The 144,179-nt window shown below is 32.7% G+C and overlaps 3 protein-coding genes across 4 annotated transcripts in view; 2 read left to right on the top strand and 1 right to left on the bottom strand.

Moving 5' to 3' along the window:
- The window catches only part of LOC114328185 (uncharacterized), a 19,549-nt gene extending 1,157 nt beyond the window's left edge, over positions 1-18,392 (top strand). Inside the window, exons 2-3 of the mRNA XM_028276970.2 lie at positions 15,898-16,130; positions 18,014-18,392. Coding sequence (XP_028132771.1) covers positions 15,898-16,130 — 233 coding nt within the window. The 3' untranslated portion in view covers positions 18,014-18,392. The remainder of the gene's footprint in view (positions 1-15,897; positions 16,131-18,013) is intronic.
- A 13,815-nt stretch (positions 18,393-32,207) lies between these two features.
- LOC114328194 (DDB1- and CUL4-associated factor 5) lies at positions 32,208-118,800 on the bottom strand. Its single transcript, XM_028276979.2, has 11 exons — positions 118,506-118,800; positions 98,563-98,743; positions 82,864-83,003; positions 77,810-77,939; positions 67,445-67,719; positions 58,923-59,038; positions 55,787-55,903; positions 54,367-54,671; positions 46,962-47,222; positions 44,189-44,359; positions 32,208-40,665 (listed from the first exon to the last, which is right to left on the bottom strand). The coding sequence occupies exons 1-11, from the start codon at positions 118,726-118,728 to the stop codon at positions 40,284-40,286; spliced, it is 2,301 nt and encodes a 766-aa protein (XP_028132780.1). The 5' UTR covers positions 118,729-118,800; the 3' UTR covers positions 32,208-40,283.
- Positions 118,801-127,863: 9,063 nt separating this feature from the next.
- On the top strand, positions 127,864-142,669 carry LOC114328192 (ribitol 5-phosphate transferase FKRP). 2 transcript variants are annotated; one of them, XM_028276975.2, is made up of 5 exons: positions 127,864-127,979; positions 128,195-128,284; positions 128,371-129,442; positions 135,060-135,220; positions 135,326-142,669. In XM_028276975.2, the coding sequence occupies exons 3-5, from the start codon at positions 128,705-128,707 to the stop codon at positions 135,945-135,947; spliced, it is 1,521 nt and encodes a 506-aa protein (XP_028132776.1). In that variant the 5' UTR covers positions 127,864-127,979; positions 128,195-128,284; positions 128,371-128,704; the 3' UTR covers positions 135,948-142,669. The 2 variants fall into 2 exon arrangements, with proteins under 2 accessions (XP_028132776.1, XP_028132778.1); XM_028276977.2 differs by lacking the exons at positions 127,864-127,979; positions 128,195-128,284 and having other exon boundaries at positions 128,307-129,442.
- Positions 142,670-144,179: the final 1,510 nt, after the last annotated feature.

Genomic DNA, 144,179 nt, shown 5'->3' with positions numbered 1-144,179 from the left:
TTGGTATTCAGTATTATGCTGGAGTTTCCAAGTGCGTCCAAGTTACTGGAGATAATTATGAATTTGGTCTTTTTGGTATCAATCTCTAATCTCATTCGCTTACTGTATTCTCCGATTATAGTGACAATGTTGAAGATCGACAATGTTGTCACAAATTAATACACCATCATCAGCATATCGTATGTTGTTGATCAATACTCCATTCACTTTGATTCCCATATCTACATCTTTCAAAGACTCTTGACATAATATGGCTTCCGAATAAATGTTAAATAAAAGAGGGAAAGCACACATCCCTGTCGAATACCCCTACTTATAATAAACAATTATTAAATTAAAAATCCAAATGGTTTACAATAGTTGTTCAGGAAGGACGTTTTCGGACTTATAAGTTCATCTTCAATGAACTTTCGAGTACTGGCGCAAATAAGTAGTAGATAATAAGGAGTTATAACCGTAAAACCAAACAGTGAATTACCAGTGGATTACTTCGAAAAACAAGACAACAGAAGTCTTTTATTAATCTACATTTTCATTAAACTAATTATTTCTATTCTTGATGTGACTGTCCATAACAAATGTTAGCGATCATGATGACAATCTTTATCTTGTCTGAAACAGCGCAGAAAAGCTTCACATGTGTTAAAGCAGGTTCTGAGGTTCTTTAACTAGGAGGTTCTTCTTCCTGGACCTCACTGTCCAAATATGTTTCCTTGGACGCATTCTATATTGGATATATCTGGATTCATTTCGCATAATGTGTCCGAAGTATTATAGCTTTCTAACAATAAAACACTGAAAACGTTTGTTTTCTATACTTCCACAAAATTTATTACAACCATGTGACTACAGCTGTTTCGGCAGAGTACCTTTCTCAAGTGATCTAGATTACTATGGGTTTGCCTTTTTAAAGTCTTTAACTGAAGAGGTTGAGGAGTGGGGAGCTGTTTGTCTCGAGTTGGTCATTCAGAATTAAGTCTTTATTTTTATTATATATATAGTCTTTTAAGTCCCTTTTACTTTTCAGTGTCGGGACTAATGTCTATTCACGTGTGCACAAACTTTGACCATTGTTTTCTATCCTGCGCCAGTCTGCTTGCTCCTGCTACGGTTTTCCCTTTCTTTTGGATAATCTTCGCAATGGTTGTATCCCAGTTTTCTGATGGTCTTCCTCTGTTTCTTTTTTTCTGAATTCTTGCTTCCCATACTTTCCTTACTGGTATGTTTCTTCTCATTCTTTTCATGTGGCCCCACCAACTCAGCTGTTTTTCTTCGATGTATTCTAGGAGTGGTTTAGTTTTGAGCTCCGCTCGTATATCTATATTTCTTAGTCTGTCTCTTTTTGATACTCCTTTTACTCGTCTTAGGTATTTCATTTCCAGTGCCTGGATCTTACTCTTCATACTTCTTGTTAATACCCAAGACTCGCACCCGTATGTAAGTACTGGTCTGTATATCGTGTTGAAGACAGTTATTTTGGTTTTTCTGGATATTTCTTTTTTGTTTATAAATTTGTTGTTAATTGCGTGGAATATTTTAGACGTTTTGTTAATCCTTTCTTCTATATCTTTGTGTTGTTTTCCGTTGTTTTCCACTGTTACTCCCAGGTATTGAAAGTAGTTTACCTGTTCTATTGTTTCTCCATTGATTTGTATGTTTAATACGGGTTGTTCTTGTGCTACTACCATAATCTTTGTTTTGCGTGTGTTTATTTTCATCCCATGTCTATTTAATACCTCATTCCATGTTTGTAGATTATTTCTTAGGTCTTCCTCTTTATCTGCCATGACAATTACATCATCAGCAAATGCACATTCTGATATTCCTATTCTTTCTAGGTTTCGGTAACCTACATGTAGCTTTTTTAATTGTGGTATACATTCTTTGATTATTTCGTCCATGAAGATGTTAAAGAGTGTAGGGCTCATGACTCCTCCTTGTCTTAAGCCTTCAGATGTTTTAAATTGTTGCGATTTCATATTTTTATGCATTATGTAATTCGTGTTTCTTTTATATAGACTTTTGATGACTTCTATTAGTTTTCTATCAACTCCTCTTCTAATTAGACTGTTCCATATTGTTTCTCTTTTCGCTCTGTCGAATGCTTTTTCTAGGTCGATGAAGGCCATGTACGCTTTGGTTTTAGTCAGTAGTGTTTTTTCTGTTATTTGCTTCACTGTGAATATGTGATCTTATACCCCTCGGCCTTTCCTTTTTCAATTTATTAATTTCCATAGATTCTAATAAAGGTAGCTTAAGGCCTTTATTTTGAATATGCAGAATTTGAAACTGTTCATTAAAAGAATGATTATGATCTAGAAGGTGAAGTGCGTATGTAGAAGTGTCTGTTTTCTATTGTTGAAAGCCCTTTTGTATTCTGCTATCCGTTTATCAAAGGTTCTGTCAGTTTGTCCGATGTGAGTTCTCGGACAGTCATCACAAGTTAGTTTGTAAACACCACTCTGTACCTAGTTGTTTTCTCTTTCGGCTCTTATTGTTCTTAATATATTTGCTTAAGCTGTTGTTAGTTCTGAAAGCTGGTTTTATTCCTTCCTACTGGGTTCTTTCTATGGTGGTGGATAGACTAATTTCAGGGCTTTCTTATGGAGTTTTTAGTTTAAAATTTTGTTAATTGTTTGTTCGTTATAGCCATTATTTACTGCTATTTGTTTAATGATGTTCAGTTCTTTCTCGAAGTTATTTTTTGACATGGGAATTTCTGTCAGTATATGTTTCATAAAAAAATAACTTCCCATGTCAAAAAACTACTTGTATCCTATGTCAAAAAATAACGAACAAACAATTAACACAATTTTAAACCAAAATCTCCATAAGAAAGCCCTGAAATTAGTCTATCCACCACCGCAGAAAACACCCAGTATCTTCTGCTCTATCACATATACTGGCAAGATAACAACAAAAGTAGCCAGATACATAAAAAAGAAAAGAAATAACACCAGCTTTCAGAACTAACAACAACTTAAGCAAATATAGTAAGAACAATAAAAGCCGAAAGAGAAAACAACTAGGTACAGAGTGGTGTTTACAAACTAATTTGTGGTGACTCTCCGAGAACTTACATCGGTCAAACTGGCAGAAACTTTGACAAACGGATAGCAGAACAAAAAAGGGCTTTCAACAATAGAAAAACAGACATTTCTACCTACGCACTTCACCTTCTAGATCATAATTATTCTTTTAATGAACAGTTTTAAATTCTGCATATTCAAAATAAAGGCCTTAAGCTATTTTTATTAGAATCTATGGAAATTAATAAATTGAAAAATAAAGATATAATTCTGAATGACCAACTCGAGACAAACAGCTCCCACTCCTCAACCTCTTCAGTTAAAGACTTTAAAAAGGCAAACACATAGTAAACTAGATCACTTGAGAAAGGCACTCTGCCGAAACAGCTGTAGTCACATAGTTGTAATAAATTTTGTGGAAGTATAGAAAACAAACGTTTTCAGTGTTTTATTGTTAGATAAAATGAACTTCCATCAAGTAACGGTCGAATCCATCAATTATTATAGCTTTCTTCTCAAGACAAGGGTGTTCGCACAGTAATTGGAAGGTCTTTGATAAAATGTTTGTCTTTGGGTAGTTCTCCTTTACAACGTTAAGCTGAAAAGTTGTTATTAAATATGTTTTAAAGCCTTCAAACACTAAGCTTTTACGTTATTAAAATTGTAATAGTTGCTTTTTGTTTTAGTTTTTGGGGAACAATTGGCATTAAAAGATAAGGAAGTACTAAAAAAAGTGAAAAAAATTATTTTCTTCAAACTTCTCAAAATTAAATTCACTTTATCGTTAATCTTTTTTGTGGCTATAAAAATGGTCAAAGTAATAGTCTTCGCTGCTCTATTCTATCCTACTTTGTATTATAGACTTGAAGCAGCATGTGCCAATGAAAACAATAAAGGGTCAGGGCCACTCCCATTCCTTGCTATATTTGGGTAAGTTATTAAATCTTGAATATGTAAAAGTTTACCTAATTTTTAACATAGTTAATAACACCTATTTCATTTACTTACTAGGGATCTTCGGTTCATTGAGAATTGTCTCCTTTTAATAAACTATCCTATCTATTGTTCTTTTTAGACTTCCCAAAAGATGTTCCGAGACACATTAGAGTTCCGATGTCTCTGTTTCTGATGTATGTTTTATGCTCATTTTTTCTGACACTTAGAGTTGCATGGTTGCATTCACAAGGTATTTTATAGATGCAGTTCTTTGATTCCTCTTGTGCCTTGTTTATAAATCACAACGGATATCATTTTTTGTTAACACCGTTGTTAATAGCTTTTTGTCTTGTTGAAATGCATCATCGTTAGAGCAGATATTTAGGGTTTTATTATACCTATAATGATTTGATAATCCCTCTTTGTTGTGCTTTGTGTGGTAATTTCAATATGTTGGTTTCCTGTAAATTTTGGTTGCATATCCTGTATACTATTTTGTGGTTAACACAAGAAAGGAAATGAGTTATTCTTTTATTTTCCATGATGCGTTTGATTAATTCTTCTTTACTGTTGATGCCCATCAAAAATGTATTGAATGCTTCTGGTCAGTATGACCAAATGGAAATCAAAAGGTCAAGTAACAATTATTAAAAAATGTAATTTTCATTACAACCAATTATGGCTATTCCATATAAACACAATATTGAACATTTCAAGCTAATAAATATCTAACTTTTAATGCCTATATATTTTAAAAATTAAAATTTTTTTAAATAGACTAAAGCGCATCAAATAATTTCGAAAAATTCGACATTAAGAAGGGGGTCGACGCAAATCAAAAATATCAATGGGCGCGTTCACCAGATGCAAACGTTGGCAATCAGTTTGCGCTTTATGGTTCTGAACGACTTGCTAACGTCAAACATGTTTGGAAAGCGGTCGCCATTTTTGCAAACATAAGATATTTAAGTTGAACTTTCCAAACGTGTTGAAATATGGCGGGAATTTAAATTGTATATATTTGTAAAATATATTGATAAGGGTTTTATATATAAAATAAAGGCTACTGAAGACATTCTGCTACGTTATTATCTATTAAATAAATTTTCTTTTTTCCTTTAATAAAAAAAATAAATTCAAAAACGTATTTATTGAGAAAATTTATTTTAGGTTACGTTCAAACCAAGCAAGCAAAATGTCAAATTTTAACCTAAACAACCAACCGTTCAGTTCGCTGTCAACAAGTTTAGAATCAAAGCGCAAACATTTGTGAATGTGTTTGCATCTGGTGAACGCAGTCAATATCAACTAGTGGTCTATGTCTATAACACGTCTATAAGGCAGAAAGTTTTGGGAAGCACTGGTTTGGATGATGTATACATATTTGAGTGAAATCTCAAGACCATTTAAGATTAAAATTAATGAACATAAATCTTACATTAAAAATAAAAAACTTCATAGATTTCAGAATATAGTTTAAAAGAAAGATTCTTCAGTAGGTATGAAAGAAACGAATAATTCTCTTACTTGACTAATTAAAGCAAATTATGGCAATGCAAATTTCTCGATAGAATATAATAAGATATGTATGTAATTGACATTAAAAAAAATGCCAAAGAGAAATTACCATTAAGAGGAAACAATAGCGATCAACAGGTAGCGAAAACACGTTCCAAGATTGCGGCTGTAATTTTGAATATTTTTTCGAGATATTTGGCACATGTATTCGTAATATAATAAAGAATGGCGGTACAGAGCCCAATTTGAAAAATATATTAATATGTGGAAATTACTCTGTAATTAAATACAATATTAAAAAAACGAGCCTGTACCGCCATTAAGAAGAACAAAAAAATACACTTTCTTCAAATAAACTTTTTTATTCGATGCCTAGATTTTGTGTCATTTTGGAGCTACTAAAATTTTTTATTTCATTAGTAGTTCCAAAATGACACAAAATCTAGGCATCGGATAAAAAAGTTTATTTGAAGAAAGTGTATTTTTTGTTCTTCTTAATGGCAGTACAGGCTCGTTTTTTTAATATTGTATTTAATTACAGAGTAATTTCCACATATTTATATATTTTTCAAATTGGGCTCTGTACCGCCATTCTTTATTATATTACGAATACATGTGCCAAATTTCTCGAAAAAATATTCAAAATTACAGCGGCAATCTTGGAACGCGTCTGTTGATTGCTACTGTATCACCTTAATGTAATTTCAATTTTTTAACTTAATTAGCATTACTTAATTTTCATAAATTTATTCTTAATATTGGCAGCATAAACGTTATGGCCTTAATTTAGTATAACGATGATATTTATTTATTTTAATGAAAGCGATACCCAATTTAAGTACTACGAATTAGTACTAAGTAGTAATTAAAGTTTAAATTAATTAGATACTTAAAAAAGGATAACCGCGTACCAAAATGGATTCGTTAACCACATTTTAATTACTCAATCAAGTTTAGCTGACCTACATAAGAAAACAGTACACGAATGGATTGAAAGTACATAAATTAATAAAAAAATTACCAGTACTATTTAAGTTTTATATCTTTTTTTTATTTAGCTAATGCCTCGAAACTAATGGCCATTGGCATGGTAGGTACGGTGAATTTTTGTAGTTAGGTACCTAGTGTCATGTGTAGTGTGTGTGTTGAGTGTCTTGTTACTTTGCAAAGTCGACGTCATTGTCTTTGCAAAGAGACGCTAATTAATTGTATCCGAACGTCTGCGGTCCCTCCGGTGAGTACCAATCCCACAAGGACAGAAACTATTTTCATTTATTAATTTATAATAAACGAAAAATTTCTGACCCTGGTGAGATTCGAATTCACGATTGTTCGGACCTTTCGATCCAAAGGTAGGCGCTTTTACCACTGAGCCACAGAGGGGGTAGTTTTATATCTTGTTGTCAATATAAAAGTTAATTTTATAATATTATCCATTTTCTCGTGCCTTACTGGTCATTTGTAACGACAAAGGGAAATATTGTTTCCAAAGTGCTGGATATATTGCTAAAACTTTTACATTTTAAAAAGAATAAAAAGAGTTGAATCTGTTGAATGCCTATAAATGCATTATTATATGCCATTAGCATGTCCCGTATTGTTCAAATATATCCATCATCATGCTCTTTGCCTTTTTTGTCTAGGGAGAGATGGCCACCCTAATTAATTTTTCGCCAAATTTCTATCTAGGACCATACTAATATCAATCCCCTTTACCGACATGTTCTAGCTTAGCGTCTCCTCAGGTCTTCTAGTCTTCCTCTCGTACTCCACCCAGGAACTAGCACATCAGCGGTTCTTATTGGGTGATATGCATCTCGACGTTCCATCTTAAGCATCAAAACATCTTAACCTATGGTCTCTCACTATCACATCAATTGTTGGAATCTCTATATTTCCCCGGATATACCTATTCTTAAATTTATTCTTTTAACACTACCTTCGTTTTTATGGGTCTTTAAATGTTCACCATCACAATGTTAGCATCTTTCAGATATGATTAACGGGTCATCAGCTCTTCTTTGGTCATGTTTGACTCATCAGCTCTTTTCGGGTCGTGGCCTGTTCCAGGCTTTTTCTCTACTCTGATGTTTCGTATTTTGTTTCTCCAATTTTTTATGTTTAAGGTTGTTATACAGTGCACTCATATAGTGTGGACACGGTTTATTATCTCATGACTTAATTATTTTCAGAGTTAAAGCTCTGATAGGTCGGTTTATATTTTTAAATTATTAGGCCTGGATCCCGCGTAAGAAAGAAAAGTTGATTAATAGCAAGCTGAAAATTTGTTAATAGCTTAACGTTGTCTAGTCGGACAAACTTTGATGCACGGGAACACTGGAACAGGGGAAGTTTTAATTGTGGAGCATGATAAACGTGTCGTCCTGACAAGTTTATGATTGTGAAAAATAGCAAGTTGTTTTTAAGTTTATTCGATAGCCAACGTTATGTAATATATGCGAAAATGTTTGTCCGACAAAAATGTTGGGCATTTTAACGAGTCCGACACGTAGAACATGTCACATCACAGGAATTATGTTGGTGATGAATAGCAGTCTGATTTTTGCATGAGAGTTTAATGAAAGGTTAAAAAAGCAATTGGAAGTTCTGTCCGACAAAATTAATGGGAAGTTTTCGTAGTCGGACATTCTAAACAGGTAAGATATAGACAAAAATTCTGGTGATAAATAGCTTTCCGACAAAGATGAAATTTAATTAAGTAAATTATTCCTTACCAAGAATGACTGTTGTCGGAAAAAAATAAGGGGTAGATTTTGTAGTCGGACAATTTAAAAAAATAATTTTTGAAATTTCAATAAGGGGTGATTATTCTATGTCAAAAGTACCTGCAATCAATTACAATCGATATCTTTCGATTTATCTCAACATCATTTAGATACCTCACTGTAATACATTTATAGTAGATCAGGCAAATTATATTATGGATTGAGTGGTCTAGCTATCTTTGTCTGCCACATGCGCGGGTCGCTTGGTTAAAAGAGATATATAGACCACCTATCGACTTTTTGCACTGTATTCCCTGTCTACCCTTATGTCTATGAATACATTTCCATTTAAGAAAAACTGTCACTTTTGACAATAATTCATAATAAATTGCAATCGTAACTTCAAATTTAAACTAATCGATTTATTTTGGCAGCAAATTATTTCTTGTCATGTGACATATTAATTACATTATTATTTCATTTGTATTCTTTTTCTCATGATCATCTTTCAGTGCGTCACAGTTTTTCGATTTCTCTCTAACGCATTAAATTGTATGTGACAGAAAAAAAGGCACGTCTGGGAATACTTCGGTAATTATTCTAGTTCGGTGATTATTATAGTTGTCGATAGATGGCGCCACAATCAAAAAAGAATTATTTATTAAATAAAATAATAATATTATCAATATAATCTGTACAATTTATAAGACTATACAAATGAAAGAAAATACCATTTTATAAATGCAATAGACACAATTGATTTGGTTTTATTCCAAATTGAAAATAAAATTTGACAACTGTCAGATTTAACTAAAATGTCACGTTAGAATAAATGTCATAAATGTGTATTATCACGGACTTACCTTTTTTTCTATAATTTGTGACGCACTGAAAAATGTTCATGAAAAGGAGAATAGAAAATTGAGAAAAATTACGTTATACAATTTTAGTAATAATTTATTTAGGTACCCTTTTTCATTCAGGCAAAGCATTATAGCACGAAGAATGATATTCAATAGAACTTTCACAATTATCTGGCAACTGAACCTCATTGAATTGATGACCAAGTATTTTACTAACTTTGTAAAATGTTCGAAAATTACTCAAAAATGTTCCGTTGAATGGTTTCACTTTTGATCTGGCGACTTAAAATTTAAACTGTTGACACTCAAAAATAGACACAAAAACACTCCATAGTTAATATAAATTTTAAGTTCCAACACACGTGGCAAATAGAAACTCAGAGACCATGTACTTTCAAATACTACTTTGTATAGCATAAAGTGTCACACTGACAAATGCAGCCTTCTAATACATACTTCTAAGCATAATGTGTCATATTTACGTCTATTCTTATAAGCACCGAAGTTTTAGACTCTTCACATTTTTCAATGTCGTTTACAGGGTTAAGATTTGAGTATGGAAAAAAATGTTTACAACGTTTTTTGTAGGAAATTTTCCGTACTTTCTGATGCGCCCAATTAGAAAAGCCTAAGAGATTGCTTTCACATGTTCTTTGACATTTTTTATTGTCATTTTGAGAATATCTAGAACAAACTCCACCCAAAAAAATAATTCTTTTGCAATATATACATGCATTGATAACTTACCTTACTGTTTTTGGAGTGTGCATGTATATATATGCACATGCAAATATGTGAATATAAATAATAATATACAACTAAAATAGCTTTATCAATATGTGACTAATGCCCGGTTGCACCAACAGATCTTAAGCTTAAGTCGAGAATATCATAAGAATTAATATAATATAATTCTAATATATTACAATAAGAATACCATAATATAATAATAGATATAATTGATAATCAGGTAAGAATCCAAAATTATGGTGAAACGTAAGTGATACTCAAAGAAGCCCTATTTATAAGTATAGCTTAGCTAATCTGGAACTTAAGATCTGTTGGTGCAACCAGGCATAAGTCATTCTGAAAAAATATTTTTTATTTATTTCCGTCGATTTGCCCAAACTTTTTGTCCGACATATAACTTTTTGCGTTACAAAATATAATTTGTACATAAACAAATCAAAATTAGCTTGCTATTTATCACCAACATTTTTGTCTATATCTTACATGTTTAGAATGTCCGACTATGAAAATTTCCCATTCATTTTGTCCGACAGAACTTCCAATTGCTTTTTTAACCTTTCATTAAACTCTCATGCAAAAATCAGACTGCTATTCATCACCAACATAGTTCCTGTGATGTGACATGTTCTACGTGTCGGACTCGTTAAAATGCCCAACCTTTTTGTCGGACAAACATTTTTTCATATATTATATAACGTTGGCTATTGAATAAACTTAAAAACAACTTGCTATTTTTCACCATCATAAACTTGTCAGGACGACACGTTTATCATGCTCCACCATTAAAACTTCCCCTGTTTCAGTGTTCACGTGCATCAATGTTTGTCCGACTAGACACCGTTAAGCTATTAACAAATTTTCAGCTTGCTATTAATCAACTTTTTTTTCTTACGCGGGATCCAGGTCTATATGATTTTTTGACGTATAGTACCTACATAATTGTGACGTCATCGATTTGGGCATGATGACGTCATCGATGATCTTTTTAGCGGGAATAGGGGTGGTGTGGTAGATCATTTGAAAGGTGATTCAATTCTCTATTCGGTAATATAAACATTACCATCATTATTTATATAGAAAGGCCAAAAAATAATTTTTGAATTAAAATAATTGACGCAAAAAGAAGAATGTATGTAAATTATTTAACTCAAAATACATTTTGTTGATACCACATGATAAAAAAAATGTTTATTTCATAAATAAACATTGCTTTTCGCTTAAATTAAATGTCAAACAGCCACACACCTGCCTCTTGGCAGTTTGAACATTTAATTTAAGCGAAAAGCAATGTTTATTTGTCAAATAAACATTTTTATCTCTTTTCTGACGGCAGAAAAATGTATTTTGAGTTAAATAAATTACATATATTCTTTTTTTTTGCGACAATTAATTTAATTTTTAAATTATTTTTTTGGTCACCCGCTATAAATAAATGATGTTAATGTTTATATTACTGAATAGAGAATTAAATCACCTTTCAAATGAGCTACCACACGGCCCCTATTGACACTATGACTCAAATCGATGACGTCACTATTATGGGATATACGTCAAAACATCATAATTTAAAAATAAAAATCGACCTGTCAGACCTTTAACTCTGAAGATAATTAAGTAATGAGATAATAGACCGTTTCCACACTTTATGAATGTACTGTGTAATTTTTTATTTGTTCTGTATGAGTCAGTTTGAGTATACATATCTCAATTTGAGTCTTCCTCTTGTTGTTTTTCCCATATTTTGTTGGCTTCTGGCAACTTTTATCAAATGAAAGCAATTAACTTCTGTTTTGGAAGTATTTACCCATTATTTCTAGGCCCTCCGTTAGAAGTTTTCCAGTTATTTTTAGATTTCTCCAACTTGTATTGAGAGCTTAGTAGTCGGAGGATCCATGTAGAAATATAAAATAAGTTCGTCTCCTATTCTAATAAAAAGGCTATTCAAATAAACAAAACCTACTAGCCAAGCCTTGAAATACTCAACAATTTTATCTGTAGATGAATCTGCATATAGTCTAACAAGTTAACTTACTTACTTATCCTCTTAGTTCCCACTGCTCAATAGAGCACCTACTGTCATTCTCCATTTTTGTCGATCTTGTGCTTTTTCTCTAACTTCTTTCCAGGTTAGGCCGACGTTTTCTGCTTCTTTAATAATTGTTTTCTTCCATGTATTTATCGGCCTCCCATGTTTCCGTTTTCCTGGAGGTTGGAATTCCAATGCTTGTTTTGTTATGTCTGTGTCTGGTTTCCGCAGAGTATGGTCCACCCATTTCCATCTTCTCTTTCTTATTTCTTTATGTATTGGTTCCTGCTTCGTTTTTTTCCATAAGTCTGAGTTTGTAATTCTGTTGGGCCAAAATATTCTTAGAATTTTTCGTAAGCATTTATTGATGAAGGATTGAATCTTTCCAGTGCTTGTGTTTTGTTGTTCTCCAAGTTTGTGATCCGTATAATAGTACTGCCTTTACATTGCTATTGAAGATTTTTACTTTGGTGTCCAGTTTTATCTCATTAGAGTTCCATATATTATTTAACATATAATATGCTGTCTGTGCTTTGCCAATTCGTCTCTGGATATCCTCTCTGCTCCTCCTGTCGTGTTCAGTATACTGTATACTTCCTAGGTAATAAACTCTTTCCACTGATTTCAGCTCTTGGTTTTCTATGTGTATGTCCATTTCTCTCGGCGTGTTAATCTTCATTAATTCAGTTTTATTCATGTTTTTACACTCCATACCCACGTTTTTACCTTCTTTGGCTAATTTCTCACTTTTTTTCTGCATGCTCTGTCTCTTTGCTGAAAGTAGGCATACATCATCTGCGTATTCAAGATCTTCTAATTGTTCAAAGGTATTCCAGTGTATCCCAGTTTTACCGTTGCTGCTTTTTCTCATAAGCCAGTCCATGACAATAATAAACAGAGTAGGAGACAGTATACAACCCTACTTTACACCGCTGTTAATGTCGATTGGTTCTGTTAAATTCCCGTCGTATAATACTTTTGCTGTGGTGTTTTCATAAAACAACTTTATTATTCTTAAGAATTTGTCCGGTATCCCATAACTCTCTACTATTTCCCACAATTTTTCTCTATGTACGATATCGAACGCCTTTCTAAGTTTAGATATAGTTTACTTTGCCATTCCACTGACTGCTCGATGATCATTCTGAGCGTGCAGATCTGGTTTATACATGACTTATTTGCTCGGAAGCCAGCTTGATTTGGTCTTAATTTTTGGTCTATTTTATTTTTCATTCTATTAAGCATGATACGGGTCATTATTTTGCTCGCAACACATAAGAGGGTTATAGGTCTCCAGTTCTCGCACTTTGAGGTGTCACCTTTTTTCGGGATAGTGATTATAACGCTTTCTGTCCATTCTTTGGGAATTTTCTCTTGACTCCGTATATTTTCAAATAGTTTATACAGTAAATGTATCATTTTTTCAGTGTTTACTTTAAACAGCTCACCTACGATATCATCTGTACCTGCTGCCTTTCCCTTTTTGTTGTTTTATACATACTCTCTGTTATTTCCTCTCGGCTGAAGTTGGAGACATCAATATCTAACGGTTCCGGGTTTTCTTCTTTCTCAATATTTTCTAATGAATTCACATTGTGGTTAAACAAGTCAGTGAAATACTCCATCCATCGTCTTGCTAGATCTTTTTTTGCTGTTAGTATTTGATTATCTATGTTAGTTGGTTAGTATTTGATTATGCGCAACCTCCAATTACAGTAAAAACTGGGGTATTAAATCAAGGATCGGATTTAATGCCCGATATAACAAAATCAGAAATCAAAGAGGCTCTGAAGAAAATGAAAAATAATCGAACCCCAGGTGAAGATGGAATAGTATCAGAAGCACTAAAAATTGGAGGAAATATACTACTTGAAAAAATTAAACAACTTTTCAATATCTGCCTTCACAACGCTAATATTCCAACAGACTGGAACAACGCTACTATGATTCTATTACACAAAGCAGGAGACAAAGCCAATTTAGAGAATTACAGACCGATTAGCCTCCTCAGCCATTTATATAAGTTATTTACGCGAATAATAGTTAAGAGAATGGAAAGAAAGTTAGAGACTTATCAACCAAGAGAACAGGCAGGATTCCGAAAAAATTACGGAACAAATGACCATCTAAAAAGTATAAAAACCCTGATAGAGAAAGTAGTGGAATACAATAAACCCCTAGTTCTAGTTTTTATCGATTTTCATAAAGCCTTTGACACAGTTGAACTTAGCAAAATATTACAGGCGCTTAAAGAATGCAGGCTAGATTATAGGTATACAAAATTATTACACAAAATATACTTACAGGCAACAACCACTGTCAAATTACATACTAACAGTAATCTCATAAAAATAGAACGGGGGGTTAGACAAGGAGACCCAATGTCACCTAAACTTTTTAATACGGTCTTAGAACATGCTTTCAAGAGTTTGGATTGGATGACAAACGGAATAAAAATAGATGGAGAATACCTAAACAACTTACGTTTCGCCGATGATATAGTCATAGTAGCTGAGGATCTAGGTATGGCAAGAGAGATGGTACAAGAACTCGTTGTAGCTACAGAAAATGTAGGTTTAAATATAAACATCTCAAAAACAAAAATAATGACAAATTTGGTACCCAACCAGAACATCAGTATTGGTGGGAAGGAAATAGAACTCGTAGATAGATATAAATACCTGGGACATGAAATTACGATTGGCAGGGATAACCAGACTCATGAGCTGAAGAGAAGAATTGGTCTTGGGTGGGCAGCATTTGGAAAACTGAGAGAAACTTTTAAAAGTGAGTTACCCACATGTCTAAAGAGAAAGGTATTCGATCAGTGCGTCCTCCCAGTCTTGACGTACGGATCAGAAACACTTACCTTAACTAAAGCCTCGGCTACCCAACTAAGAGTCACGCAGAGAAGAATGGAGCGGTCAATGTTAGGAATAACTCTGCGAGACAAAATCAGAAACGAAGAAATCAGGAGAAGAACAAAGGTGACTGACGTCATCGAGAGGATAGCCAGGTTGAAGTGGAGATGGGCAGGACACGTAGCCAGAATGACAGATGGGCGATGGACGAAGAGGTTATTGGAATGGAGGCCAAGAGAAGACAAGAGAAGCGTCGGTCGACCGCCTACAAGATGGACTGACGACTTAAGAAAGGTAAATAAAAACTGGATGAGGGCGGCGCAGGAGAGATGGGGTTGGAAACGAGGGGAGGAGTCCTATGTTCAGCAGTGGACTTTGAGGCTGGATGATGATGATGATTTGATTATCTTTATCTCTAATATGTGTGTTATGTGGTGTCAATTTCCTGGAGAATTTCTTTGTGTTTTCATAAAGTTTCCTCATATCATTAGTTGTTGCAGCTTGTTCGGCTTTTGGTGGGGGCATAAACATTTATTATAGTTGTGTTCTGAAATCTTGTATTGAATCTTGCATAGATTATTCTATCTGATATTTCTTCCCATTCTAGTAACGCGTCAGTAGCTTCTCTATCTAACATAAATCCTACACCACTCTCATAGTTTGATTCATTTCCTTCTTTGCCAGAGTATAAAATCGTTTCTCCAGAGTTTAATTTATATTTACCTTTTTCCTTCCATCTTATTTCACTTAGCCGTAGGATCTGACATTCCAACATCCTATATATTTTGTTTTCCTCGTATCCATTTTTCTCGTGTCCATTTTTCTCGCTGTGTTCGTCATCGTTTTATCCGACCTGTTTCCGAGGCCAACAGTAGATGTTTCTTTAGCGATTGTGTTCTTTACGTGGTAGGGCTGCTAGCCCTACGCACAACCCTCCTCCTTTTTCAGCCGAGCTTGGGACCGTCCTAGGCGGAGTTAACTAGAAACTCAATAATATTCATATGAGCGGGGTACTATTGTTCGAGTTGTGAAATTACATAAACAAGGAATCTACCTGCGTTATAAAATTATCCCTTGTTTATATAATTTCACACCTCGACCAATAGCACCTCGCTCAGCTAAATATTAATTAATCTCCTAGATAGCTTGTTATTACCAAAAACACTAACTGGATCTATTCATTTTTAGATAAAAACTCAGAATCTGCACGAGGTCATAAAAAACGTCGCCACTTATACATCGTACCCATCTTAATGTTGACGAAAATGATGAAAATACTGATTCTTCTTGGGATGGTGTTTTCTGCTATGATGATGGTTAAAAAGTTGTTAATTTTGGCTGCTTTTCTTCTGCCTGGTATTATTAGGAACATTCGAACGGCTTGTCGGAGACGGGGAGGATTGTTAAGTAATTTGATATAGGTTAGTTGAAACTAGATTCATAAAATTATAATTATATTAACAATTACTTGAAATAACAGGTCTCAATAAGGAAGATTAATAATCGATATATTTGAATGCACAAGTACTTCTTCTTTTGGACATCCTCTTCTTCTTTACTCCATTTCTCCTTATTTTACCATAATTATTGGTTTTTCATAGATCGTCATTATTTTTTTGTTTGTTTGTCTTCTCTAAATATTCTCTGCAATCTGTATTCCTCCAAAGATTTTTTTGAGAACCTTTTTTTTACCAATTCTCTACCTTCTTTTCTTCCTGCTGTTCTTGACACATTTTTTGCTTGCAGTATTGAATTTAGTGACCCTACGCTCTGCTCCCCTTCATTAATTTTTGTCTATCTCTTTTCTTTTTTTGTCGTATTCATTATGGTAGGGGAGCCCCAGAAGGGATTTTTGCAGTTACTCGAGCGTGTCAGATTATCATATGGGGAGAAACCTTGTAAATGTACCCTGTAAATGTACCTCTACCATATATTAGCTCTTAATACAGGGGAGTTCGTTAAGGGGGGTTGCCGAAAAAAAAATCTACCCTTAGAAAAACTCGAAATCGTCAGATTAAGATATGGTAAGTTAAGTACATGCAAAGCAGTGTACATATTTAAAAAATCTGACGATTTGAGCGGGGCCGTAAGGAAATGGGAGAGTCACAAAGTTTCACAAGAAAAAGCGAATATTTCGCGAAATGAACGACAGATCGAAAAACTAAAAAATATGTGCTCAATGTTTTTCAGAAATCTATTGAATGATACCAAACACGACTCCCCACGGATAGGGGGGTAACTTTAAAATTTTAAATACGAATCCCGCGATATTTCGCGAAATGAACATTAGATCGAAAAACTGAAAAATACGCTTATTCAATATTTTTGAAGTCTATCGAATGGCACTAAACACGACTCCCCACGGAGGTGGGGTGGGTGGTTATTTTAAAATCTTAAATGGGAGCGCCCATTTTTTATTTCAGTTTTGGATTCCTTACGTAAAAATAAGTAATCTTATATATCAACTAATACTTACTTATATATCAACTAATCATAAACTTATCAAAAATTCTTTCCTAGATTTATGTTTTTATCGGTAATCCTTTGCACCGCCAATGATTTTATCGTTGATATATGCATAGGTAGGTACATGAAATTTAGTTTGCCTCTTTGTTCAGAGAGTGACAAGAATATATCACATAATATGTATAAAATATTTATTTTACTTACACCATTATTAATTGCCTATTAGCTATTACCTTACCCTTCTTGCGCTGCGGTCCCGCACTTCCTACTATTTGATTTTAACAAAATTGTCTATTTTATGTGCCTCCTCCGTGCCGTAGTTAGATTACCTCCTTGATTACTGTCGGGAACGATTTATACTTCGATGTCCTAGTGGTGATTTATCTCAAGTAGTTATTCGCATTCTTCCCTCTTCTATGCTATTAATGTCTTCATTCTACTTATTTTTCGTTTTAATATATCCTTTTAAGGACGGCGGATCAGCATTGCTTCTAGGACTTCTATGTAGCATAATATCCCTAGCTCAGTATCTATGTTACTGACAACAAACTGGAAGGCCCAGTTTCAAATCCCAGCAATGAGGGAATTTTTCAATTGTCTAATTTAACTGAGCCGTCACCGTACTTCGGAGGGCACGTAATGCCGTCGGTCGCACCTATTTAAGTGTTAGTTAAGTCATGTTAGATGCGCTTGTGCAACTTGAAATCCCTAACAATAGATCTTAGTCAGAAGATTACCTACGCACTTTACTTTTGTGCGGCATGTTGTGCCCTTTAATGTTAGATGATGCAGTGTACTAGCAAATTTCGTTATATTAATATTCAAATATATTTTTTAGGTAAACAGAGGAGTTTGGAATCCGAACTGGAAGAAGTCCGGGAGATTGGTATTAAATTATTCAGTTGGGGCCTAGTAATATTCGTCCTCTCCACGTTGTACTTTATATACAAAGCATCAGTAGCCATACTTATTGGTTTCTCGATCATTAACTCAGTATTTTTAGTTGCATTTGCTTATATTCCCATTATACTAAGTGATATTCAAGGCCATTGCAACAGAACGCCTTGGTTCTTCAGCTTTTTTACTGGATAGATGGCTTTTGCACTTATCGAAATTGTATTAAAATATTTTTACATTAAGTAGTTAAATAAAATGTATTATATTAATTATTTTACAAACCTCATGTTATAAATGTGAAATAAAGTATGTTATGATGACCTATTTTATTAGTTCCACATTGACGGTATTGGTAAGATTGTAGATACCTACAAATAGATTATACTTAGTGTAAATAATAATACAGGGTGTTTCATTGGGAAACGGAAATACTTTAATGGTGAATAGAAGTCACCGAGCCGGTTCTAGATATAGTACATTTTTTGCCCTACCGACTTTTATAACCGAGTTACAGGGTGTTTTATTGATTTTGCCCATTTCTTTCCTAAGCCATAACTTTAGAATCACCCTGTATATTTTTTTGATATTTGGTACACATATGTCTCAGTCAAAACCCAAACGACCGACATACTAACCATAAGAAAAATCCAGGTCCGGATTAACAAAAAATTATAAAGTAATTGTGACCTTAAAACAACACCCTGTATATTAAAATTTTGAAAATCTGTTGGCATATTTGAAAAGAGCACAAAAAAGTAAGTTTAATGGTTTGCTTCAATTTTTCGGCCAGACAATTTTATGACTTTCATTTTGAAATTATATTGAATTTTTTAAGAACTTTGACATTAAAAAGCAGATATTATTAACAGTTATAAATTATTAAAGTTAATGAATAAATACTCATTTTAAAAATAATCAATACTTATTTACCACATTGGAACGACCCAATTACTAATGACAAGAAAAATCCAGGTCCGGATTAAGAAAAAAATATAAAGTAATTGTGACCTTGAAACAACACCCTGTATATTGAAATTTTGAAAATTTGTTAAATAGAGCATAAAAAACTGCGTTAAAAGGTGCATGTCAAATTTTTGCTCACATAATTTAATTACGGCAATTTTGAAATCATATTGATTAATTCTGTCAAGGTCACAAGAAGCTACCAGAAAAATGAAGAACAATCCCAATGTACTTAAAAAATCGATTCGAAATATTTTAAAACGAGCAAGGAAATGCATCGAACAAAATGGCGGACATTTTGAGCAACTGTTATAGTTCAAATATTTTTAATTTATGATAAATTGTTGAATTGTAACGAATTTTTGTTTTATTAGATATAGCAGTTTTTTTAATTCTTTACTAAATCATTAAAATATCCCAATTCCCGCAATGCTAATTTTTAATGATGTGCATATAGCTACAAATCCAGAGAATATATGAAGCCAGCGTAGTAAATAAGTATTAAGTATTTTTAAAATAAATATTGATTCATTAACATTAAATTATTATTAAAAGTTAACTATACCTGGTTTTAGTCTCAGAGTTCTTTAAAATTTCAATATAATTTCAAATTGATGTAATTAAATCAACGGCGAAAAAATTAAAATAAGCCTTTAATCACAGTTTTCCATACTCTTTTAAAATGCGCAGACAAATTTTTAAAATTTCAATATACAGGGTGTTGGCTCAAGGTCACAATTACTTTGTATTTTTTTCTTAATCCGGACCTGGATTTTTCTTGTCACTAGTAATTGGGTCGTTCCAATGTGGTAAATAAGTATTGATTATTTTTAAAATGAGTATTTATTCATTAATCTTAATAACTTATAACTAAAAGTTAATAATATCTGCTTTAATGTCAAAGTTCTTAAAAAAATCAATATAATTTCAAAATTAAAGTCATAAAATTGTCTGGCCGAAAAATTAAAGCGAACCATTAAACTTACTTTTTTGTACTCTTTTCAAATATGCAAACAGATTTTCAAAATTTCAATATACAGGGTGTTGTTTTAAGGTCACAATTACCTACTTTATAATTTTTTATTAATCCGGACCTGGATTTTTCTTATGGTTAGTATGTCGGTCGTTTGGGTTTTGAATGAAACATATGTGTACCAAATATCAACAAAATATACAAGGTGGTTCTAAAGTTATGGCTTAGGAAGGAAATGGGCAAAATCGATAAAACTTCCTGTAACTCGGTTATAAAAGTCGATAGGGCAAAAAATGTATTATATCTAGAACCGGCTCGGTGACCTCTATTCACCATTAAAGTATTTCCGTTTCCCAATGAAACACCCTGTATATAGGGTTGTAAAGGAAGTAATTTTACACTGAACCTAGACATGGCTGCCAAACAATTTCAAGAGGTTTTCATGTCTGCGTTCGAAAACAGTGAGTAATTTAAACAGGAAAACTCTCTGGTGGAATGCCAATCTTACAAATTAAAGAACAGAAGTCAGGCAACAATTAAATTTCGCCAAAAGCTAAGCAGGTGAGTGGGACGATTATCACACACAAACTGCAGGACCCTCAGATAAGTATTCCCTAACTCACAAAGAAGTCAGGAGAATACGCTCAGAATGGTGAAAAGATCCTGGAAGGACTGTTCAGGGTACACTTTCCTGAGTCTAAAACAAAACTGATGCCACTATCACATCATGACATAAGATTCTAGAGACAACTCGCGTGTGGCAAAAGAAGTGGTAAACCAAGACAAAATCAATTGAGTAATAAATTCATTTGAACTATATAAATGACCGAATATGGACTAGACCAGTAAGGATCTGCAAAAAAACGTCTATTTTTGGATGTGAGAGGTGGCATTCGGATTTTTGCAGATAAAGTTAGGTGACACATTCAGTAATAATAATTGACTTATGCTCCTTCTCAAATATACCCGGAACATTAATAAAAAAATTAAAATATTTAAAAATTTCGAAAAACATCGATTTTTTTTCTGCTTTCTTTGCTTATAACTTTAAAACGATTCGTTTTGGAACAAAGTCGTAGAGAAATAAAATAAAGATAATTGAATTTTATATGATATACGACTGGTAAAAAATGTCTTAAGGTATTACTTTTTCTGCAATATAGCAATAAATACAAAATAAGGGGGCAAAATAAGTCTTTTGTTATTCAATATTTTTTAACCACTTTGGTGTCACTTAGAAGCTTAGTAATTCACTTAGGAAATTCTTTGTAACATAATTAAATCGCGTACCAAATTTCATTAAAATCGACCTAATAAATTTTGCATAATAAATTTTCAATCTAAATGTTTTTAAAAAAGTTCAAATTTTTTAAAATCTTTCTGAACAAAAAGTAGACCATTTAGAAGTTGGCTAATTTTTTTACATATAAAGAGGTGCTTTACCTATCTAATACACTTTATAGAATTAAAATCGGATTATTTAAGGGGCCCCAGCAATGTTTTAAATTTATAAACAATTTTTTGGCTTATAAACAAATAGCTTTGTTTAATAATAAAAAAATTAATTTTTAGCAATGCAAATAATTAAAACCGGTATAATTTGACTTAAACTTTCAAATGCTGTAAGCAGAATTGCTATTTTATTTTTTAATCAAACGTTATTCGCGTTCAAAAATTGCAATTTCTCGATTTTTTAAAAGCTCCACCGCGTTTATCTCGAAAACTATGCATCTTACGAAAAAACTTGTAAGAACATTTTTTGCTTAGAATTACCCAAGAAATACAAAAAAATGTTTTATTTTGCGAAAAATCGATTTTTATGTAATTCCGCAAGTTCTTTGTTTATAACAATCTTATCGACATCCGGATCAACTGTTACCCAAAAAATTCGTGTTCTACGGGTCAAAATACATAAAAAAAACTTGGGTAAGTCCATCTAAATAAAGAAGCCCGTAGCACACCCTCCTGGGCACAGCACTAATTTGTTTATAAGCCAAAAAATTGTTTATAACTTTAAAACATTGCTGAGGCTACTTAAATAATCCGATTTCAATTCTGTAAAGTGCATTAGATAGGTGGAGTACTTCTTTATATGTAAAAAAATTGACAAATCTTTGTATGTTCTAATTTTTGTTGTGCAAGATTTTAAAAAAATGTAATTTTTTAAAAAAAGTTTAGATTGCAAAATTATTATGCAAAATCTAGTAAGTCAATTTTAATGAAATTTGGTGTACGGTTTTAGCACATTACAAAAATTTTCTAAGCGAATTAGGAAGGTTCCAAGTGTAACCTAAGTGATGGAAAATCATTGAATAAAGACAGGCTTGTGTTGCTCCCTTATTTTATATTTATTGCTATTTTGAAGCAAGGTTGATAAATTAAGACATTTTTAACCAATCGCATCTGATAAAAAATTTAGTTATCTTTGTTTTATTCCTGTAGGACTTTGTTCTAAAATGAATAGTTTTTAAGATAAGCAAAAAAAGTAGAAAAAAAAAACGAAATTTTTTGAAATTTTTAAATATTTTATTTTTTTATTAATATTCCGGGCATATTTGAGAAGGAGCATAAATCAATTATTATTAACGAAGTTATCACCTAACTTTATCCGCAAAAATCTGAATGCCACCTCTTACATCCACCTAAAAACAGATCCTTACTGGTCTAGATGGAATTTATAGAAAATTGCAGCAATAGATGAATCAAAATGGCGACAGTTCATGTCAGCTTGAAAAAGAAAAAAGAGGATAATCAGCTTAAGCAAATTTAAATATCCTAAAAAGCATAAAATAACGTAAAGGTCACCAGACTAAAACAAATAAAGTAAAACAGCATTATCAAAACAATTTTGTTGAAAACAATCAACAATACAAGATTGGTGAACATATGGAGGCACATATCCAGATTAACACTCCATAGGTAAAATTGATCTTTTTCTACTTTAAGTGTTGTCTCTAATGGAGGTTAATGAATTCTACAAGTTCACGATCTTTATTCATACGTCTTAAAAATTCATTTCTAACATGATCAGTCAATGAAATTTTTAGAATGCGACAGAATATCCACATTTTAGAGCTTTCCAGGCCTCCTAACGAGCTAATTGTCAGTGTCCAGGCTTCTATGGCCTGTAGTGTATTGTAGTTAGATTAAGATCTCGGTTGGTGAAAAATTGATTCATTTTTAGAAATGCGTGGCTGGTTTTAGCTTACATTTGACTTCGTGTTCTGAGCCTAAGGTCTTATATATATCCAGCATCCTCGACATTTAAACTATTGAACTTGTTGAATTAGTTTATCATTTACTTAATATATTTGGTTTCTATTATTCTATTTCTATATATTGGTCCTTTCTCGTGATTACTGTTGTTTTTAGTATCTTTACATTAATTTTAAGACCATATTTTTCACCCTCGCTCAATGTTAGAACAGGTACATAAATTACTATCAATGTTTAAAAGTTTGTTTATATATTGTGCCCTGTTGTCTGAGAACAGAATTTGTATAGGTATATTCGTCGTTTATTTCTTCTAATGTTGTCAGGACCCTACCATGACTACCATCCATGCTTGTTAGTGAAACCGTATGACACACTACTGCCAATATTCTTGTAAAGAAGTTTGTTATCGTATTTTTTGTGTAAGTTCTCTTCACAAATTTCTGTAAGTCACTTCTCTTTTGCCTCCACTATCTTCCTTCTTATTTGTTTGTCTATAAAACGTATAGCGCAATAACTTTTTTGAAGTTATATACTTCTTTAGGCGTGAATTTTCATTATTCTGCGCGCATGCGCACACAGACAGTATGGCCTTAGTTGTTAAATCTTTCAAGTTATGTATATATTATATTAGTGCAAAAAAGGTGTGAAAAGAATATATTAGTGTTTTTAGTAAATATATTTATTTTAATTTTTGTGTCTTTGGATTTGTCTTCCTCGGGAGTAAGATAAGTATTATTAAAACATTTTTATATTTATTATACTTCACTTGTCGGTTTGTTACCGTGAATTGTCATTATATCCGAGAAAATACATAACAGAGAGCTCGTAGCGTTATTGGTAGAGCATTCGGCTAGAGACCGAGAGGTCTTGGGTTGAAATCCGGACCATTTCTATTCTTTTTATTTGATTTTTGGAAAGTGGTAAGCATTAAAATTAGTTTAATATTTAAATAAAATAAAAATAAACTGTTTAAAGTATATTTATTTCATTGAAATCATAAAATAGAAGTATAACCTCTTACGTGCGTACAAAGTACACACACATTCTTTTTTTATATAAAAATCCAAAGGAACTGTGCCAAAATGTCTGTAAACCAAATTATTTCATCAAGTCATATTATTGCACAGACTACACCCATAAATAATTAAAACACATTTTGTAATTTTTAGCCACATCTTCATTTTAAGGGCACTCAAAGTCCGAAAATTGAATTTTTTAAGTTTTTTTGGCTTATGATTGAAAATTATTCTCTGAAATCTTCTCTTCCCAAGTAGTCCAGAAAGCCACTGCGCATCTGCTAGGAAAAATATTCTAATTCGGATTTTTTGCACAATCTTACTCAAAAAGGACTCCTTTTAACAAATTTGCATGTTGCCAGGACCAAAAGGTGGTCAAAAATTTTTTAAACGTTTTTTTTTTGTTTTTTTCGTAAAATTATTTTTTTTGCATGGAAAAAGTTTTTTTTAGATTTTTTGGATCATTCCAAACAGAAAAGGTCTTTAGTGACTTTTCTCTAAAAATGATAGTTTTTGACATATAAGCGATTAAAAATTGAAAAATTGCGAAATTCGCCATTTTTAACCCTCAAAAACTATGTGAAAAACTGAAAATTTGAATGTTGCCAAGGTAGGTAGATATTCTTTAAACATCGATTGATGAAATCCCGAAGAGTTTTTGCAATAAAATATTCAAAACTCCTTTGTTTTGTAATTGCTATTCAAGCGTGCGCGACACTATTTTCCACCGTTGCATGTGTATACAGTATGGTGCAAATGAAAGGAATAAATTCGTTTTTTCTTAAACCGGCGACTTTAAGGAGAAATCAGGTCGATTTTTATTTTTAAGTTATGATATTGTGGCATGTATGGTATACCAGTGACGTCATCCGTCTGGGCGTGATGACGTAATCTATGATTTTTTTAAATGATAATAGGGGTCGTGTGGTAGCTTATTTGAAAGGTTCTTCAATTCTCTATTCAGTAATGTAAACATTTACATAATTATTTATACAGGGTGTCCTTCTACTTCTTTTTTTGTCAAATAATTCAATTTAATAAAAAAATTTTGGACACCCTGTATAAATAATTATGTAAATGTTTATATTACTGAATAGAGATTTGAAGAACCTTTCAAATGAGCTAGCACACGACCCTTATTCTCATTTAAAAAAATCATCGATTACGTCATCACGTCCAGATGGATGACGTCACTAGTATACCATATATGCCACAATATCATAACTTAAAAATAAAAATCGACCTGTTTCGGGATTTTCCTTAAAGTCGCCGGTTTACGAAATAACGAATTTATTCCTTTCATTTGCACCATACTGTGGTGGAAAATAGTGTCGCGCACGCTTGATTAGCAATTAAAAAACAAATGAGTTGTGAATATTGTATTGCAAAAAACTCTTCGGGATTTCATCAATCGATGTTTAAAGAATATCTATCTACCTTGGCAACATTCAAATTTTCAGTTTTTCACATAGTTTTTGAGGGTTAAAAATGGCCAATTTCGCAATTTTTCAATTTTTAATCGCTTATATGTCAAAAACTACCATTTTTAGAGAAAAGTCACCAAAGACCTTTTCTGTTTGGAATGATCCAAAAAATCTAAAAAAAACTTTTTTCCATGTAAAAAAAATAATTTTAGGAAAAAACAAAAAAAAACGTTTAAAAAATTCTTGAACATCTTTTGGTCCTGGCAACATGTAAATTTGTTAAAAGGAGTCCTTTTTGAGTAAGATTGTGCAAAAAATCCGAATCAGAATATTTTTCCTAGCGGATGAGCAGTGGCTTTCTGGACTAAAGGATATATAACACAATATAGTATAAAATATCCATGGTTACAAAATTATTTGTTTTTTGAACGGCTACACTCAACTTACCGTGTACCGGTAGCTTTATAGTGTATTAGAGTGTTGTATGTTTTTGCGATTTCCCGAATACTAGTTTTTTAATTTTTATTGAAAAATATGTCGCGTAAAGTTTTATTGAAAAATATACAAAAACAAAAATATACAATACAAATATATAATAAAAAACAAAATCTAAACTTTTTTGGGTTTTTTTGTAAGAGTGTAATTTAAAAATAAATGTTTCTTTCACTCTAACTTTACAAAAATCTACGCGGCACTAAAAAATACATCTAATTTCAAAATAACACAAAAAATAGGTATCTACGTGCTTTGGTTACAGAGCTGTGCGACATAATGTTAACATTGTCGTTAAATGGGACTTCGGGTGCCCTTAAAGGCAAGCGTCCACAGACCCACATCGTACGCATCGGACGCATCGTACGCAACGGATTTTAGTTTGCCTTGTACAGAAACTTATGTAACCGCGTCCACTGATCCGCATCGTACGGATCGCATTATCGATTGTCAAACTAAAATCCGTTGCGTACGATGCGGGTCTGTGGACGCTTGACTTAAAGCGCCATCTATCAGGTAGGCTATAACATAGGCGTAACTAGGGGGGTTTTGGGGTTATAACCCCCCATTTGGGTGTACTTTGAGCTCTATATAACACCATTACTATTCTATACCCCCTGAGACCATCCAGTAGTTGTAACCCCCCTTAGGATCATCCTGGTTACACCGTTGGGCCGGAGACTTATCACTTTGCACTCACTTATGTTGGTATCATTTTTATTTAAAACTGTCATACCTATAGCGATAGGAGTGGCGACTTCTATGTGAAAAGGCCAAGTACCTCAGGATGTGGGTGAAAAAACGTTATCTAATTCAGGAATTTTTGAAACCTATCAGGTGTTGTAAAGGACGATGCCAGGAATAACTTATACTAAAATGTAACCAAAAATTTTGTGCGGTTTTTTATTTATGACGATTTTCATTTGTTAAATTTGCAATTTTTAAAGATTTTTAATTTTGCAGCTTAGGATATTCATTTTAGAGAAAATCTTTTAAATAGAAAATTGTAGTGAATTAAAAAACCTACAATTTGAGCAAAGGCAAGTTTAATATCGTTAATACGCTATGCAAAACAGCCTGCTAAAGGTCCAAAATGGCCGTTTTTTGCAATTGCGTTATTTATTGTAAAAATAACTTTTATTTATTTTTTAAGGCTTTAAAATGAAGATCTTTCAATACTAAACATAAAAAAAATTTGTAGTGCCCGATTGGTGAACTTGTTGTTTAGATATTATAATTTGTTTATCCCAAGAGGTCAAATGTCCAAGGATATAACTTTTTGAAAAACAATCGTAAAGAGTTAGTTCTTATATTTACTTATATTTTCATAATTACTTATATTTTCATATTCTGATGTAAATAAATGCGTATAACATTTTTCAACTTGTTATTTCGGGTTTGAAAATAAGGGGGCAAATTTCGTTATAAACATTTAGAACTGAAGCGGCCCCTGTACATCCTATGAGTTTTTAACTTGCAGGTTATTGTTACTGAAGACAAAATAAAGATTCAAAACTAAATAAAAATTTTCTACAACCAACTGAAGCCGAGATAATTGTTTTTGTTTTCTTAAATCGTAGTGACTTTATTTATAACAATTAAGAAATTATTTCACAGTCATTGACTAAAGAAAGACTTATATTATCTTAAAATAAAAATTATTTTAACCGACAATTACATTTAATTATTAAAAATGATTTTTAAAATGTAATGGAGATTTATTTTTCGTTAGGAATATGATTTATTGTGTGGGTTGCCCTTAGCAACGGCTAGCAACTTATAATACATTGAATCACGGTTTTTGCTTTAAATTTTAAAGCACCGCTTGGATTGACATGAAATTTGGCAAACACATAGATAACATGTTAAAGAATAAAAATGATATTGCGCCTCTATGTGCTTTCGTCCTGGGGTGACTTTCACCCCTTATGAGGGGTGAAAAAATATATGTTCAAAATAAGTTCGGAAATGGATAAAACGTCTAATTCTAAGCATCTTTCGTTCTATAGCATTTTTTCACCAAGTTAATACCTTTCGAGTTATTTTCGAGTAAATACCTTAATTTTTCAACAACAAAAAAAAAAACACGTTTTTAGGCGGTTTTTGACAAATAACTCAAAAAATAAGTATTTTGTTGAAAAAAAGGGTTTTACCAAAAATATAGCAAATTAAAAATGGAAAAAAATGATGTATGCATGAAATCTCTAGACCCAGTAGAAACAAAGTTCTAGCTAATGAAAAATAGGTTCATATCCGTCAAATTTCAAAGTGAATTATTTCAACGTGAAATAATCAAAAAATCATGCACTTTTTGGAGAAAAATCATTACAACTTCTTTAAAGCCTTTAAAAAAATATACACAGGGTGTTTCATTAATAATTGTCCATATAGTAACTGGAGAAACCTTAGCACAAAATACGAAGATTTAACCTAAAACACTTAAATAAAATGTGGTTCCTTACTGAGTTACAGGGTGTTTTAACTAAAATTTAAAAAATTATTTTTGCTCAGCATTTTAAAAATATTCAACGTATCCTTTTCATACTTGGCAGAAAGTATAGGTACTGTACAAACTAATAAATTATGTTAAACAAACGTTTCTGGCTGTTACCAGAGGCGTACGACGGGGGAAAGTGAATGGTTGACCTTTTCCAAATTCTACGCCACTGGCGAAATTACTATTTTAGTTCAATTTTTAGATTCTCCAAAACTTTTTATGAAAATAATATACTCTTCATTTGTAACGATAAAGTGGTTAGTTTTCGAGATCTTTGAAGTTAAAAATGAAACGACACGGTTATTTTGATTAATGTATTGTGTCGCTTTATTTCTAATTTCAAATATCTCGAAAACTAATCATTTTATCGTTACGAATTAAGAGTATATTATTTTCATAAAAAGTATTGCAAAATCAAAAAATTACACTAAAATGACAATTTCGTCAGTGGCGTAGAATTTGGAAAGGGTCAACCAGCCACTATCCCCTGTTGTACGCCTCTGGTAGTAGCTAGAAACGTTTATTTATCTTGGTTTAGTAGGGTGTACAGTACCTACACTTTTGCCAAGTAACAATTTTTAAATTTTAATCATATGAATCATATCATAAATTAATCAAAATAACTGTGCCGTTTCATATTTAACTTCAAATATCTCGAAAACTAATGACTTTATCGTTACCAATGAAGAGTATATTATTTACGTAGAGAGTATTGGAGAATCTAAAAATGGCACTAAAATAGTAATTCCTCCAGTGGCGTAAAATTTGAGAAGGGTCAACCATTCACCATCCCCTGTCGTACGCCTCTGGTCGTAGCTAGAAACGTTTGTTTATTATAATTTAGTAGGGTGTCTAGTAGTCACACTTTCTGCCAAGTATAAAAAAGATACGTCGAATATTTTAAAATTCTGAGCAAAAATACTTTTTAAATTTTTAGATAAAACACCCTGTAACTCAGTAAGGAACCACATTTTATTTAAGTGTTTTAGGTTAAATCTTCGTATTTTGTGCTAAGGTTTCTCCAGTTACTATATGGACAATTATTAATGAAACACCCTGTATATCTGTTTTTAAAAAATGTTTATAGCATCAAAAGTAAGCAAGTTACGTTGAAAATAAAGTTGATCTCTTTTTTTTTGGTCAAAAAACTCGAAAGTCAACCCCCAATTAGCATCTTAAATCAAATTAATCATTGCCGCTTCACAAGTTACTTTGCTCATGTATTATTTATATGATCTGTAAGTATCATCGGTTCAAAGGGCTTATTTAAAAAAAATTGGTTTTAAAGTAAATCTGTTTTAATTTTTAATTGAAAAAAAAAATGTTTTTTTTTTTAAATTAAAATTTATTGTGACCAAAAATCACAAAGAGTAAAAAAATTTAGTTTTTGCTGTTATGAATATTTTGGATTTTTTGCTTTTTTTGGGAAGGCAAAAACTTGTTAAGATATGGCTGTTCTAAATTTGCATAGACTCGTGATTATTGACTAGTTCAAGTCCTTTTAACTACTGCCCTTCAAAAATAAGTACTTTGAACCGATAACACTTACAGACATAAACGACACATACACGAGTAAAACAACATTAAGGTAAAATTGATTAACTTCATTTTTGATGCTAATTAGGGGGTGATTTTCCCGAGTTTTTTGACCAAAAAAAAAAGAGATCAACTTTATTTTCAGCGTAATTTGCTTACTTTTGATGCTATACTATAAACTTTTTTTAAAAACAGATATACATATTTTTTTAAACACTTTAAAAAGTTGTAATGATTTTTCTTCAAAAAGTGCATGATTTTTTGGTTATTTCACGTTGAAATAATTCACTTTGAAATTTGACGGATATGAACCTCTTTTTCATTAGCTAGAACTTTGCTTCTACTGGGTCTAGAGATTTCACGCGTACACCATTTTTTTCAATTTTTAACTTGCTATATTTTTGTCAAAACTCTTTTTTTTTCAATAAAATACTTACTTTTTGAGTTATTTGTCAAAAACAGCCTAAAAACGTGTTTTTTTTGTTGTTAAAAAATGAAGGTATTTAGTCGAAAATAACTCGAAAAGTATTAACTTGGTGAAAAAATGCTATAGAACAAAAGGTGCTTAGATTTAGACGTTTTATCCATTTCCGAACTTATTTTGAACATATCTTTTTTCACCCCTCATAAGGGGTGAAACTCACCCATAGGACAAAAGCACACAGAGGCCCAATATCATTTTTATTCTTTAACATGTCATCTATGTGTTTGCCAAATTTTCGTGTCAATCCAAGCGGTGCTTTAAAATTTAAAGCAAAAACCGTGATTCAATGTATTATAAGTTGCTAGCCGTTGCTAAGGGCAACCGACACAATAAATCACAGTCGAAACGAAAAATAAATCTCCACTACATTTTAAAAATCATTTTTAATAATTAAATGTAACTTTCGGTTAAAATAATTTTTATTTTAAAATAATAACAGTCTTTCTTTAGTCAATGACTGTGAAATAATTTCTTAATTGTTATAAATAAAGTCATTACGATTTAAGAAAACAAAAACAATTATCTCGGCTTCAGCAACAATAACTGCAAGTTAGAAATTCATAGGATGTACAAGGGGGCTTCTGTTCTAAATGTTTATAACGAAATTTGCCCCCTTATTTTCAAACCAGAAATAAGAGGTTAAAAAAGATTATACGCATTTATTTACATCAGAATATGAAAATATAAGTCTTTAGAAGGAGAGTGGATTAACTCTGTACGATTTTTTTTTTCAAAAAGTTATAGCCTTGGACATTTGACCTCTTGGGATAAACAAATTATAATATCTAAACAACAAGTTCACAAATCGGGTACTACAATTTTTTTTATATTTAATATTGAAAGATCTTCATTTTAAAGCCTCAAAAATACATAAAAGTTATTTTTACAATAAATAACGCAATTGCAAAAAACGGCCATTTTGGACCTTTCGCAGGGTGTTTTGCAATAACGCATTAACGAAATTAAACTTGCAATAGCTCAAATTGTAGGTTTTTTAATGTACTACAATTTTCTATTTAAAAGTTTTTCTCTAAAATGAATATCCTAAGCTGCAAAATTAAAAATCTTTAAAAATTGAAAATTTAACAAATGAAAATCCTCATAAATAAAAAAACGCACAAAATTTTTGGTTACATTTTAGTATGTTATTCCTGGCATCGTCCTTTACAACACCTGATAGGTTTCAAAAATTCCTGAATTATATCCTGAAATCGACCTATTTTTCACCCACAGCTTGGACTAAAGATCCACAGCGGATTGTCGAGCCACTTATGACCCCTGTAGTGCTACTTTTCCTGTCTTTTGCGTTTTCCCTGTCATCATTTTCAGATCACTTTCATCTTCAATATCGCCATCTATAGACCAATTCAAAAACTCTTAACTTTGCTCTCGTTTGTATTGGTTTCTTTTTTAATTATAACTGGTGTGCTAGTTAGCTACATTTCAGTTTCCCAGTATCTGTAGTTTTGATTATTAGCACTTTCTTCAAAACTTTGAAAAACAACAGTTAGGACAGCAAAAAAAACAAACAATGTATTGTGTATGTTTATAATTAATTTATATGATAATACATCAAATTATAAATAACAAAAAAGATAATTTCCAACAAGACTATATAAATTATAGAAAAATAAATTATTTGGAGGTATCGGAAATACCACGTACTTACTTCGACAATTTGGTTACAACATTTTTATTAAGTATAATATATTATACAGGTATTATAATATTTTATCGATACAGATGTCTACATGTGATTCTGGAAGATACAGTTTATGATAACTTTTTTTTTTTTGGTTGTAAGGGTGGACAACAGGGAATGCAATTCTACCCACTGTCCATGCATATTAAAAAAAAGAAGACAAAATTTTTCACATAGGAAGTATAATGTATGTGCCTAGATACTTGTAAGACGAGTTGTACAAGAGTTCGTCTTGCTTGATACTCCATTGTGTCACCCCAACTACATGGTAAATTTGACTGTGAGTGTATAAATAAACTTTTAATAATGTTAATACAAAGCACAATAATAAACCATCTCATTTACCAAATTGTATCTAAAAAACTGTTAAATTAATTTTTAATATTAATTTTTACACTGTCACTTGTCAACAGTGTGATTATGACATTTAATGGTTGGATTTGATATAACCTCTACTTTCATTTGTGTGTTATTTCCAAAACCTCCAAACAAAAATGTAAACAATTAAACAACTTGGCAAATGCACATCAGCAAAGGAGATTAATGTCCAGTTGCACCAACAAATAAACGGTTGATTTTTTGATTTGGACTGCCCGTTTATTTTAAAATATAATAATTGTAAAAAACTGTCACTTAAAAACAGAAATTTTAACGATTTCTCAAAAAATATTAAATTTTTTACCATCAAATATAATAACAGAACACTTTTCTGTCGAAAAAGGTTAAATTTTAATATTTTTTGGGAGAATCGTTAAAATTTCTGTTTTTAATTTGACAGTCTTTTGACAATTATATTTTAAAATAAACGAGCAATCCAAATCAATCGTTTATTTGTTGGTGCAACTGGACATAAGTCTCATAACACATCATTTTGGATGTAACATAAGATATAAGGTTTGTTCCAACTCGATACAAAATCGTTCTTGAACGGTTACACGTATGCGCAGTAACAAAAAATGTGTTACTGGACATAATCATTCGTTATTGCGCATGCGCGTAACGATTCAAGAACGGTTTTGTATCGAGTTGGAACAAACCTATAGAAGTTTAACAGGGGTCAGACATGGTAGGGGAGTACGCTCGTTTAATTTAGACACCCGATGGTACCCGAACGGTCACCATCCACTAATTCTTTAGAGAATTACCAAAGCATGATCTTAAAATGACCAACTAAATCAAATTTTTATTAAATTCTCGTTTATATAGGCAGGTATCTCAAAATAAGCAATTAAAAATCTTCTTCTTTCTAGCATGATCGATCATCTTAGTAGGCTACTGTCTGTTCATTGCCATCAAGTCTGCCCTGGACGATGAAGTCCAGCATTCTTGCCATCGTTTTGGTGGCCTACCATGTGGTCTTTTACCTACTGGGTTATTTGTTTTTGCGCTTTTAATGAGTCTGCTGTCCTCCATTCTCTTTCCTTAGTACTATATAAACCGAAGTATGTCGACAAGAAGCTGAAGATATGTAAAGGCAATAAAAGACAAACTGCGGTGCAAACCTAATATAACCGGAATAATATTGCTTTGCGTGTTTACAAAATCCAACTCGGACAAGAATTGAAGCTACACGATCACCTAGCAAGTCGTAGATTCGGTGAATGGGCCCAAAACGAGATTGCCGTTGATCCCGATTTTCCTAAGCGAATTTTGTTTGCCGATGAAGCTCACTTTTGCTTGAATGGCTACGTCAACAAACAAAACTGCCGTATTTTGAGTGAAGATAATCCTCAAGTGAATGTTGAGACACCATTACATCCAGAAAAACTGACTGTTTAGTGTGCTTTATGGGCTGGTGGAATCATTGATCCGTGCTACTTCAAAAACGATGCTGGCCAGAACGTTAAGGTGCGTATCCATTACGTTGGTGCTCCGTGTGGAAACGGCATGCGCTCCTCTACGCACGACCGGAGCGGCGCTCACCCTCCGCGATCTAATCGGTGGCGGTTTATATGTAGAGGAGCGCATGTCGTATCCACACGGAGCACCAATGTAATAGACGAGCGGAACGGAGAGGTAAATGGTCATTTGTGAAGACAACGGTACCTGTTTCAAGCTATAATTCTTATTCTGATAAAGGTTATGGATTTTTCAAAGGAAAAGGTGCGGATTTGTGTATTGCAAAATTTAATCGCAAAAGTTGTGTGATTAAGTTAAAATTTAGTTTCTCAATCACGTTTATGTTAAAATAGAGAGTACAAATAAGTTTTCTCGTAAGTTTTAGATCAAAATGTTTTCTAGAAAAAAAAAAAAAAATAGTGCAACTTTTAATGTCGACATTAGAAACCCCCATTATAACGCTTTTTTTTCGAGATATTGACCATGGGTGGTGAATGGCTAATTTTGGTCTTAGATTATGTTTTTGACCGTGATGAAAACGAAAATAAAATTTATTTTAAATTTTAGGTGGGGGAATATTGTCAAAATTGCATTGTACCCTAAAAATAAAAAAAAAATGAAATAACGTTTTTTTGCGTTTAGCTCGCTACACCTCTGGTCCGCTTTAATATTTTTTTCTAAAGTTTGTACACTATATATCGCTAACTTTTTTGAAGACAATGGTTTTTGCTTTAAGCTTTTAGTCTTATTCTAGCAAAAGTTATGAATCTTTTAAAGTACAAGTGGCAGATTCGTGAATTGCAAAGTTTAATCGCAAAATTTGACTGACAAAATTTGAAATATAGATTTTGAATTGATTTTTTTTTTAAAACATGACTACAAATAAGTTTTCTGGAAAGTTTTGGATCAACATGTTTTATAGAAAACAAATGGTGCAACTTTTAACATCGACGTTATAAATCCACAAAATAACGCTAATTTTTCGAGATACTGATCATTGGTGGTGAATGGCTAATTTTGGTCTTACTTTATGTTTTTAATGGTGCTGAAAACTAAAATCAAGTTAATTTTGAATTTTAGTGGGGAAAACATGGCAAAAATCGCAATTGCTTAAACGTTTTTCTTAAAATTAAAAGTTGCACCATATTTTTTCTATAACACATCTATATCTAAAACTCCCCATAAAACTTCTTTGAACTATATGGTTTAACATAAACGTAATCAAATAGATAAATTTTAAATTTTGTCACTAAATTTTTGCGATTTAACTTTGCAATTCAGGAATATGCACCTTTAGATTTTTAAAAATTCATAACTTTTATGAAGAAAAGACTGAAAGACAACAGTGGCTTTCATAGTCTTCACAAAGGTGAGAAATATAGGCTGTAGAAATTTCAGAAAAAAATATTAAAATGGAACAGAGTTGTAGCGAGTTAAACGTAAATATTCGTGACTTCATTTTTTTTTTTCATTTTTAGGTTAAAATTGCGATTTTGACAATGTTTCCTCACATAAAATTCAAAATAAACCTCTTTTTCATTGTCAGCACCATCGAAAACATAAAATAAGACCAAAATTAGCCATTCACCGCCCATGGTCAGTATCTCGAAAAATAAGCATTATTTTGGGGATGTATAACGTCTATATTAAAAGTTGCGCCATTTTTGTTCTATAAAACATTTGAAACTACAACTTTTCACAAAACTTCTTTGTACTTTATTCTTTAACATAAACGTGATTAATAAGATAAATTTCTAATTTTGCCACTCAACTTTTAAATTGCCGATTAAACGCAATTCACGAATCTGCACCTTGTACTTTAAAAAATTCATAACTTTTACTAGGATAAGACTAAAAGCTTAAAACAGATACCATTGACTTCAAAAAAGTGAGCAACATACAGTGTACAAACCTTAGAAAAAATATTAAAATGGACCAGAGTTGTAGCGAGTTAAACGCAAAAAACGTGATTTCACTTTTTTTATTTTAGGGTAAAATTGCGATTTTGACAATATTCCCCCACCTAAAATTTAAAATAAATTTCATTTTCGTTTTCCGCACCGCCAAAAACATAATCTAACACCAAAATTAGCCATTCACCATCCATGGTCAGTATCTCGAAAAATAACCGTTATATTGGGGATTTCAAATGTCAATAATAAAGATTGCACTATTTTTTTTTTCTATAAAACATTTTGATCTAAAATTTTCCAGAAAACTTCTTTGTACTCTCTATTTTAACATAAACGTGATTAAAAGGCTAAATTTTAAATTTTGCCACTCAACTTTTGCGATTAAACTTTGCAATGCGCAAATCCGCACTTTTTCCTTTGAAAAATTTATAACCTTTATCAGAATAAGAATTAAAGCTTGCAGGAGGTACCGTTGTCTTTAGAAATGTTAAAGCTATATACTGTAAAAATTACAGAAAAAAATAATAAAATGGGTCAGAATTGTAGCGAGGTAAACGCAAAAAAAAGGTGATTTTATTTTTTTTTATTTGTAGGGTAAAATTGTGATTTCGACAATGTTCCCCCCCATGAAATTCAAAATAAATCTCATTGTCGTTTTCAGCACCGTCAAAAACATACAGTATGTCTAAAATTGGCCATTCAGCTCTCCCTGGTCAGTACCTGGTCATTTTGGGGTTGCCTGCCGCTCGCCTATAATGGATACGTACCTTAACAGTCAATGGTGACCGTTACAGAGCCATGATTACTGACTTTTTCATTCCCCAATTGAATAAGCACAATGTGCAGTAGCTGTGGTCTCAACAAGACGGCACAACATATAACACGGCGTGTGCCACAATTGATTTATGGCTAATATACGTCGGCTAACCGCATAGTTTCTCATTTTCCGATTTGAAAACGCTAGACTATTTTCTGTGGGGATATGTGAAGTCGCTAGTCTACTCCAATAAGCCTGAAACGATTGACCGCTTGGAGGACAACATTCGCCGCGTTATTGTCGTTATACGGCCACAAATGTTGGAAAAAATGGCCGAAAACTGGATCTCTTTATTAGACTTGTCAGATCCAGCCGTGGTGGTCATAAGTCAGAAAACATACTAAAATTATAACGCCAAAAAACTATCTTTCTAACAAAGTCAATTTCATGTCAATTTAAAAAAATATGGAATAGGGAAAGAAATATTTAGATTAAATTCGATTCGAAGCCACCACCATCGGCTGACCTAGGTTTCTGCTTTAGAGCGTCTTCAGAGCCGCTTTTGCTGTAACCCGAAGCGAACTGAATCCAAGCTGTCAAAGTATACATGTTAATAAAATATTGACGCGTTATCTAGGTTTTATTTCATTTCAAAGTTCTATAGCTCCTTAAAAACACCCTTAAGGTACATAAAGTACCTATGTACCTTATGTACAGGGTTATTCACTATATTTTGACCCCCCTGTTAACTGCTTTATTTACAGAATTAGAAAAAAATGTAAAATACAAAAGTTATTCGATTTTTAAATTATGATTTTTTGACATATATATCGTACTAGTTACGTCATCCATCTGGGCGTGATGACGTAATCGACTGTTTTTTTAAACGAGAATAGGTATCGTGTGCTAGCTCATTTGAAAGGTTATTCAATTCCCTATTCAGTAATATAAACATTAACATGAATATTTATACAGGGTATCCAGAAAAAATGTTTTTTAATTAAATTATTTGACACAAAAAGAAGAATGTATGTAATTTATTTTTTTCAAAATACATTCTACTGCTGTCAGAAAACAGAAATAAATGTTTATTGAACAAATAAACATTACTTTTCACTTAAATTCAATGTTCAAGCTGCCACCCATCTGCCTCTTGGCAGTTTGAACATTGAATTTAAGCAAAAAGCAATGTTTATTTGTGCAATTTCTGTTTTCTAACAGCAGTAGAAGACATTTTGAATTAAATAAATTACGTACATTCTTCTTTTTGTGTCAATTAATTAATTCAAACACAATTTTTGGACACCCTGTATAAATAATTATCTTAATGTTTATATTACTGAATAGAGAATTAAATCACCTTTTAAATGAGCTAGCACACGACCCCCATTCTCAATAAAAAAAATAATCGATTACGTCATCATGCCCAGATGGATGACGTCACTAGTATGATATATAAACTTACGTGCATAGAAATCGGCCCACTTAAAAATTTGGCCATTTTTGAGGTCTCATATTTCCTAAACCCGTTGGCCGATTTAAGTGATTTTTTGAACAGGTTATCCTTATTCTTTAAAAATACCACTGGAATAATATTATTGCTAAACAAGTAAATTTTCATTGTATACCGGGTGTACCAATCAAACTGTGTTTTTTCTCAAAGTTCGCATCACCCTGTGGAATATTCTAGCATTTATAAAATACTGAAATTAAAACCCAACTATAGCCTCAGGTTTTCTTAACATTATGTTTTTTGATTCATTCGTTTATGTTGGGTAATAAAAAAGTTCGGTACTTTAACAACTAGACATGTTCTTCATCAATACACGGTGTTTTTAAATAAGTGCGACCAACTTTAAGGGGTAATTCTGCATGAAAAAAGAATGACAGTTGACTTTATAAACGTATGTTCGCAAATGTTTCGTTTCCGAGATACGGGATGTTGAATTTTTTCTTACAAACTGACGATTTATATATTGCTTTAAAACCAGTTAAGATATGCAAATGAAATTTGGTAGGTTTTAAGAGAGTTATTGCGGTTTTTTGGTATACAATTAAGAATTTTATATTCACCATAAGCGTGCAACCGGGAAATATGATCGGTCATATTTCACGTATGCGCGCTAATAGTGAATATTAAATTCTTAATTGTATGTCAAAAAATGTGCAATAACTACGTCTTAAAACCCACCAAATGTCATTGGCATATCTCAACCGGTTTTAAAGCAATCAAATAAATCGTCAGTTTGTAAGAAAAAATTCAACATCCCGTATCTTGGAAACGAAACATTTGCGGACATAGGTTTATCAAGCAAACGGCCATTATTTTTTCATGCAGAATTACCACTTAAAATTTGTCCCACTTATTTAAAAACACCCTGTATTGATAAAGAACATGGCTAGTTGTCAAAGTCCCTAACTTTTTTATTATCCAACATAAGCGAATGAATAAAAAAATAGAATGTTAAGAAAATCTCGGGCTATAGTTGGGTTTTAATTTCAATATTTTATAAAGGCCAGAATATTCCACAGGGTGTTGTGAAAATTGAGAATATTTATAAAGCCAACTGTCATTATTTTTTCATGCAGAATTATCCCTTAAAGTTTGTCGCACTTATTTAGAAACACCGTGTATTGATGAAGAACATGTGTAGTTGTTAAAGTACCTAACTTTTTTATTATCCAACATAAACGAATGAATAAAAAAAAAACAGAATGTTAAGAAAACCTGAGGCTATAGATGGGTTTTAATTTAAGTATTTTATAAATGCTAGAATACTCCACAGGGTGATGCGAACTTTGAGAAAAAAAACACAGTTTGATTGGTACACCCGGTATACAATGAAAATTTAAGTATTTAGCAACAATATTACTACAGTGGTATTGTTAAAGAATCAGGCTATGATATGTTCAAAAAATCGCTTAAATCGGCCAACAGGTTTAGGAAATATGAGACAACAAAACTGACCAAATTTTTAAGTAGGCCGATTTCTATGCACGTTAAGTTTATGTCAAAAAATCAAATAACTTCTGTATTTTACATTTTTTTCTAATTCTGTAAATAAAGCAGTTTGCAGGGTGGTCAAAATATAGTGAATAATCGTGTACCTATGACTGCGAGGGAAAAATGGAAAGATACAAACCACGATTTACAGTTAAATATAAATAATTAATCATTTATATTATATTTCAGCACTCGAATAAATCCCTAATTTTATCATAGTTTAACTTTTCTTTAATCCAAAAACTAAAAATTATCTTCAAATTTCAGCTAAATCCACTAACTGAAACTTTCTAGACCAAATTTCGTTTTCACATATTTCACTTTTCTGCGCAGGTTGCCAAGTTGTTAATTGCAAAAATCATAATATAAAAATAAAAATATAGATACGACCGAACTTAATTCTCATCAGAATCGGCACCGATTCTCTTTTTGACTCTCTTCGCCTTTCTAATCGTATACCTACATTTCTTGTATCTACATCTGTCTCTGTCGGGACTTCTTTCGTCGTTAGAACACTCAGGATGTAGCCGATGCATGGTCTTCCTCGACCTAACGCTACTGCTCGAGCTGGGCCCTGTGCCACAGCCTGAGTCCGACACGCTTGTGTGTCGCCGCTTGGCTGGAGTCGCGTACTCGACGTCGCTGTCGCTGGTTTCGCTGTAGCCTTGATCGGCGTTTTCGGGGGTGGAGGAGGAGCCGTTCATGGAGCTTGCGCCGTTGGTTTGAGGCTGGCGCTGGTAGTCTTCGTTGGAGTGTCGGGGGGTTGAGGTGGAAGATCTAAAAATTAATATGGTTTTAAATAAAAGATCACTAATCTCACTGGTTGACTGTATACCATAAAGAAAACGAAATATAAAAATATATTTTTTTAATTAGTACATTTGAGTTTTAAAGATTACTCAGAAGGATTAGTTGAAGCATCAAAAAGTTTTCGGTCTTATCACACCATCATCATTGAAGTTATTTACAAACACGTTTAAAAATACGTGGCAAACATGGCAAACTGGGCAAGAAAGAGCTTCTAAAATCAGTGATTGGTATCCATTCTTTACACAATACTACTAAAGATATAGTAAAGATACCACTAAAGATGGTAATAAAAAACTGGAACTATTTGTAACCAGACAGATCATGTAGTCATTGATGGAAGGCACTCTAGTAATATCATTAGAAGAAGCAGAAAGTGACCCCGATCACTTCTTAAGAAGAACAAATATGATAATAAAGCTAAGCACGAAGTGGAAAAAGCAGAACTCACAAGAAAACGAGTGGTATATACATGAGAATTACATGAGAAGAAACAAGAATATTAATTAGTGGATAAAGCAGAATTAACAAAAAAAATGGCTTCAATACCCAGAGAGCTCAGATACTGTTAGCTTTTTCCGAATCACAATTTTGCCGTTACACAATTGCAGAATTCACAAATAGATGCGAAAGAAGTTTTTACCCGAAGGTCAACGAAGATGAGACTGAGTACATGGTAGTTACCAAAAATCCAAGACTAAGAATATTAGACGAAATACAATTTTGATGTCAAAAAGTTCAAATATTTAGCAGCGGTGATAACTGCCGAAAACAGTTATGAACAAGATGTATTGTCCTTTTCATGATCATTTTTCAGTGCGTAACAAATGATAGGAAAAAGGGTAAGTCCGTGATAATACACATTTATGACATTTATTCTAACATGACATTTTAGTTAAATCTGACAGTACATGAAGAGAAGTATCCATACTTACTCAAATGTGGTCTCGAGGTAAACCAATTACCAAAAACTCGAAGATGTACCACAAGGTTATGACCTTGTGGTACATCTTCGAGTTTTTTGTAATTGGTTTAAATCTGACAGTTGTCACATTTTATTTTCAATTTGGAATAAAAACAAATCAAATGTGTTTCTTGCATTTATAAAATGGTATTTACTTTGATTTGTATAGTCTTATAAATTATACAGATTATATTTGTAATATTATTATCTAATTAAAAAAATATATATTTTTTTATTATGGCGCCATCTATCGACAACTAGAATAACTAGAATAAATGTTATAAAAATGTCACCGACGAAATGTAATCACCGACGTGCCTTTTTCCTTTTTTTCTGTCACATACAATTTAATGCGTTAGAAAAAAATCGAAAAACTGTGACGCACTGAAAGATGATCATGAGAAATACTGTAGCAGCTAGAATCATGTCAGAAAATAGAGCGTATTTCTCCCTAGCAACGATACTTAAATCAAAATTGCTTTCAAAGGCGACTAAAACAAAGGTATAAAAAACGATAATTACGAAGAATAGTCGAAGAAGAAATGAAAACATAATACAACATATCAAGACAAATCATAAAAAATGGGCAGGATAGGTATGTACTGAGAGCGAATGATGAAAGACTACTAAATACAACCTTCTGGAAGAGACACGATTGCAGAAAGTCAGCTGGTCGCCCAAGAACGAGATGTAAATTTATTATTCTATATGGGAAATAAGCCACAATTTAAAAGAGAAAAACCAAAGAAGCGGTTTTAAATATACTAAATGAAACCAATTGTGACGCAAATTCCTCGGTAGAATGCAGTAGGATGTGGTTACCCATACTAAAAGAAGAAGTCAATAGAAAGAAAATACCACGATTAGTAAGTCAATAACATATCGAATATCGAGGATAGTACATAATTTATATTTTAGTATTATTTATATATCTATGTATTATTAATAGTATTTATAATTTAAAATAACATACAAATAAAATCAAAGTTTGGTGTTACTTTTGAGAGTAATCTGAATGTAAGACCAACTACTTACAATGTCGGGATAGTATCATGAGGTTTTTTTCTGGGTTTTCCCCGTAATTTACTATGGAATCACTAACACGAGAATTTTACTGTCACCATTGCATGTGGTTGTCTTTTTAAGGCAAAATTACATGCTACAATTTTTTTGTGACGGATATTCTTGTAAGATTAGAGTTAAAGTTGATTTCATGTCCTCATCGAATTAACTATCTGCTAATAAAGTCGTCCCAGGAACGCAACTCATAAATATTGGCAATATCTTTTTAAAGTCTTCTACTTTGAATTGTATAATATGTCTGAATTGCCGATATGAATGAGTGGTATTAAATTAAATTATTAAAAGAATGTTTTTACTAAGCAACAACATTTTTGTTTGATTTAGTAATATTTTGTATTTTGATAACGACGTCCGATGTGGGCGTCGACGCGTCAATAAAATCATTTTTTAAGTTAAATTGTGGCGTATTTCCCATTTAAAATAATAAATTACAGAAATGCCACAAAGAAATAGCTTCAGAACAATATAAAGAGATGTAAAGATGCAGTATTGAGTAATTTTCGTAAGATGGGGGTGCAACAATGGAAGATTATTGTCAAATGACCAGCAGAGTGGACGAAAATAGTAAACACGGCCATGACTTACTTAGCGTTGTACAGCCAAGAAATAAGAAGAAAGAAGAATTGGGGGTGCCAGACGTAAAAGGGTTTAAGTGCAGTTTTGATAGTTCTGAGATAATCAGCTTCAAATTTGTTAGAATTTTATAAATTCTAGGGGTCATTAAACTAAAATATGTCTAGTGTACAATGTACTATAAAATGATAAAAATATAAGGATATATTATTACTCTTACTATATCCTTCCTTTTTTTCAATTATTAAAAAAATGTACTTGAATCGGTACATGGTGTTGATAAATGTTACTGGTAAAACGGTTCAAGTGCAGATGTTAACTACATATTACTAATCATTTTTGTCCCAGCTGTTATGCACAGTGTAAATACTACTGACATGTTGCATAATACTTAATTAGTCTTCAAAATTGGTCACAAAGCTACTTGGTTTATTTACTTGAAATTAATCCTGTATTAACATGTGTTTACACATTACAGAATACTAAAAATAGTTTTGTGGTAAAATGGTTCAAGCGCACTTAAACCCGTTTATTACTATTGTTATTACAGAATACTAAACATAGTTTTGTGGTAAAACGGTTCAAGCGCAAGGTTAAACCTGTTTACTACCAAAGCAAACTGCAATTGTTTTCAGTAAACTAAATGTAGTGGCAATATAATATGACGACTGTAGGGCGAAATATGCTTAAATAGTTTTACCACCAAGTTCTAACACCATTTAAGTATGCGAATCTGTACTTAAAGTAACATTTTAGAAAAGTACACTTAAACCCTTTTACTTTTAACCCCCTCAATTATCTTATAATAATGTAGTAACAAAACAAAAATACTATCGGAATAAAATGGAACATGATCAAATCGAAATAACTTACCTTAAAGTTCTAGTACTACCATTGGCTACCTCCAATATGTTTATTAAAACGTCTCTAGACCCATTCAAAGGTGTAGGTAAAATATTTACAAAATTATTCGCTTCTACTTCTTCACCGCCTTCGATCTCATTTAAATTCCTAGCGTCTTCATCAGAGTCTTGTTCAATCAGTCTGTAAAAATATAAACAAAAGATTGGTAGGTATAGTGTACGTAAGAAATATAATAGAAACACTTTTAAGAGCGGAACGTTTGAACCCTTCACTGTTTACCGATCGGTGTGAATTAGGTCTGTGCGAAGTGCGAAGCGTTTAGTTGGGGAGCAGTTAGATACTAGAGTGTAATAAAGCGGTATCGTTATTTTAATTTTGTGTTGTGCAATTATTATTCTGGTCAATTATGTGTAATAATAAAAAAATACTCGATATAAAAAAATATTTTTGGGTTTTGTATTTTTAAAATAAATAAAAAAAGAGAGGAGACATGCTTGCATTTCTTGTTGAATTTTAAAACATTTTAATAGGTTATAATAATTTTAGATTAAACTATGTTTTATTAAGTTTGTTTAGTAGCAATAATTCTAACAATAATAAGAGTAATTACAAAAGCTATTCTATTCTTTTTCTCATGATCATCTTTCAGTGCGTCACAGTTTTTCGATTTCTTTCTAACGCATTAAATTGTATGTGACAGAAAAAAAGGCACGTCTGAGATTACAGACAGTAAGTTAGTTATTCTAGTTGTCGATAGATGACGCCATAATAAAAAAAATATTTTATTTTTAATTAGATAATAATATTACAAATATAATCTGTATAATTTATAAGACTATACAAATCAAAGAAAATACCATTTTATTAATGCAAGAAACACATTTGATTTGTTTTTATTCCAAATTTAAAATAAAATGTGACAACTGTCAGATTTAACTAAAATGTCATGTTAGAAGAAATGTCATAAATGTGTATTATCACGGACGTACCCTTTTTCCTATCATTTGTTACGCACTGAAAAATGCTCATGAAAAGGACAATACATCAGTTATCAATACAGTAAGACGGAGGGTCCCTATAAGGTTAAAAGTAAATAAAAGAAATGGTCAAAATTAATTTTGGCACATACGACATGTCCTGTTTAATGGTATATACCTAAGTAAAAATTAAATATTTTTTAATTAAATATTTAATTACCAGAAAAAAAAAAGCCGCCGCACTAAGCTTAAAGCAGAACTACCAAAACGTACAAATCTGACTGTTCTACTATATTTCTTATACATAAAATAGAAAATATACAGTGTAGAAAATTGAAGGAGTGAATAACATGTCCTTTTTAACATGGCTTTAAATATTTTGATTTTAAATGGAATACACTAGACTAGACCTAACACAAGCTGATGAAAACCAAATACCACAAAATTGCAATATTTATCTCACCGGAGGACAAATTTTCACAGAGAAAATGAAACAATCTTATGAGATGGACAGAACATTTTCACTTCGCCTTGTAAAATAATGCAAAAAAACAACGAGTAATCCAACGAACAGAAGAACTAAATATTTTTTAAGCTAGGAAGCAAAATTTTGGTCACACCTGAATCCGATCCCTCTACAATTTACAACGCATACGAAATGATAAATGTGTAGCGGCAAGCTACAATTACTATTTTTTAATTACTAATTTTAATTACTAATTTTTAATAACTTTTCTCTCTAAACGAAATAATACGCCTCATTTAAAATTTACATTTTTTCGCTCATAATATGCAAAACTATATGTAACAGCGGCATTTGGCTTGTGACTAGGAAGTCAAGAAAGGAGAACAGTTTCTAACCCTACATTTTCAGGCACTTAAAAACTTGATTAAGAACTATGTCGGAACTTAATCTTTGAACTTAACTTTCTCAGAAAACTAAATTCTTCAGAAACCGCGCTGTTGCGGCTCCCGCCGGGGCTGGAACAAGCTTTTCATGAACTCTAAACCTCTCTCTATGAAAGCCCAAACTTGAATTCTTTATCTCATCTTGAATTGATCTCCACAAACAAAACGCTTCCTTCCAAAAACCCACTCCATTTATCATTCTACCCTACTCATCCAATCAACGAATAAGAAAAAAGTTTATTCCTTCCTTCTTTCATCATTGACTAATAAAAAAATAACTAATCTTCCTACACTTTTTATCGATCAATAGAAAAAAAAACAAAACATGTTTTAAGGCCAACCTACATAGTATAGTCCATAGTATAGTATAGTATAGTATCCAAAATTAGTTTGCAAAGTCAGCAAAACTCACTTCGTTCTACAGTTCTAAGTAAAGATATTGCTGAGTGCACACTCCTATACCTGCGCTTTTTAATACTCAAAGCAGCAAGTTTTGTGTATCTAAATTCGTAGATCCATGGATTCAAAACGATCATTAGCTACAATGCCACTCTTTTTTACATCAAAAACTGACTGAAGTTCAATTTTCGAGCGATAATATAAACACTAAAAACCGAATGTAGATATGTCTACAAAATAATATAACGTCTTTCTTTTAACAAGACGGATAAACTTCAAATTCTCAGAAATAAATTTCTTACATTCGCTTGGCATATGAAGCTATATTTTTATGTCTACAGGATGGGACAAAAATATGTTACGATATATTTACAATTTTTGGTTTCTGCATAAGGCAAAATAATTGCGTTCTTTTGAACCGTTTCAACCTTCGTTAAGAAGACGGCACCTAAAGAAGAACGAGAGGAAATTTTCTTACATTAATGGAAAAAACTTACCTGAAAATGGACCTTTCCGAACCAGTAATGCCGGTACTGGTACTGGGAGTATCGAGAGAATTTTCAGTCGAGTCGTTATCAGTCATATGTTTCACGCTCCTAGTAAAGTATTTGGATGGTCTAGCGGCTGACCTCTTATGCTTCTTCGGAGTCGAAGCCTCTCTTTCTGATGAACACTTCTTGTGGGACTTTTTATGTAAACCGTTATGTTTACCGTACTTGGATTTGGCCGATTTTCTTTTATGGAGTTTTTGATGATATCTATGAAAAATCATATGAGTTTATTAAACAACGAAGATCAAGAAAGTTTCGATGTAACTGTCAGTGGCTCACCGATTCGGTTAAGACTGGAAGAAGTACGAAATGCATGCAAATCCGTAAAAAATAGAAAAGCGACAGGATCTGGCGGCACAGCACCAGAACTGCCCAAATATAGTGCTATATTTAAACGCCCTGTATGAATACCTAAGAGATCTATTTAATAGATGTATGAATGGCGAAGTCACACCAAAAGAATTGCAATTGTCTGTGATATCTACAATACACAAGAAAGGCAGTAAAAATATATACGATAAGTACCGAGGAATATCTGTCACAAGCTCCATCAGCAGAGATTACGAAAAAATTATTAAAAATAAAATAGAAGAAGAATACAAAGATTTAGAGGCCGAAGAGCCAGCCGGCATCCGCGCTGGCAGCAGGGGCGTAACAGAGGCCCCCGCAGCATAAAGCTTGCGGGGGGTCCAATATATCAGGGGCCCCATCTTGTCGTCTAATATATGTAAAAATGTGTTATTGATATATTATTTTACGCATGCATACGCAACGTTTTTAAGTAGTGCCTGGAAATCTTCAAAAACTTCCCTCGATTTGATTTACCAAAGAGGAATCAAAGCGAAGATAAAAGACCAGCAAATACAAGCCGGTGCTGGAAAATCTTGGGCCCACCTAATAGAGTCACCAATCCCTCACAACTTGCCGAGACCCATCAGTGTAGCCGCGTTCAGAACAACTACGGGGCATGACTACCTGGCCTCCCATCTACATCGCATCGGCGTCCGTGAAAATGACAACTGTCCACTATGTAATCAGCCCCAGATGGATGCTGCTCACCTCCCAGAGTGCCCAGCCCTGATAACAGACCCACCCGAGGAGGATGAAGATCGCCTACGAGAAACGGCTCGTCTATACTGGTCAGCGCGCCGCCAAATGGCTAACATGCCAAGGGTGGGCGTTGGCTAGTAAGTAAGTAAGTAAGTAAGTTGATTTACCAAAGAATGCAGAAAAACGTCCAACCAAAATCGCTTACTCTAAAAACGTTTTCGGTGACTAGGTGGGCATCCAGATTTAAAACTCTGCTTGGTGTAAAGCAGAACTATTTATACATGAAAATTTTGAAAAACACTGTCTAAAATAATATTGACTACCACAGATCGTGAGTAGAGAATGACAACTAATAATTAAAAAAGTAAAATGGAACAGTTTGAATTTGTCTTCGCATCTATTTTACAAAATAGTAGTACTTTTACATGACTCTAAAGAATTTTTGTCAAATCTTTAGGCAAAACGATATGTCATTTTGCAAGAATCCGAAGATTTTGCTACGAATTGTGGCTTTCCCTGTACTTTTAAAATCAAAAGGTTTGGTAGAGTTAAGAAATATTTTGATGAATTATTACATAATCAACACATCTCAAACCCTGAAGAAATATAATATTATAGAGTATGCGTGTTTTTCGGAAATCTCTATGTAGTCATTGAACAAATTCAATCTGGATTTATAAGTATGTACCGGGTGTCCCAATAAGAATGGCTCTCGGCCATATCTCAGGAACCGTTTATAATAGAGCTTTAAAATAAAAAATTTTATAACAAAAGTTACCTCAGGAAAAACCTGGAAATTATTTTCATAATTGTGGGTCCACCGCTAGAGGGCGTAATTGAATATCAAAAATTAAAATATCTAAATTTTACAAAATTTTCCTAATGAAGGGGTACTGGAAATCCGATCGTCGTATTCTTCATAAAATTCTGCTAATATTTGATCTCACAAGTTTGTTTAAGTCTACATTTGCAAATAAGAGGTGGGGGTGAGTGGGAACCTTGTTATGAAAAAAAGGGCTGTAAATCCGGTCCTGCTAAATCAAATTTTGCAAACTGGGTCTTGTTGAAGACAGATCTTTTTTGTTATTGTAAATGTTATAATTTCGAACCAGCCTAATAAGTAATAAGTCAGCTGGGAGGCGTTATTTAATTTTTTTCAGAAATCTAGCTTTCTTTGGAAAATATTAAATACAACTATGTCTTTTTAATCCTACATTATAAAGTTAGATTAAATTAGCAATAGAATAGCGAAAACCGCATGTCGATACCTTTTTTCTATCTCAAGATATCTTAAGAAACGTGTAAATTTTAAACATAAATAGCCACAGTTAATGAGAACTAGTGTGCTATGGAAAACACAAAGAAATATTTTCCAGATGTCAATGTATAAAAATATAATTAATTAAAACAACAATATAAATACAAACAACACTATAAAATATAACAAAGAAATAAAAACAACTACTTAGTGACGACCTAAATATTCAAATTATTGTCCATCATTTTTGAAGCAAGCATTTACAATACTAATAAACTACTCGAGAAAACATTATCCAGAGAATACGAAAGCATTTCAAGAGCAGAAATTGAAACCGCTGTTCAATCTGAAAGAGTAAATGCTTGCAACGAAAATGATTTGCAAAAATTTGAACATTTATGACGTCACTAACACTAAATAGTTGTTTTTATTTTTTTGTTGTTTTAATTAATAGGGCTTTTCAACGCTTCTCATTTGTTTCGAGCCTCTGTCATATGTCGTATAATCCGTGATAATATTAATAGGTATACGAGATATGACCGAGGCTCGAAACAAATGAGAAGCGTTGAAAAGCCCTATTATATACGTTGACATCTGGAAAATGTTTCTTTGTTTTTATCACTACTTTTCATTAAGGCTATGGGTACATAATTCGCAAATATTTTACGTGTATCCCTACTTTTTCTGTCTTTACACGGCAAATTACGTGTAGTAAAATTCACACTGGTGTGGATATGTAAACATTACTAGAATGTCATTCTACTTGAAAATGTCATAATTAATTTAAAGAGATGGCTTTTGAATGTTCTTGGATAACTGTTATTTTTATAATTGCAAATTATTAATTCAGTTAACAAATGTGATAATTTTTTCACTAACTATGTTTTCAGTGATTGTAATAATTTATTTGTACAACAAAAACTAATAATCAATCGAGAAAAGAGGAAAAGTGTTAAAGTGATTTTTTAATAATATGTTGTTATTTTGGAACGCTTACAATTTTGAACATCTCTAACAACAAAATACTTGGATCACAGGATATATCTGATGTATGATGTATTCTCTGCTTGGATCTTCCACAAATAATACACAATAAATAACTTTTTATTAAGTTCACGTCTTAAATCAATTATTTATCAAATACACTATAGATCAATAATATTTAATCAATTTCTCAAAATATTCCCGATGCAATGTCAAATATTTAAAATTGTCACTGATTGTCAGTGTCTGACTGACAATCATTGATAATATATGCTGACAATATTATATTCGGTTGAGTGCGTTCGAAGACAAAGACAGATTTGGAAAATATTACCACGGCATTGTGTTCATTTTTTTCAAATCCTGAAAAAACCAATAAATATTTTTGAAAAATTTAAACGCAGAATGAAAGACTAAATTATTTCCGAGGGCCGAAAGTCCCTTAGAATAAATAAAAAGTTTATTTTGAATGAGATATTTGAAATTAAAAATCACACTAAATTTTCTCTTAGTTTTTTCACCCCTGTAACTTATTAAAATAAACATTATAGAAGTTCTCAGGGACTTTCGGCCCTCGCTAATAACGTAATCTTTCATTCTGCGTTTAAATTTTTCAAAAATACTTATTAGTTTTCTCAGGATTTGAAAAAAATGAATCCCCATTTGAATAGCATTACGTACAAAATACGTACCGATCCTCTTAACTTCGTTTACCGGTGTCAGTAGTTATGTTTTTAAATTTACACGTTTCGTATGATATCTCGAGATAGAAAAAAGGTATCGACATGCGGTTTTCGCTATTTCATTGCTAATTTAATCTAATTTTATAATGTAGGATTAAAAATGCATACTTGTATTTAATATTTTCCAAAGAAAACTAGATTCCTGAAAAAAATTAAATAACGCCTTATAGCTGGCGTATTACTTAGTAGGTTGGTTCGAAATCATAACTTTTACATTGACGAAAAAGATGTGTTTTCAACAAGGTCAAATTTGCAAGACTTGATTTAACAGAACCGGACTTACAGCCATTTTTTCATAACAAGGTTCCCACTCACCCCCACCTCTTATTTGCAAAGGTAGACCTAAACTTGCGAAATCAAATATGCGCAGAATTATATGAAAAATACGATGACCGGATTTTCAATGCCCCTTCATTAGGAGAATTTTGTAAAATTTTGATTTTTTAATTTTTGATATTCAATTATGCCCTCTAGCGGTGGACTCACAATTATGAAAATAATTTCCAGGCTTTTCCTGAGGTAACTTTTGTTATAAAATTTTTTATTTCAAAGCTCTACTATAAACGGTTCCTGAGATATGGCCGAGAGCCATTCTTATTGGGACACCCGGTACAAAGTGAACAACGATTTTAAAGTCTTTCATCTTAGAGGTGGATATCTTTTCAAATCGGATTCAGAAGTTTTTGCAGGAGCCAGTAAATTAGTTGCTGTGTACCCGTCAGATTTAAGTAATGAGTTTTTGGAGCAACTGCAATTTGTTAGAAAATCATTTGACACAGTTGGAGTCAGCGAACTCAATTTATGATGCAGCCAAAATTATTCTTATATATTTTCATTGCATTAGTGCTTGCATCTTGCGTACCAGAAGTGTGTTTTGCGTACACCTTGTTTTCAACTTTACTTGTTATGACCGCTAGTTCAGAGATATATTTCTAAACTTAAATTAATAAAACCATATCTTCGTAGTACAATGTCAGAAGCACGGTTATCTTCTCTAGCGCTTATAAGTATTGAAAACGAAGTTGCCCATCAGATAGATATTATTAAAATAATTGTAGATATATTCGCTGATAGTAGTGCACAAAAAAAGTTGTTCATCTCATAGAATAATACTATGTAATAATGTAATAATTTAAAGAGTGTAGGCGCAAAATTTTGGACTAATGCTTTTTAAATGCATTCATTTTTTTAATCCTGAGAAAACTAACAAAATTTTTGAAAAGTTTAAACGCAGAAAGAAAGATTACATTATTACCGAGGGCTGAAAGTTACTGAAAATAAACAAAAAGTTACTTTTGAATGGGATATTTGAAATTAAAAATCATACTAAACATTCTCTTTTTTTTTTCACCTCTGTAACTTATTAAATTAAACATTATAGAAGTTTTCAGGGTTCATATGTAATCTTTCATTCTGCGTTTAAATTTTTCAAAAATACTTACTAGTTTAAAATGAATTTAAAAAGCATTGGCACGAAATTTTGCGCCTACGCTCTCAATTTTTGTTCTATTTTATTCTATACCAATAAAGATCAAAGATATAAGTTTTTATAAACAGTGCATAAATACACTAACACATATACGTTTTTGTTACACAAGTAGCATTTAGTAATTTTTAAAGGGGGCCCCATGTCCTATTCTGCGGGGGGGGGGGGGCAGACGGAGTTTGTTACGCCACTGGCTGGCAGATCCACCACTGACCACTTATATTAGAGAGATATTGCAAATTTAATACAGCCTACGTTGCGTTATTTACACCGCGCTATTTTGACAGAATTGACATTTCTCAGACGTGTCATAAATACAGATATTGCTCAACATTTTGGTTGCGGTATTTTTACGGCTCGATTAAGATTAGTTTGTCTAATTTGTATGCAATTTTGGATGCAGATTTGGAAGCTCTTATTTTGGCCAATGCTAATGATGAAGACATCGAGTTTATCATATTTCATAACATTCTGGGAGATGAACATAACTATTACTATTACTTGCTCCAAATAAAGATTTTGATTTAAAAATTTAAATGGAAGGAAGGTTTGAATTTTATTCCAAATATCGAGCAAAATAAACAAATGATCCTCGAATGTTCTTAAAATAAAAGATTTTCCAGTTGTACTCTTCATGTTTTCCTGAACCAACGTCCAATTTTCTGGATAGGTAAATTTAATTTGACCTAAAAGTTATTTTAATAAACACAAATCGTCATCAGACATAAATCTGATTCGTTTGCTACTGTCTGAGGTACTCATTTTAGAAAATTATTACAAATAAACTGGGTTTTAATGAAAGACAAACAACAAACATAACCTGAAAAGAAAATAGCGCAACAAATACCGCACAGCGTAACGACTCCCTTAATAACGGCAGGCACTATTTCCAATAGCGCAGCGTAAGCCAGATATCACATCTGCGCATGCTCTACTGTCAAAATAACGCGTGCTGTAATACAGCAAGTGCAAAAGTGACTGTGCAATATCTCTCTATTGTGTAACAGTTAATAGACAAATATCCTACAATCAAAAACTGCATGTAGTGTAAGGACTTATAAAAAGCATACGACACTGTGCCACAAAGTAAACTTTGGGAATCCCTCGAAAAAACTAACACCAGTCTGAACCTCATTAAAGCTGTAAAGAATCTATACCACCACAATATAGCAAAAGTTAAGCTAGGAAAGGAAATCTCGTCAGGATTTCAAATGAATAAGGGTCTGAAACAGGGCTGCTGTCTATCGCCGACGCTATTTAAAATATATTTGGGGCAAGTTTTCAAATCCTGGAAAAGGAAATGTAAAAATATGGGTATACTGTTAAATGATAACATGCTATATACACTATGTTTTGCGGATGATCAGATTCTGATGGCCCAGGATTATCATGATATTGAATATATGACCAGCAAAATAATAGAAGAGTACCGTAACTGGGGTTTAGAAACGGATACAAAAAAAAAGGAATACAACAGGATCTAGCGTTGGAAAATGAAATACATAACTATTAATCACTGTCAGGAATCTAAATAGTTAGGACTTAAAATTAAACAAGATGGAAGATTGGACAAGAATATCCACGGAAGGACAGTTATCGCAGTATTGAACACAATCCTATGGGATTAAATTATTTCCAAAGAAAATAAACATAACATCATGGGTGTCTTGAAACTCTCCTGTCAAACGAAGACCAGAGATTTCTCTGATAATTTTAAGACAATTTAATCCAATTATCTTATTACAGATTACTGTGTCTATTAAATACAGATTACTATGCCTATTAAAAAGAAATAGTAGTGAAAAAAAGCCGTGAGAAATTTATACTTACTTTTTTCTATAACTTGTACTTTTGCTATGGGCTAACTTGGCTAGTGTACATTTTTTCTTAGAAATCAATTGCGTTATTCTATTTGATCGATATTTCTTTGGTTCCTCGGAACTGCATTTGCCGTTTTTGAATATTTTAGAAATAAGCTTAGACCAATCCTCTTCCTCGCTATCGCTATCCGTGGAAAACGTGCCGTCGGTCTGGGAATCCCAGCCTTCGATTTCTCTTTGAATTAGCGAATCGAAGAAGGCCATCATTTTGGAATCTTCGCCGGTTGATTGGTCACTGTAGTCGTGATTTATACGCTAAAAGAAAATATACGTGAACGTTAAGGTAGTTAACCCCGGATAACTTAATAACTCCGGTAATATTGCTCGAATCTACTTCTTTGGTGTGAATACTCTTGAATGGAATGGGATGTTACAAGACCTATGTCCCCCAAATCGAATTTGTATAAATAATCTTAAATAACTTCTTTTATTAATGGACTATCACCATCTGCCAACCTGCTGTATCCACTGTTGGACACAGATCTACCCTATCCTCTTCCACTGCTCTCTCCCTTGTGCTTTCTGCATCCAATTTTCTGTTGTTTTTCGTAAGTCGACCAGGCATCTTGTTGGTGGTCTCCCTCGGTGTCTCTTGTTGTCTATTGATGTTCAATGAGTCTCTTGATCCACCTATTTTTTAAATTTAAACGTGCTGTATGGCCGGCCCGTTTCCATTTGCCTTGTGCAATCTTTTCTGACATCTGTTGTTTTAGTCCTCTCTCTTACTATCCTATTTTCAGCATTCCAGCATTGCTCTTTTCATTGCTTTTTGGGTTAAGTTGCCTCCTTCACTGATTTCCATCCAGTCCTCTTGTCACTTCTTCTTCAGATGCAAATCCACTAATGGATGTTAGCGATCACATTTTCCATTAACTCTCTGTTTCTTGCAATGTGTATCAGAGATTGTATGTCGTTAATCCCTGTCCATTGTCTTATGTTTCGGAGCCAGGACATTTTCTTGCGTCCTATTCCTCTCTTACCTTCAATTTTACCCTGGATTATAAGTTGAAGGAACTGGTATTTTTCGTTTCGCATGATGTGACCCAAATACGCCCTTTTCCTTTTCTTGATGTTTTCGAAAAGTTGGTGCTCTTGGTTGATTATTTTAAGGACCTCTACATTTTTGACTTTCGCTGTCCATTATATCTTTAAGATATGGCGATAAAGTCACATTTCGAAGGCTTCTAATCTGTTTATATCCCTCGTTTTGAGTGTCCAGCCCTCTATGCCATATAGCAGCACCGACCACACGTAGCATTTAGTAACCTAACCTCTTGTCACCCATTGTTTCAACCGCTATATTTTTTACCTACCAGTATATTTTGTTATTTCCACAAATATAATAAATTGCAACAAAAAGTAATACTTACATCACTATTGCCCACCAAACTCATGTAATCATCATGAGTATATATTTTTCTAACTGGTTCGGTATGTTCTCTAAGAATCGAACCTCTCCAGTTTCCTATTGGAACTGAGCTCCATAGCTAAAAAAGCAAAAAGGAATACATAAAAGGTTATTTCTGGTCATAAACGGAAAATACATGGAACTGAGGAAATAGAGAGAAAATATGAAGATTAAAGTGGTAGCTATAAAATAGATGTAGAAACAAAATGAAAAAGAAGAGGAACCGCGATATTGGAAAAATGAAACTTTCTAATATATACAAAAGAGAGCTGAGATTGGGGTAGCATACATGGCTAATGTCCAGTTGCACCAACAAATAAACGATTGATTTTTTGATTTGGATGTTTTTGATGGAAAACTGTCAATTAAAAACAAACATTTTAACGATTCTCCCGAAAAATATTAAATGTTTTACCATCAAATATAAAAACAAGAACACTTTTCGTTTCTTTCGAAAAAGGTTAAAATTTAATATTTTTTGGGAGAATCGTTAAAATTTCTGTTTTTAATTTGACAGTGTTTTGACAATTATATTAACGGGCAATCCAAATTAATCCTTTATTTAGTGGTGCAACTGCACATACGAAAAATATCAATAAAACAAGGAAGTGGATATATTTCAATAAGCGTATACTTATTATAGTAGGGGAGCCCAAACGTGGATTTTTGCAGTTACTCGAGCGCGTCAGATTATCACATGGGGAGAAACCTTGTACCCTGTAAATGTATCTCTACCATATATTGGCTCTTAATACAGGGGAGTTAGTTAAGGGGGGGTCCGAAAAAAAAAATCTATCCTTAGAAAAACTCAGGGTTGTTTTGTTTTAAACATTTTGTTTTAATCAACTGTTTTAAACGTGTTTTAAACGTTTGCTTATGTTTAAAACAGTTTTTGTTTAAAACACTTAAATTAAACAAGTGCTTTTTTTTCATTTTCTTTACTAATATAACATCAAAAAAATTCTCAAATACATTATATAAACTTTTTAACATATATATTATTTATTTATTAACAATCTGAACACAAAAAAAATTGGAAAACTGAAAATATTTTGCAAAGAAGAGTTAATCAATTTCTCAAAACTGTTTCAGACTCATAGTAATCTTGTAATTTAAATCATTCACGTCATCACTGATGGAATTAAGCTCTTTAAAAATTGAAACCAACTTAGCAGCTTTGACACTGCCTAGCCGATTACGTAGTTTGGAATGGTAAACCTTATGATCAGAAGAGTCTTCTATGTTGGCTGACGATGCAACAGCTGTGTGAAGCTGTTGAGCAAGTTTCAATGCTGTAGTATACCTATTTATATTTTTCTTAGAACGCCACCATGCCAATGGTTTTACATTCTCAATATAGGTGTTTAGAAAACATATGGAGTAAAGGGTACACACTTTGCCTGGTAATAATAATAATCTAAAATGCTTCTGGATGATAATTTATAATGGATGGATGATAAGTTTATTTTCAATAAAGCGATGATCAAGCAAATTTGCCAAAAAATGAGCTGGGGTCACCAAATCATTTGCATATTTAAAAAAAAAACACTAAGCACCACCAGAAACAGCACAAAATAACTGACAATAGACGTTATTGCAATAGCCAACTTGTAATGCGGATTTATAAATAGTAAATAGTCTGGGGTTCCCCAGGCAATAGCTCCTAATTTTGCAATTGGTTTTCTGATCTATTATTTAGTAGAATAATAATAATAGATCAAACACTTTCAATTAATATTATGTTTAGGAAAATATGATTTAAACAATGTTTTCTTCTAAGTTTTATTTGTTTAAAATATAAAATTTAAAAACAAAAACATTTTTAAAGCAAAAAAAAACGTTTAAAACAAAAAACATGTGTTTTAAACAAGTTTTATTTATTTAAAACATGCAATTTAAAAACAAAAAAAAAACAGGTTTAAAACAAAAAAAAAAACGTTTAAAACAAAAAAAAAACGTTTGTTTTGTTTAAAATTAAAAAAACATGTTTTTTGCAACCCTGGAAAAACTCGAAATCGTCAGATTAAGATAAGGTAAGTTATTGTAAGTACATGCAAAACAATGTATATTTAAAAAATTTGACGATTTGAGCGGGGTGTAAGGAAATGGGCGTCACAAAGTTTCACAAAAAAAGCGAGTATTTCGCGAAATGAACGTCAGATCGAAAAGCTAAAAAATATATGTTCAATATTTTTCAAAAATCTATCGAATGATACCAAACACGACCCCCCAAAGAGAGGGGTGGGGGGTAAATTTAAAATTTTAAATACGAACCCCGCGATATTTCGCGAAATGAACATCAGATCGAAAAACTGAAAATACACCTATTCAATATTTTTGAAAACTCTATCGAATGACACAAACACGAACCCCCACGGAGGTGGGGTGGGGGGTTACTTGACAATCTTAAATAGGAGCCCCCATTTTTTAATGCAGATTTGGATTCCTTACGTAAAAATAAGTAACTTTTATTCGAGACATTTTTTTGGAATTATAGATAGATGGCGCTATAATCTAAAAAACGATTGTTGGAAATGGGAATTAAATTAAAAATTGGAAAGTCCCCCACTTTATGAAAAACTTAACTTTTTTTGGTCTTAGGACCTAATCTTCACAACCCAATAGGTCCCCATAACGCTCGAGTAACTGCAAATTTAGCATACTTTCCTCCCCTACAACTATTATATAAATTATAGATTATAAATCTAATTATATGCTAGAGATCTGATGAAGATGCAACAAAAAACGATAACAATGAGATCTAGAAGTAATGGGAAAAGAAGTAGAAAAATGGAACGATGTTATAGGATAATAAGGAGATATAAAATCAACAATAGTGGAAACCTATTAGTTGAACTATGTTTAGACAATAACATGATGGTCATGGAATATTCATCTTTTCTTTCTTCTTTTTTTAAATATTGATATTTGTTCAGATGCCTTATTAATATTGTGTCGCCTGTCTTCCATCTTTCTCAATTCTGAGTTGGTCGTACTGAACTCGTTAAATTAGTATCCAGTAGTTTATCTCAGTATGAAATTGTGCGACAAGAAGAAGAATAATAATTATTACTATTGTCAATAAAGTGTATACCAACCTTTATCATTTTCTCGACACCAGAAGACGCTATAAAATTATTATGGCTATTATACCGTACTTGATTCACTATGGACCTGTGACCTCGTAAAACCATATGAGATGAACCCCATTCACCTAAAAAGCCAGTTTGTTAAACAAATCGTTGTTTAAAAGATCCCTACTGTATTTCATTTACAGTACCCCGCACAAACCTTATGGAAATTAGGTCCCAGTGGATTCGTTCATACTTTGGGAAAATACTCTGAAGTATCCTGATAAAAAGTTTTCATGGGCACAACTCAATCGTATGAAGGATTTTCAAGATATAGAGGCACAAACTCGGAAAATTATAAGATTTACTGGGTATTGCAATTTCCTGAGTTACTGGTTATCAGGCAACATGTAGAAGTTTGGATCAAGGAATAGTACTAGTAGTCTAGAATTTTTTCCTGGCTATCCAATGGCGACCTTTACTTTGACCTCGACCTTCAACGGACGTCATCTTCTAGAGTTTCGAGGGTTTTCTGCATTAAACTGATATAAACAGATTACTTATGGGTTTTTGGGATCGCTAAACACGAATATGCCATCAAACTTGACCTAAGGAGGAGGTGGTGGCCAGGGCCACTGCAAGGGACGTCATCTTCTAGAGTTTCGATGGTTTTCGGCATTTAATTGATACAAATGAATTACAGGAGGGTTTTTTGAGGTCGCTAAACACGAATATGTTACCAGAACCGACTCCCGGAGCACCTGGTTTCCCAGCTAAATGAAAGGCGCTCCTGCAGTTTCGAAGGTCTTTGGTACTACATTATTGCAAACGGATTAGTTATAGGTTTTTGGGGTTGCTGAACACGAATACGTGATCAGCACAGACACAGGAGCACCTGGTGCCTAAGACAGGTTATCTTCTGGAGTTAAAAACCTAAGAGTAATCCATTTGATTCCTCCGAAACTCCAGAAGATAACCTTTCTTAGGCACCAGGTGCTCCTGTGTCTGTGCTGATCACGCATTCGTGTTCAGCAACCCCAAAAACCTATAACTAATTCGTTTGCATTAATGTAGTACCAAAGATCCTCGAAACTCCAGGAGCGCCTTTCATTGACCTTGGAAACCAGGTGCTCCGGGAGTCGGTTCTGGTGGCATATTCGGGTTTAGCGACTTCAAAAAACCCTCCCGTAATTCATTTGCATCAATTAAATGCCGAAAACCATCGAAACTCTAGAAGATGACGTCCCTTGCAGTGGCCCTGGCCACCATGTCATCCGGAGGTCAATTCTGATGGCATATTCGTGTTTAGCGATCCCAAAAACCCATGAGTATAGACCAGGGCATTTAGCACAAAATAAATAATTTTTTAAATACAGCACCTAGAGACTTGCAGTTTTTTGCATTATGTTCAGGATGACGTCAGGAAAAAAGTCTACTATTCAAAAATGGGTGGAAATGCATAACTGCACTGTAAAGTGCATAAAATGCATCCAAAATTGCATAAATATAAAAATAAAGTGAAAATCAGTATACTAAGGAACAAAATTTATAATTAGGGGGGTTTTTGGGGTCACTGAATACGATTACGCCATCAGAACTGACCTCCGGATCACCTGGTGCCCAAGGTCACGGCAAGAGACGTCATCTTCTGGAGTTTCGATGGTTTTCGGCATTAAATCAACGCAAACGGATTACTCGCGAGTTTTAGGGGTCCCTAAATACGAATATGCCATCAGAATTGGCCTCCGCAGTACCTCGTGCCCAGGGTCGTTACTAAGACACATCATCTTCTGGAGTTTCGAGGGAATTCGGCACTAAATTGATGCAACTGGACTATTCGGGGGGTTTTTGAGGTGTTTAAACACAAATACGAATATGCCATCAGAAGAGACTTCTGGATCACCTGATGCCCAAGGTCACTGCAAGAGACGTCATCTTTTGGAGTTTCGAGGGATTTCGGTATGAAATTGATGCAAACGGATTACTTACGGGTTTTTGAGGTCGCTAAACACGAATATACCATCAGAATTGGCTTCCGGGGTACCTGGTGCCCAGGGTCGCTAATAAGTCACGTCATCTTCTGGGGTTTCGAGGGTTTTCGGCATTTAATTGATGCAAATGGATTACTCACGGGTTTTTGGTGTCGCTAAACACGAATATGTCATCAGAATTGACCTTCGTAGTACCTGGTGCCCAGGATCGCTACAAAGGCACGTCATCTTCTAGAGTTTCGAGGGCTTTCGGTATCAAATTGATGCAAACGGATTACTTGCGGGATTTTGAGGTCACTAAACACAAATATGCTATCGAAACAGACTCCCTGTGCACCTGGAGCCCAAGATCACAGCAAGGGGCGTCCTGTTCTGGAGTTTGAGAAATTTCGGCATTAAATTGATAAAAGTGGATTACTTGGGGTTTTTTAAGTCGTTAAACACGAATATGCCATCAGAATAGACCACCGGATCACCTGCTGTCCAAGGTCACTGCAAGGGACGTCATCTTCTGGAGTTTCTAGGACTTTCGGTATTAAATTGATGCAAACGGATTACGGTGCAAAGGTCTGTCATGATGGCATCTTCGTGTTTAGCCACCTCAAAAACCTCCCGAGTAGTCCAGTTACACCAATTTAGTGCCGAAATCCCTCGAAACTCCAGAAGATGACGTGCCTTTGTAGCGACCCTGGGCACCAGGTACTACGAAGGTCAATTCTGATGACCTATTCGTGTTTAGCGACACCAAAAACCCGTGAGTAATCCATTTGCATCAATTAAATGCCGAAAACCCTCGAAACCCCAGAAGATGACGTGACTTATTAGCGACCCTGGGCACCAGGTACTCCGGAGGCCAATTCTGATGGTATATTCGTGTTTCGAGCGACCTCAAAAACCCGTAAGTAATCCGTTTGCATCAATTTGATACCGAAATCTCTCGAAACCCCAGAAGATAACGTATTTTGCAGTGACCTTGGGCACCAGGTTATCCAGAGGTCTATTCTGATGGCATATTCGTGTTTAACCACCTCAAAAACCCCCCGAATAGTCCAGTTGCATCAATTTAGTGCCGAAATCCCTCGAAACTCCAGAAGATGATGTGCCTTAGTAACGACCCTGGCCACCAGGTACTGCGGAGGTCAATTCTGATGGCATATTTGTATTTAGGGACCCCTTAAACCCGCGAGTAATCCATTTGCATCGATTTAGTGCCGAAAACCATCGAAACACCAGAAGATGACGTCTCTTGCCGTGACCTTGTGCACCAGGTGATCCGGAGGTCAGTTCTGATGGCGTAATCGTATTCAGTGACCCCAAAAACCCCCAAACAATAAATTTTGTTCCTTAATATACTGATTTGGACTTTATTTTTATATTTATGCAATTTTGGATGCATTTTATGCACTTTACAGTGCAATTATGCATTTCAACCCATTTTTGAATAGTAGACTTTTTTCCTGGCGTCATCCTGAACATAATGCAAAAAACTGCAAGTCTCTAGGTGCTGTATTTAAAAAATTATTTATTCGGGTGTTTTAGTGCAAAATGCCCTGGTCTAGTAATCTGTTTATATCAATTTAATGCCGAAAACCCTCGAAACTGACGTCCGTTGAAGGTCAAGGTCAAAGTAAAGGTCGTCATTGGATAGCCAGGAAAAAATCCTAGACTACTAGTACTTTTCCTTGATCCAAACTTCTACATGTTGCCAGATAACCAGTAAATCAGGGAATTGGAATACCCAGCAAATCTTATAATTATCCGAGTTTGTGGCTCTATATCTTGAAAATCCTTCATACGATTGAGCTGTATCCATGAGAACTTTTTATCAGGATGCTTCAAAGAGTATTCTCCCAAAGTATGAACGAAATCCACTATGACCTAATTTCCATAAGGTTTGTGCGGGGTACTTTACACCTTGCGAAATACCACTACCAGTATATACTACGTTCATTCCAAATATAAGCTTAGACGCAGATTAGGACACTGCGACGACACTACATACCCACCGATCATTATCCAGCCTCAAAGTCCATTGCTGACACAGGTCTCTTCCACGTGTTGCCAACCCCGTCTATCTTGAGCCGCTCTCATCCAGTTTTTATTAACGTTCTTAAATCGTCAGTCTTGCAGGTGGTCAACCGCCGCTTCTCTTGTCCTCCATTGGTCTCTAAGTCTCCATTGCTCTGTTACTCCAGGCTGTGGGTGAAAAATAGGTCGATTTCAGGATTAGTCCTGTCGCCAGGGGGGGTACAACGGCCTCGTTAATTCAGATGGACTTACCCAAATTTTTTTTATGTATTTTGACCCGTAGAACACGAATTTTTTGGGTAACAGTTGATCCGGATGTCGATAAGATTGTTATAGACCAAGAACTTGAGGAATCAAATAACAGCGATTTTTGGCAAAACAAAACAATATTTTGTATTTTTTGGGTCATTTTAAGCAAAAAATATTTCTACAAGTTTTTTAGTAGGATGCACAGTTTTCGAGATAAACGCGGTTGAACTTTCAAAAAATCGAAAAACTGCAATTTTTAAACCCGAATAACTTTTGATTAAAAAATAAAATAGCAATTCTGCTTAGCGCCTTTGAAAGTTCAAGTCAAATTATGTCGGTTTTGATTATTTGCATTGCTAAAAATTTATTGTGTTATTGCTAAACAAAGCTACAAACAACTAGTGCGTGAGTGATGTTTCTATGATTTCTCATTTAAAATCGAACGAGTAGGTAGAATAGGTACTAGTGCAATCAAGACTATTTCTACGTTACATGCGTTAAAACGCATGTAAAAGCACGGGAAACCCTACGTGTTTATAGCTTTGTTAAACAATAAAAAAATAAATTTTTACCAATGCAAATAATCAAAACCGATATAATTTGACTTAAACTTTCAAATGCGGTAAGCAGACTTGCTATTTTATTTTTTAATCAAAAGTTATTCGGGTTCAAAAATTGCAATTTTTCGATTTTTTTAAAGTTCAACCGCGTTTATCTCGAAAACTGTGCATCCTACGAAAAAACTTGTAGAAACATTTTTTACTTAAAATGGCCCAAAAAATACAAAATATTGTTTTGTTTTGCCAAAAATCGCTGTTATTTGATTCCTCAAGTTCTTGGTCTATAACAATCTTATCGACATCCGGATCAACTGTTACCCAAAAAATTCGTGTTCTACGGGTCAAAATACATAAAAAAAACTTGAGTAAGTCCATCTGAATTAACGAGGCCGTTGTACCCCCCCTGGCGACAGGACTAGATATAATTCAGGAATTTTTGAAACCCATCAGGTGTTGTAAAGGACGATGCCAGAAATAACTTCTACTAAAATGTGACCAAAAATATTGTGAGTTTTTTTTTTATTGCGATTTTCATTTGTTATATTTGCAATTTTTAAAGATTCTTAATTTTGCAGCTTAGGATATTGATTCTAGAGAAAAACTAATAGAAAGTTGTAGTAAATTAAAAAACCTACAATTTGAGCTATGGCAAGTTTAATTTCGTTTATTGATTATTGCAAAACAGCCTGCGAAAGGTCCAAAATGGCCGTTTTTTACAATTGCGTTATTTATTGTACAAATAATCTTTTTTATTTTTTAAAGCTTTAACATGAAGATCTTTCAATTCCAAATATAAAAAAAATTGTAAGGCCGGATTAACGAATTTGTTGCTTAGATATTATAAATTGTTTATCCCAAGAGGTCAAATGTCGAGGGCTATAAATTCTTGAAAAAAAATCGTAGAGAGTTGGTGAAACATCCAGTCTCCTTCTAAAGAGTTATACTTTCACATTCTGATGTAAATAAATGCGTAAAACATTTTAAACATCTAATTTTTGGGTTTGAAAATAAGGGGGCAAATTTCGTTATAAACATTTAGAGCTGAAGCGGCCCTGTACATCCTATGAGTTTCTAACTTACAGATTATTGTTGCTGAAGACGAAACGAAGATTTATAAAAAAATAAAAATTTTCTACAACCAACTGAAGCCGAGATAATTGTTTCTTTTTTTTCTTAAATCGTAGTGTCTTTATTTATAATAATTAAGAAATTATTTTACAGTCTTTGACTAAAGAAAGACTTATATTATCTTAAAATAAAAATTATTATAAAATATAGTTACATTTAATTATTAAAAATTATTTTTAAAATCGGTGCTTTTGCGAGCGGCCGAATTTTGCAAATCACCCGGCTCGCTTCAAATCCGCGCGCTCGGAAAAGTTTTACGTAACTTGTATTAAATTTTGACCGAAAACAATTTAATAATATCGCCATTATAATATACAGTCTATTTACCACTGTATTTGTTTTTTTTGATAAACTTTTATATGTGAAATCTCAGTTCTGAAGAAATAATATTACAAAAATGATACATTATATATGAAATATAATAATAATAATGTTACTTCTTATTATACAATATAAAACTTTTTCTTCTTGTAGTGACTATCCGTTTTGGATGTTGGCGACCATCATGGCAATCTGTACTTGTCACACTAAATCGGTACTGCTGCTCTAAAAAGATTTGTCGTTGTGTTGTTGTGATTGTGTTGAACGACGTACGTAAATTTTCTAGCAAGATAATCCTTCGCCTTCCTGGTTCTCAGTTTCCAAATGGGGTTTGCCAAATTGCCATGATGGTCGCCAACATCCAAAACGGATAGTCACTACAAGAAGAAAAAGTTTTATATTGTATAATAAGAAGTAACATTATTATTATTATATTTATATAACAATGAAAAAATTCAAATATATTTCATATATATGTATCATTTTTGTAAATTATTTCTTCAGAAATGAGATTTCACATATAAAAGTTTATCAAGAAAAACAAATACAGTGGTAAATAGACTGTATATTATAATGGTAATATTATTAAATTGTTTTCGGTCAAAATTTAATTAAATACAAGTTACGTAAAAATTTTCCGAGCGCGCAGATTTGAAGTGAGCCGGGCGATTTGCAAAATTCGGCCGCTTGCAAAAGCACCGATTTTAAAAATAATTTTTAATAATTAAATGTAACTATATTTTATGATAATTTTTATTTTAAGATAATATAAGTCTTTCTTTAATCAATGACTGTAAAATAATTTTTTAATTGTTATAAATAAAAGCACTACGATTTAAGAAAAAAGAAACAATTATCTAGGCTTCAGTTGGTTATAAAATTTTTTTATTTTTTTATAAATCTTCGTTTCGTCTTCAGCAACAATAATCTATAAGTTAAAAACTCATAGGATGTACAGGGCCGCTTCAGCTCTAAATGTTGATAACGAAATTTGCCCCCTTATTTTCAAACCTAAAAATTAGAGGTTTAAAAATGTTTTACGCATTTATTTACATCACAATATGAAAATATAACTCTTTAGAAGGAGATTGGATGATTCACCAACTCTCTACGATTTTTTTCAAAAAGTTATAGCCTTCGACATTTGACCTCTTGGGATAAACAATTTATAATATCTAAGTAACAAATTCGTTAATCCGGCCTTACAATTTTTTTTATGTTTGAAATTGAAAGATCTTCATTTTAAAGCTTTAAAAAATAAAAAAATATTATTTGTACAATAAATAACACAATTGTAATAAACGGCCATTTTGGACCTTTCGCAGGCTGTTTTGCAATAACCAATAAACGAAATTAAACTTACCATAGCTCAAATTGTAGGTTTTTTAATTTACTACAACTTTCTATTAAAAAGTTTTTCTCTAAAATCAATATCCTCAGCTGCAAAATAAAAAATCTTTAAAAATTGCAAATTTAACAAATGAAAATCGCAATAAAAAAAAGCTCACAATCTTTTTGGTCACATTTTAGTAGAATTTATTCCTGGCATCGTCCTTTACAGCACCTGATAGGTTTCAAAAATTCCTGAATTATATCACGTTTTTTCACCCACAGCCTGGGGTATGTGTCCATCGCCAATCTGTCATGCTGGCTATGTATTCTGCCATCTCCATTTTAGTCTGGCTATCCCTTCGATGACGTCAGTCACCTTGGTTTTTCTCATAATCTCTTCGTTTTTTATTCTGTCTCGCAGAGTTATTTCTAACATGGACCAATCAATTCTTCTATCTGACTCTCACTTTGGTAGCCGATGCTTTTGTTAAGGTAAGTGTTTCTGTTCCGTATGTCAAGACTGGAAGTACATACTGATCAACTACCTTTATCTTCAGGCATGTGGGCAGCTCACTTTTAAAAGTTTCTCTCTCGTTATCCATATGCTGCCCACCCAAGACCGATTCTTCTCTTCAGTTCACGGGTCTGATGATCCCTGTCAATCTTAATTTCATGTCCCAGGTATTTATATCTATCTACGAGTTCTATTTCTTTCCCACCAATACTGATGTTCTGTTTGGGTATCAAATTTGTCACAATTTTTGTTTTCGAGATGTTTATATTTAAACCTACATTTTCTGTAACCAAACGAGTTCCTATACCATCTCTATTGCCAATCCTAGTCACGTGACCCACCGAACAGTCAACTGAAAGTGGCGTCTTAGCTTATCTTGAAAATAAACCTAGTATAGCAAAATATGAAAGTTATAGGTATACTCACAATCATCCGTTGGTATCTTCCACATGTAGAGGTTGAAATCATCGGACCCACTCAGGACGTATTCATCGTTTTCACCGGCAAAGCAGCACGTCTTCATAGTACACGAATTATAGTACTGAGGATGGTAAAACTGGCACAAGGCATTTTCAGATTCGGCTAAATATAAAACGGGAGGCAGGCGACGTCTTAGAGCTAGCACTTTTTTGCCGGTACAGTCGAAGCAAGCGCTTATTCCGCTGGTTTTGCCGTTTTGTGAATCGTAGTGGATCAGTTGACTAAAAACAGTAAAGTTTTAAATGTTGGCACAAACATATTTGATGAATTATTGTGTTACCTAGTTGATGGTGTTCCCAATTTTCTTTTAAAAAAACTGTGTTTGCTCTGTTACCAAGCAATTAAATTCTTTATTATTAAAGTGTTATGTATTTTCTGTTAAAGTGTTATGTATTTTCTGTCAAAGTGTTATGTGTTTTTTGTTCTTTTGTATGGTGTGGAGACATAGACTATTAATAAACAATGTCTCAATAGATTGGAAGCATTTGAAATGTGGACATATCGAAGAATGCTGAGAATCTCCTGGACAGAGAGAATAACCAATCAAGAAGTACTAATAGCCCGATCAAAGAACAATCTGACCAAAAAAAATAATGGAAGGATGAAAATTTGGGAATAGGTAGTTGAAATTGTCTATTATTATATAAGAAAATTAGGGATGCTAATTAGGGGGTAATTTTCGCGATTTTTATTCCAAAAAATAAAAGGGACAAACAATATTTTGAGCGTAACTCACTTATTTTTAATGTTAGAAGGGCTTTTAGAAAACAAAAATAAAACTTTTTTTTAAACACTTTAAAAAAGTTGTAATTAATTTTCCCTGAATGATGCCTTTGGTCCCTTTTTTGGTTATTTCTTGTCGAAATATTCGATTTGAAATTTGACGAAGAGGGACCTACTCCTCGTTAGCTAAAACTCTGCTTCTACTGGGTCAACAGACTTCATGCGCACACCATTTGTTTCACTTTTTTATAAGCTATATTTTTGGTAAGAATACTTTTTTCGATAAACTTACTTTTTGAGTTATTTGCGAAAAACCGTCCAAAAGTATGTTTTTTTTTTGTTAAAAATGAACATATTCACTTGCAAATAACTCGAAAAGTATTGACTTAGTGAAAAAACTCTATATAACAAAAGTTGCTTAAAATTAGTTATTTTATCCAATTCCGGACTTATTTTGAATGTATATTTTCACCCCGGAGAAGGGGGTATAAAAATGGAGGGTATGTAGAATTGTAAACTTTTTCTTATATAATAATAGACAATTTCAACTACCTATTCCCAAATTTTCATCTTTCCTTTATTTTTTTGGAGGTTTTCGTTAAGTTTTGTATTCCTTGATCGGGCTATAACGACAATAGAGAACAGCAGGGAGATACTGGATTCCATTAAAATAAGAAAACTACAATATCTGGGTCATATAACCCGTAGTGACAGATACGAATTCCTAAAATTAATAATGCTGAAAAAGATTCAAGGAAGGCGCAGGGTAGGTAGAAGAAAAATGTCCTGGCTGAGAAATCTGAGAATGGTTTGGATGCAGGTCAACTGAACTCTTTCGGGCTGTAGTGTCAAAAATTAGAATAGCAATGATGATTGTCAACCTTCGTCGCTGAGATGACACGTAAAGAAGAAAAGAAGAAGTCGTCTTTATTTCCTGATGTTTGGAAGGAGTGTTTTGTTGTACTAGCCCGATCAAAGAACAATCTGACCCAAAAAAAAATAAAGGAAGGATGAAAATTTGGGAATAGGTAGTTGAAATTGTCTATTATTATATAAGAAAAAGTTTACAATTCTACATCCCCTCCATTTTACAAAGATGGAGGGAAACCCCCTCTCGAAGGTGAAAAATATACATTCAAAATAAGTCCGAAATTGGGATAAAATGACTAATTATAAGCAACTTTTGTTCTATAGAGTTTTGTCCTTAAGAGGAAACAGTAGCGATCAACAGGTAGCAAAAACGCGTTCCAAGATTGTGGCTGTAATTTTGAATATTTTTTCGAGATATTTGGCACACGTATTCGTAATATAATAAAGAATGGCGGTACAGAGGCAATTTGAAAAATATATTAATATGTGGAAATTACTCTGTAATTAAATACAATATTAAAAAAACGAGCCTGTACCGCCATTAAGAAGACCAAAAAAATACTATTTCTTCAAATAAACTTTTTTATCCGATGCCCAGATTTTGTGTCATTTTGGAACTACTAAAATTTTTTATTTCATTAGTAGTTCCAAAATGACACAAAATCTAGGCATTGGATAAAAAAGTTTATTTGAAGAAAGTGTATTTTTTTGTTCTTCTTAATGGCGGTACAGGCTCGTTTTTTTAATATCGTATTTAATTACAGAGTAATTTCCACATATTAATATATTTTTCAAATTGGTCTCTGTACCGCCATTCTTTATTATATTACGAATACGTGTGCCAAATATCTCGAAAAAATATTCAAAATTACAGCCGCAATCTTGAAACGCGTTTTCGCTACCTGTTGATCGCTACTGTTTCCTCTTAAGTCAATACCTTTTTAGTTATTTGCAAGTGAATATGTTCATTTTTCACAGAAAAAAACATGTTTTTGGACGGTTTTTCGGAGATAACTCAAAAAGTAACTGTTTCAGCGAAAAAATATTCTTAGCAAAAATATAGCTTATAAAAAACTGAAAAACATTGTGTATGCTTGAGGTATGTAGACCCAGTAGAAGCAGAGTTGTAGCTAATGAAAAGTAGGTTCTACATCAAATTCCGAATCGAATATTTCACTGTGAAATAACCCAAAAACGAAACACTTTTCGGGGAAAATTCATTTCATTTTTTTTAAAGTGTTTAAAAAAGATTTATTTTTGTTTTTTAAAAAAACTTGTAACATTAAAAGTAAGTGAGTTGCGCTCAAAATATTGTTGGTCCCTTTTATTTTTTGGTAAACAAATCGCGAAAATCACTTCCTAATTAGCATCACAAATAAATTTTATCATTTACTTATATGTTACTTATGTATACTGTATATTATGTATAATATACAGTTACTTTACTTATGTATTATTTATATGATCTGTAAATTTCATCGGTTCAAAGTGCTTAATATTGAAAAAGCTGGAGTTAAAATGGCTTGAACGAGTAACTAATCACGAGTTTATGCAAATTTTGAACAGCCATAGCATAACCAATTTTTGTCTAACAAGAAAACAAAACTGCAAAAATATTCAGAAAAGCAAAACGTACATTTTGTTACTCTTTAAGATTTTTGGTGTTACTAATAATTTTTAAGTTAATTCCATGAACAATTCCATTTTTTTTTCAAATTAAATTTTTTTTTATTTTAAACCCAATTTTTTTTAAAGTGAGTACTTTGAACCAATGAAACTTATAGATAATATAAACAATAGATAAGTAAAGTAACTTGTGAAGCGGTAACGATTAATTTTATTTGGGAAGCTAATTACGGGGATTTTCGGGATTTTTGTACCAAAAAAATAAAAGAGACCAACAATATTTTGAGCGTAACTCACTTATTTTTATTGTTAGAAGTTTTTTTAAAAAAACAAAAATAAACTTTTTTTTAAACACTTTAAAAAAGTTGTAATGAATTTTCCCCGAAAAATGCTCTGTTTTCTGGTTATTTCACATTGAAATATTCGATTTGGAATTTGACGAAGAAGAACCTACTTTTCATTAGCTACAACTCTGCTTCTACTGGGTCTGCAGACCTCACGCGTAAACCATTTTTTTCAATTTTTTATAAGCTATATTTTTACTAAGAATATTTTTTCGCTAGATTACCGTCCAAAAACATGTTTTTTTTTTTGTTAAAAATGAACATATTCACTCGCAAATTACTCGAAAAGTATTAACCTAGTGAAAAAACTCTATAGAACAAAAGTTGCTTAGAATTAGTCATGTTATCCAATTCCGGGCCTATTTTGAACATATATCTTGTCACTCCTGAGAAAATATTTTTCACCCCGTATTTCCCAATTTTTGTAAATTGGAGGGGATGTAGAATTGTAAACTTTTTCTTATATAATAATAGACAATTTCAACTACCTATTCCCAAATTTTCATCCTTCCTTTATTTTTTTGGAGGTGTTCGTAAAATTTTGTGTTCCCTGATCAGGCTATACGTTGTACCGATATTAAAATGTGGTGACAAAGAAAACATTGAAAATTATCGAAATTTATGTATTCAGTTTGCATTACCTAAATTGTTCAACAGTTTGATAGCTAAACAGCTATCTTGGCTGTGCAGTGGGCTCATACGCCCTGAGCTTCGCTGGTAACGCCACCTACTTAGCGGATTACTAGTACAACTTTCGTTGGAAATTTCGCTGGAAAGAGAAAAGTGTTGCCTATCCTCTGTGAGATTCGCTGGTATGGCTGATATCGCCATCTAGCGGATGACTTACTGTTTCGGCCGGAAATTTAAAGAGGAAAGGAGAAAAGCAAATAATACTTGTTTCAAACTTATTATTTAATTCTTATCGTGTAATATTTACAACGCAAAGAAGTAATTGGATTGTAATCGATAGTTAATATCAATCAGTAAGTACAGAATTTATTATTCATTATGAATATTTTTACGATTTTGCTTATCGTTTTGAGGTTTATGTTTACAGATAATAGAAAAAATGTATTTTGCAAAAAAGTATAATAAGTTGATATAATTATAGTATAATACTTCTTAAATATTAGATTATGCATTTCTTGCACTTAAATAATTAATTAAGAGCGTAAACGTAAAATTTCGCACCAACTCTTTTTAAATGCTTTTTTTTTTCGAATCCTGAGAGAACCAATAATACCGTAGGCTGTGGGTGAAAATTAGGTCGATTTCAGGATATAATTCAGGAACTTTTGAAACCTATCAGATGTTGTAAAGGACGATGCCAGGAATAACTTATAATAAAATGTAACCAAAAATATTGTGCGCTTTTTTATATTGCGATTTTCATTTGTTAAATTTGCAATTTTTAAAGATTTTTAATTTTGCAGCTTAGGATATTGATTTTGGAGAAAAACTGTTTAATAGAAAGTTGTAGTAAATTAAAAAACCTACAATTTGAGGTACAGTAAGTTTAATTTGGTTAATTGGTTATTGCAAAACAGCCTGCGAAAAGTCCAAAATGGCCGTTTTTACAATTGCATTATTTATTGTACAAATAATTTTTTTTATTTTTTAAAGCTTTAAAATGAAGATCTTTCAATTCCAAATATAAAAAAAATTGTAAAGCCAGATTAACGAATTCGTTGCTTAGATATTATAAATTGTTTATCCCAAGAGGTCAAATGTCGAAGGCTATAATTTTTTGAAAAAAATCGTAGAGAGTTGGTGAAACATCCAATCTCCTTTTAAAGAGTTATATTTTCATATTCTGATGTAAATAAATGCGTAAAACATTTTTAAACCTCTAATTTTTGGGTTTGAAAATAAGGGGGCAAATTTCGTTATAATCATTTAGAGCTGAAGCGGCCCTGTACATCCTATGAGTTTTTAACTTACAGATTATTGTTGCAGAAGATGAAACGAAGATTTATAAAAAAATAAAAAATTTCTACGACCAACTGAAGCCGAGATAACTTTTGGGTTTGAAAATAAGGGGGCAAATTTTGTTATAAACATTTAGAGCTGAAGCGGCCCTGTACATCCTATGAGTTTCTAACTTACAGATTATTGTTGCTGAAGACAAAACGAAGATTTATAAAAAAATAAAAATTTTCTACAACCAACCGAAGCCGAGATAATTGTTGTTTTGTCTTAAGTCGTAGTGCTTTTATTTATAACAATTAAGAAATTATTTTACAGTCATTGACTAAAGAAAGACATATTATCTTAAAATAAAAATTATTATAAAATTTCATTACATTTGATTCTTAAAAATTATTTTTAAAATCGGTGCTTTTGCGAGCGGCCGAATTTTGCAAATCGCCCGGCTGGCTTCAAATCCGCGCGGTCGGAAAATTTTTACGTAACTTGTATTAAATTTTGACAGAAAACAATTAAATAATATTACCATTATAATATACAGTCTATTTACCACTGTATTTGTTTTTCTTGATAAACTTTTATATGTGAAATTTCATTTCTAAAGAAATAATATTACAAAAATGATACATATATATGAAATATATTTTTAATTTTTTCATTGTTATATAAATATAATAATAATAATGTTACTTCTTACTATAATATACAATATAAAACTTTTTCTTCTTGTAGTGACTATTCTTTTTGGATTTCACATATAAAAGTTTATCAAGAAAAACAAATACAGTGATAAATATACTGTATATTATAATGGTAATATTATTAAATTGTTGTCTGTCAAAATTTAATACAAGTTACGTAAAAATTTTCCGAGCGCGCGGATTTGAATCCAGCCGGGCGATTTGCAAAATTCGCCCGCTTTGCAAAAGCACCGATTTAAAAAATAATTTTTAATAATTAAATGTAATTATATTTTATAATAATTTTTATTTTAAGATAATATAAGTCTTTCTTTAGTCAATGACTGTAAAATAATTTCTTAATTATTATAAATAAAGGCACTACGATTTAAGAAAAAAAAACATTATCTCGGCTTCAGTTGGTTGTAGAAAATTTTAATTTCTTTATAAATCTTCGTTTCGTCTTCAGCAACAATAATCTGTAAGTTAGAAACTCATAGGATATACAGGGCCGCTTCAGCTCTAAATGTTTATAACGAAATTTGCCCCCTTATTTTCAAACCCAAAAATTATCTCGGCTTCAGTTGGTCGTAGAAATTTTTTATTTTTTTATAAATCTTCGTTTCATCTTCAGCAACAATAATCTGTAAGTTAAAAACTCATAGGATGTACAGGGCCGCTTCAGCTCTAAATGTTTGTAAAGAAATTTGCCCCCTTATTTTCAAACCCAAAAATTAGAGGTTTAAAAATGTTTTACGCATTTATTTACATCAGAATATGAAAATATAACTCTTTAGAAGGAGACTGGATGTTTCATCAACTCTCTACGATTTTTTTTCAAAAAGTTATAGCCTTCGACATTTGACCTCTTGGGATAAACAATTTATAATATCTAAGCAACAAATTCGTTAATCTGGTTTTACAATTTTTTTTTATGTTAGGAATTGAAAGATCTTAAATTTAAAGCTTTAAAAAATAAAAAAAAATTATTTGTACAATAAATAATGCAATTGTAAAAAATGGCCATTTTGGACCTTTCGCAGGCTGTTTTGCAATAACCAATTAACGAAATTAAACTTACCATAGCTCAAATTGTAGGTTTTTTAATTTACTACAACTTTCTATTAAAAAGTTTTTCTCTAAAATCAATATCCTAAGCTACAAAATTAAAAATCATTAAAAATTTCAAATTTAACAAATGAAAATCGCAATTAAAAAAAAGCGCACAATATTTTTGGTTACATTTTAGTAGAAGTTATTCCTGTCATCGTCCTTTACAACACCTGGTAGGTTTCAAAAATTCCTGAATTATATCACGTTTTTTCACCCACAGCCTGGGGTATAAGTATATTTGAAAAATTTAAACGCATAATGAAAGACTACATTATTATCGGGGGTCAAAAGTCCCTGAAAATTTCTGTTTATTTTAATCAGTTATATATATACACCGTTTTTAGGCGGTAACGCCCTTCCGGTAGGGATCTATGGAGGAGTGTCACCGAGTCGCAAGCCCTTATCCCTTGCCGTACCTCTCCTGCATAGGCCGATCAGACACCAGCTTATTCCAGACCAAGTCGTAGATTCTTTTTAGAATTTGAGACTATGACGTCAGCCTTTTTATTTTTCTATTCACCGGGCTGGGGCTCGAACCTCGATCACCTCGACCGCATATCCACTAGATTTGTCAATCGTGCGCCTCAGTCCGCTTGGCTAATCTGATCGACTGATTTTAATCAGTTACAGGGGTGAAAAAAAGAGAAAAATTAGTTTGATTTTTAATTTTAAATATCTCGTTCAAAAGAAACTTTTTGTTTATTCTAAGGAACTTTTGGCCTTTTAAATGAGACATTTAGTAAAAATTATATGCAAGTCTTAATACAGAACGTCAAATTTCCAGTTAAAGTTCATTGACTTGTCACTACTGGCGCTCGCGAATTTTTAATTATCCCCTCTACCTACGAGCTCAAAGCGGATACCAAAATATCAGCATTGTTTTTGTGCAAAAAAATCTACAGCTACTAATTTAATTTGATATCAGTCTGAGCTTATGAAGCAACTCGAGGGTCGAAAACAGGTTGATGCTATATATACAAAATTCAGTAGCATTTGATTGTGTTGATCATCCAATTCTTCTTGCAAAATTGCTTTCTGTGGGATTTCTTGTTCAGTTTGTTGAATGGATAAAAAATTTATTGTCAGGTCGTAGTCAAAGAGTAAATGCTGTTAATATTTCAGAGTCGTCAATAACGGTCACCTGAGGTATTCCTCAGGGAGGACACACATCACCTATTTTTTTTTCAATATATTCGTTAATAATATTATGATCTGTTTTTTCAGTAGTCAGTGTTTAATGTTTGCTGAATAATTAAAGTTCTGGATAGTTGTTGATGATTTTAGAGATCAATTCTCTTTACAAGCTGATTTAGATCGTTTACACAATTGGCGTATTAGACAAGGCAAAAAGGCCGGTTTCGTTGGGAAAAATATTCCCATGAGATTTTTTTGCATAATCACATTCGTGAGACACCCCAGAATAAGGTTCAAGAGGTCGCCCACACGAAAAGTGGTCCAATTTTTTTTTAACATTTTTTTTAATCAAACAAATTTCAAGACAAATCAGACAAATTTTCTTTAGGTTTTTTGGACCGTTCTGGACAAAAAAGGTCTGTTATATTTTTTCTCTAAGGTTGATCGTTTTCGAGTAATAAGCAATTTAAAATTTGAAAAACGCGAAAATGGCCATTTTCAAGGCTTAATAACTCGGTTAAAAGTTATTATTAAGAAAGTCAGAATGTGACTAAATCAAAGTTTAAAGCCCCCCCTACAAGATCCTGAAGCGGTTATTTTTAAGTAATAATAATGAGCGCCATGCACGTGCTAGGCGGCCGTAAATGCTGAGTGCGAGAGAGATGCCATTCCGGCAGTCCACTTGTGCATCTTACTCGCACTCACATTTACAACCGCGTCAATACGATCTAACCGCTCATTGTTATTAATTAAAAATAACAGCTAAGTAATAAATTAATGACACAGAGTTCTTCAGGATTTCAGAGTTCTTTAAACTTTGATTTAGTCACTTCCTGACTTTCATAATAACTTTTATCCGAGTTATTAACCCTTGAAAATGGCTATTCTCGAGTTTTTCAAATTTTAAATTGCTTATAACTCGAAAACGATGAACTTTAGAGAAAAAATATAACAGACCTGTTTTGTCCAGAATGGTCCAAAAAACGTAAAAAAAAGAATGTGTGTGCACTTTGTACGCACGTAAGAAGTTATTCTTCTATTATATAATTTCAACGAAGTAAATATACTTAACAGGTTATTTGTATTTCATTTAAATATTAAACTAACTTTCTTATCTACCACTTTCAAAAAATTTTTATTAAAACAACCAAAAATTAAAAAAACAGTATGAATCGTCCAGGATTGGAACCCGCGACCTTCCGTTCTCTGACCCACCGCTCTACCAACTACACCACGGAACTTCTTTTAAGTGACACGTAAGTTTCGGATATAATTAACAACACGGTGACAAATAGACATATAAAAATGTTATACCTACATAATATTTTATTATCTTACTATAGAGAAAGACAAATCCAAAAATTATAATAAATAATACATTTACTAAAAACACTAATATATTCTTTTAATAACTTATTTGCGCTGATACATAATATACATACATACCTAGATTAAAAGATTAGCAACTAAACGCCATACTGTCTGTGTGCGCATGCGCGCAGATTTATGAAATTTTACTCTCAATCGCGCCAAAAGAAGAATAACAAAAAATATGTCCGGGCCAAAAATATTGATTTTTGCAATTTGATTAAAAAAAATTGTTAAAAATAATTTGGACCACTTTTCGCGTGGGCGACTTCTTGAACCTTGTTCTGGGGTGTCTCACGAATGTGATTATGCAAAAAAATCTCATGGGAATATTTTTCCCAACGAACCCGCCGTTTTCGCCTTGTCATTAGGAATGGTCTTCATTTAAATGTTATTTTAAGTGTTGTTCACTTTTCTGCCCTAAAGGTAAGCAGTATTGGTATACGATCAACCATTATAAAATTATGTCAATTTTAAAATCTTTTAAAAAAAATATCTATTAATTAGTCCCATAATTTAGTACTTACTTTTTAGGTTTTCTACAATCCCAAAGGCTGACGCCTTCTTCCGAATTGGCTGTAACGAGGTAACGTGGTTTTATTGGATTGAACATTACAGAGTGAAATCCACTATTTTCTTGTGCTACGACTTGAACTTCTAAAAAAAATTAATTTTTATTGTAATACATACAGATAGCGAAATGTAATATATTTTGTATCCAAAAAACCTAACTGCCAGAAAGACAAACATCTCAAATATTTTCAAAATACCATATATCGCCGCCGCCTACGAAAAGTATAACTCCGAAAAATGCCGTTAAGAGTAGAACTTTCAATGAGCGCCGCGAAAAATATTATTTTCGATTATATGATTGTGAAAATTATAATCCCTAATAAAGTGCGAAAAAATTTATTTTTTGAGGAGTATCGGCAAAAAACATAATTTTTGTTTGTGGGTCCACGAAAATTATAATTAGTAAAAAGTTCTCAGAAACAATTGTTTTCGTCGACAGAAACAGAAACAGACAGGGAAGTAATTATTTTCGTCGGCATCTATTATGAACTAAACCTTTTCATTATAAATATTTTGGGAATTATAATCTTCGCGGACACGCATATTAAAAAAATTTTAATCTCCAATACTTATCAAAGAGTTATTATTTTCACTGGAAATGTATTAGGAATCACATTAATCATAGGTACCAGCGATATATAGGGTGAGGCAGATAACTGGCCTATTAGAAATATCTCGAGAACTAAAGGCAACAGAATCATGAAAATTGGAATAAAGGGATTTTGAAGGATGATCTATTAAATGAAAATATTTTCATCTCTTTGCAACTTCCGGTTATACCGGAAGTTGCTTATAACTTCGTTTTTTTAAATGGGACACCCTGTATATTTTTACATTTTTGGATTCTCTTCGATGTCTTCTTTCTTAAAATATAAGGTTTTGTAATATTATACACGGTATTTTAAAAGATAACTAATTACGTTTTTTTATTAATTTCGTAGCAATATTCACACCCTGTAGAATTGTAGTAGTTTGACATCTAAAACTCTACTTACGTTCAAATGATTTTTAATATACTCTACTATTGTTAAGAATCATTAGTATAGCTAAATTTTTAATTTTAGTATACAGGGTTGGTCGAAACTCGGAATGAGTATTTTCTGAGTTTTCTTAAATGGAACACCCTGTATTTTTGTATTGTAGTGAAATGATATTTTATAGTACTTTTTTATTTCTTAAGCATTCCCTATATCTAACTGCTTTAATTTGTGAGTTATTGGTGATTCAAGCTAAACATTAATTGCAACAAAAAATACGTAAAATTTTATTAGGTTGGCCGTGAAAATACTCAATCCCAAATAATTTTTCAGAAATAAATACATATTAATCCAGACTGGTCCTTAAAATTACCAATAATGGTTTAGCTATCGAAATACCTACTTAGTTAAGATTGTTGGTGCGATTAACAATTAAGCACAAACTAAAGCAGTTAGGTATACGGAATGCTTAAGAAATAAAAAAAGTACCATAAAATATCATTTCATTACAATACTAAAATACAGGGTGTTCCATTTAAGAAAACTCAGAAAATACTCATTCCGAGTTTCGACCAACCCTGTATACTAAAATTAAAAATTTAGCTATACTAATGATTCTTAACAATAGTAGAGTATATTAAAAATCATTTGAACGTAAGTAGAGTTTTAGATGTCAAACTACTACAATTCTACAGGGTGTGAATGTTGCTACGAAATTAATAAAAAAACGTAATTATCTTTTAAAATACCCTGTATAATATTACAAAACCTTATATTTTAAGAAAGAAGACATCGAAGAGAATCCAAAAATGTAAAAATATACAGGGTGTCCCATTTAAAAAAACGAAGTTATAAGCAACTTCCGGTATAACCGGAAGTTGCAAAGAGATGAAAATATTTTCATTTAATAGATCATCCTTCAAAACCCCCTTATTCCAATTTTCATGATTCTGTTGCCCTTAGTTCTCGAGATATTTCTAATAGGCCAGTTATCTGCCTCACCCTGTATAGTGACTCCAGGGTTCCTTACCCGTGCGTCAATAATACCTGGCGAGATAAAACACATGCTTTTTATCTAGCATCATTGTCTTCCACGCAAGAAACTAAAGAAAAACCAGATAGCGCCTGTTGTTAAGTAAAGACACATGTTATTTTTATAAACGCTGTAGAGCTTTTTATTTATAGAGTCAGAGTCACTACATCGAAAAGAGATAGCTACAAAAAATAGGTACATTTTAAGTACCATTTCGTTTCGGACGTTTCTGGTTTGTTTACTTGTCAGGAGAATTTTTCGGACGTTTCTGGTTTGTTTACTTGTCACTGTTAGTTTGTTGGATTTTTTGCTGTTTTTTGTACTGTTTTTGCGTTTAGAAGTTATTTATATTAAGAGTACAGGCGTAAATATTTTACGGAGCTATCCCTACATTTTCTTTTTTTACACGGCAAATTACGTGTAGTAAAATTATCACTGGTATGGAAACGGCAGACGTAAACATTAGTAGTTGACAATGACATTGTCATTAGCATTATAGAGATTTTCTTTCAGTTTTTGAATGTTTTTGGATATCCGTTACTTGTGTAATCGCTTAAATTATAGGATTAATTTTTTCACTAACTATGTATTCAGTGATTGCAATAAGTTATATACTATACTTCTTCTTCTTCAATATTAGCCTCCTAAATTGTTAAAGTTATCGCACCATCTTTTTCTTGGTCTATCAATACTTCTTCGTCCATTTGGTGACTTATCTCGTATCGTGCTATTCGTACTATCCTATCCTCTGCCATTTTACTAATGTATTCGTTCCACTCCTGTTTCCGTTTTGGAATTGGTTTATATACTATACAATAAAAACTAATGCTGAATCGAGAAAAGAGGAAAAGTGATAGTGATTTTTTTAATAATATATTGTTACTATGGAACGTTTATATAAATTTTGAACATCTTTAACAACAAAATACTTGGATCACAGAATATATCCTGGTGTATTTTCTGCTTGGATCTTCCATACGGCTTACAATACCGAGCCAAAATCTCAATACCGGTATTTGGTTTTTAAAATTTCAAATACCGGGATCCCGGTATTAAAACCGGTATTATGAATAAAAAATATACACGGTATATTTATACTATCCTCAGTTGTTATATCGACTTGTTATTAAATAATATATGAAACCTATTAAATTTTGTTTTGAAATGAGTAGATATTATGTTGTTTATAACATTACATACATAGAGAGTAGGAATAGATAGATACAAAAAATGTGCAAATAGAAAAACTATATATTTGATTTTAGGATAAATTTTGCATATAATAGGATAGTACTTTTACTTATGAAATTTGCTATTTGTAAATTAATTTAACTTTAAAATATATTAATATAAAGATTAACTACTATTAAAATATATTAATACAAAGATTAACTGTGACAAATATTTTATATGGATTACTCTGTATTTAGACCGCTATATATTTTCAATTATTATTAATAATTCAGAAAATAACTGAGACTAATTTATATACCACAATATAAAAAAAATGAAAAATAGATCTGAAAATGTAAAAACAATTCTGAATAATAAATCTTACGGCTTATTTATAAAATAAAGTAATCTAATTTTAAATATTTAAAATTTTTTTATATAACTCATTTTATGTATTTGTATAGACGAGATTTAATAATTTGGTTGTAGAAGCTGATATAACCCTTCGCCTAAATTAACTACATTCACGCTTTTAGAAAGCGCTATAGTTGACTTGTATGTGTAATAAACGTGTTTAATAAATATTTTTTACAATGATATTGGTTGTTTATCTTCAAAAATAATTTCTTGTAATAGCAAAAAATATCTTAGAAGAAAGTTTATTGTGCATCAATTCATTTTTTATAAATTAAGCTAATACCGAAATACCGGTATTTTTATTATAAATACCGGTATCGAATACCGGCCAAAAATCGTCCGGGATACCGGTATTCGGGATCCCGGAATTCCGGTATTGTAAGATCTAATCTTCCATATATAATTAACAATAAATAACTTTTTATTAATTTCACGTCTTAAATCAATTATTTATCAAATACACTACCAATATGATTTAATAAACAACTCAAAATATTCCTGAAGCTGTGTCAAATATTTAAAATTGTCACTGTCTTGTCAGCACATTATGTTCGACTGAGTGCGTTGTATGACAAAGATAGCGAATGTTCGATTAGTAAAGTATCACCACGGACATGGTGCTCATTTTTTTTCAAATCCTGAAAAAACTAATAATTATTTTTGGAAAATTTAAACGCATAATGAAAGATTACATCATTACCGAGGGCCAAAAGTCCCTTAGAATAAACAAAAAGTTTCTTTTGAATGAGATATTTGAAATTATAAAATCACACTAAATTTTTTCTTTTCTGTCACCCCTGTAAAGAAGTTTTCAGGGACTTTCGGCCTTCGGTAATAATGCAATCCTTCATTCTGCGTTTAAATGTTTCAAAAATACGTATTAGTTTTCTCAGGATTCGAAAAAAATGAATGGATATAAATAGCATAGGTACCTAAATTTTGCTGCTAACCAACAGTTGTTTTCAGAACTAATTTTATACTGGAGTTTGAAACTTTATGGTAAGTGTATTTTATTTTGCCATTAATTTACATATAAAGTTTACCTTATTCACAGTTGTAAAAGTATGGTTTTGTTTAAATTTCCGTAAAAGTCAAATAAATAACAAAAAGAAAATATTTTATTTTCAAATACTTATATTATAACAAATATTTAATATCACTAAAGATATTATTAAGCTACTTCAAATGTAACTGTAATTATGCACAAAAATTTTAAATTCTATTTATTTTATAACCTCAAATTTTATGATATAATCCGTGACCGGAGTAATAGCCACTTTCTGTCACTTGCTGTTGCGTGGAATAGATTTCCGACTTATTTCGTATGCTTTAAACGATGACGCACGTGTAAAGAATCATGAACTCAAGTGTAAAACATTTTCCAAATAATAAACAAAAAACTTCTTACCTTGATTAGGAACTTCCCTGATGTCAAAAAGTAATATTCTACCGTCCTCGCCTGCAGTGGCAATAATATTATCGTTCTGTGGATGGATACTAATTCCATATACAGGTTTATCATGTGGAATGCTATTCATCATAGTTCGTCTACAAAATTAATGTAATTATGAACAAAAAAAAAAACTTGACTTCCTTCTGCACTTTTTTAGTCCATGTGCTGAGACCGCTTCCGTCTGAAAAAAATTCTGATTCGGTTTCTTTGTGGATTCCTATTCAAAAGTGTACCCTTTAAACAAATCTGAAGGGTGCCGTATGGAATTTTTGGGCAGAAATTGTTTAAACAATTTTTTTAAACAAATACAAAAGATCACCTTTTTTGACCCGAAAAATATTTTTAGGTTTAATGGGTCATTCTAAACAAGAAAGGTATCTTGTGATTTTTCTTAAAAATTTATAGTTTTTGAGTTATAGGCGATTTAAAATCTGAAAAATGCTAAAATACGCATTTTTAATGCTTAAAAACTGAGGCCAACCCTGGCAATAGTCTGATAAACACATGTGTTATTCAGCTCCGTTAAAAGTTTCAATATTTTCCAAATAAAACCAAATTTAATAAACCAAAGTTAGCAATTGTGTTAGTGAGAAGTGATACATCACATGCTGAAAAAGTAAGGATACAAAAATCTTTTTCCTTAATGTTATTTTGCAATTCAATTTATCAAAATAATAGTAAACAAAGTGTGTGTATCTAACCTTGCTAATTATCAAGACCACCTAATTAGTCGAACCTGTATAAAAGCAGGTCCGGCTTTAAAATTTTGCAAATGAAAATTTTTTCGAATCAACAATATTATAAAAACTAATGATGACTTCAACCAACAACGATAACACCAACAAACCCTATAGCTATTCAACTGCTCTTACGCAACAACAACCTACCGCTTTCCCTTTAAAAGAACAAGCTCTTGTTTTTAATTCCTTAAATGGTATTAAAATAGAAGAATACCTCTTAGCCATTGGAAAAAATGTCAATCCAAAGAACATCTTATTCTGTTCAAGAATATCCGGCAACCGAATCTGCATGTATTTATCCAGCAAAACTATCGTAGATGAATTCATGAAACAACATCGAGGAATAATCACAGTAAATGGAGAAGAAGTTCAAACTCGTCCGTTAATAATACCCAGTCAACGTATACTACTATCACATGTCTGCCCGTCTATCCCACACGAATTCCTCGAACATCAATTAAAACAACTTGGCTATACACTAACTTCATCTATTAGTTTTTTACGAATAGGTACCTCTAATCCTGCATACAAACATATCCTAAGTTTTCGTCGTCAAGTGTATATATCTCCACCCTGCACCATCGTTCCTGATTCAATACTTGTGACACATGATAATACAAATTATCGTATTTTTTTATCATATGAAAGTCAAGAATGCACTTCTTGTAATCTAAAGGGTCATTTCGCTAATAACTGCCTAAATCCTCCCAATACGACCTTACATCAGAATAGCCCATCAACTTCTGAAACACGTACTACAATGACTATTTCATCATCAAACCTAAATCCCCCCAATACGACCTTACATTAGAATAGCCCATCAACTTCTGAAACACCTACTGCAATGCCTATTTTATCAAAAGAAACGACAAAATTAACTGAAAAGCTTAACAAAAATGACTCGAATAAAGAAAAAAACGAGAACACACCCCAAAAACCAATGGAAACCGATATTACAAGTGCTAAACGAAACTTTTCAGATGCAAACACACCCCCCGCTGAAGTATTTGCACAGCCTTTCGCCGTTTTGAACACAAATCCCACCAAGAAACCAAAAACTTATAATGAATTAGAACAATTACTAGAGCCAGCAAAAATTGTATTTAAAGAAGAAACACTAAAATTGGACTTTGAGCAGATGGCAGACTTTTTCGAAAACGCATTTGAGAATAAAGACCTTGTCAGTCTAGTGAAAACATACACCGAAGATATTGACGACTTCTTAAAAACATTGTCAAAAATGCATCCGTACTATACCGATCGAGTCATAAAAAGCAGGAGTACTAGAATACGAAAAAGAATAATGAAACAACTCAAGTTGAGTCCAGTTGCCATAAAACAATTGCTAGAGGACTGTGATAGCTCTATAGAGTCTTCACAAGAATAAAAATATATAATAATAATAAAAATGGATTGCATACTACAGTGAAATATAAACGGGTTTTACACTCACTTTGAAATGTTTAAACACTTATGTTCAGAAATCCTACCATCCATTATATGTATACAGGAGACCAATTTTAAAGGACAGCATACTTACCATAATATGAAAAATTATAAATGTTACTATAAAAATCGGAGGGGTGCAAATATAGCTAGTGGAGGAGTCGCTATGTATATAAGCCAAAATTACGAATCAAAAATTTTAGAAATTAAGAGTGATCTAGAAATAGTAGCGGCAACAGTTCTATTTCCCCAAAAAATATGTATTTGCAATATATTCCTCCAAACCAATCAATAACAGAAATAGATCTTACAGATTTATTGGATCAAATTCCAACTCCGAGAATAATTGTAGGTGATTTCAATAGCCACAATCCAATATGGGGATCTCTCGGAACAAACTCTAAAGAAAAAATCTTGGAAAACTTAATAATTTCTAAAAACTTAAACCTCCTAAACGATGGGCAACCAACCCGATATAATATTCACGTGGGTTCCTCATCAGCTATTGATTTATCAATTTGCGATCCTGTATTATCACCAAAACTTTCATGGGATGTAATACCATATTTATATGGTAGCGACCATTATCCTATTAAAATTTCTATGACAATTAATGACAACAAGAGCAATACATCTCCGACTCCAAAATGGAACTTGAAGAAAGCATATTGGTATTCATTTAAAACATATATCCAACGAAATTACCAAACATTAGAAAAAACTACAAAAGATCAATCTATCGATGAAATATTAAATTTATTTACATCATTATTATACACTGCTGCTAACATCCACGTAGGCAAAACAAAAATTTTGAAAAGAACTTCTCTTCCATGGTGGAATGCAGATTGTAGCCAAGCTATTAAACAATATAAAAATTCTTTTAACAAAATGAAGCGTTGCAAAACTACAGAAAACACCATCGAGTATAAAAAATTACGAGCCCAATTTAGATGTTACAAAACTAAGTAGAAAAAAATCTTGGCAGGAATTTCTGTCTAGTATTAATAATTCTATGCCTATAGGTACTGTATGGGAAAAGGTCAGAAAAGTATCTGGATGCAATAGTTATAAGAAAATCCCATTCTTGTATGAAAATTAGCACATATTATCATCTGACGTTGAAATTGCAGAGCTTTTTGCTAAGCAATTTGAAATAAACAGTAGCAACAACAATTACTCCAAAGACTTTTTAACCATTAAGATACATACAGAACAGAAATTAATTGATTTTACTGATATGGAAGATAACTCCCTTAACAAACCATTTACAATAGAAGAACTAAATCATTCCTTACGTACTACCAAAAAGTCTGCACCAGGACCAGATGACATTCCTGTAAGTTTTCTTCAAAATCTGCCGGACAACGCAAAACTATACCTCCTTGATTTCTACAACAAAATTTGGAATAGCCATGAATTTCCTTTGAAATGGGCAGAGGCGATAGTAATACCATTATTGAAAGCAAACAAGACACGAACTGACCCTGAATCATATCGACAAATTTCCCTCACCAACACAATCTGTAAAATATTAGAAAAAATGGTAAATAAAAGGTTGTTGTGGTTTCTGAACAAAAATAATTTAATAATTAATGAGCAAAGTGGATTTCGAAGAAACAGGTCAACTTTGGATAATTTAATAGATTTAGAGTCAGAAATACATGAAAGTTTTGCTATTAAACAGGAATGTCTTACCGTATTTGTTGACATAAATAAAGCTTTCGATATGGCTTGGAGGTATGATATTTTAAACACATTAAGTCACTGGGGAGTGAAAGGTAACATACTTTATTTTATTCGTAACTTTTTAGATAATAGAAAATTTAAAGTACGTGTAAATGGTATTACATCAAGTATAAAGAATCAAGAAAATGGTACTCCGCAAGGATCTGCATCAGTTCAACACTTTTTTGATTTCGATAAACAAAATATTAGATAATCTACCAAAACTTGTTAAAGCAAGATTATATGCTGACGACTTAGTATTATATACAAAAGGAAAAAACATTCGCTCGATACAAAAAAATCTACAATGTACATTAAACCACCTTGAGAATTGGTCAACACAAGTGGGAGTACAATTTTCTACGACGAAAACAAAATGTATATTGTTTTCAAAGAATCGACATTCTACAAAGCCAGATTTGCAAATATATGGAAACAGCTTAGAATATGTTGACCATATAAAATTTTTAGGAATGTTTTTCGATAAAAAACTCTCTTGGAAAATGCATATTATGTACATTAAGAAAACTTGTCAAACTGGTCTGAATTTATTGCGAACTTTGTGTAACAACAATTGAGGGTCAGATTTTAAAAGCCTTATTCCTTTTTACAAATCATTTATACGATCAAAGATTGATTATGGTTCAATAGTTTACGCTTCTGCCAAGAAGACATTACTTGCTCAGCTTGAAACTATACAGAATACAGCATTAAGAATAGCCACTGGAGCTTTTCGTACTAGCCCTGTTGAAAGTTTACAATGTTTAACTGGTGAACCACCTTTGAAATTTAGGAGAATATATCTATCGTTAGCTTATGCATCAAGCATTCAATCAATAAAATCACATCCCTCTCTTCATAATACAATTGGTGACCGTTTTAAAGATATTTATATTAAACAAACTCGAACAGACCCACCATTCTATGAGAGGATTCGAGGGTATCTATCCTCGTATAGTATTCAGTTTCCAAAATTCTTTGATAAGTCAACTACGGCTGAATTTCCATCATGGACAATACCCCCTGTACAATGTGATCTAACTCTCACCAAATATAATAAGTTCGAAACTACTCACAAAATAATAAACCAAGAGTCACTTAACAAACATTCATGTTTTTTCGATTATTATCACATCTATACAGATGCATCCAAATCCAGTGATGGTGTGGGATCAGCAATAATTGTCACTCCAAATTCCATATTGCAATTTAAACTATCATCTACTAGCAGTATCCTCTCTGGAGAATTGTTTTCGATTCTACAAGCATTAATTCATGTAAACAACCATAACATCTCCAAAACTCTGGTAATTACTGATTCTCTCAGTGCATTACATTCAATCAAACAGCTCTATACCAGTAATCCCATCGTTCATCTAATACAACATTGCGTGGTGAGTTGCTATTGTGGTTAGAAAACTTCCTCTCTGAAAGAACTTTTTCGGCCAAAGTGGAAAATAACTGCAGTGTTCCACGTGCGGTAGCCAGTGGTGTCCCTCAGGGATCAATATTATTGCCTATTCTGTTTTTGTTGTACGTATCTGATTTAACGTGCGGATGGCAGTCAAAATCAGTTTCATATGCCGACGATTTAAAGTTATATTACTGTCCCGATATTGTTAATACTCTTCAGAGTGACCTTAATCAGCTATCAGAATGGAGCATGAAATGGGCTATTCCATTAAATTCGCGTAAGTGTTGTGTTGTTCAATGTGGATATAATAATCCACATATAACATATTTTTTGGATGGAGTTCCTCTGAAATCGGTACAGGAAGTTAATGATTTGGGCGTTATGGTCAAGCATACGTTAAGTTGATCTACTCAAACAGCAAAAGTAGTCGGTAAAGCTAACTCTGCTTTATACCTCATATCAAAAGCTTTTCCTAGAATGTCTCCAGACTTGTTTTTGAAACTCTATAAAAGTTATGTCAGACCTCACCTGGAATTTGCGGTATCTGTTTGGTCACCTCATTTACAAAGAGATATTAATTTATTAGAAGGAGTACAACGAAGAGCTACTAAGCTACCTTTTAATTATGCAAGATTAAGCTATGAAACTCGATTAAGAAAGCTTAAGTTGTCTCCATTGACTCATAGAAGAGAGAGAGGTGATTTAATATCTACTTACAGAATTCTTAGGGGAGAATTTTGGGGAACATCGAATTTTTTTAATATCAGCGAAGATGCTAGACTACGAGGTCATCACTATAAATTGAAAAAGGAACCTTTTAAAACTACTGTAAGGCAAAACTTTTTGGTAAATCGAGTTTTTGATAAATGGAACAGTTTAAGTGATGACGTCGTAGGGGCTATTAGCTTAAATAGTTTCAAAAACAGGTTGGATGAGAACTAACTGGACATTGTATGTGTAATGTTAGCAATTTTTGTTAAAATAGTTGTTGTAAAATATAAGGGTATATTTTGTTTTTTTTTTATGAGAAAAAAAATTTGTAATTTTTAGGTATACTTACCTTCTAATTTTTGTATCTTTTTTAATTTGCTATTGTTGTAACAACTTTTATGAAAACCAATTCTTTTGAATATTTACTTTAATTTAATTTTTATTTTGTAAGAATTTGTTTTACGTTATATTATTTAGTTTAAGACCTACAATTATTTTGTATTCTGAGCCATATAAGCTTTGCTTTGGCTCGATATTATTGTATAATAATAATAATAATAATAATAATAATAATAATAATAATAAGCATAAAAAGGCTGGGTCTAAATGAACATCTTTACAAGACCATGCAGAAAGCTGTACTACTCGCAACGGCCAGATGTGTACGAAAATTTTTGGGAGATACACCTGCATACCAAGTCACCTAGGGCTCGATAACACGGAAAGAGTCCCACCAGAGCTCAATCCTTTTGATACCGTAGGTATCTGGGATGAGTCAATTTTCCCCTTAGAGGGAGTGTGAGCCGTATGGCTAAATCTGGATAATAATAATAGGCCATGGGTGAAAACGATATGTATAAATATCTTGGAGTAAAGCAAGCGCGGAGAATTGACCATAAACAAATGAAAACAGAGATAACTACTGAGTTTATACGAAGGGTAAAACAGCTGCTTCGCTCACACCTTAATAGTAGAAATTTGTTTAAGGCACTAAACACCTACGCATGTTCCGCGCTTAGCTATTCATTTGGCATTGTTAAGTGGACAAAAACGGACATAGAAAATCTTCAGCGAAAAGTAAGAACGCACCTCACAAAGGCACAAAAACACCATCCAAAAAGTGCAGTAGAAAGAACGACATTACAACGGAATTTAGGAGGAAGAGGACTTATGGATATACGTGAGCAATTAGACAAACAAATTGCTAATTTAAGATCTTATTTTCAGATGCAGGCTGAAACATCTACTCTACATCGCGCTATCTGCGCAGTAGATGACACAACACCGATAAAACTGAGGGAAGCAGAACTTCGCATAAACCACCTTACTAAGGACGAAAAAGTGCGCGCCTGGATGGGTAAACCTCTGCATGGGCGACATCCCAATGAGGTCAGCCAAGATTATGTCGACAATATAGCGTCGAACTACTGGTTGACATCAGGAAAGATGTTCCCTGAAACGGAGGGTTCATTACTGGCCATTCAGGATCAGGTTATACCAACCAGAAATTACCTGAAATATATCATCAAAGACCCTCATGTCCAAAACGACAGATGCAGATATGGATGTCAAGCCCAAGAAACCATCCAACATCTTACAGGGGGCTGCCAGGCATTTGCTGCAACTGAGTACAAGGAACGGCATGACGCAGTGGGAAAAATCCTTCATCAGGAGATAGCTATCAAGCTGGGACTTCTCCAAACCAACCATCTCCCATATTATCAATACGTCCCAGAGAGTATGCTTGAGGATGGCAACTACAAGCTATACTGGGACCGCACTGTGCTCACAGACCAAACAGTGGCGCATAATAGACCAGATCTCGTATTAGTCAATAAATTAACGAGACAAACAACCCTCATTGATGTGGCGATTCCTAACAACAATAATCTACGTACTAAATTTACTGAAAAGATCGCCAAGTACAGAGATCTGGAAATTCAAATACGGAGACAATGGAGAATGCAAAGTACCCAGACGATACCGATTATTATGTCTACTACTGGAGTCATTCCGAAGACCCTCCTCGAAAGCATAAAAAAGCTGGGTCTTAATGAACATCTTTATAAGACCATGCAGAAAGCAGTACTACTCGCAACGGCCAGATGTGTACGAAAATTTTTGGGAGATACACCTGCATACCAAGTCACCTAGGGCTCGATAACACGGAAAGAGTCCCACCAGAGCTCAATCCTTTTGATACCGTAGGTATCTGGGATGAGTCAATTTTCCCCTTAGAGGGAGTGTGAGCCGTATGGCTAAATCTGGATAATAATAATAACATCAATTACACCTTATAAACCAAGCAAAACAGCAAATTCGCTTCTTTTGGGTTCCATCACATACTGGTTTGGGAGGCAACGAAAAAGTGGATCATTATGCTGGTGAAGCAATACACAGTGCATCTTCAATAACAGTGAATACAGTGTCAGTGACCGATTTTAAAACGTTCGTGAAACAGAAAGTGTTAAGTGAATGGGGAAATAAATGGCAACAATCAAAATCATTTCTACAGACTATTAAACGTACAACACATTCATGGTGTGAGATAAACATCGACCGCCGATTGTTTGCTAAAATAACTCGTTTGCGTATAGGACAGAGCAGACTAACTCATGGTCATATTATATCTAAATCAAATCACCCTATATGTGATCATTGTAACTGTAATGTATCCATACCACATATTTTGGTAGATGGTCCCAAATTTATCAATGAAAGAAACAAACATTCAATATCTGCAAATATAAAAGATGTTTTAGGAGATAATTGTAATCTGAAAAATCTTTTCAATTATCTAAAGGATATTGGCATTTTAAACAAACTGTGAAGAAGTTTATTTTTTTTATATTTTATATATCTAGTATTCAGATATGGACAAGTTACATACTTTAGTTATTAGTTAGCAAAAAAAATATTGTACTACAAACCTACCCACTTAATTGTAATCTTACCAATTCTGATTGTATGCTCAAATGTAATTAACTGTATATTATGTTCTCCCGCTAATAACTCTTAGTAGTTGATGCGGTTAATAAAGGAAAAAAAATGCTTAAAAACTTATATTTAAATTAGTATTTTTGAGGTTGCCAAGTACTTAAATTTTAGTTTAAACATTCATTTTCAAGATTCTGCAGACTGATCGGTTCTATCTTCAATTTACACCGTTGTTATTTAATTGTTAATTATGCGTGTCCATCCGATTTTTTTGCCGGTGCGGCGCGCACTATTTCCAAAAATCTCCTATTTTCCTATAAAAATACATTTTTTAGATTCTTTGGGACATTCTAAATAAAATAGGTTTCTTGTCAAATTTTTCAAAAGTTAATAGTTTTAAAGTTATAAGCGATTTAAAATCCGAAAATGCGTATTTTCGCAACGTTTTCGAAACATAACAAAACACATATTTTATTTAGTATGTCCCAAAGAATCTAAAAAATATATTTTTAGGAGGAAAATAGGAGATTTTTGAAATAGAGCGCGCCGCACCGGCAAAAACATCTGATGGACACGCATAATTAACAATTTAAAAAACGGCGGTCTAAATTAAGGTTAGACCCCGATCATTCTTCATAATCTGGAAAATGAATGTTTAAACTACAATTTAAGTACTTGGCAACCTCAAAAATCCTAATTTAAATATGAGGTTTTAAGCCTTGAAAATGCGTATTTTAGCATTTTTTAGATTTTAAATCGAATTTAAACTCCAAAACTATCAATTTTTGAGCAAAATCAAAGATACCTTTCTTGTTTATAATGACCCAGAAAAACTAAAAAAGTATTTTTCAGGTAAAAAAAAGTGATCTTTTGTATTTGTTTAGAGAAATTGTTTAAACAATTTCTGCCCAAAAATTCCGCCCGGCACCCTTCAGATTTGTTTAAAGGGGACATTTTTGAAAAGGAATCCATAAAGAAACCGAATCAGAAATTTTTTCAGACGGTAGCGGTCTTACCACATGGACTATTTGTAATATATTTCTCCATTTGTGTTGGTATAGGATGAGTCAGATTTGAATTCTTTTGAATCATTTGAATTCTTTGAATGACATCTAGAGAGTCTAATTTGTCAGCAATTTGTTTTAATACACAAAGGATTTTACTCCATTAAGTATATGAAAATGACAACGTCAAATAGGGAACTTGCACAATTTTTTTTATTACATAATGGTCAGTTTTGTTTAAAAATGAGATTTCCAAAATTTTACGCTTCAAAAACTCATAATAACTTAGAAGTACAAATTTAAAATCTTCTGTGTATTTAAACCATTTCAAACGACCCGTGACGTCACATAATTATATTTTATTTATGTTTAGGGTTACATTTACATTTTAATGAAATTTATCGTATGTCATTGTAATAATATATACCAGTCTGTTGAGATTGAAGTTTGATACAGTATTTGAAAGAAAAGAAAAGAAGATTTACTATGGAAACTAAAATAAAACACTATAAGTGCCATTTTGTGAAAGTACAACTATTAAAAACCCCAATAAAATATTTATTGGATTACCAGCCGATAAAAGACGACGTATAATAGATATACACTGGAATCCACAAAAAACGGCCACCCCACAAAATGGGTATTTTTTATGTCTTGAATTTCCTAAAGCTCTTGTCCGATTTAAGTGATTTTTTTAATATTGTATATCTTATCTTTTAACAATATTGCTGTAATAAAATTGTTCCTAGACAGGTAAATTATCATTGTATACCGGGTGTACCAATCAAACTGTGTTTTATTCTAAAAGTTCACCACACCCTGTGGAATATTCTAGCATTTATAAAATATTGAAATTAAAACCCAACTATAGCCTCAGGTTTTCTTAACATTCTGTTTTTTGATTCATTCGCTTATGTTGAATAATAAAAAAGTTAGGTACTTTAACAACTAGGCATGTTCTTCATTAATACAGGGTGCTTCTAAATAAGTGCGACAAATTTTAAGGAATAATTCTGCATAAAAAATATTGACCGTTTGCTTATAAACATATGCCCGCAAATGCTTCGTTTCCGATATACGGGATGTTGAATTTTTTCTTACAAACTGACGATTTATCAATTGCTCTAAAAACCAGTTGAGATATGCAAATAAAATTTGGCAGGTTTAAGAGGTTGTTATTGCGCATTTTTTGACATACAATTAAGAATTTTATATTCACCATTGGCGTGCATGCGGGTAATATTACCCGTCATATTACCCGTATGCGCGTCAATGGAGAATATAAAATTCTTAATTGCATGTCAAAAAATATGCAATAACTGTATCTTAAATCCTACCAAATTTCATTTTCATACCTCAACCGGTTTTAGAGCAATAAATAAATCGTCAGTTTGTAAGAAAATAATTCAACATCCAGTATCTCGAAAACGAAGCATTTGCAGACATGTGTTTATAAAGCAAACGGCCATTATTTGTTCATGCAGATTTACAAGTGCCGCACTTATTTAGAAACACTCTGTATTAATTAAGAACATGGCTAGTTGTTAAAGTACCTAACTTTTTTATTATCCAACATAATCGAATGAATCAAAAAACAAAATGTTATTAAAACCTGAGGCTATAGTTCAGTTTTAATTTCAGAATTTTATAAATGCTAGAATATTCCATAAAGTGTGGTGAACTTTGAGAATAAAACAGTTTGATTGGTACACCCGGTATACAATGATAGTTTACCTGTCCAGCAAGAATATTATTACAGAAATTTTGTTCAAGAATAAGGCTATAACATATTAAAAAAATCACTTAAATCGGACAACAGGTTTAGGAAATTCAAGACATCAAATATTACCCATTTTTTGGGGTGGCCGTTTTTGGTGCCGGTCAGTGTACATATTATGTACTTACTTATCTGCTTTAACTCCCCTAACTTCTCCAATGGAAAAATGTTCACCCTTTTGAAAATATGTGGCCACCATACACATAAATATTTACTATAGGTACGTTATCAGATTGGCCTTTAGAAAAACACTCTTCGGTCATTTTAAAAAAATTGTCTTAAGTAATAAAAACACTCAACTATTAATTAAAAATTGTCTTCACTCAAATAACATTTAAATATTAAAAGTAAAATTTAATAAAACATTTTTGTCCTGGTAAAAGGTATATTAGTTTAAAAAGCCCCTATAGGGCTACAGACATATAAACAAAACGTCTTCGCTCTGTAACAAGAGCATCATCAGTGTTACAAGCACATGGTGAGCCACCCAAAAATACAAAGGTAGAAACCTTTTACAAATAGACTAAAAGTCTTATATAAATATAAACATCCTAAAATCCAAAGGATGGTTAAATTCCTATGGATGCAGTTTTAGGGCAACATATGACTCCCACAGGTCGTAAGTGGGTCAATTAATTAGGTCATTGGTGACAGGCAACTCTGCCTGTCACCTCTTATAACACAATGACCATTTTAGGATGTTTATATTTATATAAGACTTTTAGTCTATTTGTTTCAACTAAAGGTTTCAACCTTTGTATTTTTGGGTGGCTCACCATGTGCTTGTATCACTGATGATGCTCTTGTTACAGAGCGAAAACGTTTTGTTTATATGTTTGTAGCCCTATAGGGGCTTTTTAAACTAACGTACCTTTTACCGGGACGCGTATTTACGTTTCCGTGTTCATTTAAAGACATGCTTCCAAACACATGTGCATTTCAAGACGTTTTATTTTGAAATGCGCACTGGTTTGTAAAAGAACAAATTCAAGAACAATATAAAAGAACTGTTTCAATAACAAATTATCATTCGTTGGATCTGTGAAAACAAAACAATTTTTTACCAAAGTTTCCTTCTTTTTTTCTTTATAAATTTTCAAAAAACCCAAAGTAGTACCAAAATATCCTGTCTTAAAGTAAACTATGTATTATGATACGTATATATTTTTTCGTAATGCACAATTACTTTAGTGTTCCATTTTTTAGTTATTTTTATTTTTTGGTTACTAAAATATATAAAATTTTAGTTTTCTATATTTTAGTTTCAGCTGAAACATTATTGTTCAGCAAACATTTTAAGTTTCAGCTGAACAATTATTGTATTATAATACTGAATTCATGATATGATTTTGATGTTGCAGCTGTCATCCCAGCTTCAGAATATGATATAAATACCTAACTGTTTTGTATCGTCACAGCGTAGTAAACTTAAAGATTGAGCCACATTTACTCTATGTGAATGATTTAAATTAATGAAATTAATGGTAGGGGAGCCCAAGCGGGGATTTTTGCAGTTACTCGAGCGCGTCAGATTATCATATGGGGAGAAACCTGGTACCCTGCAGATGTATCTCTACCATATATTGGCTCTTAACACAGGGAAGTTCGTTAAGGGGGGCTCGAAAAAAAATATATCCTTAAAAAAACTTGAAATTGTCAAATTAAGATAAGGTAAGTTAAGTACATGCAAAAGAGTGTATATTTCAAAAATCTGACGATTTGAGCCGGGCGTAAGGAAATGGGTGAGTCCCAAAATTTCATAAGAAAAAAGAGAATATTTCGCGAAATAAATGACAGATCGAAAAACTAAAAAATATGTGCTCAATATTTTTTAAAAATCTATTGAAGATACCAAACACGACTTCCCACAGAGAGGGGTGGGGGGTAAATTTCATATTTTAAATACGAATTCCGCGATATTTCGCGAAATGAACATCAGATCGAAAAACTGTAAAATACACTTATTCAATATTTTTGAAAAATCTATGGAATGGCACCAAACACGACCCCCCACGGAGGTGGGGTGGGGGGTTACTTTAAAATCCTAAATAGGAGCTCCCATTTTTTATTACAGATTTGGATTCCTTACGTAAAAATAAGTAACCTTTATTCGAAACATTTTTTAGAAAGTATGGATAGATGGCGTTATAATCGGAAAAAACGATTGTTGGAAATGGAAAATTAAATTAAAAAATGGCAAGCGCCCATTAAAATGGAAAACTTTACTTAACTTTTTTTGGTTTTAGGACCTACTCTTCACAACCCAATAGGTCCCCATAACGCTCGAGTGACTGCACATTTAGCATACTTTACTCCCTACCATAATGAAACAACGTTCAAACCTCTTTTTAATAGGTGAGGTTTTTAAAGTACTGCTTGTTGCTTTAAAAATTTTAATACTTGGGTATATTTGCCTTACACTTGAAGTTTCTAGTTGCTCCTTTTATTTTGTTTTTTTGACATGTTCTTTTCTGCTAGCTGATAAACATATATCTTGCGAAACTTAAATCGTATTGGTGTAGGATAGCGCCTCTTCATTATCCAATTTGTTTTGGTTTTTGCAGAAAATTTGTTAATAAATTAAGCACAAATGTTATCGTAGTTACCGGTGTACCAGTTACAATGAATACTGAACTTTTCACGTATAATTACTGCTTTCTTCAAATGAGTTTTGTTCAAACAACAGAATTTCAAAATCTTGCGAGATAGTAAAACACTTTTGAACTGCTCTATCACGTTTGAATCGATAGTTCTGTGCACTGGTGTGTAGCATTCCAACGCCATATGATTCGGTACGAACCCGTGCAGATTTCGAGGGTTGGATCTTTCAAATCAACACCTATTTGCAACGAAATAAGTCTTACCGTTTCGGTGTCTATTTCAAAACCGCACTGTCGTGAAATGGACACGCAAACGGAAATGCGCTACCGGGACAAAATTTTTTTATTAAATTTTACTTGTAATTTGTATACAGCCAGCTACAGGAATTTCTTCCTTGTGGACTTAAATATTAGTTCGAAAATGTCTTAACATAAACACTCAAATATTAGTCAGAAATAGCAACTATCAAAATATTTATAAAACTGAGTGTCAGTGTCAAAACGATGCCAAACCTAATGAATTAATGGCGAGGACATCCAATACTACAATGATATTATGACGTTACGACCAATGAGAGCGCGTTTTGTGTTGGCTGGTATAATTTGAATATTTAATCGCCTTTAGGGGCCAAACGAAAGACAAAAAAACTATTTTTTCTTTGATATATATTGTTGTGGAATTGTTTTTTTTTAAGGAAATTCAAAAAAAAATTAAATTTATATCAACGACCATGAAATGATAGTTTTTCATCACCCTGTATATGGCCAAATTTGTTTAGAATTTAAGTTTGCTTTTAAACAAGTGTTTCGGAAACATTAAAACGATTAGTGATAATTATTCGACGAAATGGACGGGACATTAACAAAACATTTCGGTGATTAGAAAGTGGAGAGAGCGTTGACGGGACAATAACGTTTTTCAGATCCTTCCGGGAAGGTACTTTAATGTGGTATACAAACTGGAAGGAGTAAGCAACCAGAAATACTAGAATCCACAGATTACTGGTATTGGATCAAATACAAAATTAGCCCTGATAATAAAATTGATTGGAAAATTTAATTGGAATTTAGTTATGTCTTTACATAGGCAATAAATAAAATAATTGGATAATCAATCAAATTAATAATTTGCTAATTAATCTAAATAAATAGAAAAGGTAGAGCATAACAATATGTTTTAAATTATGTTCTGTTGTGATTTATGGCTTTTTTTTTAATTTAAAATTTTATGCAAATTCCCTATTGGCTTGGGTGTACAGATTTATGAAGAAATGGCCAATAAATAAAATTCACTCACCTTTCTACTTGATGAATCAAAACCTGATCATCATTACCTCCTGAAAAGATCTTCTCGTTACAAGAATCAAAAGTTAAACAGAATATATTGCTTCTGTGGGGTGTGCACATAACAACCGGGGAACCCCGATCGTAGATTGCTTCTGGGATATACCACAGTAAAACTCTTTTGTCATCTCCGCCTAAAACAAACATTTAATCCATCAGTATCAGTGATTTAAAACAATAATTCAAGATTTTTTTTTCAATTAGAAGGATGTAATTGCCCATTCATACATAATTTTTAATTCCTAGCAACTTTTCATAATAACAATTTTCGATATTGTGAAATATAAAGGCACTTCACTCTTGTGGGAAATTCATATTTTTTGACATACCTCGTAAAAAATTGATAAAAGATGATATCTGATGATTTAATTCCAGGTTTTAGAGCATGCAGAATATTTTATGAAGAATAACTTTTTTTTTGTAAAATTGATAATAAAGAAGTTTCCTATATGGTTTCAAGTTACGCAGACACACTGTATATCATATATTTTTTATTCACACTATTTAAATCAGTTTATTATTTTCCGACCATTCCTATGTTATTATTAATATTATCGATACTTTCCCCGACCACAAAACTTACACCACCTACCACCACACTTATATGGCACGAAAAAGCACCAATAGTCTAATAAAATAAAAAAAATCAAAATGTAATTTCGTACAGGTTGGAATAAATTTTATATCAAAGTTTAGGTGAATACAAAAGATATTTTCAAAAAAGTATCCAAATCAAATGAGGAGATAATTGTTTAATTAATTAAAAAGGGGTCATTTTTGCACAATATTTACTTTTTTAACTGCTGAGGTAATTTACATTTTAATAAAGGTCTTTAGGATTTTTTTATACAAAGCTGAAGGATAAATCTTTCTCTTAAGACTTACTACATTAAATTTGACCCCGTACTTTGCGTTTTAAATAAGCAATATAAATTATTTTATTTAATAGGAGAAGTTGCGCTATGTTACCAGTATTAAGTAAAAAAAATTGGTTGAAAAATATTTAATAATTTATGAGATATTTAATTTGTTTATTAAATATTACTATATTTTCAATTGCAAAAACGTGGTTGTTGCCAAAAGAATATAAATCTGTGTAAAGCCTCATTACCTTTACTGTTTTGTATATTTTCGATAAATGTATTGATAAATTCAAATTTCAATTCAACTCCCCTCTAAAATGGCATTTTAAAATTGTTCCAATTTGTTTATAATTTGTTTTTTAATAACGTCGCGGTGATTAAACATTTTGAAATGCTGTTTTGATAATCGGGTTCCTGGGAATTTTTCACTAATTAACAAATTTTTTTTGTCGTTTTTTCTTCTTCTTTTTTTTTCCCTTATAATTAAAGATATAGTTTTGCTTATAGAGTGGGTTTCATTAAGAATGTCCAATCTCTGAGTTGTAGATTCTACACCTCAAAATATTAAGATATAACCAAAATCGCTTAAATAAAATATGGCTCCTTATTGAGTTACAAGGTGTTTTATTTAAAAATAAAAAAAAATATATTTTTGCTCAGTATTTTAAACCTATTCGACGTATCCTTTTCATACTTGGTAGAAAGTGTAAGTACTATACCGCCTATGAAATTATGGTAAATACAAGTTTCCGGCTATTACCAGAGGCGTACGACAGGGGACAGTAAATGGTTGACCCTTCCCAAATTCTACGTCACTGGTGAAATTGCCATTTTAGCACAATTTTTAGATTCTCCAATACTCTCTATCATCCTCTTTACTCGTAACGATAAAGTCATTGGTTTTCGAGATATTTGAAGTTAAACATGTAAACAGCACAGTTATTTAGTTATTTTGATTAATATATGTATTGTGCCGCTTAATTTTTAGTTTCAAATATCTCGAAAACTAATGATTTCATCGTTAAGAATGAATAATATACTCTTTAGTCGTAACGATAAAATTATCAGCTTTTGAGATATTTGAAATTAAAAATTAGCGGCACATTAATCAAAATAACTGCCGTTACATGTTTAACTTAAAATATCTCGAAAACTAATGACTTTATCGTTACGAGTGAGGAGTAAGTTATTTACTTAGAGAGTATTGGAGTATCTCAAAATTGCGCTAAAATGGCAATTTCGCCAGTGACGTAGAATTTGGGAAGGGTCAACCATTTGCTTTCCCCTGTCGTACGCTTCTGGTAATAGCCGGAAACCTGTATTTAACATAATTTCATAGGGTGTATAGTACATACACTTTCCACCAAGTACAAAAAGCATACGTTGAACAGTTTTAAAATAATGAGCAAAAATAATTTTTAAATTTTTAAATAAAAGACCCTGTAACTCAATACGGAGCCATATTTTATTTTGGTTATATCTTAATATTTTGAGGTCTGGACTCGACAACTCAGATTGGACATTCTTAATGAAACCCCCTCTGAATAAATTTGTTAATTAGTGAAAAATTTCCAGGAACCCGATTATCGGAACAGCATTTCAAAATGTTTAATCCGCGCGACGTTATTAAAAAAAAACAAATTATAAACAAATTAGAACAATTTTCAAATATCATTTTAGAGGGGAGTTAAATTGAAATTTGAATTTATCAATACATTTATCAAAACCATACATAAAAATTAAAGTAATGGGATTTTAAACATGTTTCTATTCTTTTGGTAACAACCGCGATTTTGCAATTGTAACATTTGATAAACAAATTAAATATCTCATAAATTATTTTAAATATTTTTTAGCCATTTTTTTTGCTTAATACTGGTAACATAGCGCAACTTATCCTATTAAATAGAATAACTTATAGTGCTTATTTAAAACGCAAAAAAATTTTTTTTTGCAAATTTGATTTTTAAATTTTATATACAGCGTGTCTAATTAAGTTGGAAACATATGGGAAACTTTTTTGTTATGCATTTTACGAAAAAAAGATATTCTTTATAAAAAGTTCTGCATGCTCTAAAACCTAAGATTCAATCATCAGATATCAAATTTTCTCAATATTATACGAGGTATGTCAAAAAATATGAACTTCGTTCAAGAGTAAAGTACCTTTATTTCTCTCAATATCGAAAATTCTTATTATGAAAAGTTGTTTGGAAATATAAACTAAGATCAAATATGCAATTACATGGTTCTAAAAAAAATATTTTCCAAATTTTTCTCAAATTTATTGATACTAACTTCGTTTTTATTTATTACACATACGATAACTCTTTTATTATTACTTTTACGAAAAAAAGGTATTCTTTATAAAAAGCTCTGTATGTCCTAAGGCCGAGGATGCAACCATCAGATATCACATTTTATTAATTTTATACGAGGTATGTAAAAAAATATGAATTTCATTCAAGAGTAAAGTACCTTTATTTTTCACAATATTGAAAACGGCTATTAAAAAAGTTGTTTAGAATTAAAAACTATGTTTCGATATGTAATAACATCCTTCTAATTGAAATATTGTGAAATATAAAGGTACTATAATCTTGAGCGAATTTCATAATTTTTGACACACCTCGTATAAAATTAATAAAAGTTGATATATGCTTATGTCTTAGATTTTGGACCATGCAAAGCTTTTTATGAAGAATAACTTTTTGTCATAAAATGAATAATAAACGAGTTATCATATTTGTAATAATTAAAAACGATGTTGGGTATCCATAACTTTGAGAATTTTTTTTTTTTCAATTAGAAGCATGTAATTGCATATTTGATCTTAGTTTTTAATTCCAAACAACTTTTTATCATAAGAATTTTCGATATTGAGAGAAATAAAGATACTTTATTCTTGAGCCAAATTCATATTTTTTGACATACCTTGTATAAAATTGATAAAATTTGACATAAGATGATTGTATTTTAGGTTTCAGACCATGCAGAACTTTTTATAAAGAATAACTTTTTTTCGTAAAATTATTAATAAAAAAGTTTCCCATATGTTTCCAACTTAAGTAGACACGCTGTATAATTATTTAAATAAATAGGGGGAGAAATTTAATTTAGTAAGGTAGTAGGTGAAAGATTTGTCCTTGCAGCTTTGTAGAAAAAAAACCCTAAAGACCTTCAGTAAAATACAAATTACCTCAGCAGTTAAATAAGTAAATATTGTGCAAAAATGACCCCTTTTTAATTATTTAAACAATGATCCCCTCATATGATTTGGATACTTTCTTGAAAATATCTTTTGTACTCACCTAAACTTTGATATAAAATTTGTTCCAACCTGTACGAATTTACATTTTGATTTACATGTAGTGTAATCTTATTTTACTAGACTACAATTGGCAGAGCTAAAGTTTAATAAGAGCACCGTACCAACATTATCCCACGTTAAACTTCTTGGTAATGAAAAGATTCAAATAAACTTAATAGTGATCTTCTCAAACCTGCTTTATCTGAAATTGGTTTTAGTGTCGACTAGGCCGAATCAGATGCAGATACAGTCACCATCTGGTGTGTGCTTGTTGCATCCCAACCTTATGATTCGTAGCAGAGGGCATTAGCATTCTTCTCTTGCACATGGCATTAGGAAGTAAGCAGTCCAATGTATTTTTTTAAACCTTCAAAAGGATGTAAGTCCTTCAAAAGGATGTAATTTCAAAAGGATGTAAGTCGGATCAAGTATATTGTCCTTCATGTTTTATATATGGCGACGTCATTGCAGTGAATTTGCTGTTTTTCCAAGCTTTTTTCAGGATGCGACACAACATCAGCAGCTTACAGGATCAGCAAACTTAAATTAATCAGAATTTTACAGAAACATCCTAAGTTGGCTAGCGGAACATAATTATTTCTTAGTGAGAAAGTCAAGCAATTTTTTAGCATCTCTTGGTTTCTCCATCTGTTTTTTTTTTCAATTCATTCTCTCCTGTAAGAGTTTCACCCATTTTATTCTTTATGTTTTTTTATGTCTTGAATTTCTTCTTTTCTCATTGATTTTAAAATTTCATAGAACAGTTTCTGATTTTCTTTACTGTTTGTTTCCACCTTTTCTCCATATTCTGTCCATTTGTCCTTTTTTGCTTTTGTAACAGAGTCTTTTATTAACCTTCTGTATTTTTTATATTTACCTTCATAGTTTTTTCTATGAAGAATTTTTCCAAACCCTAGGACCAAAATTCATTGCCGGGGGAGATTACAACAGCAAGCATACCTTGTGGGGGTCACGACTTATAACAACAAAAGGCAGAGAACTGGCACATGTTATACAAAATAAGAATTACTCATTTATCTCAACGGGAACACCAACATACTGGCCGACCGATCCCAACAAAAAACCAGATTTATTGGACTTCTTCATAACAAACGGTATCGGTATAACTTATACAGATATAACACCAAGCTATGACCTAACTACTGACCATAGCCCAATAATAGCAACGGTAAGTACAACAGTTATCACTAAAAGACCAAAACTCCACCTGCACAACAATAAAACAAACTGGGACACTTACCGACAAATAATTCACGATACTATCGAAATAACAACGAGGCTGAAAAAACCGGAAAAAATAGAAGAGGACTATAACAAATTTATAAACATACTACAGTATGCAGCTAAATCAGCTACCCCACAAAGTAGTCCCAACAGAAACATAAGTAATATACTTTTAGAAATAAAAAAACTGGTAGCTGAAAAAAGAAAGGCCAGATCTGCATGGCAACGAACACATACACCAGACAGCAGAACAGGATACAATCGCATCAGCAACAAATTAAAATCAAAGCTGCAAGAAGTCAAAAATGAGTCATTCACGAATTACATCACCAATCTATCAAGACAAGACAACTCTTAATGGAAGCCCATAAAAAGTAAGAGAAAGCCAATAACAGCATTACCTCCAATACGTAAAAATTCAACTCCACCAGGCCCATAGGCAAAAAGTGATAAAGAAAAGGCTGACCTCTTTGCCGAGTATTTAGAAGAAGTTTTTACTCCACCAAATGACGACCAAGTACTAGAAGCGAACCAAATATTAGAAGAACCACTATAGATACAGGACCGAATAAAACCATTTACTCCAAAAGAAATTAGAGACGTAATTGTCACCCTAAACCCAAAGAAGGCACCAGGTGAAGATCTGATAACCGCAAAAATGTTAAAAGAAATACCCAAAAAGGACATAGTTAAACTACTGCACATATTCAATGCAATACTCAGATGTGACTACTGGCCCAAAACACTCAAAATTGGACAAATAATTATGATACCAAAGCCTGGCAAAAACCCTCTAGATGTCTCATCATATAGGCCTATCAGCTTATTACCAACAATCCACAAAATTGGATCCCAGATCATCAGTTCGGATTTCGACAAAGCCATTCAACAGTACAACAAGGCCATCGCATAGTCAACACCATCAACCAGTCACTTGAAAACCAGCAGTACTGCATAGCAGCCTTTATAGACATCAGTCAGGCTTTTGACAAAGTCTGGCATCCAGGCTTGTTATGCAAAATAAAAATAATTCTCTCAGCAAGTTACTACAACCTACTGAAGGCATACCTACACGAACGGCAGTTAAAAGTAAAAGTTAATGAAGAAGTCTCGGAATACAAGCCTATTCACTCTGGCGTACCACAAGGGAGCATACTAGGGCCATTATTGTACATACTATATACATATGACTTGCCTACAAATGATAAAACAACCATCGGGGCATTTGCAGACGACACTGCTATTTTTGCCAAGCATGACGATCCTATTGCAGCAACACAAAATCTCCAAGAGCATCTAAACTCACTTGAAATATGGCTGAAGAAGTGGAAGTTTAAGGTATACGAAACAAAATCACCCCATATAACATTCACTCTCCGGACTGGAACCTGCCCACCGGTAACCATCAATCAAATAAAAATACCACAAAGTAATCAAGTCAAATATCTAGGGCTACACTTTGACAGTAAACTCAACTGGAAACACCATATAACAAAGAAAATAATGCAACTTGACCTAAAAACCAAAAACTTAACTGGCTCATCGGAAGAAAATCCCACCTTTCAATAGAAAACAAATTGTTAATATACAGGGTGTCCCGAAAAGATTGGTCATAAACTATACCACACATTCTAGATTCAAAAATATTTTGATTGAACCTAACTTACCTTAGTACAAATGTGCTCATAAAAAAAGTTACAGCCCTTTGAAGTTACAAAATGAAAATCGATTTTTTTCAATATATCGAAAACCATTAGAGATTTTTTATTGAAAATAGACATGTATCAGTATTATGGCAGGAACATCTTAAAACAAAATTATAGTGAAATTTTTCCACCCCATAAAAATTTTATGGGGGTTTTGTTCCCTTAAACCCCCCCAAACTTTGGTGTACGTTCCAATTAATTCATTGTTGTTGTACCATTAGTTAAACACAACGTTTTTAAAACTTTTTTGCCTCTTAGTATTTTGTCGATAAGCCAGTTTTTATCGAGATGCGGCTTCTTTTTTAATATGTTTACATAAAAATTTTAAGGGAGTTTTGTTCCTTTAAAACCCCAAATATTTGTGTACGTTCTAAATAAACTATTATTGTGGTACCATTAGTTAAATACAGTATTTTTAAAACTTTTTTGCCTCTTAGTCTTTTTTTGATAAGTCACCTTTTATCGAGATTTGGCTTCTTTTTCAAAATATACCTAAAAATGTAAATAATAAATAAATTTTCAGATTATTAACAGGTCGCTACAATCGTACTTAACCATATACAAATATGTGGTGGATTCGACAAATATTTAAAATATCTCGATAAACACTGGCTTATCGAAAAAGTACTAAGAGGCAAAAAAGTTTTAGAAACATTGTGTTTAACTAATGGTGCCACAATAATAATTTAATTGGAACGTACTCAAACATTTGGGGGGGGGGGGTTAAGGAAACAAAACCCCCATAAAATTTTTATGGGGTGCACAAATTTAACTTTAATTTTTTTTTAAGATGTTGCTACCATAAGAGTGCCACATGTCCATTTTCAATAAAAAATTTTTAAGAGTTTTCGATATATGAAAAAAAATCGATCTTTTATTTTGTAACTTCAAAGGGCTGTAACTTTTTTTGTGTGCACTATTGTATATAGGTAAGTGAGGTTCAATCAACCTAATTTTGACACCAGAATCTGTGGTATAATTTATGACCAATCTTTTCGGGACACCCTGTATAAAGCAGTGATAAAGCCAATCTGGACTTATGACATTGAACTGTGGGGCTGTGCTAGCAAATCCAATACCGTGATTATCCAGAGAGCGCAATCCAAGATACTTCGAGCAATAGTTAATGCACCATGGTATGTATCAAACCAAACTCTACACACTGATCTAAAAATTCCATATGTAACCGAAGTCATCCGAGAAAACAACAGAAAACACCACAACAAACTAGAAGACCATCCTAATCCATTACTTCATCCACTACTGCAACCTGTCCACAATAAAAGACTCAGAATAAGCTGGCCATCCCACCTAAGAGGTAACTGAGGAAACATCGCTAGATATTTACCTCTCCACGTCACCATATTTACGATAATTAATTTAATGTAAGACCAACAAATTGACTTATAGATGTTTGTTTTATATCTGATTGCCAATAAAGGGAGATAATAAAAAAAATAGTTTTTTCTGCTGTTTTATTTTGTAAGTATATTGTCCAAGAAATGTTCTTTCGTTTAATTTGTTGTTTTATTTCTTCATTCCACCATGCAGTTTGCTTTCTTTTATTGCACTTCTTACTTGTTCCATATACTTCTTGTGTATTTATTATAACCTCTTTGAAATACCCAGTTCCATAGTTGTTCTATGTTATGACCCTGTATCTCTTTTTTAGTATTTCGTAGCGTTTGATTTATGGTCACCTGGTATTTCTCAGTATTTTCCTTATTTCTCTTGAAGTTTTATTTATATGACTAGTGATGCAAGAAGAGAATATTCTCAAGAGAATATTCTCGAGAACGAGAAAATTCTCGAGAATATTCTGGGCCAGAAAATTCTCGGTGAGAATTTTCTATATTTACAAAAACCGAAATAAAAATAAAAACTAGATATGGGTCAAATTATTATAATTTAAAAAATATGTACCTATACAGGGTGTTAGTAAATAAGTATGAAAAATTTTAAGGGCTAATTCTACATGAAAAATTAATACCAGTCTGCTCTATAAACATATGTCCGCAAATGCTTAGTTTCGGAGATACGGGGTGTTGAAATTTTTATTTCAAACTGCCAATTTATTTATTGCTCTAAGACCAGTTAAGCTATGAAAATGAAATTTGGTGAGTTTTAAGAGGTAGTTATTCCGAATTTTTTGACATACAATTTAGAATTTTGTATTCATCATTGGCGCGCCTACAGGCAATGGTCTAAATTTTTTTAAAGAAAAAAATAGTACGCCACTGAGCTATTTCGAACTAAAAATTATTTTTAAATTCCACGTCTAATTTACGATAAAAAACCTTTCTTGCCTTTTTTTTCATATGATGCATCGTTTTTATGCAGAAAAATAAAACATCTTGGCGCGTATTTTTCATTTCTTAATACATCATCAAGAACTATTCAATATAATAATCGAGATAATAATACTAAACTAGAACAATAACAGAAAATATTACTAATAAGATTTCAACTAGGTGCAAAGCTGCAAGAAATGTTTAAAATGATCTCCTTTACAGATAACAGAAGAATTTTATATTCATCATTGGCGCGCTTACGGGTAATGGTCTGAATTTTTTGAAGAAAAAAATAGTACGCCACTGAGATATGTCAAACTAAAAATCATTTTTGAATTCCTTGTTCAATTTACGACAAAAAATTTTTCTTTCCTTTTTTTAATACGAGGCGCCGTTTTTATACAAAAAAAGAAAACATCTTAACGCTTACCAAGTATTTGAGCTAGTTTCCATATGCATAGAAACTTAGTTCAAATACTTTGTGAACGTTAAGATGTTTAATTTTTTTGGATAAAAACGGCGCCGCATATGAAAAAAAGGCAAAAAAGATTTTTTGTCGTCAATTGAACGAGTAATTCAAAAATTATTTTTAGTTTGACATATTTCAGTGGCGTACTATTTTTTTATTAAAAAAATTCAGACCATTACCCGTACGCGCGCCAATGATGAATATAAAATTTTTCTGTTACCTGTAAAGGAGATCATTTTAAATATTTCTTGTAGCTTTGCACCTAGTTGAAATGGTATTAGTAATATTTTCTGTTATTGTTCTAGTTTAGTATTATTATATTGGATAGTTCTTAATGATGTATTAAGAAATGAAAAATATGCGCCAAGATGTTTTATTTTTCTGCATAAAAACGGTGCATCATATGAAAAAAAGGTAAGAAAGGTTTTTTATCATAAATTAGACGTGGAATTTAAAAAGAATTTCTAATTCGAAATATCTCAGTGGCGTACTATTTTTTTCTTTAAAATAATTTAGACCATTGCCCGTAGGCGCGCCAATGATGAATACAAAATTCTTAATTTTATGTCATAACATTCGTAATAACTACCTCCTAAAGCTCACCAAATTTCATTTTCATAGCTCAACTGGTCTTAGAGCAATAAATAAATTGGCAGTTTGAAATAAAAATTTCAACACCCCGTATCTCCGAAACTAAGCATTTGCGGACATATGTTTATAGAGCAAACTGGCATTAATTTTTCATGTAGAAAAAGCCCTTAAAATTTTTCATACTTATTTACTAACACCCTGTATTGTTTTTGTCAATTCACCTAGTATATTTTTTGCATCCCAAACATCTAGTAGCTAGGGTGTTTACAGTATTAGTATTTATTGTTTTGGTGCTATATGAACGTGCAAATATTTAGAATGGTGTTCATTTAAGTAGAGAAGAACAAATTGAGGGAAATGAGTTTATAGATAATTTAGCAACTTTAAAATATGATGACTTGGCTGAAATAATGTCAGATTTGGCACTTTATCGGTCCTAGGAGGTATTTTTTGGAAAACCATACGTTGTAAAGTCATGTTTCGGAACAAAATTAACTAAAATAGCTGTTGATATATATTAAGCATGCCTTCATCCAGTGCAGCGACTAAAAAAATTTCAGTATTTAATGGTTAAGTACTGAAACTCCTCTAAAAGAAACCGGCTTGCTGTTGAACGGGATGGTAAGGTAACTTTTATTGCTCACAATTTAAAATTATTAGACATAGACCAATCCATGACCGAGCTGGCGACTCGTGAAAACAAAATCCCACAACTTCTCATCAGTACATTAATATTCAGAATGTAGATGAGCTAATGATATAAATAGATTCTGAATCTGAGGCCTCATCTTTTTCAGATTAGACACCACATCCATTATTTGCTGTTAAAAAAATTTCATATTTTTATCAGATAAATTTTATGTTGTCTGTTGTTTTTGTATTTTTTTATATAAAGAACATTGTTGTGTCGTCTCATAATTTTGTTATAATTTCATGATTTTTAATACCCTATTTCATCTTTAACAATATCCCTAAGCGCATCATAGGGTTCATTCTCACAAAATTCTCCATATCAAGAAAATTCTCGAAAATATTCTCCGATTTTTCATTCTCGAGAATTTTCCAACAATATATATGACATAATAGTTTCATATTCTATTCTATCATATTCTATTCTTTCATAATAGTTTCATATATAGTAGCAAAAGTCGACAGCAACAATAAGTAGCTTGCATAAATGTGTTCTTGTTAAAACTAAGTTTTTGTGTGAAAATTTTTCGTTTTAATTAGTGATTTTAATATCAAAATATTGCTGGGTCTGAGTATAAAAAATAAAAGCTTTTAGAATGAGCCACATAAACAATTCAGTGGAGCAGTTATTTATATCTTGTTCTGTTTCAAACTTTAATTTTATCATTGGTGGTGTGTATATTCCTCCTAACAGTCCAAATAATTGCTATCTATCACATGTTGAAACGATTGAAGATTTGAGAATTCAGTATAATAAGTGCAGCTTTTATACTTTTGGTGATTTTAACTTGCCTAACATGACTCCCGATTTAAATAATATATCACCATCTCAGATGAATGAAAACATTTCTAGTGTAGCACAATGTTATGCTTTTCTTGATTTTAAACAACATATTACTATTCCTAACTCTAATAATAAGTTTTTAGATCTACTATTTTCGAATGTGGATAGTATTCTAGTTTCATCTGCAATAGATCCTATTTTTTCTGAATCTACCCATCACAAACCATACTCCTTTGATTTACCTATATCGGACATTACAAATAATTTAGTGTGCCAAGAATTTTACTATGATTTCAGAAACGCTGATTATATTAGCTTACAGAATTATTTGGGACCTATCAATTGGCACAAGTATTTAAATTTAAATGACATAAATATGTACTGCAGTACACAATTTCTATCATATTTTGAGTATGGCATTAAATCTTTTTGTGCCCAAAAAGAAAAGTAAGGTATCAACTTTCCCAAAGTGGTTCAATGCTGAGTTGAGTAATTTAATCATCCAAAAGAAAATAGCTCACAAAAATTACAAGAATACTGGCAATCACTGTTATTACATAGCGTTTTCAAGGTTACATAGTCAATGTAATATTTTATCTAAAGAATGTTTGGTGAATTACAAAAAAGACCTTGAAAATAATTTTAATACCGATCCTAGGTCATTTTGGAGATTTTTTAGCAGAAAATAGTATATTAAGTATGGAGAACGGTAAGGGTTTTATACCGATCGAAGACAATTGTTTGGAGGAGGAGCGGAGCGACGACTCCAATTATTGTCTGAGATCGGTTACCCTTAACGTTCGACATGCTTATAACGTTTTTTGCACGATTGACACCATTATAAATTATAAAATTAAACATTTTCGTCATATTGACTAGTTTCATTCATTTTATCAAGATAGATACTTTGGTTGTTAGGTAGTAACTAGGGTGCATAAGAACAATGGAGAATTGAGTTTTTATTTAGTTGTCAATAATTTTAAGTACAATTCTGATTATTATAAATTAAAATATGAGCGAAAGTGAATTTGAAGAAATTGAACGGGCTTAGGAAGAAGGGTGTTCCGCAATTATTCCCGAAAAATCCAAAATCCGTTATCAAAATACCTACCAAAGTTTTAAAAAATGGTGCGAAGGCAATAATTTAAGAATCGAAGAAAAGACTCTATTGGCATATTTCGTTCAAAGACATATGCAGTTGAAAGCTCCTGGAAGCCTCTGGGCTAGGGATGGAAAAAACCTACCGGTTTAAACCTAAAACCGGTTTTTTTACTTCGCAATAACCGGTTTTGCCGGTTGTTTTTTTGTTCCGGTTGTAACCGGTTTTTTCTTTTTAAAGTAAAAACCGGTTATTAGGTTTTTACGGTGATTACGATTAGGTTAGGTATTATTTTGGATCCCAATCATAATTATTATTCTCAAGTAATTATTCCAAACAAAACCATAATTCAAATTTTATTTTATTTTATAAAATACAGAAGCAAACTGAAAGTGCAATCTCACATCAGCCAGAAACAATTATTAAATTTTATTATAATATTTCCTTGATAAGGTATTTTTAATAATAATATTTACATAAGAAGTGATCTGGTTGAATTAGACGCAAACATCATCTATTTTTCACACTTAACTCTTGACATTGAAAGTGGGTGAATGACTTTTTCTGATTACCAAAAATAATGCTCTGACTATGAATATCGAATTACTGATTACGAATAGGTACTAATCTCCAAGAATTTCGCTACGTTTTCGAAACGATACACTCATACAGGAAGTATTAAATGAGTTAACATACCTATTCTACAAATATACAAACGTTTTAAAAGTACATAATATAATACATGTTCTTTCGATAGTACTAATTTTGATCATATTGATATCGAGTCGAATGGAGTATCGCAAAATAAAGTGTATTGTAAATGTAACTTTGTAACCTATTGGATTAAAAAAACCGAAAACCGGTTTTTCCAAAAACCGGTTTTTTTTGGCCGGTTATAACCTCCAGGTTAAACCGTAAGCAAAAAAAACCGGTTTAACCGAAAACCGGTGTTTTGTCAAAAACCGCCATCCCTACTCTGGGCAGAATATTCAATGATTAAATCCACCGTTTTTCTTTATGGTGGCACTGATATTTCCAAGTTTTCAACTTTGATCGCGTATTTGAAGAGAAAAAATATTGGCTATAGGCCTAAGAGAGCGAGCATTTTTACACGGGAGCAATTTGAAAAATTTCTGATGGAAGCACCGGATGAAGAATTTCTAGTTCACAAGGTAATATAAGCTAGTTTAGGTAAAAGAAATACTCTAATGAAGATTTTTTCATAATTTGTAGATCGCAATGATATTGGGAATATCTGGTGCCTGTAGAAGAGAAGAATTATATTTTTATAATTTAACAAATTGTACCATAAGTTTCAATATTAATAAATAATTCGTTAGTTTTCTTTATTCTTTCAAAAAATAAATTAAAATTAAGAGATTTTTTAACTCGACGGTAAGTGAATTACTTACCGTCGAGTTGGAGTACTTACCGTCGAGTTGGAGTACTTACCGTCGAGTTGCTAGTAAATGTCACCTACTGACGTAAAATCTGTCACGGTAAACAGTCAAAAATGATCAATCGTGCAAAAAATAATCTATATGATGTTCCTAATAATATGTATCTAGCTGATAAAAAAGCTGTGAATGGTGATCAGTAGGGAGCGGATTTTATGCTAAATGCATATTGCATGCATATTTCGCATATTTGAGAACTTTACTAAATTTTGCATATTTTTGAAGAAACATGCATATTTTGTGCCTATTTAAAAACATTTAAGTCCAAAAAAAAATAATTAAATTTTTTAATTCGACACAAAATATTTCCCCGCACAGGCTGTCCTATCTATTAATTCGAGAATTACCTGAAGAGAGACGGCTCATTCACTGCCTTTTCATTTTTTCTTAGAAAATACCTGATCTTTACACAAAGTACTTATAGTGCTTATAGTACGCCAAGCGCCGTTATAAAATGATTGTAGGATGTTAAAATGATAAAGGATGGTTATAAAATGATTGTAGGATGTTAAAATGATGAAGGATGGACGTTATAAAATGATTGTAGGATGTTAGGATGGAAAAAAGTTGGTTTAAACATAAATTTTGGAAAAACACAATAAATGACAAACCTGGTACCAAGCGAAAATCCAAAAGTCAACGTCAACAAAATAGCATTGGTCCATAAATATAAATACTTAGGGCATGAAATCCAAATTGCCAGGGACAATCAAACTGCCGAATTACAGAGAAGAATCACCTTAGCATGGGCCGCCTATGGGGCTCTATCAGACATCTTCAAGAGCAACTTGCCAAATTATTTGAAAAGAAAGACGTTCAACCAATGTGTGCTTCAAGTCATGGCTTACAGCGTCGAATCATTATCGGTAACCCAGGCCACAGCAACGAAACTTAGAGTGGCCCAAAGAAGAATGGAACGGTCACTACTTGGATTGACTCTCAGAGACAGGGTCAGAAACGAAGAAATCAGAAGGACAGGCGTCACAGATGTCATAGAGCGAGTAGCATGGCTGAAGTGGAATTGGGCGGGCCATGTAGCCAGAATAAAGGACGGGAGGTGGACCCAAAAATTACAGTGTGGAGACCAAGAGAAGACAGAAGAAGTAGAGGTAGACCACCTACACGATGGACAGACGACGTCAAAAGGATTGCTGGGAATTGACTGCAGAAAGCCCAAGATCGACAAAATTGGAAGAAATTAGGGGAGGCCTATGTTCAACTTTGGATGCAGAAGGCTGGATGATAATGATGATGATGACCATTACTTGTTTCCTTGCTTTTTTCTTAGTTTCAGTTATTGTCAGTATATCACAGTATATACCCTGTTCATCACACTCCATCTCCAGTTATTTTTTTTTTGCCTTCTATACTTCTAACATTCCAGGTTGCCAGCTGTCATATTTTTTTTAATTCTCCTTGTTTCTTTATCAGATATTAAAAAAAACACTTTATGATTTAGGAACGCTGATAAATTGGAAAGAATAAAAACAGTAGTTAACACATTCACGGACACGTGTCACATGTATCCACTTCTTCTTATGGAGTAAGTGACTTCATATGCAGTCGTGTTAGTGAATGTGTTAAAAAAATTCAGAAAGCATATTTAAAGAAATATAGCAAGTAAAGCTTTTTGTCTTAATAGATATATCAAAAAATAATAAACCAACCAAAAAAAGAAAACTGAATAAATATATATTATAAATGAAAATTAATCATTTTCTGCACAAATGATACTAAAAATACAATAAAGAAAAGCATAAAAATTAGAAAAAGAAACAACAAGAGTACCTAAGAATAAAAAACTGATTGAAAGGTGTAGGAATATTATCGATAACACACCCTAAGTACTGAAACAATAGTATCAAAAAATCATAAAAAAACTAAGGCTATTGGAAAAACGAAGGATACAATCATTAACCCGTTCGCTACCAAGGGGTATTTAAGGTTCGTCCTGACAGACCAGAGCTATTCCAATTGATTGAAAAATCTATGTGGCCCATATATGAGTAGCTTGGTAGTGAATGTTTAAAAGGAAATATTAAGAACATACATAAAAGAAATAAACAAAAAAGGGGTAGTTTTTTTTTTATTTAATGGCATAGACGTTAGTCATTCAGCCAGTTGCAATAAAGAATATACAATCCTATCCCTAATACAAAATTAAACACAATCAATATACTAATACAATAAATAACACAATACAATAATAATACAATAAAAACAATGATGGATTTCTGATAAACTGATATAACATTTATGATAAAAGGATGCAAATCATAAAAACATAAATAAAAATACATAAATCATAAAAAATTTCACTCCCGCATACAAATCTTATAGGACTGTGTGTGTGTGTGTATCTGACAAGAAATCTATAATGATATTATATACTTGTTGTGAGCCTGTAGCCAACAGAGACTGGATATTGAATGGTGCATGCATATTAAGTTTAATTAAATTTTCATAGAGAGAGTTTGAATGCTGTTGAAACTTAGTACATTCAAAAAAGATATGATCAAGATCACCCTGTTTTCCGCAATGTTTATAATTATCATCTTCAATCACATTTATTTTATATAAATGACTTGGATAGCAAGCATGCCCAAAACGTAGTCGATTTATAGTTGTTATATATTTACGTGGAGCTTTAAAACTATTAAACCAAGAACTTTGTGGAATCACTGGTTGTAAAGTGGTGTATCTTGTGGGGTTTGTTAAGCAGTAAAGATTCCATTGATTTTTCCATATCAATAGTTGATTTCTTTTAAAAATAGTAATAACATCTGATACACATAAAGAATATGACAATAAAGTGCCTGATGTTATACTGGATTTAGCTAAGTAGTCTACATATTCATTATCTTTGAGTCCAATATGTGCCTTAACCCAAATAAATTTTATATTGAAGTCAGAATCTTCTAAACGCTTTAACATATCCTTTATTAAAAATATGTAAGGATTACTAAATGTTTTGGGCAAAAAAGTATTTTTAATATTCTGTAAAACTGATAGGCAGTCTGAAAGAATTAACGTTTTTTTTTAGTATAAGAGTTTTTAATATATTTTAACGCTTCGAGTATGGCCAATGATTCCGCAGAGAAAATTGAAAACTCATTGGTAAGTTTGTACTTGCATTCGAAACCTCCTGAGGGTAAAAAATAAGCACAGCCAGTCCCTTCTCTTGATTTAGATGCATCTGTGTATATCACTGTGGCATCACTGTAGCAGTTCAAAATAGATTTCAGGATATTGTTGCTAATTATGTTGTTTTCGTTGTATGTGGGTATTATTACATCAGTGTTATGAAAGAGGGCGAAGTAGTCTAAGTTTTTGTCAACTGTGTTCAATTCCTTTGAAAAAATAGGATTGTTCTGTAATGCAATGCATAAAGGCGGAGATGGTTTTTTAATCCAATACTTATGAGTAAGATCTGATTCGTTAAGATGACATATACTGGAAAATAATTTGAAATTTGTAGAGTGTGCTTTGAGTACCCATTTTTCGCTTAGTAAATTTCTTCTAATCTCCAAAGGAGGCTCAGAAGCTTCAACATGTATTGGTTGTATAGGAGTAGATCTCATAGCACCTAAACAGATTCTCAAGGCAGAATTTTGGAAAACGTCAATTTTTCTTAAAAGGTTTTTGGAAGCAGAACCGTAGAGAGTAGCACCATAATCTATAATGGATCGTATATAAGTTCTATAAAACAATAAAGATGTTTCAACATCGCAGCCCCACCACATTCTAGTTGTCATTCTAAGGAAATTACTACCTTTATTACATCTATCCAGCATATATTGTATGTGTTGTTTCCAAGTTAGTTTTTTGTCCAGAATGAGGCCCAGATATTTGACGGTATTTTTAAATTTAAAAGATTGATCACTAAGTAATACAACTTGGTTTATAGGAAGGTTGTGCCTTGTAAAGACAGATACTGCTGATTTGTTAATTGATAAATTTAAGCCGTTCTCTAAGAACCATGGAAAGAGGGAACTACAAACTGTACTTAGGTTTTGCATACCGTTTTCATATTTCTTGCTTTTTGTATAGACACAAAAGTCGTCTGCATATTGTATGCTTTTAAATGGGATGTTGTTTATTTGCATCTTATGTATGTCAGAGGTGTACAGATTGAATAAAATTGGTGATAATACTGAGCCTTGTGGTATACTGTGATAATTATGTCGAGGTCCTATTAGTTTGTTATTATGATCTCTGATATAAATTACCCTATCTGTATAGAAACCGATTATTGTGTTAACGAAAGCAATTGGCATATGAAAAAAATTTACCATTTTATGTTTTAAGGTTGATAAACAAACTGAGTCATATGCTCCTTCAATATCTAAGAATAGTGCTGCTAAGTAGTTATTTTTAGTTAAGTTATTCTGTACATCTACAACAAATGTTGTTAAAGCGTCTAGAGTTCCAAAACCTCTTTTGTAACCAAACTGGTTTACTGGGAGTAAATTCTCTTTTTGTAACCACCAATCTAATCTAAATTTTATAAGCCTTTCTAAAGTTTTAAATATACAAGACAGTAAGGATATTGGTCTATATGAACTTACGATGTTTGGGTCTTTTCCGGGTTTAAGGATAGGAACAACTAAGATGTTTTTGAAAGAATCGATAACTATATTTTTTTTGATATCGTTGAAGACATTTAAAAGAAGTTTTTTAGCCACATCTGGTAGGTTGGTTAACATGGGGTATTTTACGTGATCGATACCAGGAGAAGTATTTATACCAGGAGATAGTATCGATACCAGGAGAAGTATTTATAAAAGGGGTAGTTAAGAAATGATCAAATTGACAAAAAAATTGAGAAGAAAATAATAGGTTATTATAAGAAGGGGTATATAATATAAAGAGAAAAAAAATGTAAAGAATTCAAAAATCAAAGACACTGGAATTCTAAGGTATGGTACAATTTGAGGATGTTCAAGGATTAAATGGCAGAAGCAAGTAGAAATAAATATTATAGGATAACAAAACATAAAAAGACCTAAGCAATTGTTACATATAAAAAGAGAAATATAACCAGAACCAACACATCGATATTAAGGAAGAAATAACTTTAAAAATGTCAAAATTTGAGTTATGGTAAAACATTAGAACAAAACTGTCAAATAAAACCTGATATTTTTAAAATAAATAAATGTAAATGCAAAATATATAAATTTCATATAAATATGTATCGAATAAACTTTTTGCGTATTACCATCTCTTCAACCCTGTATAAATTATCAAAAGCACACAATATGCAACATCTACTATACAGATTGTACTCAATGTCAAGCAATCAGAAAATATTTGTTGATTTTTCAACTTTTCCAGAAACTATTTAGGCAGATTTGTAATTGATATAATTATTATGTAAAATATGCTTACCAGATATTAAATATTCACCATCATTAGAAAACTCTATGGCATTCACACACCCATAATGTGCAAGCAGATCTTTCCTGTATAAGTTTCTAGCTTTTGACAACCTAGCACTAACCAATTTATTTTTTATAAAAATATTGTCTTTATACTGTCTTTCGATAACGTAATTAACAGGATTAATAGATGGCATGGCCATTTTCACAACTGTGGAAAAATCATCCACCATAAATGGTCTTTGTTGACAAAAATTATGTGACTACTAAACGAGCTTCAGAAAATGTCATAAACAGCTGATTGATGCTACGCTACCGGTGCTAGTCAACAAACAGCGACCAATAGCCATAGCCTAACTTGATTGGTTGACACAGGTATACACGGTTGCCAATTTCAGTTTTACACAGAATCGCAGATTAAATGAAAAATTCTTAACACCTTGACTGCGTTACGAGACAAATATACCTCGTATTAAATTAACGGTTGACTGCTTCGACTTTTTCGTAATGCACGGTAACAAATGGAGTATACGGGACATAATATATGCCTTGTAACGCATAACAGCAAAATTTTTATCATAAGACAAAAAATTTCCACAATTTCAAATTCTAATTGAAAAATATTGTAAAAACGGTATACTAAATATATCATCATCATCATCATTTGGCTCTACAACTCTATGTTAGTCTTGGCCGCGTTTACTATTTCCCTCCATCGTTGTCGGTCCTGAGCAGCTATTTCCCATTGTTGTACTCCCATTTTGCGTAGATCACTGGCTACTGCGTCCTTCCATCTCTTTCTTGGGCGACCAACTGACCTTTTTCAGAAGTCTTTCGTCACTTGATCTTAGCACGTGACCCGCCCATATATTCTGTTTGCTTTAATGTAGCGTACTGTTTTCATCTCCATATATTGTCTGCTGGAGTTCATCATTGTGCTTCTTCTCCATTCTCCTGTTGTCTCCTCTCTGCAAGGCCCATAGATAGTTCGCAGTATCTTTTTTTCAAGTGCCAGTAATTTTGTCGTTTCCCGCTGATTCAGAGTCCATGTTTCGCTTCCATACGTTATTGTGGGACGAATTATTGTCTTATGTACTCCTATTTTTGCTGGTCTTGAGAGTATTTTTGATTTAAGTAGGGTCCTTAATGAGTAATATGTCCTCTGTTTCCTGCAATGATCCTGGCTGCCACGTCCTTTTCATATTTATTTTCAGATGTTATGATCGCTCCCAGGTACTTAAATTCTTTGACGACTTCAAAATTGTACCTATTCATTAATTGTTACGTTTTGTCTAACCCTTGGTCTTGGGTTCTTCGTAACCAACATGTACTTGGTCTTGTCCTCGTTGACCTTAAGACCAACTTCCTTGGCTCCGTTCTCGAATAGAGTGAAAACTTCTTTTGCATCTCCGGTGGATTGTGCAATTGTGTCCACGTCATCCGCAAAGGCTAATAGTATTTTTGATCCTTGGGCGGCAAATCCGTTTGTCAGTTGTGGCTGAAGCTTTCCTTAATGCATGTTCAAGTGCGAAGTTAAACAGCAGGGGGGGCGAGAGGATCTCCTTGTCTAAGCCCGGTGTCAATGAGGAATTCCTCCGGCGTGGTACTGCCAATTCTGATTCGTGCGGAAGCGTTCTCCGTGCTCACCTTTGCTAATCGTACCAGCTTTCCAGGTACTCCCATTTCTACCATAGTCTCCCACAATGCTTTTCTGCTAACAGAATCGTAAGCTTGTTTGAAGTCCACGAAGATTTGGTGTACATCGCGGTTGAATTTCCAGTTTTTTTCCAACACCTGGCGTAGGACGAACATCTGGTCTATGGTCGACCTTCCCGGTCTGAATCGGCTTTGGTAGTCGCCTATTATTTCCTCTGCGTATGGAGTTAGTCTTCTAAACAGTATTATGGATATAATTTTGTATGTTGTATTGATTAACGATATTCCTCTACAGTTCCGACATATTTGTTTTTCTCCCTTCTTGTGAATAGGTATAGGTTATATGGCTCTCATGCCAGTGTTTCAATATTGCTTCTCTTTCCCAGACTTCTCTTATAAGATGATAAATCTCAAGATGTAGTTTTTCCCCCTCTTTTTTTTTTAGTAGTTCCGCCTGTATGCCGTCTTTATGGTTTTTTAGGGACGAAATTGCGGACTTTACTTCAGCTAGTGTCGGCCCTGGTCATTCAGGTTCGGCTAACTGGTACTGTTTTTGTTGCCCTGTCGGTGTGGGGTTTTCTGTATTTAAGAGTTGCTCAAAATACTTTCTCCATTGTCGGCTTATCTCTTCGTCGTCTGTGAGCAATTGTCCTGCCTCGTCTTTTATAAATCTTGGGCTGTTGATCGTGTTGCCCGTCATTGTTTTCAGGTCCCTATAAAACTGTCTAGACTGACCGGTTCTATGTTCCTCCTCGAGTTGTTGACTATACTAAATATATACCTAATAGTATTAACATTTAACAATCATTATTCATGTTTGAAGCTATTTCCTTGTGGCATTTTTATAATGAACTATTTTAAATGGGAAATAAGCCACAATTTTACCAAAAAAATGAATTTAAAAAAAATTATTAGAAGAATTTTTTACTAAGCAACAACATTTTTGTTTATTTAGTATTATTTTGTATTTTGGCGACACCCGACTTGGGCGTCGAAACGTTAATAAATTCATTTTTTGGTAAAATTGTGGCTTATTTCCCATTTAAAATAGTTAATCATCATTATTGATATTTATATTATTTCTTAATTTTCCATTTGTCGCCAGATTGAATCAGGTTTAATTGCATGAGATTAGATACATGTAATGAAGACGAGTTTTAATGGCTGCATGTCCTCTGCTGTAAATATTTATTTGTATGAATGGATGATATAATTCAAACCACTCCAAGTACTTAATCAATTAGTCCTGATTTGTCCGTTGTTGAACATAGGCCTCCTCCAGATATTTCCATCTTCTTCTGTTCTGCGCTTCTGCTATCCAATTGGTCACAATTCTTTTGAGGTCGTAGGCCGGTCTATCACGTTGGGTCTTCCTCGGTTTCGCTTGTCTGTCCGTAGTCTTCACTCAAGCAATTTTTTGAAGTTATACTTCTTTAGGCGCGATTGAGGGTGAAATTTGATTAATCTGCGCGCATGCGCACACATACAGTATGGAGTTCGTTACTAAATGTTTTAATTTATTAGTGTTTTTAAATATATTTTTCTATAAACGTGTTAAAAATGCAATTTATGGCACTCCATAGGAGCGTTAAAAATGCTACTTTAAAGCACCAGTGCTTTAAAAAATTTAAGGCACTGCAGTTAAAAGTGAATTGTCAAATTGTGAAACGTCAAAATATTGATATTTCATTTATTAACATTAATATTAATAATACAACTTGCGCAATTTGAAAACGGTGGTTTAAAAGGTTTTTTTAAATTTAATTTATACTGTATTATTGCATTTTTAACACGTTTGTAGAAAAAAACTATTAAAATTTGTTAGATTATACAAAAATAAAAGTAGATGTTATTCTATAGTTGTTATGATTTACGTATTGACAGTATATAATTTTGCCATTGAGTAAAAATTTTATAAAAAATTGTAAGAAATATTCCAGATATAATCAGTGGCAGAGGGAGGGGGGTGGTAGAATATCTACAAGCATACGTTTGGTGGAAAAGATATTATCACTATAATTAAGCGAAACCGCCTGCAGTGGGCAGGACATGTAGCCCGGGCCCCTGAATCGAACATGATAAAAAAGATTCTAACAGCGCAACCCGTGGGAATGAGAAGACGGGGTAGACCAAAGCTGAGGTGGATGGACGGGGTAACACAGGATGCCGAGAAGATCAGAGTCGGCAACTGGAAAATGCAAGCAAGGGACAGAACAGAATGGCGTAGAAAGCTTGAGAAGGTCGAGGCCCTCTAAGGGCTGCAGCACCAAGATGATGATGATGATGATGATGATGATGATGATGATGATGATGATGGTGGTGGGGGGGGGGGGGTTGACATAGATGAACACAAACTACTTAAAAGACAAAGAACAATAATAAATAATAGCTTAGCTTATTACAGGGGGCATTCGTAAAAAGAGGTGTTCCTATGTCGCTGAGAAAGAGTGCGACGTGCTCTGAGAAATCTGGCAACACTGTCTCACACATCAACTCTTCCTCTTTCTTATTCCACCACTTTTCGCCTTGCTGCATATTGCTCAGTGTCGGTCTAGCAGCCTTCAAATATAGAGGGCCCGGTCACTGTTACAATCCAAGTTTATGGGTAAAAGCATGATACTAAAGCATGAACAATTGCTGGCAACGTCGTCTATTTTTCAGGCCCAGATAACAAAAGTACAAATGGAGTCGCAATAATTGTACCCTCTAAACTTAACGACTGCGTAATTGGATATAATACTATTGATGACAGGATAATATCCCTTAAACTGAGAATATCCACCAATACCCTACACCTTGTCCAGGTATACGCTCCTACAACAGCTGCACAAGAAGAAGACATCAACAGGTTCTATGGTCGTCTAGAAGAAACTGTTCGCGCTATTCCGAATCGTGAACTCGTCATAATTTTAGGAGATTTTAACGCCAAAGTGGGGTCATCTAATGAAAATATTGAAGGAGTGCTGGGCAAAAATGGACTGGGACAGAGAAATGAGAATGGCGACCGTCTAGTGGAGTTCTGTGTAGAACAACATCTTACAATTACAAACACGTTATATCAACATCATCCACGGAGATTATACACATGGCGCAGCCCAGATGGACGAACAAGGAATCAAATAGACTACATCCTAATAAGATCAAGATGGAAGTCGTCGTCCATCAACTGTAAAACATATCCTGGCGAAGACTGTGGAAGCGATCATCAACTCCTGGTATTGAACGTTCGACTTCGTTTTAAAGTCCCCAAAAGAAGACCTCAGAGAAAAGTCATGTCTCTAAATCCATCAAAAATCAATGACTTTTAACAAAACCTAGAAGAAGCTCTTTCTTTTTAGACCAAGTAGATAGTGACCCTGAGAGCACTTGGATCTATCTCAAAGATAAGGTAATCGAGGCTGCAAAAGACTGTGAGGCAGCGGTTTCCACTGGCCGTAAGTCATGGATATCCGATAATACGTGGACTGTGATTCAACGCAGAGAAGAACATAAAACTAGATACGGAACAAACGATGAATACAGAGCGTTATCGAGAGAAATCAGAAAACAGTGCCGCAAAGATAAAGCTGATTACATCTCTCAAATATGCAGAGAGATAGAGGAGCATGGCTGTCGAAATGAACCTAGGGACTTATTCCAGAAGATCAAACTCCTTACCAGAGAATTTAAATCTCAAACGTGGTCTGTAATAGATGAGGAAGGTAATTTAAAGACCGATACTGATGAAATATTGGAAACATGGCGAAACTACTCTGGCGAGCTATATAAAAATAACGAGGTATCAGCAGAAAATCAGTGGCCTTCTGACTACCCTAGAGAACCTACACTGTCTTACTCGCTGAAGTCAAAGATGCAATTAAATCACTAAAGAGAAATAAATCCCCAGGCATTGATTCAATACCATGTGAAATACTAAAGTTACTATAGGTGACAAAGGATTACATAATATCATCCATTCTATCTGTGTCGCTGTTTGGAATTCAGGAAAATGGTCATCTGATTGGTGTACCTCAATTTATATCCCACTACACAAAAAAGGAACTACTACCAGATGTGAAAACTACCACACACTGTCACTAATAACACATGCTAGTAAAATCTTATTGCATATCGTCAAAAACAGATTAAAAACCTATCTACATTACCAAATACCTCAGGAACAAGCGGGGTTTGTAAAGGGTAGAGGTACAAGGGAACAAATCCTGAACCTGAGACAACTCATTGAAATAATAACTAAAGTTTGGAAAGACAGATCTGTCTCTCAAAATATCAAGATGAGACTGGTGAATGCCCTTGTATTCTCAATATTTCTATACGGAGCAGAGACTTGGACTCTTCGCGCATACGAAAAATTGATGCCTTGAGATGTGGTGCTGGAGAAGAATGCTGCCCATACCTTGGACAGATCATAGGACAAACGTTTCCATTCTAAACCAACTCAATTTTAAAATAAGTCTGTCTGCAACGAATTCTGCAATTCTTTGGTCACGTGGTTCGCAGAGGTGACGACAGTTTGGAGAGATTAATTGTTTCTGGAAACGTTCCGGGGAGAAGATCAAGAGGACGATCACCAACTAGATGGTCTGACCAAATAAAGCATTCAGCTGGAAACTCATTCTGCGAAGCTCTTAAAGCAGCTGAAGATAGAGACCAATGGAGAAACATTGTTAGGAATATTGGAAGAAATTTAATGGGGAAACGACAAGAGAAAGATAGATTCAGTAATATAAACATTAACATGATTAATTATACAGGGTGTCCAAAAAATGTTTTTTAATTACATTAATTGACACAAAAAGAAGAATGTATGTAATTTATTTAATTTAAAATACATTTTACTGCCGTTAGAAAACAGAAATAAAAGTTTATTGCACAAATAAACATTGATTTTTGCTTAAATTCAATGTTCAAACTGCCAAGAAGCAGATAATGGGTGGCAGCTTGAACATTGAATTTAAGTGAAAAGTGTTTATTTGTTCAATAAACATTTATTTCTGTTTTCTGACAGCAGTAGAATGTATTTTGAAATGAATAAATTACATACATTCTTCTTTTTGTGTCAATTAATTTAATTAAAAAAATTTTTGGACAACCTGTATAATTAATCATGTTAATGTTTATTAGTGATGTAACGAATGTCATTTTTTGAACATTCGCGAATACGAATGCGAATGCGAATATCTGCTACCGACATTCGCGAATGCGGATGCGAATATTCATTTTTTTAATTTGTTTATATTTTTGTAACGTTTCCTAAATTTATACTTACTTACTTACTTAAGCCGTCCTCTTGTACCTTACGGTGTCGAGGTAAGTGGAGAAATCAGACGTCTTCATGCCTTTCGGTCAGTAGCTAGCCTTTCTGCTTCTCTCCACCCAATATTCCTTTTTACGCAAGCCTTTCCAATATTTGCGTTCCACGTTCTTGCTGGCCTGCCTCTTCGTCGTTTGTTGTCAGATGCCGCTTTCCATACCCTCTTTACAGTTCTACCTTCACTCATTCTCGCCATATGTCCGAACCACGATAACTGTTTCGTTTTAAGTCTGTCTAAAGGTCCTTCCAACACCGCACCTTTCACGTATGTCTTCATTTCTTATACGATCACGTCTGGTCACCCCGGATACCGCACGTAAATATCGTAAATTTATAATGAAAAGTTAATTGATATTTAGTGTAAATCAATCTGAATCTTAAGCTTTAGGTATTACATAATACCAAATAATAAAAAAAGTGAAGGCTGATAGTGTGATTATACAAGGTTAAGTTCTATCTATATATTGCCCTTCATTTGTCCAAAGTTGAACGTAGGCCTCCCCCTTATTTTTCCACTCTTCTCGGTTCAGTGCTAATACTGTCGATCTGGTCCCTGCGTATCTTTTTAGGTCATCCGGCCATCTCGTCTGTGGTCTGCCCCTTCCTCTTTTGTAGTCCCAAGGTCTCCAGTGATTTATCGCTTCATTCCATCTTCCGTCTCTTTGTCTGCTGTTGTGTCCTGCATATTTCCACTTAAGGGTAGCTGCATGTTTGAGGTTAAGTTACCTTTTCTTAATAAAAAAAGATGAGAAGTGAATAGATTTTGATTTTATTAACCTAATATTATCTTAAAATTATTTTTTTTCTGGTTTTCATATTCGCAAAACATTCGCAAAAATTTCGCGAATGCGGATGCGAATGCGAATATGCAAAAACATGCGAATATTCGCGAATGCGAATGCTAATACGAATATTCGTTACATCACTAATGTTTATATTAGTGAATAGGGATTTGAATAATCTTTCAAATGAGCTAGCACTCGACCCCTATTCCCATTAAAAAGAATAGTCGATTACGTCATCACGCCCAAATGGATGACGTCATTAGTACGACATATATGTCAAAAAATCATAATTTAAAAATCAAATAACTTTTGTATTTAACAGTTTTTTCTAATTCTGTAAAAGCAGTTTACAGGGGGGTCAAAATATATAGTGAATAACCCTGTACTTGTAAGTATTCTTTCTATGGTAAAAAACGAGGAAGTTCGTTGACGAACCGGAGTGGAAGATATTATCGAACGTATTACAAAAATGGAGATGGGCGGGACGTGTTCCAAGAATGAAAGAAAAGAGATAGACAAAAAAATGTGTGTGTACTTTGTACGCACGTAAGAAGTTATACTTCTAATAATATGATTTCAATGAAATAAATATACTTTCGGACAGTTTATTTGTATTTTATTTAAAGATTAAATTAATTTTTACTTACTACTTTCCAAAATTTTTTATTAAAACAATACCAAAAATTAAAAAAAGATTAGAAAACACCAGGATTTGAACCGGGGACCTCTTGATCTCTAGCCCAACGCTCTACCACTGAGCTATACCCTTTTGTTTATACTGGCTACAAGATTTCTCAGACATAGTGACAAACATACGAAGTGAATTATAAAATACTTTAAATATTACTTATTATCTTATTCCCGAGGTAGACAAGTCCAAATACACAAAAATTATAATAATAGTTATTTATGATATAAATGTTAAAAGCACAATTTTAAGGCACGTATGTGAAAGAATCGCTTCGCTCATTCTGCAATTCACATGAGTGCCTTAAAAATGTACTTTTTAACACCTATATCATACAATATTTTTTCTACAAACGTCTTATATATATCAACAATTATAATTTATTCATTCTCAATTACAGGACAATACCTACAAAAACTTTTACTTGAACTTGACTGACATTCCATTTTTATATTTTTCTTGACATTACATCAAAACTGCCTATAGAAAATGAATACAAGTTTAAAATTCAAAGTAATGTAGAATATCAATTATTTATTTTATCCTGAAACTGTTTTCTTGTTGCATGTCTAATTAAAATATTATGTTTAGGTATATGGGATTCACACCCACAATTATTGATTGTAATTATTATTATGATAGAACTACGAATTACAATTATTTACATTACAATTACAAACTGTAGTTAGTTAAAAGTGTAATTTTAATTACAATCAATTGTGGCTAGATCCCATATAAATATTAGTATGTATCTTATATTTATTTCATATTATTCATATTATTATTTTTTATTTCATATTCATATACCGGTGCGCAAGATAACTTCGCCTCAATTAAAATACTGGCTGTTAACTTAAGTAGTAGAGGCTCGTAATCGATTAAACTCTACGTAAAAAAGAAGATTATTCAATAACTCTTTACTCTTACTTGCGGTTAGCGAAAACCAAATACTTTGGCTTCGGAGCTTCTAGACAATTGACAGTTATAATTATTGGGGACTTAGAAATTTTACACCCGTATTTTGAATTTCTCTAATAGATGGTTTGTTTAAACCCTAAATTTTCCTTTAAGGTTTTTCTTATTAATTGAAAACAATCATTTTTGTTTAAGAATATTTTTATTATGTGAAATATTTATGTTTTTCTTTGTTAGTAGGTACCTACTGTTTTTGATAATGTGGTAATAATATAACTTTTATAATATGGTTAATTATTTGACTGTAATTTATAACTTTCCTATGGTAAATTATTTTATAGAGAAATTCAAAATACTGGTAAAATTGCTAAGTCCCCAAGAGGTACCGAACTATAAGTAACATATCCTATACATATATAAGTACATATAAGGTACCTACATGACAAAGTTTTTATTTAAAATATTGCATATAATTAAGTTAATAAGTATATTTTGAATTTCATTTACATTTATATAGATAATCTACCAAGCGAATTGAGGTTTTTCATTTACTGTCTTAAACTCAATGATGTATAAGTTGTATATGATGTATAAGTAGTATAGGTACAATATATATACTTTTCAAATTGCCCGCCAAATCCAGAGAACTGTCAATTGTCTAGAAGCTCCGAAGCAAAGTATTTGGTTTTCTCTAGACGCAAGTTTTACTCTTTTGAAGGAAGCGGAAGAAGAAGAAATTTAGTTCAAAACTCAAAACCAAACGCACAATAATGGCAAAAAATGCTATTTTATTATTAATACAACGATAGTTTCGCAAATTTAACAGTGCCATTAGTAAGTTTTAATTTATTATGCGTTTAAGATCTTTTAAAACACTACCATTTTTGTTTGTGCTTCTCCTAATAAAAATACTAACATTCTACTACGCTTCTCGCCTATTTTCGGGCATAATACAGTCGAATATCGAAGACAAAATAATAACACCCCCGATTCCAAAGCCTCCAAAAAAGCGTTTGAACGAACTAGTGACAGTCATCCTAAGAGATTTTGAATCCCATGAAAATGATGTGACTTTAACCCTACTTTCCTTCACCAATGCTTTTGTAAGGATGCAGATATTTGTGATGTACGAAGAGCTTCCATACCCTCCTCTTGATATAGTCTTAACCAATAATACGCTTCCATATATTAAATTTATAAAGTTATCTCCAGATCTGAGAAGTAGCTTCGTGGATAATTACCCGATTAGTGAAATAAAGTCTAAATACGTTTTGTTTGTACCTGATTCTACTAGAGTATCTTCCAGACAGAGCTTACAACTAATGATTAATGCTTTGAGCAGAAATCCTGGGAGTATAATTGCAGCTGTCGTTAAAAATCACAGGCAAACGTTGAGTTGCCTGAACGTGAACCTTAATCTAAGAGAATGGAATTTGCAGTTTGATTTTATTAAAAGTATGACATGTGATGCTGTGATTGGAAAACATGTTTTTCTCTTGGAGACGAAAACTCTAATGATGTTGTCCAATGCGTTTTTGTTGCCCTTTCCACATTCTTTGTATCTGCAGAGTTCTGCGTTAAATTTAAAGGTACAGTTAGAGCCTTTTCTGATTGTTTATGTTGTACTTGAAACTGCTGTAGTTAAAACATACCAGTAGGACGGTTTTGTTTCTAGTTTTGTCTTCTTATTTTGTTTAAACTTTGCTTTAAATGTGATACAAGTAGTAGCATGTTTTATTCATTATTTTATATAGTATTTTTATGCTGTTTTGATACTAAGTGTTGTGTTTCTTCAATGTAAAGAATTTTTTTAGTATAAGTACTCTTGATTTTGCTTGTGTAGTCTTTTTGAAGTTATACTTCTTTACGCGCGATATGAGGGTGAATTTTTATATGTTAAAACCTACGATCCCGGCGCATGCGCATTATAACTTTGTTCTGATTGGATGTTCAAATGACATGTCAAAAATTATCCAATATGGCAGCTGTAGCGCAGCTGTGGTTTGGACGGTTGACGGTTTGGTTATGTATGGTTGTTGCGTTTTAAAATTTGTGGGAAGAGAAAAAACAAAGGTTAGTTAATAGTTATTCTGCCTTTTTAAATAGTTTTCATATTATATGTTTGAAGTTATACTTCAAAATGTTTTAATTTATGTATGTTATCAGTCCAGAAAAGGTGTGGAAAGAATATATTAGTGTTTTTAAATATATTTTTCTACAAACGTGTTAAAAATGCAATTTTTAGGACTCCATAGGAGCGTTAAAAATGCTACTTTAAGGCACTAGTGTTTTAAAATTTTTATGGCACTGCAGTTAAAAGTGAATTGTCAAATTGTGAAACGTCAAAATATTTATATTTCATTTATTACCATTAATATTAATAATACAACTTGCGCAATTTGAAAAAGGTGGTTTAAAAGGTTATTTATTATAATTTTGTGTCTTTGGATTTGTCTTCCTTGGGCGTAAAATAATAAAACATCTATTTTTATATTTCACTTGTCACCGTGATGTATAATTATGTATATCTGAAAGGTAAGTAGCGTGCGGCTTGATGGCCTTGTTGGTAGAGCATTGGACCAGAGATCAAAAAATCGCGAGATTGCGGGTTCAAATCCCGGACGATTCATATTTTTTTCTTTTTTTTTTAATATTTGGCATTGTTAAATTTTGGTTCATTTTTGGTAATTATTGTTAATTTTTGGTATTGTAACTGTAAAGTAGGTATATCTATTTCGTTGAAATTATATTATAATAGAAGTATAACTTCTTACGTGCGTACAAAGTACACACACATTCTTTTTTTGTTTATATTTCTAAAGATCAAAAAAAAATAATAATAAATTTAATTTAGCAAGTATGCCAGTTAATATTTTTACAAAAATAATTATACAGTAGAACGTCGATAATCCGGACGTCAAAAATCCAGACCGTCAATAATCCGGATTTGTATCTAGCAAAAATATCTGATTCTTTTAAAACAATTTAAGAACTTCGCTGCGAAAAACGAACCTCTACCGCAGTTCAAAAATATTTTACACATTTTTTTAAAAGCCCAAATAGTGTCTGATGTTTTTACTGTACACATGGTGCTATTATAAATTAATTACAATACAGTGTTTAATCATAAAAAAATGTTTTGATTAATTTCACCTCTAGACACTTTACTGTACAAGAGAAAACATAAAATTTTAAAATGTTTGTTGTACTTTAATGTGTATACTGGCCCTTTTTTGAGGTAATTTCGATAATCCGGATAAATTGATAATCCGGATGGGGTCCGGTCCCAATTAATCCGGATTATTGACGTTCTACTGTAGTATATTTCAGGGGTGGCCAAGCTCCTTGATAGTCCAAGCCATTTTTCAAAATTTAAAATGTTTCGAGAGCCACAATTAAACAATTATCTAAAAAGTGTACAGAAGGTATTAAATTTTTCTCTCACTGTTTGGATTTCACATCGTTGTTTCAAATATTCAAATAATTCTACAATCAACCTTTGCTAATTCAGAATACTTCGATTCTTCATCATCCTTCCATCATTTTCTGGGACTGCCTACTTACCTTCTATCGTCTTTCAAAAAACACTGTCTTTAACACTCTGTCTTCCTTTGATTCATCACATGAACTGCCCATCTTATCTTAGCGAATAATTAGTTATACAGTCTTAATTTAGATTATCTTTTTAGCTGCTTAGATCTTAATAATGATGGTAGGGAGTATAATGGTCTATTTCACACAACTATCCTTGCTGAGACCTCTTTTTAGATGAGCCCATCAGAATCAAAACCTGCTAAATCCTAAATTTTTCGTTCTGCTAAATCCAAACTAAGTACAAATTTCTGACGATGTAAGGGGTGTGCAGAAAAATTACAAATTAGTGTGCCATTTTATGATATTTATAGGGCTTTTCATTCACAGTCCTTTGTTTCGAGCTTCTGTCATGTGTCACATAATATTAATATATCTACGTCATACGTTATTGATATATACCAATGATACAAACAAGATACAAACCTAAGACATATGACGTAGATATATTAATATTATGTGACACATGACAGAAGCTCGAAACAAATGACAATCGATGAAAAGCCCTATTGATGCCCATTTGATTGAAAAATACCGGATACTTTTTGGAAAATTTACATTTTAATGTTCTTTTAGCCTCCTGACAAAATTTCAACACATGGATCTAGCAGGTTTTGATTCTATAGGCCTCAGATGTAGTTGTCATGTGTGATTACCGCCATATATTTAAACTATTTTTTTACCAATTCCAAATTGTGGCCATTAATAGTTATGTTCTGCCTAACTCTTTGGTCTTGGATTTTTGGTTATTAGCATGTATTTCGTCTTCTCTTCATTTATTTGAAGGCCCAGACTACCTGTTTTCTCCTCGAGTTGTGAAAACAACTCTCTCACGTCTCTTGTGTAGATTGAGTGACTGCACCTATATCATCAGCAAATGACAACAATAGTTATGATCTTCGATTCGCAAATCCTCCTGTCAGATCAGATGATATTTTACTTATTACATATTCTAAGGCCAAATTGAATAGCAACGGTGATAAGGGGTCTCCTTGTCCAAGTCCTGATGTTACACTTAGTCTTTTATATTTATTGTCAGTAATTTAAGACATTTTGAAAAACAAAAATTAAAAGTAAATCAGGTCCATTTATTGAGAGCCACAAATAATCCTTCAAAGAGCCACATGTGGCTCGCGAGCCACAGTTTGGCCACCCCTGGATATTTCATAAATTTCAAATCAATTTTTTAATCAATATCAAATTCTCCTACTATTTGAAGCACTGTCAAAGACATCTTTGACTTTGACCAACTGATAATGTATTTTACGTTCATTTAGAAAAATATACAATTATTAGTGCAAAAATACAAGAAAATTACAAATTTTATTATTTTAAAAATTGGGGTACCTAAGGACAGAGCGCTTGAGAGAAAGCAGGCACCCCACAAAATGGGCCAGTTTTGATGTCTCGTATTTCCTAAACCTAGTTTCTGATTTAAGTGATTTTTTTTAAATGTTATAGCCTTATTCTTTAACAATATCGCTGTAATAATGGATGTATCAATCAAACTGTGTTTTTTCTAAAAGTTCACCACTCCCTGTGGAATATTCTAACATTTATAAAATACTGAAATTAAAATCCAACTATAGCGTCAGGTTTTCTTAACATTCTGTTTTTTGATTCATTTGCTTATGTCGGATAATAAAAAAGTTAGCTACTTTCACAACTAGCCATGTTCTTCATCAATACAGTGTGTTTCTAAATAAGTGCGACAAACTTTAAGGGATAATGCTGCATGAAAAAATATTGACCGTTTGCGTTATAAACATATGTCTGCAAATGCTTCGTTTCCAAGATAGGGGATGTTGAATTTTTTCTTACAAACTGACGATTTATGTATTGCTCCAAAACCGGTTGAGGTATGCAAATGAAATTTGGTGGGTTGTAAGAGGTAGTTATTGCGCATTTTTTTACATAGAGTTGCACCATTGGCATGCATATAAAATTATATTACATTCACATAATGGTAAATATAAAATTCTTAAGTGTATGTCAAAAAATTTGCAATAACTACCTCTTAAAACGTAGGTACCAAATTTGATTTACCGGTTTAAGATCAATAAATAAATTGTCAGTTTGTAAGAAAAAGTTTAACTTCCCGTATTTTGGAAACGAGTCATTTGCAGATATAATGTTTATAAAGCAAACACTCATTATTTTTTCATCCAGAATTATCCCTTAAAGTTTGTCACACTTATTTAGAAACACACTGTATTGATGAAGAACATGGCTAGTTGTTAAAGTACCTAACTTTTTTATTATCCAACATAAGCGAATGAATCAATAAACCGAATGTTAAGAAAACCTGACGCTATAGTGGGGTTTTAATTTCAATATTTTATAAATGCTAGAATATTCCACAGGGTGTGGTGAACTTTTAGAAATAAACACAGTTTGATTGGTATACCCGGTATACAATGACGATTTATCTGTCTACCAACAATATTATTACAACGATATACTTAAAGAATAAGGCTATAACATTTAAAACAATCACTTAAATCGGACAACCGGTTTAGGAAATACGAGACATCAAAAATGACCCATTTTGTGGGGTGCCTGCTTTCTCTGACTTGCATTGTATTTACTTATAAAATAATGACTTTTAAAAATGTCTTTGAGAGCAAGGGTGAATAGTTTGGGAGAAATGGTATCTTTTTGTCTCACTCTGCATTGTAGTTTTATGAGATTCATATTTGTGCTTTCGCCAAGCTTTATTTGCATGATTGAATTTACATTATCTGAAACAAACTGGTGTCTGATCGGCCTATAAAAGAGCGGTATGGCAAGGGATAAGGGCTTGCGGCTTGGTTATACTCCTTTATAGATCCATACCGAAGATAGGTCCCTATCTTGTAAATTACGTTAGTGTATCTTATGTGCGTTTTCTAGAGATTATCTAGCACAGCTCATAATTCGATTGAGTTGAATTGAATGCTTTTTGAAAATCCACAAACACCATATGAATTGGAACTTTATACTGTATTCTTGTGCATGTAATCTATGGTATAAAATGTTTTCTGAATCCAAACTGCTCGATAGGCTAGTAGAAGTCCACCTTATTTTTTAGGCAGTTGGTTATGATTTTGTTAGTAATTTTTACAGATCTGATAGTAAGGGTATTGGTGGGTAATTCTCTCCCAGACATTTATTATTTTTTGGTATAATTTTATGTAGAATTTTATCTCCTTGCTTATTTCCTTTCTACTTCGGATGGTGACATTCCTCTCTTTTTTTATTTCTATTATTTTTGTTGCCCCACGTGAATTTTTTGCTTAATGTCATCATACTAAAGATAAAAATTAACGGATTCAAGTGTTTTATTGTTTCATTTTGCATCAACAAGTATAAAACCTGGGTGGAAAGTTTTCGGTGAATATATCTGAAGCTGTATTATCCTATTTCCTTCTTCGTTTATGCTATTTCTTATTATTGTGATTTGATTTATGATAGATTACATGGACGTATAAATAAAGACCTTTATTTATACTTATTTATCTTTACATCTTTATTTATACGTCCATGATAGATTATGTAGTCTAGCTTACAACATGCCATGTCTCATTTTTATTGACATTTTGCTGTAAAACATTACATTATTTTTTTAATTTGCAGGTGCACATTTTAAAAGATGTATCCTTTCATGAAGGCAAACCACTTTTTCGCTCCCATCATGCTCAATGGCAACAAAAACAACTGGAAGCCACCAGATTAAAGAAGTTATACAATATTTTCAAAATTAAAAAAGTAATTCGTGAAACAGGGATTACAGAATGGTAAGAAAAATTTATTAGTGGTATAATTTTCTTTAAGAGGAAACATTTAGTGTAAATTTTTGCTAGGATAGTTTCAAAAAATGTATTTACAGCAACATTTTCTAGGTATGGATGTACAAAAGAAACAGAAAGATGTTTTGGAACTGTTATAGATGCTATGCCTTCATACCTATACGAAAGAAGGTGGACACCCCCGTGCTGCCTGGCCAATTTACGAAAAACTGCCAAACATACTTTCATCCTTCTTGACGAAACAGGAATTCGGTATTGGTTGGAAGCTGGTAGCCTATTAGGTGCGATGAGAAACGGGGATATTCTTCCTTGGGACCACAACGTCGACGTAGGCTTTATACGAGAAGATCTGGATCGTTGTTCATGGTTAAAGATGGCTAAATCTAAACCGGTGTTGGATCCACAGGGGTTTTTATGGGAGAAGGCAACTGAAGGTAACTTTTATCGAGTTCATTACAGTAAAACGAACAGGATACACGTTAACTTGTTTCCATTTTATTCCAAAAACGGTACTATGACAAAAGATTCTTGGTATACTAACCATAAAAATATGGAATTCCCTGAGATTTTTTTGCATCCCATGTCTAGTATAGAATTCCTAGGAAGGTCTGTGCCAAGTCCTAATAATATAAGAGATTTTCTGGAGCTCAAATTTGGCAGAGGTGCTATAGAAACACCCGAGTATCCGGATCCTAGTAAATTAAGGTTTCCATAAATTTTGTGATAATAAATGTCTGCGCTAATGTTTTTAACTGAAAATACAAAATGTTTTCTTAGTGTAGCCGATTGGAAAAATATATTGTAAAAATAAAGATTTGTAAAAAATAGATTTAAACCTGCTGGATTGTTTAAATGTAGTGTCTAGATTATTTTCACTGATTTCAGTTCAGCTGCTTTTAAACTTGTGTTCAAAATTATCGCACCTCTTACATTTTTATTACATTACAATTTTATTATTTAAGACAATGCTTACTGCTAATGATCATTGACATGTGTGGCGCATGTCAAATAGTAGGTTATCTTGTCAGGCTTGAATATGACTTTTCAACGCTTCTCATTTGTTTCGAGCTTCTGTCGTATGCATATGTTGTATATTAATATTATACACGGATTATAATACATATGGCAGAAGCTCGAAACAAATGAGAAGCGTTGAAAAGTCCTATTGTTGTGACCACATTGTATTTTAATTGTCTGCGCTAATGTTTTCTGTGCGACGTCGGTATCTTTTAACAATAATGCTTTAATTCTTAAGTCTTAAACTCAGTATTTTAATTTTTTGTGTGACCCAATAAAAATTTTATAATAAAACCACAGTAAAATAGTCTAGTTTCAGTAAGATAGATCCCAACAAGTCAGCAGGTTTAAAATATTTGGTTAACTTGGTTCTACAAGTTTTAGAATTCTAGATTAGACTACTACAAGGAAAAATTTTAATCGTAGTGCATATAATGTTCTAATTAGATTTAACAAATTATTTCGGTGGCCCTGATTTATTTTTAGTCAGAAGGTTCATTTATTCATGGTCTGGATAGACAGGAACAACAGTTATTATATTATAATTATGCATATACAGGGTGTTAGTAAATAAGTATGAAAAACTTAAAGGGGTAATTCTACATGAAAAAATAATGACAGTTTGCTCTATAAATGTATGTCCGCAAATGCTTCGTTTTCAAGATACGGGGTGTTGAAATTTTTTTTTCAAACTGCGAATTTTTTTATTGCTCTAACCTAAGACCTTTTAAGCTATGAAAATTAAATTTGGTGTGTTTCAAGAGGAAGTTATTGTGCATTTTTTGGCAAACAAATAACAATTTTATATTAATCATTGTCGCGCCTACGGGTAATGGTCTGAATTTTTTTAAAGAAAAAAATAGTACGCCACTGAGATATTTCAAATTTAAAATTATTTTTGTATTCCACGTTTAATTTATGATAAAGAACCTTTCTTGTCTTTTTTTCATATGGTGCACCGTTTTTATGCAAAAAAATAAAACATCTTCGCGCGTATTTTTCATTTCGTAATACATTATCAGAACTCTCCAATATAATAATGCCAAACTAGAACAATAACAGAAAATATTTCTAAAAAGATTTTAACTATGTGCAAGGCTACAACAAATGTTCAAAATTACCTCTTTTAAAGGTGACAGAGTAATTTTATATTCACCATTGGCGCGCGTACGGGTAATGGCCCGAATTTAAAAAAAAAAAAATAGTATGCCACTGAGATATGTCAAATTAAAAATTTTTTTTGAATTCCTCGTTCAATTTACGACAAAATATCGTTTTTGTCTTTTTTTCATACGAGGCGCCGTTTTTATGCAAAACATAAAATATCTTAACGTTTACAAAGTATTTGAAATAAGTTTCTGCGCATATGGAATCTACCTCAAATAATTTGTAAGCGTTAAGATGTTTTATTTTTTTGTATAAAAACGGCGTCGCATATGAAAAAAGACAACAATGATTTTTTGTCGTAAATTGAACGAGTAATTCAAAAATGATTTTTAATTTGACGTTTCCCAGTGGCGTACTATTTTTTTTCTTTAAAAAATTCAAACCATTACCTGTACGGGCGCCAATGGTGAATATAGAATTATTCTGTCACCTTTAAAGGAGGTAATTTTGAACATTTGTTGTAGCTTTGCACCTAGTTAAAATCTTTTTAGTAATATTTTCTGTTATTGTTCTACTTTGGTATTATTATATTGGAGAGTTCTTAATAATGAATTAAGAAATGAAAAATACTCTCGAAGATGTTTTATTTTTTCGCATAAAAACGGTGCACCATAGGAAAAAAATACAAGAAAGGTTCTTTTTCATAAATTAAACTTGGAATACAAAAATAATTTTCAATTTGAAATATATCAGTGGCGGACAGTATGATGAATATAAAATTGTTATTTGTTTGCCAAAAAATGCGCAATAACTACTTCTTGAAACCCACCAAGTGTAATTTTCATATCTCAACCGGTCTTAAAGCAATAAAAAAATTGGCAGTTTGAAATAAAAATTTCAACACCCTGTATCTCGGAAACGAAGCATTTTCGGACATACATTTATAGAGCAAACTGCCTTTATTTTTTCATGTAGAATTATCCCTTAAAGTTTTTCATACTTATTTACTAATACCCTGTATAAGATGTCCCAAAAGTAGCGTAACGGTCGAATATTTCGCGAACTTAACATCGGATCGAAGAACTGAAAAATACGTGTTCAATATTTTTCAAAAATCTATCGATTGACACTAAACACGACCCCCACTCCACCCCCTGGAGATGGGGGGGGGGGTAACTTTAAAATCTTAAATGGCACCAGTTTTTATTGCATATTTGGATTTCTTACGTAAAAGTAAACAACTTTTATTCGAAACATTTTTTAGATAGATGGCGCTATAATAAAAAAAAAAAAACAATTTATAGTGAAACCAAAAGTAAATTATAGAAACGGTCTAATATCTCGAGAAATACGCTTCCAAATAAAAAACCAAAAAACAAGTGTTTAATATTTTTCAAAAACCTATCGAATGACACCAAATACGACTCCCACTCGACACCCTGGAGTGGGGTGGGGGGTTTCTCTAAAATCTTAAATAGGAACCCCCGTTTTTTATTGCAGTTTTGGATTCATCACAAAAGAATAAGTAATTTATTCGAAACATTTTTTAGAATTGTTGATAGATGGCGCTAATAAATGGCTTTTTCCGATTATAGCGCCATCTATCATCAATTCTCAAAAATGTTTCGAATAAATGTTACTTATTTTTTCATGAGGAATCCAAAAATGCAATAAAAAATAAGAGTTCCTATTTAGGATTTTATAGTTACCCCCCCCCCACCTCTATGGTGTGGGGTGGAAAGTCATTTTTGATCTTATTCGATAGGTTTTTGAAAAACATTAAACACGCATTTTTTGGTTTTTCATTTGGAAGTGAATTTTTCGGGATCGTAAGACCATTTCTATAATTTACCTATGGTATCACGATAAATCTTTATTTTCGATTATAGCGCCATCTATCCACAATTCGAAAAAATGTCTCGAATAAAAGTTGCTTACTTTTACATAAGGAATCCAAATCTGCAATAAAAACTGGGGGTCTTCATTTAAGGTTTTAAAGTTACCCCCCGGGTGTTTGATGTCATTCGATAGATTTTTGAAAATTATTGAACACGTATTTTTCAATTTTTCGATCCGATGTTCAGTTCGCGAAATATTCGACCGTTCCACTACTTTTGGGACACCCTGTATATTATAAATGCTCTAAAATTATCCATTGGCCCTTAGAATCCTCGAAGTAGCTCACTCAGTTCTGTCGTTGTTCTATTCAAAACAATAATTCTTCAGTTCATTCATTAGTTTATGTTTGTTATTCTCTAAAATGACCAAAATCTCTTACTCAAACGATACTATACCTACAAGGTTGCCGAAATTCTGAACTTGATTCAACTTAAAACACAAAACAAAATAAAGCAAGGCCTACATGTGAAATAAAACAAAGCTTCAATGAAAGTAGATAGTTTAGTATACATGGTGACCAAAAATAATTAGACATTAGCTAGGGGACGATAGGTGACGTCAAAATGAAGGCTTTTAGCTCATTTTACAGGGTGTTTCAATGTTTAATTTGTTATGACGACGTGTACATAGGGCAACCAAAAATGTGGTTGTGTTGATAGACAAATGTCACTCCAACCCAACATAAATAGTGGTGTATACGTTTTTAAGGCGTTTATGGCACACATCGTGTTCGATTTTTCTTTGCTGACGCATTTTATTCTTTAAATCCTATCGCCTTCTACCTCTATGTACGTTGAGCGCTGTAGACACTGTAGACTTAAAATTGTTTTGTCATGATGCCATGTTCGATTTTTCTTCATTGCTTTACACATCGTCCTATTCCTTTTTCAACGACCCCTCTACAATCCTGTACGTTAAGCCGTTTAGTCGCCCTTTGACGCCTAGAGGAAAAAGGTTCTTTCACTGTCTTTCTGTCACTCTCTGGCTTCTCACCCTTCATTCTTTAGTTGTGAGTCACTTTTTCCAATGGTTAACTGAAAGCATTTTTTATATCATCCATTTCCTCTATCTAATGTCCAATAATTAGTTATGGGATATCCCGTATACACCTCTTGTATATTTATAAAAAAAGGTACTATTTTATTAGAGTAAAACAAGCATGTAATGCTATATTTGAATCTGTTTCAAATTCGATGTGAAACTTCGTTCCAAAAATGATATTAGCGATATATTTAGTATAGTAACTTAAGGTTGTAAAATGTAATTAAATATTCTAACGATATTGTCTTCGCTAAATTTGCACTACTTTTTACTTTTTTGTTAACGTATAATACAGCAATGGTTAGCTGCACTTAAGACTATGTTGGCGGTATAAACGCTACATTTTTTGTTTTTACTCAGTGTAACTTTTTTTCTATCTCTAACAGAAGAAGGAAAATCAGCATACAGATGACTGAGGTAGTGTTGGGCTCCTAATACCCTAACGAAATTGTGCCAGGACATGATGTCCGATGGGGTTACACCTTTGACACTTCACCCCATCACTACTCCGAGATGGTCATCATCATCAACCCATACTCGTCCACTGCTGGACATAGGTCTCCCTCAGCTCTTTCCATCTTTCTCTGTTTTGTGCGGCTTGCATCCAATTGCCGACAATACGCTTCAGATCGTCAGCCCATCTGGTTGGTGGTCGTCCTCTGCTCCGTAGTGCTTCTTCTCGTGGCCTCCACTCGACAATACGTTTTGTCCATCGGTTGTCTGACAATCTGGCGACGTGTCCTGCCCAATTCCACTTGAGCGACGCGATTCTTTCGACGGCGTCCGTTGTTTTTGTTCTACGACGTATTTCTTCGTTTGGGATTCGGTCCCTCAGGGAGACACCCAACATCTAGCGCTCCATAGCCCTCTGAGTTATGCGGATCTTGTTCACTACCTTTTTTGTGGGTGTTAATGTTTCCGCTCCATAAGTGAGTACAGGCAATACACACTGGTCAAAGATTTTCCTTTTCAGGCATATGGGTAAGTCCGATGTAAATACATAGCTCAGTTTACCAAACGCTGCCCAGGCTAATCCTATGCGACGTGGGAGCTCGCACGTCTGGTTATCTCTTCCCAACCGAATTTCATGTCCCAAGTACTTATAAGATACAGTCTGCTCAATATCCATTCCATCAACAACAATATTACGATTTAGCACCAGATTAGTCATTATTTGCGTCTTGTTGATATTAATCTTTAGTCCGACCTCTAAGGAAGCGTGATATAACTTTTTCAATATTATTATTGCATCATCCATACGATCGGCTATAAGGACGATGTCATCTGCGAATCTCAAATGACTGAGCTTCTCTCCATTTATATTGATACCATATTCGTTCAGATCTGCCTTCTTAGAAGTGTGTTCTAAAAGGGTTGTGAACAGCTTTGGTGAGATGGTGTCTCCTTGCCGTACTCCTCGCTGCATACAGAATTTATCAGTCCATATTAGAATTTATTAGACGCCGAGATGGTCGGCGTCCACTAAAAATCTCACCTCAGGCATCCAGCCAGATATCTGGATGGAACCGCCGGTTAGGGCATAACATCTCTTCTGGTGCCCTGCTATCACCCGATTCCCATTCTTCCTTCCACACATTCATGGGGAAAACCACAACCACACGAACCACTAAAGACTTTCAATCCCCTTCCTTAGCGAGGTTGCCAACGTTCTCACGTCGTCTCTCTCTCATCCGTCCTATTTTGAGCCTGCGTCAGTCCTAACCCCATTTAGATGCTACTGGTTCGTTTATGAACTCAGAACATTCGTAAGAATCTTCATATGATTCGGTATTACTCATGATAAGATTTTTTCTAGAACTACTTGATTAAACAATTGAAAAAGGTTGATATCCAAACAGTAAACCAGTTGATAGCCAGTGTTGTTGATGTTATACTACTTAACAATAATCTTGGGCAAATTTAACGATTACAGTTCAATAATTTTGTGCCAAATAATTACTTATTTCATAAAAGTTAGATTTAAATTTTCTAGTAGAATATTTTATGATTGTTAAATGCACGATGTTTTAGCAAAATAGAACAATGATTATGCTACAATAGAACAAATTATTTTTATGTTTATAACTCAAGCAATCAAATTTTGTAGCTATATTCTTTATTCAATCAATCACAACTGTCTTTTAGTAATTAATTTTTGTGCTATGAAACCTAAAGGCTTTCAAACTTGTTTTCTTGGTTTCATTTTGTGTTTTATTTTTCTATTGTATCGTGTACGGTCTAAATATAAATATTTCTTTACCTCATTGTATATATAAACTATGTGCCAAAAATGCTTTTATAGATGCTCATTTAATTCGTGTTATGAAAATATGTAGATCTTTATTTAACGTTGAAATAAAAATTTTAAATTTACGATTTTGTATATTTTTTATTACTGCCTGAGCTGCTATCAGGCGAGACGGATAGCCCAGGCGGTAGGATGTCTGACTTCCACGCCGAAGGCCGGGGATCGAATCCCAGCGCTAGAACATCCAATACTCAGCTGAAGAATCAGAAGAAGCATTAAAAGGCAACAACATAAAAAATCTGCAGGCTCAGAGGGAATATACCCACAATCGATTAGATATTGATCTCCGAAACTAATTAAAATATAGGTACATAGATTATTTGAAAGTTGTGTGAATGTGTGAACATAGAAATTATTTCAGAAGAATGAAGACAGACAAGCAGGGTTCACTGTGTGATTCCACTATTGATCATATTTCCATACTAAAAATCGTCCTAGAAAACAGGGAAACCCATGCAGTCTGTAAAAAACATGACAACGTGCCAGTCTGATCACTGTGTGTGTTACAAGAGGAATATGATGCGGCAGCTAGAACAATATGGCAAAATGTGAATATCTAATAGTGGGCAAAGGCGAAACACGTTACTTTCATGAAATAAAAACCCATTAAATAGATAATTATAAGTTGTAATCATTACAAACCTGAGGCTAATTACCGTATTCGATCTTTTGGAAAACAAGGAAAGCGATGAACTACGTATATTCAAATAATAAAAATGTGTACCATTTTTATTCGGCTGCAATACCAAGGAAAAACAATCTTACTCTTTAATTAGAATAAGGAGTGCAGCCAGTCCCTTTAACTGCAATTTTCTGCTCTTATTGGAGCGTCATCAGAAGGAACGTAGGCACTGTTCTCCTTAATCCAATCAAATTGCATCGAAAGGTTTTCCCAAATATTGCAGCCAAAGTGATGGTAATGGGTGGCTAGCGCCATCTAGCCGTAAAAATACGAAGCAAGTTTTCTACAATTTGCAAGTCATATGGATGCTGCAGTAAAGACGATAGGGAAGGAATTCTAAACCTTGCAATTCAAATCCCCCGTCTGCAGCCGGCTAGGAACTGAAAGATGCACCATAGTTACTCTACTGAGTAATACGAAAATAAAATAATAAAAATGTGTACCATTTTTATTCGGCTGCAATACCAAGGAAAAACAATCTTACTCTTTAATTAGAATAAGGAGTGCAGCCAGTCCCTTTAACTGCAATTTTCTGCTCTTATTGGAGCGTCATCAGAAGGAACGTAGGCACTGTTCTCCTTAATCCAATCAAATTGCATCGAAAGGTTTTCCCAAATATTGCAGCCAAAGTGATGGTAATGGGTGGCTAGCGCCATCTGGCCGTAAAAATACGAAGCAAGTTTTCAATCCTAATAGCAAATAATTAATATTGAAAAATATCAAAAATCACTAAAAGATTTTTAAATTGAAAACTTACTGGTACATCCCCATGTATACGCCTCCAAGACTTCTACAATTTGCAAGTCATATGGATGCTGCAGTAAAGACGATAGGGAAGGAATTCTAAACCTTGCAATTCAAATCCCCCGTCTGCAGCCGGCTAGGAACTGAAA

This window comes from Diabrotica virgifera, chromosome 6 (genome assembly GCF_917563875.1).
Source record: "Diabrotica virgifera virgifera chromosome 6, PGI_DIABVI_V3a".
Classification (NCBI taxonomy): Eukaryota; Metazoa; Arthropoda; class Insecta; order Coleoptera; family Chrysomelidae; genus Diabrotica; species Diabrotica virgifera.
Note: the sequence above shows the minus strand (reverse complement) of the source record. Positions and strands in the feature narration are given on the sequence as shown.

Bases quoted from the DNA above. Each gene is read 5' to 3' on its own strand.
- LOC114328194 (XM_028276979.2), bottom strand. From the start codon at position 118,728: ATGGTGGATGATTTTTCCACAGTTGTGAAAATGGCCATGCCATCTATT. The intron at 47,223-54,366 runs GTAAGTATAAAT...GATTTTTCATAG, and splicing joins AGTACAAGTTATAGAAAAAA to ATATCATCAAAAACTCCATA. The intron at 44,360-46,961 runs GTAAGTTTTTTC...ATATTTTTACAG, and splicing joins TCGGAAAGGTCCATTTTCAG to ACTGATTGAACAAGACTCTG.
- LOC114328192 (XM_028276975.2), top strand. From the start codon at position 128,705: ATGCGTTTAAGATCTTTTAAAACACTACCATTTTTGTTTGTGCTTCTC. The intron at 129,443-135,059 runs GTACAGTTAGAG...TTTAATTTGCAG, and splicing joins GTTCTGCGTTAAATTTAAAG to GTGCACATTTTAAAAGATGT. The intron at 135,221-135,325 runs GTAAGAAAAATT...AACATTTTCTAG, and splicing joins GAAACAGGGATTACAGAATG to GTATGGATGTACAAAAGAAA.